This window comes from Lissotriton helveticus, chromosome 3_1 (assembly GCF_964261635.1).
Source record: "Lissotriton helveticus chromosome 3_1, aLisHel1.1, whole genome shotgun sequence".
Taxonomy (NCBI): domain Eukaryota; kingdom Metazoa; phylum Chordata; class Amphibia; order Caudata; family Salamandridae; genus Lissotriton; species Lissotriton helveticus.
The window spans coordinates 1542253447-1542397625 of record NC_136061.1 but is presented as its reverse complement, the minus strand read 5'-3'; the positions used below and the strand labels follow the sequence as shown (position 1 = coordinate 1542397625).

General features: G+C 45.5%; 1 protein-coding gene across 4 annotated transcripts; it reads right to left on the bottom strand.

The window, feature by feature from the left end:
* Window positions 1-59740: 59740 nt before the first annotated feature.
* On the bottom strand, window positions 59741-119133 carry MPZL3 (myelin protein zero like 3). Of its 4 annotated transcripts, none has more exons than XR_013608818.1 (7): window positions 118752-119133; window positions 74901-75070; window positions 74554-74764; window positions 73468-73630; window positions 71625-71691; window positions 61405-61935; window positions 59741-61271 (listed from the first exon to the last, which is right to left on the bottom strand). XR_013608818.1 is itself a non-coding variant. In XM_078682257.1 (6 exons), the coding sequence occupies exons 1-6, from the start codon at window positions 118783-118785 to the stop codon at window positions 61900-61902; spliced, it is 681 nt and encodes a 226-aa protein (XP_078538383.1). In that variant the 5' UTR covers window positions 118786-119133; the 3' UTR covers window positions 59741-61899. The 4 variants fall into 4 exon arrangements, 2 of the variants coding, with proteins under 2 accessions (XP_078538383.1, XP_078538384.1); XR_013608819.1 differs by having other exon boundaries at window positions 74901-75067; window positions 118752-119124; XM_078682257.1 differs by having other exon boundaries at window positions 59741-61935.
* Window positions 119134-144179: the final 25046 nt, after the last annotated feature.

The following is a 144179-nucleotide window of genomic DNA, read 5'->3' as shown; positions in this document are numbered from 1 at the left end:
CTAAACAAAAAATAGGTGTGTAACAATGAACACAGGTTTGCTCTATGCACAAGTAGAAGTAATTCACAGTAATCATCCATGTGCTTGCAGCGGTCTTTTCCTTTGAGGTTTAACTGTAGAGAAATCATGGTTATCCTTTCAGAAAATCAATGTAGAGTAGCGGTAACTGTAGTGTTGATTGTTGCCATAATTTTATGAATGTTTTTCTAATAGAAAACTCCTAATACTGGTCCCATTAGATCAACCTTTAAACCTTTTACACACGATCTACCAGTAGAGGATAGATGTAACTTTGACCTAAGAGTTTTTTGCAAACCCCTGCATTGCTTCCATACATTGTACAACACATAGCTATAACCTGGGAGACCTGGGTGAGGCGAGTGGTGCAGCACCCCCCTTATGCCCCGGATATGCCACAATGGGTGCTGCGCCCTTTCTCTTGTATCGCTGAATTGCGATTCTCCTATTAACATGACTAGAGAATCTGGATTTCATTAAAGACACGGAGGCTCACATTATGCATACAACTTTTAATTGCGTCTCCAAGCAGCCGCATACATCACAATTAAAAGGTTCCATAAAGAACATTCAAAACAGATAAAGGGCATGAGCCAACAAGAGACTGCCTCTTTTAAATGTGGAAATAGTACAGAAAAGTCCATAAATGAAACAATAAATTGAAATATTTGAGAAGCTTTCAGAAGAGATCAACTTGATAAAATCCGAAGAAGCCAAAAGATGGAAGGATCCAAACATCTTAGATTAGGAAGGAACATCTGCAAAGAAGGAAAAAGGGGGTAAAATTTGAGAAATTCAAACCTAAACACTAAAAGAATACCAATGCAATAGTTAGATGTACATTAAAACCAATGTAACAATTTAGAAAGGTAATACATAGTTGTAAACGCATCAAAGGTAATACATAGTAGTAAACGCATCCCAGGGAGGGATGGGTGGGATAATGTGAGCCTCCGTGTCTTTAATGAAATCCAGATTCTCTAGTCATGTTAATAGGAGAATCGCAATTTCATTACAAGAACGGAGGCTACATTATGCATGTTGGTAGCCTTGTAACACAACATCAGACATATGCTCTATTGGTTTACAGTAATGTCGAGCAAACGTGCTAGCATTCGACCAATCAGCAGCTTTAAGAATATCATCAAGCTTACCCCCAGACCAGAGGGATTTGCTGGCCATAGCACCCCTAAGGGAGTGAGCCTGAAACTTACGTAAATCAACACCTGCTAGGCTCATAGCTGTTTTGACCCATCTAGCAATGGAAGTAGAGGAAATAGCTTTATGAGGTCTAACAAAGGAAATAAGTAATTGACTGACATCAGAAGGTCGAAGAAGAGACATTCTCCGGTCATACTCCTTTAAACAATCAACGACACAAAGTTTAGGACAGGAGTCAAAACGTGGATAGAAAATAGAATCAGACATAGTCTTAGTTCTTCTATGAATTTCAAACTTAACACCAAACATGTTGTAGGACCTAAAGGAAATGTCTAAAGCTTTAACATCAGAGACTCTTCTACATGAAATAAGGCAAAGAAGACTAGCGAGTTTGATAGAGAGGAGTTTCCTGTTAAGGAATGTGTTATCAGGCCAGTTGGTAAAGAGGTCTAAAATCAAATTAACATCCCAAAGAGAATCATACTTAGGTTTTGGAGGTCTTCTTAGACGGATACTCTTCATAATTCTACAAATGATAACAATTTTACCTACTGTTTTACCATTCACGAGGGTATGACCAGCGGAAATAGCGGATCTATAACAATTGATGGTTCTGTAGCTAAGACCCCCATCAAATTGTTCACAGAGAAAATTAACTATGTCGACAATAGGTGCTTCAAGGGAATCCAGGTTCCTTTCCAAGCACCAACGAACCCAGGTTCTCCAGATGTTGTTATATCTGTAGTGGGTGCCTGGTGACCATGATTCCGAGAGGAGAGTTGAAGCTGTAGACGAAAGTCCTGAGACCTCATTAGATCTCCTGACACTCTCCAAGCAAGAAGGTTCAAACTCCCTGTTTGTATTAGAGGATGAATTTCGCCATCCACGTTTGTTAGGAGGTGATCTAGGCAAGGGATTAGAAAGGGAGTGTCGTAAGCCAGTTCCAGAGCTGTTGGGAACCAAGCCTGAGAGGGCCAGAAGGGAGTCACTAGAACAAGGGAGCATTGATCGATTCTCACTTTCTGTAAGACTCTCTGAATCATGGCAAAGGGGGGAAAGGCGTAAGCCTTCAGATTCTTCCATGGTTGAAGGAAGGCGTTCACTGCTAGAGCGCCGGGATCGGGCATCCAACTGAAGTATTTTTTCAGTTGAGACGTTAGTCTGCTTGCAAAAAGGTCTATTTCCAAGGGTCCCCAAACCATATTCAGATGATTGAAGATGGAAATGTTGAGTTTCCAATCGCTGTGATCTTTGAGGAATCTGGAGTTCCAGTCTGCAGAGATGTTCGCTTTCCCTGGAAGGAATTCCGCTTTCAGAGCAATTTTGTGTTCTAAGCAGAACATCCAAAGTTTCTTGGCCAGGTTCGAAAGGTCCGCAGATTTGGTGCCACCTAAGCGGTTTATATAAGCTACTGCGGACATGTTGTCCATCTTTAAAATGACCGATCTTCCTTGCAGTGAGTGTTTGAAACTCATTAAGGCGTAAAGACCAGCTGTAAGTTCTAAATAATTTATATGATGGGAAGATTCCTCTAGGGACCATGTTCCACCGGTATTCTGGTTGAGAAGGCAAGCTTCCCAGCCATGCATGCTGGCATCTGATTCCAAAACGAATTCGGGTTTCGTACCGAAAATCGCTTTGCCGTTCCAAGCATCTAGGTTTTCTAACCACCAGTTTAGTTCCTGTTTGGCTTCCAGGTCTAGGGAGATGAAATCCTCGTACCAAAGACCGGACCTTAGGGCTCTCGCCTTCACTCTCTGGAGGGCTCGATAATTCAGAGGGCCAGGAAAAATTGCTTGGATAGAAGAGGAAAGAAGGCCGAGGAGTCTTGCAAGTTCCCTGAGGGGAAACTCTTGGAGTTTCAAGACACGACGAATTTCTTTTTTGATTTTTGTAATCTTTTTGGTAGGGAGAAGAAGGAGACACTTCGATGTGTCTACAGTGAATCCCAAAAATTCCATCGACCTTGAAGGAGTCAAGACTGATTTCTCCTTGTTGACGATGAAGCCTAAACTTCCCAGGAGATCCATAACTGTTTTTAGATCTTGAGAGATCTGAGAAGGATCTTGAGACATAATTAGTATGTCGTCTAGGTAGATGATCAAACGAATTCCTCTTTCTCTTAGAAAGGAGGCAATTGGTCTCATAACCTTGGTAAAGCACCAAGGGGCTGAAGAAAGACCGAAAGGAAGGGCTTTGAACTGATACAATCGATCCTTCCAAAGAAATTGGAGGAAGGGTTGATGAATTTCTGCCATGGGAATGGTGAAGTAAGCGTCTTTCAGGTCTAGTTTTACTAGCCAATCCCCTTCTAAGAGAAGATCCCTCAAAAGGTGAATCCCTTCCATTTTGAAGTGTCTGTATACTAAAAATTTGTTGAGGTGTTTTAGATTTATAACAGGTCTCCAACCTTTGTCTTTTTTCTCTACGAGGAAAAGGGTGCTTATAAACCTGAGTTCTTCTAGAGAGACTTGTAAGATAGCACCTTTCTTGAGCATTGAAGAGATCTCTTCCTCTATTATTTTTTGCTGGTCTAAGGGGATTTGGAAATTTTTGGGAGGGGAAGCTTGAATGGGAATCTCTGTAAAATCTATTTTGAAACCTCTGACTGTGTTCAGGACCCAGGGATCTTGAGTAATCTTTCTCCAGTTCTGGAAAAAGAACTTGAGTCTTCCTCCCACCTCTGAGGGGAAAGAAAGAGGGGAAGGAGGGGTGATAGTACTCACTTGTTGTAGTATCGGTGGAGGGTTGGCCACGTGATCTATATCCTCTTGAGCGCATGCCGCGTCCTCTCTGAGGGAAGAATTGTGAATTGTTGAATTGTTGGTAACCTCTTCCGAAGCCTCTAGATCTTGAGGGGGGCCGTTGGTTAAACCGGCCGAAAGATTGGCCCCTTCTTCCCTACCGAAAAGGTTATTGTTAAAGACCTTGCGCATATTTCGTTGGGCTCTATCCAAGGCCGTAAAGGTAGAGACATATTTGCCGAGAGTTTTGATGAGATCTTCGCCAAAGAGAAGGCCTTTAGGGTTTTGAGAGGTCTCTTTGTCGGCCATGTCTGAAAGTTTTGGGTTTATTTTGGTAAGGACAACTCTACGTCTTTCAGCATTCAAGCTGGCATTAGCGTTCCCCAGGAGGATTAAAGCTCTTTGACTCCAGCCTCTGATCAAGTCAATGTTAAGGGGGGTACCATTGAGATGGCTCTCCTCCGCAGCGTCAATAATTCTAGCCAAAGGGCCTAGAACGTCCAGGACACGGTCCTGGCAACCCTTGAGGGATCTCTCCATACCTTTGCGAGGATCCCGTCCAAGCTTAAAGAGGAATTTTATCAATTCGGGGTCTAAATTAGGAGTTTGGCAGACTTTTTCAGCAATGGAAGGTCTCGAACATTCAGCTCGTAGGATGTTACGAGTGTTGGGTTCAAGGGGAAACCTCAACCATTTATCAATGAATTTTGCTACATGTTGATGAGGCCACCATTCCGAACTCCTAGGGTGCTTAAGACTAAGGGGAGAAAACATTTCTTCCCCGAGAGGGTCAAGGATAGTATCTTTTGAACCAGAGGAAGACTCTGGAGGGTTAAAAAGGTCTTCGTCATAGTCATCATTTAAATCAAGAATATATTCGTCGGGCGTGTCTGAGGAATTATCATCTCTGAGATCATTATCAAGTATATGGTCATGAGCACTTTGATATTGTGTGCCGCTAAGGACACCAGGATATTGTGTGCCGCTATGGACACCAGGGTATTTTGTGCCGCGAGGGACATCATAATAAGTTGTGCCGCGATGGACACCATGACGAGTTGTGCCGCGAGGGGCACCCAAAGGTTTTGAGGTGCGGGGACCTCCCAGATAAAGTGAGGTGCTGGGACCTCCAACAGTGCTCTTCGGGATAAATTGTTCAATGTTTTTAGTCTTTTTAACTTTTTTACCCCTTATATAATTAATATCAATAGAATTACCTTCATAGAAATCATCTTCATTTTCAGGGGGGATAGGTCTCTTAGAGGAGATCACCTTTCTCTGAGAACCATGTATGGAGGAGTGTACTTCCTCATTCAATAAGGTATTAAGGTGATCGCCCCCAGCATTGGGGGTAGGAGCAGAAGCGTCCTCAGAATCCGACCCAGACATTTGTAAGAAGAAATAAAATTAGGTATTAAGAGGCGGAGTTATTTAAAATAAATTAATCTGAGTTTTGAGGCACGGTGTAGGCACAGCTGATCGCGATGGCCGAGTAACGAACTCGAAGCCGCTCGCAATCAGCCGCGTCTCTAGTTTCCATGGTAACCGGCGCCATGCGCCGGAGAGGAACAATGCTTGTCTTCGAGGAAGAGGAAATGCCTTGGCAACGCGCTTACGTAGCGCGGTTGTTGCCGAGGGCCTTTCCGTGAATATCAGTGGGAGGCTTAACTCGCGTTACGAGCGAGATGTTTACCGAGGAAAAAATAAGTGAAATAAAAGCGGCTAATTGCGGGAAAGCGTGCGCGAAGGCAGGGGAGATGAGGGACAATGCCAAGGAGAGGGCAAGTAACAAATTCAATATCGAACACAATTTTGGTGTAATAAAAGAAAGAAACGCGAATACTCACGTGTGCTGAAAGAAAACCGTTAGGGAAAAAGGTGGTAAATACACATAAGTGCAAGACATTTAAGCATAAAAACAACTTAGGTCAAAGGACCCAGGGGAAGGAAGGAAGGAGGGGATTTCCATAAATTGGAAATCGGTATGGAGGTGAATAGGGAAGGAGGAGACACAATAGTCCAAAATCACCTAATCACATATATCACTTGTAATATTAATAATAAGACGATAATAGTAATAATAATTAAAAGATAAGGTAAGAATGAAAGGCAACTTATCTGCTCAGAGCCGCATTTAAAAGAGGCAGTCTCTTGTTGGCTCATGCCCTTTATCTGTTTTGAATGTTCTTTATGGAACCTTTTAATTGTGATGTATGCGGCTGCTTGGAGACGCAATTAAAAGTTGTATGCATAATGTAGCCTCCGTTCTTGTAATGAAATTCATGTCTGTGCGGCGATGGAGGGAGGGAGGGAGGATGCCAGCTATTGAGGGATCTTCATGTTGATGGACAATTTATCACCCATGAGCAAGCGCTGATCTCCTTTAATCTAGGGAAGGGGCAGTTCCTACAGTACAAAAAGATATTAGGGGGGCCCAGGAGATCTGGCCGATCAGTACTAATATACTAAAAGTGCTGCTATACATGGTTCAGGGAAGACGATAGGTGTCTCATCTCTATCGAGCCTTACTAGGTAACTTGCCATGTGGGGCTTTACCTGTGCAGTCGAAATGGGATACGCTAGTTGGGAGCCCCTGCCGGAGGGAGAGTAGCTGAGGGCCTATGAAGGGGCCCGGGGGGAGGGGGGATGAGCTCCAATGCATGCTTTAAGCTCCTTCGATATACATTGCACATCAGACATACCTTACACCACGGACACTACATATTATTTATCCGGCCCAGTCTGATGAATGTCCAAGATGTGGGTTGCATGTAGCTGACTTTTCCCATATAACTTGGGCTTGTCCGGCACTACTATCTCATTGGGAAGTTGTGCTCGCACGCCTCCAAGGAGCCACAGAAAGGGCGATTCCCATGGAGATACGACAGGTGTTCCTGGGTTTACTCCCTTCCCTAAAAAACAAGATACTAAGTAGACGATATGTTCTTTTGGGACTAGTGCTAGCAAAGAGACACATTATTATAGGGTGGCTTCGACCTCTGCCCCCACGAGTAGAGGAATGGGTAAGACACATGTGTGAATGGGTAAGACACATGTGTGAATGGGTGACTGCGAAAGTGATGTGAATGAAATTTGTCCAGAAGGATGAAAAGCTTGACGATGATCCAGGCATGGTCCCACATGCTACCTCTGCATTGAGGGACCCACAGGCGGCAGGGTACGTGGAGTGCTGCGGCAGGGGTGGCGGGGGGATTAGAACACAGTTGGTCCCAGAGAATTGACTGGGGTTCGATATTTAAGGGGCGATGACCGAAAGCACACTGGGGGACTCGGGACAAGCTCGTATATTTTACCATCTTTCATAGATATGATGACCTGACACTGGAGTGGGGGTGGGAAGGATGGGGGAGTTATTATGTTAAAAATTTGCATGGGATTCCATGGACAGAATGAAGATGTGGATCTTGTAAATTTTGTGTATTACCATCGCAGGAGATCCTATGTAGTGTTATCTTTTTCCGCTTTCCATGCCTCTATTTAGGAATTAGAATAATTATCTACATGAGATCGATATGTTGCCATCCTCCCCTTCTCTTTTCCCAGTGGATGACCTGCGACTTGTTTGATGATGCTACTTAGCTTCCTCAAAAAGTTATCAGGGAGGGACAGGATGGGGTGGTGAGCCTTGATCTCCCTGAGGTGGACTCCTATGAAATTGATGTCTATGTGATTCCTAAATGCCAATAAAGTCACATTAAAAAAACATTTAAAAAAAAGTTTTATGCAAAGACACTAAGGAAAAGATGTTTCTTCTAATATGTTATTCAAGTTGATATAGGAGTATACTAATGTTAAGGACACCAAGTTCTGCCTGCGCCCATGTGCCTTCATCAGTAACTGAGATTATTACAGATCACAACATTCCTGTTACTTATGGTATTACCTGTAGCATTCTCATTAGTCTTTTATATTATCAGGGTCACTTTCAATATTATTTCTCAAATTGTGATCAAATCTTTTCATAAGTACCCATGTACATTCACTTGATTCCCAATGCTAATGAGAAAATGATGATGACAGTTTGGCTTGTCTCTTTTTTTTTCTTTTCTTTTTTTGATACATAACTAAAAACACTGCACATGCTCGTAGAAATAATCTGACACGTTTAGTGAACCCCACTGAGAAGTTCAGCAATGACTTAGAGGACAGGAGTGCTGTGACACAGAGATGGATATTATGAAGGGTATGTGGAAAGAGGAGTAGAAGTATAAAGAGATGGAAGTTTATCCTAAATGTACCTTAGATTGGCAACAACAAGGGAAACAGTAAATATACAGGCAACTCAGTGTGCTCACAAGTTTGAAGTTTTAGGGAACACAAATCAACTGCTTGAAGGAAAGTACCCTGTGATTTCTTAGAGTCTATTATATCTGTGGAAAACATGCTAATTTGAAGCTTTCTGCAAATTGGGTCAGTACATGCTAAATAGCTTTACTTTTTTTTTTTTTATCTATCACATTGATAGTTTAGATGATCAGGCGGTTGGTGTCCTGGTAGAGCCAAACACAGCAGTAGTGCTTCACAAATAGTGGGATACTTTTTTGTGGACTACGATTCCTTTAGAAGGTGTTATGAATGATTTAGACATTAGAAAACTTTCCACACTAGTGGATAAACTTGCAACTATTATAGCTTGGAGCTTTACTAGCTATTGATACTATGCTGATAGCTATTAGGTCTATGGCTCTGCAAAACAGACTTGCATTAGATATTTTGTTAGTGAAGGAAGGCATAGTCTGCAGAATTCTGAAGGTTCAATTGTGTTGCACCTTTATACCCAATAAGAGTATTGAGATAAGAGGATACATGGAAAATATCACTGGAACAGTAACTGAGGTGAAAGAGTTGGAAGCAACAGGTGCTTGGGAAGCAGTTGGAAAGGGATTTTCAGACATATAAGTAGTTGGCTTAGCAATATTGGTAGTGGAAGTCTAGGTGCTATATTGAGGTCTATATTTATTTTGGGGTTTGATTTGTTTATTTGCCTTATTGAAAGGATTCAGATACATGAGGACCAAGAAGAAGACAGCTGAGGGCAGCGGAGGCTGCACTCAATCCTAAGTTGTGGGGCAGCACGGGAAAATATCTTAGAAAAAATATGGACAAAATAAAATGACAAAAAATTAAAAGAGTACTTACCTGCTTCTGCCGGACGCCGCCTTTCTCCTCAGCTCCTGTCCGTATCCTTGCCTCCCGGATATCCACTTACTGCTGGACACTGTGCAGGCTCCAAGATCCCAATCCAGTCGCTGTTCTCATGCTCTGAATACTATTCCCAGCATGAGAGAAGTGCTGGCATTGGTTTGAGTGGCCTGGTTTGGCATTCAGACAGGGCCTCGGGGCATCAGTTCTCCACCCGGCTGTGCAACACAGCTCGGGTTGTAGAAAAACTAAGTGCGCATGTTTCTTCGGCCATGCTAAGGCAGCCGGCCAAACCGACATGCGCATTTAGCCGTGCACATCACTCTTCCTCCCTGCTCCTGGCTCTTGTTTTGATGGCCCTGACCCCTCCCTAAGATCCAACTGGCTCTGTGAATACTAAAATGATTTTATTTTCATTTTATTTTTCACTTCTGCCTCTGCTGGCTGTCAGCAGTGGGACAGCACTCCGTCATAACAGAGGATCCACCGTGGTTGAGGGAAAGGGTGCTAGGAGGGAGAGGGGTGAAGTTGAGTTGGAGGAAAAGCAATGTAAAGCTTATGATGAGATGAAGGATTTAGAAAAGTCCAGACATAAACAGCAGAAGATAACTCTTTTTTGAGGATTGTCTCAGAATGTAGATTTGTTTTGTGTGATGGCTAATCTAGCCATCCGTGGGTTTGGAGGGGGAGGGAGCTACATAATTTACTGCTTCATACATTTACTCATCAATATACTTACCTTTTTAATGAAATATTAATCAGTGTGAAAAGTTTTAATCAGAGTTTTAGCAAGTGGCTATAGTTATCTTTATTGAAAGCCACACTTACATAATCAAACTATAATCAAGGTACTTGCTTATGTTAACTGTATTCACTTGACTGCCATTTTCTCTTAACGTTGACTTGACTGTCACTAGGCCCAAGCCACTTAAATATCTTCTTTATGCACTAAAGTGTTCACATTTTCTTTTTTCATGCAGGTGTCCTATCTTCTTTGTTAGCCAGAATAGTCTTTTGTTTATGCTGAGAACTGTTATAAGGAGCCTTAGTTCAAACTCATCCGTGGAAGTGCAGTGCGTGGGAATGAGAGAAGCCTCCTGTACCAAGCAGGCCAGACCATTGCTACTTTCCAAGGCTGTGCAGCTGTGGGCTTCTTTGTTCGTAAGGAGTGTACCTGCTCCCAGGAGACAGTGTACCCTGATTGGTTCATTCAGAAAGAGTTGTAGAGTGAAGCTATCAGAACCTTCCATTGCATATTGAGTGTTTCTTAGAATTGTTTAGCAGATCCTGTTTGGACGTTACCTTCTCGAACACTGCTGCTTGCCCCTACCCGGGGTGTTGAGCTTTATGATTAAACATCTGTGCCTTTTCCAAGAATCTTGATTTGGTTCATCCGATGCCGACATCTTCCTCTTAAAATGCTCCCCTTGTGAATTCTGATGCCTTATTTTGATTAGGGAAGTTCCTTTATGGAACTAATTTAGTTCCTGGTTTGTACACTTCGCACAATTATATTTTGCATCTTCTTTTTCATAATATACACATTTAGACTGCATGGCCAAATGGATATATGCTTACTTGATAATATGATTTACTAATTGATTGACTTGTAACTCTGACTAAAATTGCAAATAAAAACCTTAATGGTTTAAACACCATCCTCGCTGTCGCTTTTGTGGAACCAAATTGGTTTCACTGTAATGGAAATATTGTACCGATGCTAGCTCATTTAAATGGTTCCAGTTGATAATTAAAGGTTCATACGAACAGCAGGAAACTTGATAAATGACTATATTAGAGTTCTATGGTACAGGAAAGGGCACCAGATCACCTTTTAAACGTGGGCCAGCTTCATGCATTGAAAGACAAAGCAGTGGTATAAAACTGCTGGTCCAACATTCAATTCTGTGCCATTTGGGTACTTTATCACTAATCCATGTACATTTTATGTCAAGACAGGAGGCTAGCATTATGCATTAAACTTTTATTTCCCACTTCTGAGCAGTACCATTAAAAGCTCATGGAATCCTTAAACATCACAATCAAAAAGTGCTCGTTTAAGAATTGAACAAGCAAATTTACAGTGTCTTGACTCCTTTGTTGGAATGGGACACAAGAGCAGTCGAGATTCCCTAGCGTATTAATCCCTTTGGGAGAGCGAGCTTGTGATGCACGCGTGCGCGTAGCGTGCTCTCCCATTGGATAATGCTGGGGCGGATTTTCAAAGGAATTAGGGCTTGTTTCACAGCAATCCCTTTTTTGTTTCTAGAGCTTGTAGCTCTACGAGGCCATTCCCTTGGCAACAAAGCATCGGTATTGCGTCTTGTCAGGGGAACGACAGCTGTGTGGAGCGTTATCTTGGGCAAATTTATGGTAAATTAGCATAGGAGTTTAAAATGAGTGTTTAAGGGATTTGGGATAGTTTTGTGGAATATTGAGGTATTAGAAATAAATATGTTAGATTAAATATGGAAGGTATTAACGAAGTTCAGGAGAAAATATTCAGAAAAATAATTAATAAAGAGTTAAAAGAAGCCATTCAGGAGTCTGTAAAACAGGCTCTGGGAAAAGGAAATTAAATGAGGAAGAAGAATATTTTTCAGATTCTGAAGAGGATAACGAAAGAGGGCATGAGGAAAATGTTTAACTAAAAAGAAACATTTAAATGTGAAACAGGTTCAGAGTGGAGTCCCAAGCGGCTCGAATTGGAATGCTGTCCGTTGAGGCACAGAAGGAAGCCAGTTTAACACTGGGAAGCAAGGGAGAGCATCAGGTGACAATTTAAGTGAAGATGAGTTGGATGAGTACGTATTAGATCTAGAGTATAAAGATGGCTTAGGAGAAGAAATGGAGGATAGTGGAAGAGAGATTAATAAGGATTCGGTGGTGGATCCTTTTGGGGAGCTTTTCTTCATTCCCAAAGATATTAGACACTCTAGGGGTAAGGACTACATCATGGCAAGAATTAGGAAACCCTTAGAGATGGAGAAAAGAAATGTTATGCGGGTAGAATGTTCAAGGCCTGTCACTGAGGAGAAAGTGACTATGACTCCTAATATTGACCCGAAGCTAATAACTTACTAATTTAAAATGAGCAAGAAAGGGATTGGGCAGGTCTTTAAAGCAATGCCAGGACAAAGTGCTTCACATTTTGGGGCCTTTGGCTAAGATTTTTTATGCCATTGAGGGGGCTTACCTTAAAATTTTGGATCTGGACCTATCTTTATTGCGTGGTTGGTGTCAGAGGGCAATCTGTTTTTTAGGAAATGCTAATGCTGGGATTCTTTCTGAGCGGAGGAAGGCTATCCTTATGAGGATTAACCTGAAGTTGGGTGACTTGGCCAATAAGGAGTCCAGCGACGAGGCACGTGGGCTATTATTTGGTGAAGGGATGGTTAAATCTTTGACAAATTATGTGCGCACATTCACAAGTTTCGATAAGGCACATTATTCAATGTGCAGGGTTTTTAACAGCACTGGTTTTTATGGTCGGGCCCGTAGGAGAGGGCAAGCTACCGGCCGAGCAAACTTCAGAGCCCAATACCATAACCAAGGAAGTGGTTATGCGAGAGGTCAAGGAAGTTTTAATTTCTTCCCACAAAGAGGAAGAAGTCAGTCTCGCGGAATCAGAGGAAGAGGACAAGGTCAGGGAAAAAGTCAGAACTAGGGTGAGTATGAGGACTGGTACTCTTTCTATCCTTAAATGTGTAGGAGGAAGATTGAAATATTTCAAGGAAAAATGGAGCGTGGTATCCCAGGATGCATGGGCTCTAGAAACTTTAGAGGGGTTTCAAATAGATTTCGATTCAGTCCCAATTCAGGTTAAGGAACCACATGAGCTAGTTTTTCAAGAAGTTATTATTAATAGTAGAAAAGGAGATTTGTATGATGTTGGAGAAGGATGCAATTATGTGAGTGAGGGAGGAAGACAAAGGGTTTGTAAGCACTCTTTTCCTTGAAGAAAAGAAGGACAAAGGATGGAGAACAGTGATAAATCTAAGGAGTTTAAATCTGTTTGTGACTTACTGTCATTTCAAAATGGAGTGAATTCATCTTCTGAGAGATATTCCGCAAGAAGGAGCTTGGATGGTAAAAATTGATCTGAAGGGTGCGTATTTCATTATACCAATAGCGAAAGAAAGCCAAAGATATCTACAATTCTTTAATTTTCAGAGCCTTCCATTTGGACTTTCCCCGGCTCCTTCGTGTTTCACCAAGTTTATGAGGTCTGTGGTAGGTTTCTTCAGGGAGAGAGGTATCAAGATGATAATTTATCTGGACAATATTTTGATTATGAATCAGGATATTGTGATTCTAAATGAACATTTGAATTTTGTTGTGAGCCCTTTGGAAAGTTTGGGTTTTGTGATAAATTTGGAAGTCAGTTTTGGTCCCTGTAAGGAAGGTGGAGTTTCTGGGATTTGTTATAACAGGGAGAAAGTATCTTTGAGAGACTTGGCATGAGTGATTGGTCTACTGTCTTTGTCAATTCAGGCCATTTTTCTGGGCCGTCTTCATTACCGGACTTTTCAGCGTTTGAAGAAATCAGGGCTGACAAGATGTTTGTGGTATGGAGACATGGTGGATGTAACTTTGGAAGCGAAGGAAGAATTAATTTGGTGGAGAGAGAACATGGATGCGTGGAATGGACGAGCAATTTTTGGTGTTTCCCCAGAGTTTGTTTTAGAGACGGATGCGACCGGTCTAGGGAAAAAGCAAGGGGGTGTGTGGTCACCTTGGGAGAAAGAGAGTCATATAAATTGTTTGGAGATGAGGGTGGGATTGTTTGCTTTGAAGAGTTTCAAGAGAGGTTTGGAAGGCAAGTCAGTGCTGCTAAGGATGGACTATGTGTCTGCTGCAGCTTACATAAACAGACTGGGGGGAAACTCGGTCAAAGGGTCTGGCAGAGTTAGCCAAAGAAATTTGGGAGTTTTATCTTGAGCCCAAAATAGGCCTGAAAGCAGAGTATTTACTGGGAGTGAAAAATGTGCTGGCAGATTGGAACTAGAAGAATATGATAGATTACAGCGATTTGAAGCTGAAGGAGGAGGTTTTTAGGTGAGTGATGGAGAGAATGGATCCACTGGAAGTGGATCTTTTTGCTTCAAGGTTAACATACCAGTTGGAGAAATAAGTGAGTTGGAGCGGGGTGAAGGGTTATGCTTTTCCCCTGTTCTCTATGATTCAGAGAGTTCTGGTTCAGGTGAGGTAGCAAGGATGCAAATTTGTTTTGGTAACTCCATTTTGGAAGAGTAAACCTTGGGTCCCATCTGTGATGGAGTTGGCAATGACATAGCCTCTTTTAATTTTGGCATTCAAGGGTCTTTTGCGGAATGTGGAAGGAGAGAAACATCCCTTGGTGGAGTTGGGCTCTCTCAACCTTCTGGTTTGGAAGATATCAGGAGTTCAAAGGCATTCACAGAACTTTCTGTAATGGCTGCAGAGTTATTATTTGAGTCCAGGGCACCGGGAGCAAGGAAGAGATATAGAGGGGCTTGGAAGGTTTGGCTTCCTTGATGCTTGGAAAGGGGTTTGAATCCCTTGGAAGCAATGGACATCCAAGTAGTGAATTTCCTGGCCGGTTTATTTGAGAAGGGTTTGTCTTATAGAACGGTAAACTGTTATAGGTCAGCGGTTTCTACTGGCCGTTCTTTAAGTCATGGTGTTCCTATTGGAAGGAGTCCTTTGGTGTGTAGAGTTATAACAGGGACTCGGATTAGGAGAGCTCAGAAATCCAAGTATATGTATTTATGGGACGTCTAGAAAGCAGACACACATTAAAACGGTTAAAGGCCAAAATACCAATTTCACTCTGGGAATCTCACTCACCTGCTCAGTCTGACACATTGGTTTGGTAGGTGTGCCATGCAAAAGGTGAGGATAGACATTACAACTTTTAGAGTCAGTGCGCGAGATAGCCATGGGCTCTAGTACTGTCGAAGCACTGCCAGGCCTTTCTGAAGGCAGCAGTTAAACACAGATATTCATGATAGTAAGACTTTGTTCTGTTCCAAAAATACAGATGTTGCCACAAGGAGGGGAGTATTATTATATGTATTTGACTGACTCATCTGGCCCCAACCTAGGACTTTTCCTTCTGTTCCCTTCCAGCAGGTCTGCTTGTGTCAGAACGGCGCTATGTCGAGGTGGCCCATTAGTACAACAAGGTTTGTGATCACCCAGTGACAAATTAAAATGTTTGGATAAAAAAAGTTGCAGCTCAACAAAGCAAACATCAAAGATCTTATAATTGGCACATGTCACACTTGCTCTGTGCCTTCTACAGAAGGGCCAACGTTTGTATATGCATGTATTCTTGTACAAGTTGATGATCCACTGACAGGTACTGCGAGAACTTCACACTGCCTATGGCCTCAACTCCAGAGCACTCAATCGTGACCTGGATAACAACACCCACCCACAACCTGAGCTCCCAAAGACAGCTACAAGTGACACAGTTCACACAATTTAAGATTAATATCCTCCATAAAAAACACTACAGAAAAAGCAACATACCAGAAAAAGCAGATACTCTTAGAGGAGCAAATTAAGTAAAACGTGAGAAGTAAACAGGATATAACTCACTCACATGTACCTCTTTAATGCTTTGTACAGTCATTTTGAGACTACTCCTTTCCAATGCACTACCCTATCTCTCATCCTATACATCTATCAATATATCCTCTACATCCACTTTCTCGTTTATCCCAAACCCCATACCACTACTATGATTGCCAAAATAACCCTTTCTAGACTCTCTCCAACTCTACCCCTCCTTGAATCATCGGACACCTCTTTTACTATACCGATCCCCTAAAACAAACCTTTCTAAACTCTTTCCTCTGAATCCTCCCCTCCAAAACTCCTTTTTACTCATCCAAAAGCCTCCTCCTATTGCTAAGACCTAAAAACAAAAAACATATTTCAGTCTTTTATCCCTCCACTATCCTTTTCAATTGAAATTAACTGACTAACATGTTCACTTCTCGAATTCCATATTAAACTATACTAATATACTACCCAAATAACTGAATTAACACATCCACTATTCAAATTACTTCATTTAAAAAAAAATTTTTTTTTACTATACTAATTTTTAACAGTAATCCTTTATGGGTTCCGGAGTGGCGGGCTACTCGCCAGAAAAGCGATTCATCACCCATCAAGGGTAACAAGTGCTATATGAATGCAAATCTTTCTTCCCCTTTTATCCCTCCGCTATCCTTCTCACTCCAAGTAACTGACTAATATCCACCACTGAAATTACTTCATATTTCACCATATTAATTCACCACTAATCCTTTGTAGGCTTCCTGAATAGCGTGCGTCAATAAGAGCTACATAAATACAAACCTTTGTCCTCCTCTATCCTTCTGCTATCATTCCAAATCCAAATAAGTGACTAACCTATCCACCACTTAAAATGTACTTGCATGTTTCACTATACTAATTCAACACTAATCCTCTATGGGTCCTGGAGTAGCATGCTACTCGCCGAAAAATCGATTTGACGCCTCGTCAGGGGTAGTAAGTGCTATATAAATGCAATTACAATACAATACAATACAATATAAAGGACATCAACAAGCATTGGCAATGCCAATAGGTCTGTCTTAAGAATGACAGTGCCTTATTTTTGATGAGTTTAAGCACTCAGTAAGTCATCACATATGCACTCTGTCACTCATCTTTGCCTTGATGCTTCCATTCATCCATCCACTGAATCACGCCTGCATTCACCCTCTGGCATAACCTCAATAAAACACGCCCACACTCCTCAACCCATACATGATAAACAAAGAATGCAAGTAGAATGAAGAAAGCATGCTGCAGCCTAAACATGGATCTAAACATAGCTGTGTGTCCGTCTTGCAGACATATCGTCAATAGTCTATCGTTGTTTTGAAGTTCCAACATGGCTGCCACATTTAGAAACAGCATGTTGGTCATCTTGGAATGGTAAAACAATGGTACTCTACGAACAATCGCATTTTAGGATGGTCTCCTGGTGTAGAGGAAGTGGCCACTTGGGATTAGGCATACTTCATAAGAAATGAGCTGCAAGCAAGCCACCCTTTGGCACTGCCTAGAGAGCTGTACTAGCCTCCTAAAAAATTAAAGGAAACTATAAAAGGAGAAAATTGAAAATGAAAAACCAGCCAACAAGCCCTAAAAATTAAGTGTACTCATTTGCAGGTGGGCGTGCACATATGATCAGAAAATACCATAATATACAGGTCAAGAAAGCAAATGACTGATCTGGACTGAACCAATACCCCACACTGTGCGTTGTCATGGATCGAAGAGTGTAAATGACACTTGTCCAGACCAATGAAATAGAAGAGTTCATCCAAAGGTCATCTAGGTATCTATATACATTTATGTATATAAATGTATGTATTATTTATTGATTTTTAATTACAGATTCCTGGCAGACAGCTAAGAAGAGATTCTCGCAAGAAATATTACAACACAAATCTTCTATCCCTTGGGTTTGTCAGGGGCATGATCCCTCACCAATATCCTTCCTCACAAAGGTATGCTGTGCCAATTCATGGAAGGAAATACCTAGCTGCAGGCTTTAATACAGCAGTGAAATAACAATTCACTCTTAAATGTCTATCGAGATATGCTTTTCATATTCAATATGTCTGGCCTTCTGCGCATATCATAACTTTTAAACAGACCAGACATATGGCTTCAGAAATAATTTTTTCCGGTGAACCAATCATGCCTCTAATGGTTATCAATGGCTTGTCGCCCTAACCAACTGACACCTCCTGCACTAAGTTAAAGCTTTCCCACAGGAGCTGAATTTACTACTACTAGCCAAAATGGTTAACTAAATACTTAAGGAAGAAAGAGTTGATTAATTTTCCTAATGGATCTGGATAGGGCTTTTGTGAATGCAGCATTCTTAATTGCAAAGAGAAACCATCAGAAAAATCCTCATCCCAAAGAAAGATCCATTTAAAGTTGACTGTAATTATAAGCTCATAACAGGAAATGAGAGAATTAGATTTTCAAACTCATTGATGAGTTGTGTCACTGACTCCTTTTTATCTTTGTGGCGGATATTTAAGAAAACATTTATCAAGAGCATATCAATTTTAATTTTTGCAAATCTAAGGTGTGGAGAACTAGTGCTTGAAAGCCGAGTTATCCAACTTCGTTATCCTTGTTTTATTGGCCGAGGACACAAATAGCTGGGCCTTCAGATATCCTCCCATGTCCACTGCTGGGGATCACAGCCTTAACATATTTTTGAAAGTAATCAAGATGGACTAGTTGTGTGGACCAGGTTTCCTGGAGGCAGATGATGTCTCAGCGAGTCAGAAAAGAGGCGTCATCTGGGTTTTGAAGGATTTTATACTGACTTGCAACATTTCAAAGGACAATTGTGAACAGCTATGGGGTAGAACCTAAATGAGTAGCTTGTAGTGCTTTAAGCTGGTTAGGATTTCGGCTGGGTCTGGAGCCCAAAACTGCAGATAACCAGCTCCAATCAGTTATCTTCACTTGCTTGATGAAAGGAGTACTCCTACACTCTTGGTCATTATCTTTCCGCTGGTAACCAGCACCACACGGTTGCTGACTGATAGCGTGGTTAAGTGTTCAAGGTATCCTTTTACAATCGATTGCTGGAAGTACCTAGGCAGTCTTCACGAAGGACTTTTGATATTAGATAGAATGACTGGATATTTTTTAGTTTATGTTTCTTTTATACTGACTCAGATACCCCATTTCTCAAAGACTGTCTTGGCCTTGTACACTGACTTTGCTATTTTAGCTGACTTCCATTTTACCTCTGTTGCCTCCGTCCTGGTGGAGTCCTGGCATGGTATAAAGTGGATACCAATAATGTCATTAAGGTCTTAATGCTGCTGAGGCTGGAATGTGAGTGGTTACCTCTGTTTAGGATGTCATGTTTTCACCTTGAACAGTATTCTGGGGTAGAAATTAAGGTTGGGCTGCTCATCCCAAGATTTCCTATGCCTGAACCTGGCATTTTATCCATTGAGAACTGAAGCTCGAGATGTACTTTCTTTCTGCCAATAAAATATGTCCAGTCCTTTGCCTGAATTGAGCCAGGATTCATGTCTTGGGTCGCTAAGGGAGAAATGTTAAAAAAAATAATAACGGATGGGCTAGGGCAATTGTAAGTATTTAGAGGAGGGTGAGGTGAAACTAAGTTTCCCTGTTGACTTAACTAACTCTCTAGACGGAGTCATCTTGTTACCAAATAAAGCAGATATTGCACTGAGCGTAGTTTCCTTGCCTACAACCCTACTGCAGCGACTCCACAAGGTCTGATTTAGAGTTTCTATTACAGTTTCAGGGACTGGTCGCATTATTTTGGGGGCTTCCCTAAATAACCCTAGCATTGATTGCATTTGTTGCCCAGAAGAGCCCTTTGAAGTAACCTGTGATCTAGATGTTATCACCTGGTTCTCTGGCTCTAAAGCAGCTCTGCTGACCTGGTTCTCTCCCTCTAAAGCAGCTCTGCTGACCTGGTTCTAAGGCTCTAAAGCAGTTCTTCTGACCTGGTTCTCTCCCTCTAAAGCAGCTCTGCTGACCTGGTTTCTCTGGCTCTACAGCAGCTCTGCTGACCTGGTTCTCTCCCTCTGAAGCAGCTCTGCTGACCTGGTTTCTCTGGCTCTACAGCAGCTCTGCTGACCTGGTTCTCGGCCTCTACAGCAGCTCTGTTGACCTGGGGCTCTGGTTCTAGAGCAGCTCCGCTGACCTGCTTATTAGGCTCTAGAGCAGCTCTGCTGACCTGGTTCTCTGGCTCTACAACGGCTTTGCTGACCTGGTTTCTCTGGCTCTACAGCAGCTCTGCTGACCTGGTTCTCTGCGCTCACGCTGCACGCACCAGACTTCACGAAAATATATCAAAAAATATATTGTTTATTATAAGTACAAATATTATTTTTATGAATATCTTAGATAATCTCTTGCCCTAATATGTATATTAAAGACACATCCATATCATTTTGGAACATATTTTTTTTTGCGGGAGTCGCACGCCCAGCACGTATATGACGTCACACGGGACCCGCCACCGCGCAAGAGTCTTGTACCGTAATGCGCATGTGTTGTGAATGCGCGGGAGCAGGAGTCACGGACTGGTCGCATACCAATCGTGCACATAACGTAATATTAAGTGTATATGATGTAACTGAAAAACACGCAGCCGTCGCACACCGTACGCGGAGCCTTCACGACTTTTCTAAAATGGCAGCTAGAATCCGCACACCCACCGTGATGTGTACGCTTTGAGTGCGCGACTCTGAAAAAAAATTGAGAATTAAAACAAATATATATATATATATATATATATATATATATATATATATATATAAATATATTAAAATAAAAAGTGAAAACAAAAAAAATCAATATTTCAGTTTGAATTAAAAAAAATGTTTTTTTTTGCAATTTTCAGAATATATAATGTTATTTAATGAATAAAAAATGTATAAATAAACAGCCAAAAAACGGTCTAAAATCAGTACAAAAAAATAGGTATAACTAATATCACACTTAAAAATTAGCATTTAAAAAAGCTTTGAAATTCACTGAAAGAAACCATAGGTTTCAGAGACGTTATAGTTAGAAATTAGCATTTAAATTTTTTTAGAAATTCACAGAAAAAAAACATATGTTTCAGGGGTGTTATAGTTAGCTGGCCATTTCACTCATACAAAACCACAGAAATTCCTCCGTTATATAACTTGCGCGCCCGCAATGCACTGCTGATGAAGTCACATATTGCATCATTCATGACATGGTCAATGACATCACTGATGACATCTCAAATGACATTACTGATGACATCATCCACTGACAATCTGATACACCTCATCATACACTAGTATAACCTTTCATCACTCACTGTAAAATACAGAGTACCATATTTGAAAACGTTGACACACCAGTACCAGTTACTACATACCCACTCACTGATTCCTAAGTCTACACACACAACTACCCATTCAACAACAGAATCATTTATACATGCAGTCACTAATTAATAGAACACTATCAAAATGCACTTATACACATATATAGACATTGACACATCAGCAGTCATCTTAGTCGGTTATGCAGTCATCCTACTCACTCATGAAAAAAATGAATCACACTTAGATTTACTCACTTACACAATTATCCAACAACACCTCATTTATTCAAACACATAGTAACTCTTAGTTAATATATTAGAAAATCAACATTACAATTATACACTCATTCATATAGTTACTCTCACAATCACTGACTCTTACATATACTTATTTATATACAACTCACATACAATGCCTTTTGTTTTTTTACTTTATTGAGAATGTACAACTAAAACATATTCGCTCACCAACACAAAAATAAATACACTCAGTCACCCAAACAACTGTTTCCACATGCACTCTTAAACCTATACACCTAGTCAATCAACCATTCACACATCTATGCATAGTTACACACACCACATCTAACCACACACAAACTCAGTGTCCCATACAAATACTCACCCAACTAATCAGTCAGTCAAAAATTCTTTATTCGATAAAATTAATATCATAAAAGACATGGTACAATCATTTTAAATAGCAAAAAAAAAAAAAAACACATTTACAGAAATAACCAATAAAGTTAAAACAATTCATTGTCATTATTAAAAAATACAGTACATTTAAAAAAAAAATTATAACACCATAAGATTGGTACCTTTAAAATCCTTTAAGACTACAAACCTTAGTACGCAAGTATATTACATAATTTTGCAAAGTATATTACTCAAAGCAACTTTGAATCTGCGGTAAGCTAGTATTGTTTTTCCTTACACGAATGGCTGCCGTCAAAAAACTAGCTACAGAGAACATAATGTAAGGGCTACCCAATTGCATTAAGTATACTAAAGCTGGTCTAACCTGGACAAAGCCCGCCTTCTTCAAGAGTGGTAACAAATATTTCCTTCTGCACTGTTCATAATATGTACAGAACATTACAAAATGTAGTGTGTTTTGTGATGAAAAATAATCACAGGAACAAGGTTCTGCTTTATCCGGAGTACACCAAGTACGGTATGAGCCCAGGGTGTAATGAATCAAATTTAGGCGAAATCTTGTCAGGAGGTATCGATGGTGCCGGTTATTTACCACAGATAAGTATGGTTCAGGGCCTGAGCAGCTAACCAGCCCATAATTAGCTCTTACAAGAGGTTTTCTCAGCTCGATCTCCTCCCGTTCTAGTGTTAAGAGATCCATTAGAGCGTTTTTTGTTAGGGCGATGTCCCAACTAATCAATAACTAATATACACACTCATGTAGTTAGTGACCAATTGATGCAGCATGTTATACAACAACAGAGACAGTGATGCACACATTCACATAGTTTAGTTACTAATCCATGTATTAAGTGAGACACTTAATTACTCACTTAGACAGTTAGACAGCTACTAAATCCTCCATCCAGACAGTTGCATATCCACTCAATCTTCAATACAGATTGGTGTATATATGTATAAATATGAAAGAGCAAATTGCGCAAGCGCTTTGGTGAGGGCTCACCGCAGTATCTTGTACCCTCCGGTTTCTGTGTGGCACCCAGGCAATGCTTGAAAGCTCCCTCTTTATTAAAAAGAATGTCCGACGCGTTTCGGGGCCAAAAACCCGCCCCTTCTTCATGGACTGAGAGAGGAGATCGTCAGACTCGACTTGCACTTTTTAAATTCGTTTATTTTGAACAAGGGCGTCAACCGCCCTAAGTGGGAGGAGTTTCAGACACCGAGACTTCTGGTAGTTGTGGTCTTTGCAAGTTGAGTGGTTTGTTAATACCTTGAGTAGGTTGGCGTCTTCCCTCATTTATCAATGTCTTTGAAATCCTTGAGTAGGAAGGGAGGGTAGATTTCAACATCGCTCTATATTTTCATGAAGATGCTGTGCTGACAGGCGGTGGTGTGTTGCATCGCCTCAGGCTTCAATTGCTTGGATACTTGTTCCGCTTTTGAAGCGGAGCTCCTCACCCCGACCAAGGCAGGCCGTTGAAAAATGAAAGAGCAAATTGCGCAAGCGCTTTGGTGAGGGCTCACCGCAGTATCTTGTACCCTCCGGTTTCTGTGTGGCACCCAGGCAATGCTTGAAAGCTCCCTCTTTATTAAAAAGAATGTCCGACGCGTTTCGGGGCCAAAAACCCGCCCCTTCTTCATGGACTGAGAGAGGAGATCGTCAGGCTCGACTTGCACTTTTCAAATTCGTTTTATTTTGAACAAGGGCGTCAACCGCCCTAAGTGGGAGGAGTTTCAGACACCGAGACTTCTGGTAGTTGTAGTCTTTGCAAGTTGAGTGGTTTGTTAATACCTTGAGTAGGTTGGCGTCTTCCCTCATTTATCAATGTCTTTGAAATCCTTGAGTAGGAAGGGAGGGTAGGTTTCAACATCGCTCTTTATTTTCATGAAGATGCTGTGCTGACAGGCGGTGGTGTGTTGCATCGCCTCAGGCTTCAATTGCTTGGATACTTGTTCCGCTTTTGAAGCGGAGCTCCTCACCCCGACCAAGGCAGGCCGTTGAAAAATAAAAGAGCAAATTGCGCAAAGAGGGAGCTTTCAAGCATTGCCTGGGTGCCACACAGACACGGGAGGGTACAAGATACTGCGGTGAGCCCTCACCAAAGCGCTTGCGCAATTTGCTCTTTCATTTTTCAATGGCCTGCCTTGGTCAGGGTGAGGAGCTCCGCTTCAAAAGCGGAACAAGTATCCAAGCAATTGAAGCCTGAGGCGATGCAACACACCACCGCCTGTCAGCACAGCATCTTCATGAAAATAAAGAGCGATGTTGAAACCTACCCTCCCTTCCTACTCAAGGATTTCAAAGACATTGATAAATGAGGGAAGACGCCAACCTACTCAAGGTATTAACAAACCACTCAACTTGCAAAGACCACAACTACCAGAAGTCTCGGTGTCTGAAACTCCTCCCACTTAGGGCGGTTGACGCCCTTGTTCAAAATAAAACGAATTTGAAAAGTACAAGTCGAGTCTGACGATCTCTCTCAGTCCATGAAGAAGGGGCGGGTTTTTGGCCCCGAAACGCGTCGGACATTCTTTTTAATAAAGAGGGAGCTTTCAAGCATTGCCTGGGTGCCACACAGAAACCAGAGGGTACAAGATACTGCGGTGAGTCCTCACCAAAGCGCTTGCGCAATTTGCTCTTTCATATATATATATATATATATATATATATATATATATATGTATATATATAATACATATTTAAATTTCAAACTAAACCACATTTACTGGATGATGTCATCAGGGATGTCACTGACCATGTCATGAATGATGCAATATGTGATATCATCAGCAGTGCATTGCGGGTGCCCGAGTTATAGTTAGCAGAACTAACTATGACTGAGGAATTTGTATGGTTTTGTACGAGTGAACTGGCCAGCTAACTAAAACACCCCTGAAACCTATGTTTTATTCTGTGAATTTCTAAGGTCTTTTAAATGCTAATTTCTAACTGTAACGTCTCTGAAACCTATGTTTTTGTCAGTGATTGTGTGTGTGTGTGTATATATATATATATATATATATATATATATATATATATATATAAAATTTACTCAAAAAACCATATGTTTCAGGCCTTATATAGTTAGGAATTAGCTTTTAAAAAACCTTTGAAATTCACTCAAAAAACTATAAGTTTTAGGGGTGTTATAGTTAGCTGGACATTTCACTCATACAAAACCATTGAAATTGCTCCTATATAGTTAGTTGTACTAACTATATTTCGCGCACTCGCAATCCACTGCTGATGAGGTCACATATTAGATCATTCATGACATGGTCAGTGACATCACTGATGACATCTCAAATGACATCACTGATGACATCATTCAGTGAATGTGGTTTGCTTCGTTATTTAAATATGCATTATATATATAGCAATTTGCATTGAAGAATGAGTGGATATTTATATAAATAAATATTTGGATGGAGGATTTAGTAGCAGTGTAATTGACTGTTTACTTGACCAATTTATAATGTCTCACTAAATATAGTGGATAGTGACTAAACTGTGTGAATATCTGTATCACTGTCAGTTGTTGTGTAAACTGATTCTACAGTTGGTTACTAGCTATGTGAAAGTCTATATTAGTTATTGATTAGTTAACTGAGTATTTGTATGGGAGTGTGAAAGTGTGTGTGGTTCGGTGGGGGGGGGGGGTGTGACTGTCCAAAGATGTGTGAATAGTTGATTCAGTAGATATATGAAGTTAAAACTACATGTTCTAACAGTTTGGGTGAGTGAATCTCTTTATGGATGTGGTGATGAGCAAATATATTTCTCAATGGTACATGTCCAACAAACTAGAAAAATAAAAGGCAGTGTATGTGTCAGTTGTTGTATATAAATAAGTATACATAAGACTCAATGATTGTGTGAGTGACTGTATGGATAACTGTATACTTGTAATAATGATTTTATAATTCACTAAGTATGACTTACTATCTAAATGAATAGATGAAGTGGTGTTTGTATAAGTGTTTTGCTAAGTAAATATGTAAGTATGATCCATTGTTTGCATAAGTGAGTAGGATGACTTCATATGTGAATAGGATGTGTGCTGTTTAATGTCGATATAGGTGTATAAGTATTTTTGATACTGTTCTATTGATCATTGACAGCATGTATGAGTGAATCTAAAGGTAAGTGATTAGATGTGTGTATACATCTATGAATCACTGAGTGGATTTTTAGATACTTGTATTGCTGTGACAATGGATTCAAATAGGATACTCTGTATTTTACAAAGAGTGATGAAAAATTTTAATAGTGTATGAAAAGGTGTATGTCATTGTCACATGGATGATGTCATCAGTGATGTCATTTGAGATGTCATCAGTGATGTCACTGACCATGTCATGAATGATCTAATATGTGACATCATCAGCAGTGGATTGCGGGTGCGCGAAATATAGTTAGTACAACTAACTATATAGGAGCAAATTCAATGGTTTTGTATGAGTGAAATGTCCAGCTAACTATAACACCCCTAAAACTTATAGTTTTTTTAGTTAATTTCAAAGGTTTTTTAAAAGCTAATTCCTAACTATATAAGGCCTGAAACGTATTGCTTTTTCGGTGAATTTCAAAGTTTTTTTAAATGCTAATTCCTAACTATATAAGGCCTGAAACCTATGGTGTTTTTAAGTGAATTTGCAAGGTTTTTTAAATGCTAATTCCTAACTATATAAGGCCTGAAACCTATGGTTTTTTCATTGAATGTCGAAGGTTTTTTAAATGACAATTTTTAAATGTATTAATTGTTATTTTTTTATACTGATTTACTACATTTTTGCAGGCAGGTGTTCAGAGGGCACACCCCCTTTTTACAACATTCTGCAGCGCAACCCCTGGCACGTTTGCAGAGGAGGAACTAATTCCCCTTGCATACTGGGGGTCCCTGGGGGCCAAGTAGCCCACCAGGAGCCTCCAGTAAGCCCCCACACTTCTTTATCACTATGCCGCCGCGATTTGGTCCCCCCGGAGGAAGGGGGGTAATTTTTTTCAAAAACAGACCAGGTTTAAAAAAAAAAAAATGCGGGCCTTTTTTGTCCTTGTGGGACCACCTGGGCAGGCCTAGGGGGTCAGGGTGTATCTAACCTGCCCCCTTTTTGTGTTCTTCACATTTGTTTTTCTGCATTCTTGTGCCTCGGTCTATCTACACGCACACATATACACATATATATATGCATATATATGCATTTATATATATGTATGTGTATATATATATATATATACACATACATATATAAACATATATAATCTGCATATCTATACAAATATAAATGCATGCATACATATACATATAAGCATACATATGCATGTTATTTACATGAAAGTTTGAAAAACACTATTAAAAGCAAAGCTAAAAAGCCACCTCATTACAAACAGAATGGCTTTAACTTAAACGAGGGCGAGATCTATTGCATTTTCAATGCTTATTTACTTTGGTTCCATCAAGAAGGCATTCAGATGTGTAACACATTTACCATAATTTCTGAATGTTAGCACTCTAGTTGCTCATTATATCACTGTAGTAAAGCTACTGCTCACCAGGGAAGTCTGCTGCTGGTATTCAAAGTGCATGTTTCAGTCTGCATGTCAGAATTTTTTTCATGAAATAGAAGAGAATTTGGGAAGTCACTCAAAATGTGCCCTAATTTTTCTTTCTGAAGCACTAATCATACTTTCTATGGCAAAATGAACCCCCTCATTTTGTTCCTTTTTAAATTAAATGTTTTCAGACTTACCACTTCATTCCAATCAAGATGGCTTCTGGTGTGCCATACTTTTGTCATAAGTAAGACTGTTAGCACCCTAGTTGTTCTTTAGAACACTCTGGGACATTCTGTCATTGGGCTATACTTGGGCTACATCTGGGTGCTATTTGGGCTACATTTGGGCTCTTTTGTCTCTGGTGGCCATCTTGGGAGACTGCATGTCAGAATTTTTTTATGAAATAGAAGATTTGAGAAGTCACTCAAAATGTGCCCTAATTTTTCTTTCTGAAGCACTAATCATACTTTCTATGGCAAAATGAACCCCCTCATTTTGTTCCTTTTTAAATTAAATGTGTTCAGACTTACCACTTCATTCCAATCAAGATGGCTTCTGGTGTGCCATAGCTTTGTAATAAGTAAGACTGTTAGCCCTCTAGTTGTTCTTTAGAACACTCTGGGACATTCTGTCATTGGGCTATACTTGGGCTACATCTGGGTGATATTTTGGCTACATTTGGGCTCTTTTGTCTCTGGTGGCCATCTTGGGAGACTGCATGTGAGAATTTTTTAATGAAATAAAAGAGGATTTGAGAAGTCACTCAAAATGTGCCCTAATTTTTCTTTCTGCAGCACTAATCATACTTTCTATGACAAAATATACCCCCTCATTTTGTTCCTTTTTAAATTAAATGTTTTAAGAGTTACCACTTTATTCCAATCAAGATGGCTTCAGGTGTGCCATACCTTTGTAATAAGTAGGACTGTTAGCGCTCTAGTTGTTCTTGAGAACACTCTGGGAAGCTGCAGTAGAACACAAAGGAATCAACTGACAGTCTCTGTCCGTGTTGGATGTACATGTTTTACTGAGAATGTCAGACTTCATTCTCACATGACTGAGAAAGATAATGTGAATTTACAGAATTAAATATGCTTTCAGTTTAGCTTAAAGATCCCCTTCCAAACCACTGTGGGAAAAGCATGAGATAATAGTTTTCTTTCAAACATGATTCATGATATCCCAGCAGAAGGCTTTTTCACATGGTAAAATCACCTTAGAACACACCACAATTCCTAAAATGAGTATGGTACCATCAACAAATGATTTATAATGTAACTAAAGTCCTAAAACCTTCTATTAACTGCAATGCTTTTTAATGAGGTGCTATCATGTATATTGGTCCCAAGATGACTGCCAACACTTCTTGGATGAAGAATTTGAATTTTGAAAGAAATTGTTTTTTTGCCTTGGGGGTCCTTGTGGGACCCCTTGAGCAGGCCTAGGGGGCAGGGTGCTTCTACCCTGCCCCCTTTTTGAGTTCTACACGTTTGTTTTTCTGCTTTCCTGTGCCTCAGTCTACCTAGGCACAAGATGGCTGCCAACACTTTCTGGTTTGGAGTGTTGACAGACAGTTGACAGCCAATTAGCATTCAGCTCATGCTCAGAAAGGTAAGCTTACAGTAAGCTTACACGTAAGCTGCTATAGATATATATATATATATTTTCTCTTTTGATTTTCTCAGGAACTACTGGAGGGATTTTCACCAAATATAGAAAAGGCACTTCTGTATACCAGTCCCTACAATTTTGCAAAGTTTGGTGTAATTCCGTTCAGCCATTCGGGCTGTAGCCGTGTCTAATCGGCCTATGGAAATTAACATGGGGAAAACACGTTTTGGGACCCCCCTTTTTTCTCGGCCCCCGCTTGACGAATCCCCCCAAAACTTTCAGGGAAGGAGCAGAACTGAGCTGGCCAAAGTTTTGGAAAATTGCACGCAATTTCCTCAATCGACGCCAAAGTTATTACCAATAGAATGTTGCGGATTTCTTATGGTAACTAGGCCCTAACTATATATAGCTACTGGCGACCGCCAGTAGGTAATATATATATATATATATATATATGCACACACAAATATGGGAGAAGTTTTTAAGAAAGATTTAATTGGATGTTGGTGGCACGGATGGATTTTATAGGGGATTGTTGCTCGCTTAACTGAATTAAGCTGGAGCTTCTGGGCTCCCCCGACATTATGGTCTCCCAGCACTTGCTAATTAGATATGGGAAGGCCGTATTTGATATCTGGAAATATGACCTACAATTCCAATTTTAATCTTTATTTCGATCTAGTTAGATCATAAAAGATATGTATACAATTTAAAATCAACATACAATCAATAACGAGTAAACAAGATTATAAAAACCTTACAGTAGATGTTTTTTAAAAGAAATAGCAATGCAGTCTAATAAAAATCATCTGTACATTTCATTTTTCATAAATCAGTAGCTGACTTAATAAGACGAGTGCGGATGTGCCACATCGCTGTTAGGAATTTGCCACCGCAAACACAACTGGGGGTGATAAATTTGTCTTTAAGATTCTGTACGCTGAAAGATGGTCACCAAATCCTAGTTTGTTTTAAAGGGGGATAAGCCAATACCTCCTAGCTCTGTGGTAGGTTTTACAGAAAAATATGGCATGCAAGTCATTTTCCTGAGGATGTGTGCATGCCGGGCACTGTTCTGTGCGCGAGGGCTGCCCCCAATGTTTAGTAAAAGCCCTGAGGGGAAGTGTACCATAGCGCCACTGCAGAAACAGTTTCCTGGTCAGGACGGGACAAATGCCATCAAGGACAAGCTCTAGGTAATACGAGTCTTTAAGTTTAATGAATAAGTCAGTGAGGGACCCCTTCCGTATGCTTTCTACTGTTACATATAAATTTCGCTCATAGAAATCCCTTGACAGGAGTTTACGTGGGATCCTAGAGCATGCGTTTCCCGGGTCTAACCATAGTTCTGGTCTTCCTAGGCTCTCACAAGTTTGTCTAATGTATCTCAACCAGGGAATATGTAAGGCGTTTGGTAAGGATAGAATCTCTTGGAGCTCAGTCCTGTAGTTCGTAAGTTCAGGCGTGCTCCAAATTCGACGCCAGAAAGTGATTGGTTTCAGTCCCAGCTCCTCTGAAATTGGTCTTAAACCCAGATCTAATCTCAACGGGAGAAGCGGGGTACTAGAGGGTAAAGCTACCAGCTGTCTAATGAATTTATTTTCAGTGTACAGCAGGTTTTGGGCTGATGTATGACCCCACAGTCCCCCCCGTAGGTAACTGCCCCCCTTGCCTGCATTTTATAGATTTGGAGCACAGGACCGAGGGGTTTATAGGATGACCTATTTACCATCCTGCAAATGCCTCCAGTTAACTGTGCAAGTTTCATGATTGCCTTAGTCCGGTGCGTATCCCAGGTCATGTTTTGATTGATAATCACCCCGAGATATTCAATACTGGATACCCTCTCGAGTCTCAGGGTACCTATGGTGGGATTGGGGCGTGTTGAGGAGGGGGGGTTGAGAATCATGTATTTAGTTTTAAGGGCGTTGATCTCAAGCCCCCGCTCCACGCAGAAAGTCGTGAACCCATCCAGGACCCGTTGAATTCCCATAGGGGATTTGGACAGCAGCAGGGTATCGTCCGCAAACATAATGGCGGGCACCCTGCTGCAGTTGAGCTTTGGGGCATCGATGTCACCTATCCTAGTCAGATGGGCGATTACCCCGTTGACAAAGAGGCAGAACAGGGTCGGTGCAAGCACACAACCCTGTCTCAGCCCCCTGTCAACGGGGAATCTTCCAGAAAGTGCCCCATTCCTACCGCACCCGACGCGTGCAAAATTCCCCTGATGCAATCTTGTCAAGATCGAGAGGATATCAGCCGGGATACCCAGCTCTGCCAACACAGTCCATAATCTAGCTCTGGGCACTAAATCGAAGGCGGCACGTAAGTCCACAAATACTGTGTACAAACTGCCACCCTCGATTACGACCTACACTATTTAACTCTATATGGCACAATGACTACACGTAATCATTTTAGCCATTTATATAGATATGTAGGGGACATATTATCATGACAATGTAATATATAAATTGGATTGTGTACATCACATCGACTTCTCTATAAATATTTATCCCACATATGCATTATGACACGGTTATGCTGGAATAGCTGGAAAATATATGTTTTATATTTGAATTTTAGCACTTTACAGCACATGTATTTATTTATTTAATTATTTATCGCTTCTTTTGCACACGTAATTTCCGCAGAAATTAGGTACTGAATAGGTATCACTTTGCATTGTGTAGGAGTGTTTTTTTCATGTCTATGCTATACTAGAGACCAAAAAAACAGCGGAACGTATGCTAATTAAGTGATTTTTTTCACCTATTGCACTAATATTCAATGAGGATTGGCCTGAAGCAAGTCATGTGATCACGTCAGTGTGTTACTGATGAAACGCGTCATGCTGGGCACTTGTCTTTATGAGAATGCTGCATATCGAATTTGGATGGCAATAAAGACGGCATTTTGAAATGAATAAACACTGTGTGGTCCGTACCTGTGTCTTGGGGGATCCCGGGAGAAGCAGGACAGTGGAATTATATATATATATATATATATATATTGATTACCAAACCAATCTTCTGATTAAAGAAGGCGCTGACTCCGTGAGTTTCAATTCAAACGTATTTATTCCATTTCAGTTTCTGCTCAGACGCGTTTCGACGGACTCCTGCCGCCTTGATCACTAACAAATGCATACTGACATTTCGATGTATATATACACAATAGCACATTCTCACTGATTGGGTAGTCTCAGTTAATGTTGAATGACAGTTGCTATAGTTACCTCGGTTACACCCAAGGTGATGACGCTGCTTTAGCATATGACTTGCACATTTAGAGCATCCATATAGTCTTTCTACTGTTACTGTTAAATCACATGTAACAGGTACTTGCAGCATATGTGACCAAACAATTACGTGCTTAATATATACAGTGTGAAAAATTGTGCCCAACATTACTGTGAGAGTGCGCATTACTGGTGACACAGCCCCCCTCATTTACAGCCTTTTCTAGTACACATGTTATGTATCAGCGCTGCAGCGAATCCCGTGTGTCCATGCACATAGGCTGCACATTCTTGAACATATACACATGTGGATTGGTCCGGCGCTGTAACCTCAAAATCGTCAGTTCCCTGAGGCGCGCTTCTGCTAGTGAGCAGCATCTGGATAGTTCAGACTCGGTGAGTGTTAACAGTGAGACCGCCGCGCGCGCGTTACTTGTTTCGCCTGATAGCCTAATGCAGGTAAACTATTGAATGTAGATTGCTGCTCCTTCTACTTGAAGGAAGGCGAACGGGACCTGACAATGTATTGTTAAAAGCAAGTGCTGCTGAGCGTAGCGGTGGGGGTTGCCTGCTGTGTGGTACGATGTGTGATGTTTACTGTCTATTGGTCGGTCATCTCCCTATAGTGATGAGTGCTTATAAAGTGTATTAACAGTGATTCTAGATTAAAACTATGCATATGTTCACGGGTACTAGGGATAAGGAAGGCAGAGAGAGGCGCTGGGATGTGTTTGTTTAAATGTGGACACTAAGGGCCTCATCCGCATTTAAACCTGCTGGGATCTTGGAGTTCATTAGAATTATGTATCTAGACTCCAGGCGGCGTAGCGCCAGTTTCCGATTTCCACCTCTCGGATTCTTGGGGATGCTGTCTATAACAAAGTAAGTAAGACCATCCATACTGCCCCCATGGGCCTCGTGGATGTGGCGCGCCACGGGGTACGTTTGGTCTAAGTTCGCAATCGCCCTTAGGTGCTGCAGAATTCTTACATGGACGGGATGAATAGTCGATCCCACATATCTTTTGCCGCACTGGCATGTTAGCACGTAGACAGCAAAATCAGTTTTGCATGTGAAATGTGCCCTCAGGGAGTATTTCTTTCTTCTGAATGGTAATTGGACCTCAGTGGTATTGATGCCATACATGCAGGCTTTGCATTTTATGCATTTTTTGAACCCCTTCTGTGACTGTAACCAGTTTTTCTTCTGTTTAAGGACCGGTGCATTCACCACCAGGGCGTTCCGCATTGATTTCGCTTTCCTGAACGATATCAGTGGACTCTCTCCTACTTCGCCCCCTATAGTAGGGTCATTGTGGATTAATGGCCAGTGCCTTTTTAAGATTTTGCGGAGGTTTGAGTGATACCGGTTGTAGCCTGTTATTAGTCTGGGGGGTTGTCTTGCCTTGCTGTTTGTAGTTGTTTCATTTATCACTGGGAATATTAGATCTTTTCTATTCTTGGTTTCACATTTCGCTTCAGCTTTTCTACACGTTTCTGGGGTGTATCCTCTTTGTTGGAGTCGTGAGAATAGATTTGTTTTAGCATTAGTAAGACCCTCAGGAGTGCTGCAATTGCGTGTCATCCTGAGGCATTCTGCATAAGGGATTGATTGTTTTAGGGGGGTGGGGTGGAAACTATGGGCATGTAGGATTCCATTCCCTGCAGTCGGTTTGCGGTAAGTACGAGTTTGGATTTTATCATGCTCAACAAACAGCTCTATGTCTAAAAATTGTATGCTTTCTGTGCTGGTGTTGCAAGTGAACTTAAGATTTAAACTATTCTCATTAAGTTTCTCCGTGAATTCCACAGCACTCTGCACATCGCCCTCCCACAAAATGAAAATGTCATCGATAAATCTGTTGTACACAACCACATTTTTCTCCATGACTTCTCTGTGCTGTACCCCCATATATATATATCGTAAATATTTTAACTTTTCATTTAACAGAGGAGGAAATGTAGGGTCTTGCGAGTTAGCCATGGCTGAACCCTTTTGATTCCTGATGGACTCTGTAGAATTATGTCTAGGTGTTAGAGCGGAATGCAATGAAGGCTGATTTAGAATGTTGAGATAGCAGTTATAGGTAGAACAATACCGAGGGGCAATACTAAGGTCCATGTGTGGCATAGTCATTGATGGCTACCCAGGCAAAGAGTTGTATACAGACTGCACACAGTGTGCATTGATGGATATATTTCCAACAACGCTCCAATAGGGACATTCAGGAGCACACAGCGGATTCCAAAGACATTTCTAAAGTTAAATTGTGATGTCATAATACCATCATCATGATTTTTATTGTTTGATTAGTTAAAATCTTTACAATGTTTGCATATAATAAAAACAACAGTACCGCAGCAGATCTTAAAATACGAGTTAAAACATGTCGTAGAGTCTGAAAATTGTCTGTCAATAGTCTTTATGATTATCAAGGTCCCCGGACACAGCGTATCAAGTCCGTTGGTTTCAGTTTAGTCATTATGTATTCCTTAAGTCTGTTCCTTTTCTAATATATGTTTTGTAGCCATGGCCATTGTGCCAAGCAGATGTGTTTCAGAGAGAATTCGCCTTTTTCAATTCTGGTCTCCACAAAGGGTCCGATATTATCAGTTCTTTCATATACATAACAAAACTCACTCACATTGGTTGGTTGGTCTTATAACCATCCAATTGCAGTGCGTGTAGATTAAAAAAAACACCTTCAGTAGGAAATATCTCTCACGATGACTGCAAGCTCCACTGTTGTGTAGTTCCTATAAACCTATATAGGATCTGCGCTTATAGACAACATACAATGTAGGATTGGTGTCCAGACTGATTCTAGGCACCCCCGCCGAGTATGTTCGCCTGTATACCAGCCAGCTCACAGTGCCATTAGAAACCTCTCTTACCAAGGAGAATAGTTCTTGGCAACTATCAAACAAGACAACTCTGTCCCATCAGGGATCGTGGAAACAGTGCTATGCTTCCCGCTCAATCACTGGGGCTCACTTTGTCGCAGAGAAATACACAGAATAAACGGTGGGGAGGTTTTCCAATAAGCATTTATTCACTCAGTGTCATTCTGGTGTAAAATAGGTGTGCTGAAACAACCATTAGGCATAAACAGATATAAATGATTAGAAGCACCAACAGAGTAAAAGGATGGTAGATTTGTACCATTGTGCTATAACAATGAATACAGGCAAGTATATAAAATACATTACAGTAATAAAAGCGTACTCCTTGGATGCAACCCTAAAAAGATGTACCTAAGTGTACCTAGCATGTATGTAGGTTTAAAGACAAGAATCCATCTAAGATAAAGTTAACCCCATTACCTGAAGTGAGAGACTGTGGGACCCCGTCTTGGTCTCGAGATGGACACCCCGCAAGGGAAGTCAGACCACTGCGAGCTGGAGTGTCTGCGTGCTGGAGTGTCTGCGTACAGGAACCTCAGCGCCTCGTGTCAGTGTTTCAGCATGGAAGACCTTTTCCCCTCTGCCTAACCCCGCAAGATATGGTGTTAATATACCCAAACTGTTACCATCAGGGGTTCGAACTTGCTGTGTCATGTCGGACTTAAAATGATGGAAGGAATTACCCTGATACATAGTTATTATGCAGGAGATGGTAGTCCTGTTGAGTTTCCAAGAACCTCATGCATAATGGATGCGGCTAGTTTTCAGGGAAAACCCTACGTCCTTAAGCAGTACCGTAACTAGGTAAAATGTCAGTCCTAAGAACCGTTATGTAGTGCAATTGTAGGGGAGAATAAAGGTGAAAGGTTAGGTGAACCCCTGAGCCTATATAGGGGTACCTATATGAAACATAACACCCACTCATCTGACTGGATGACATACTAAAAAATTCTAACCTATTTGTAGGCGCTGTACACAAAGAATTTAATAAATCCCAAACTATGTAAAAAAAAAAAATGTTTAATTCTAAGAATATAGTTTAAGGAATAGAGGTCTTTACTCTAAAATGTTTATATATAATGTTCAAACACCTATGAGCGACTGAAAGCCATGTAGTTCACCAAAAGTGTTTGTTTAAAATTCCAAATTTGGTTGTTTTTGAAAAAGCTGAATCTTTCCAAGGACACGATGGCCAAATGTTTATGTGTCCTGGCTGGGAAACGCAACATCACTGTTGCCTGCAATCGCTGATGAGGGTCCCTGTAACATCTTGCAGATCAGGTCAATCGAGTACAGACGTTCTTCCGTATTCTCCACAGCCTCTGCTGGGGATGCCTGTGACACAACCAAGGCCTGAGAACTTGTTGATGAGCCGGTATCCATTTAAGCAGGAGCTGAAGCATCCTGTGGTGGTGCTAAGAATGCAGACATTAACATTGGAATACGCCGAGGACACAGCTGAACATTGGCCGTTATCGGGTCCAGTAAAGCATCAATGCGCGGTGGCGCAGCTGATGGAAGTGTTTGACAGAGATCCAGCACGCATTCTTGTCTGCAGTACAGGTATCAGACGACAGGCAGAATAAAGTTGATCCAGACTGGTCTGATGATAGGAACCAAGATTCAATTTGTTCAAGAAGGCGAGGTGTGCCCAGATGGAGTACCATGCAATCACGGTATTAGCGATTGCCATAGTCCAAGCGTGCAGTGACAAGGGCATGCACCAGCGTCTTTCGAGCCTCCGTAGGGAGAAGCTCGAGAATCTTCGCAGGCCTTTCAGGACACCAAAGCATACCCCCACCACCCGACTAATCTGGGGCTCAAATGTTAGTTCAGCATCGAGCCAAACGCCCAGGTTCTTAGCTTCCTGACATGGAGTAGGGGTTGACCCCAGACAAGACGGCCACCATGCCGATGACCACACCGACGGGCCCCCCCCTACCACGATCACCTCAGTCTTGCTACCATTCAGCCTCAGACAGTTGGTCGACATCCAGGATGCAAGCTCCTGCATGCAAGATCTGAACCTGTCAGCAGCAAGACCGGGCACGCGCGATAGGGAGATGACCAGCTGCGTGTCGTCGGCATAGGACACTATGCGCAACCCATGGGCCTCAGCTATAGCTGCCACTGGGGAGACATATACATTAAATAAAGTTGGGCTCAGGGACGAACCCTGAGGTACGCCCTGACCCAAGTTAATCGCTCTAGAATAACAGTCCCCCCCCAGCCTGACCTGAAAGCCCCTGTCTACCAGGAAGGACTGGATCCATTTCAGTGCGGCACCTGAAATCCCACCTTCATTCAGACACTGCAGCAAGATGACATGTGCTACAGTGTCGAATGCCGCGCTTAGATCCAGAAGGATCAAGGCCATAGTTTGGCCCTCATCCACCCCCTGTCTGATGGTCTCGACTGCCATAAGCAGGGCCGACTCAGTAGAGTGGCGGGGTCGGAATCCAAACTGAGTAGCGTGGAGGAGGTTAGCTTCCTCCACATATTCCATCAGCTGGATATTCACGACCTTCTCCGCCACTTTAGCCATATAGGGTAGGAGTGAAATAGGGCGGAGGTTCTCCAATTTCTCAAAGCTGATGTTAGGCTTTTTTTTTAAGAGGGAGCACTACCGCCTGTTTCCACCCTATGGGTACCGTATGAGTCCCAAAGGATACCTCCAGCAGATGTCTAATATATGGCTCAAGGGTCGTCATGCTTTCAGCAAGTCGCTTGGGCGAGGCGGGGTCCCTAGGGGAGCCCGACTTTATTGATCTGAAGATCTATATAAGTGCATCTGGGGAAGGGGTAGTGAAGTTCTCCAGTCCATATCGCCCCCTGACTGCCCCTGCATCTTCTACAAACTCAGACCCAGTTATAATTTGTCATGGAAAAGAGGAATAAATTTTTGCCACTTTTTCTGCGAAGAATTCCGCAATACGGTTGCATGAGTCCACAGAACAGTCCACCGGCGCAGCGGAGGACTTGACGGTGGAAATGGATTTATAGATTTTGAACAATTCCTTCGCGGAGTTCTCCGCCTCCCTAATCCTCTTAGCAAAGTAGGCTGCCTTTGCCTTTCTAACCAGCCCATGGTAGGCCCGCCTCTTCGCCAAGTACTCCTGTTTAGCCTGGTTTGAGGTGGTCACCCTCCACTGCCGCTCCTAGTGCTTACATGCCGCTTTCGCTAGCCGCAGCTCATCATTAAACCAAGGGGCCGTTCTCTGTGTGCGGCGTCCCGCATTGGTCAAACAGAGTGCGGCGGTACAGTCCAAAGTCTCTGTAATGCGCTTATCCAAATTGCTACTAGCTGTTTCCATATACACCCCGCCCGGCCGCTCTCCTTTAGTAAGTGCTTCATCGAACCTAGCCTGAGAGAATTTCGCCCATTTCCGACTCTCCGTAACCATCATTTGCTCCATTTGACAGCACAGAGGCTGCTTGAAAACAATGGCTATGCCTCCACCTCTACCAATAGGCCTGTCTCGCCTAACCATCTGATACCCTTCCAGCAAGGCCTCGATAACATCCGGATCTGAGTGCGCGTCTAGCCATGTTTCCGTAAGGAACAAGAGATCAAATTGTTTTTCTGTAAGTAGATTATAGATGTCTAATCTATGTTTACGCAGAGATCTAACATTGAGTAACCTACAAACCAGGCTGGTATACTCCTGTTCTCCCTTACCTCCCGTGCTACACACAAATGGACAGTGCTTACAGCCTGTGTCCTCCTCCACTCTCATGCTGTGAAGACATGAGTTAGGGGTGTTTCTGCAGAGACGCAGGAGTTGATCTCTACTCCACTGCGTTCTAGCCATAATCTGACCAGGGGTTGGGGCCCTGGCCCGCGCCCGGCCGTGGACGGGCGCAGACAGGCTCGCCTTTGGCGCGCCACCGGCACGCCCGCTGCGCTGCCGAGTAGGCATCCGCCTTTTAACCCCCCCAGCATCTAGGAAGACTAGAACGCTCACCGTCGTCCCCCGCGCACTGGAAGTGGCTGGCTCGGACCTTCCACGCCCTCTGCACAAACGGTGCTTGTCACCGGCGTCAGAACGGGGCGGGAAGGAAAAAAACGAGCCCAGCCCCCCTGCGCGATGTTGCTGCCTTCAGGTAGGAGACCTCAAAAGCCGAACTGGGTCACCAGTGAATGTATTAAAAATACTTGCGGGGTAACTGCCAGAAGACCTCAACAGTCGAGCAGTGCAGTACAGTGCAGCAAGTGATTAAAAACAATGCACGGCAGGAGCCTAATCGCTCTCCTTCCTAAGCCCCCTCACAGTTAAAAGCCAATATAAAATTTCACCACAGGTCGCGCTAGCGCCGTTAAAGCAGCTGGGACACTGCCACTGTCCACTCACCACCCATGGTATCAGACATGTTAAAGATACGTTGTACCATTTCTGTGAAATGGAAAGGGTAGTTAGTTCGCACTAGAGCCAGTATCTCAGCTCAGGACCTCGCGAGCTGAAGATCATAAGTCTCTTGGGCGGAGGTTAAGGGTACGGTTTTCTGTAAAAGCATGGCTTTCATTCAACTCAGAGTATCAAACCGTATAAAGGAAACATTCAACGAAGGCCATAACAGCACCTCTCTGACTGTATGGGTCGGTGGAAACAAAACTTGCATACAGCAAATAACCCTGGAACTTACAGTGACAAGAGATGCGATGCCCAGGAGCATCCCACAACAACCATGATCATTCAGCATCAAGTAACTCCCATTTAAAAGCAACTCGAACACCGGATTAATACCGGCAGCTGGGGACCCTTTCAAGTGACAAGATAAGTTAGCAACTGAGCTATAACAGGTCATGTGAAGCATGATAGCCTGGCATATGAGATCCATTTAAAGCATTACCGCTTAGAAACACTTCCATGTTCCCACTCCTGCATTGAAATCTGTATGGCAATTCCCAAGATTCCTTGATGAATTCCCTACCCATCGCTTCACATCTGCCTGCCTGTTGTTGTTCTAGGCAATACTGAAACTGGAAAGCGGTGACCGGTAATGTTATATGGCCATGGATTAACCTTTCTTTGGCTGGTGACTCTGCCACAGTAAAAGGTAATAGGTCCAGTTTTTCTATACGCAGTATTGTATATTTTGCTCCCTTTTGTGCCATTGCTATCTGCTTCTCAGTTAGATTGTATGCAGAATATAGGGATGTTGTGTTGATAAATCGTCATGGCATATAGCCAGCACGCAATGATTGCAGCGTACAGCTTAATAACATAACAGACAGTAGTTGGGATTGTCCGTGTTGTAGTATGGACAAGTCCTGTTCTGGTATATTTATAGCAGAAGATACAATGCTACCCAGTAAATAAATCTAGGAGGCTAATGAAGTCATACCATTATCGACTACAGCTAATGCTTTCTCTAAGTTAATCCTATTGATTTCACAGAGACTATCAGTAGTTTCCTGTTGAGATCTTCCAGATTTCATTATAAACAGTGTATAGGAAACGTTTGCCGGAGCTTTCGTGGACCTAATAATAAATCCCTTAGATCCACCTCATCTGTGAGTAAGGTTAAGTGCTGTTTCACCTGGGACAGTTTTGAGGTTTTTAGCCAATCGAGGCATAACTTCCCAACACTGTATGATGTCACCATCCCCCGGATTTTCTTGTTGTACATAGCGTTGGTCAGGTTATGGATACTAAACCCTTCAGTTGTACCCCTGAATTTTGATTGACATCTGTTGGTTTCTGTGGGCCAAACTAACCATTCTTTCCAATTGGGGTCTGATGAATTGTACTGTATGATGTCATCTATTGAATCCCCTACATGTGATGTAAAATTCTTGTGCGATGGTGTGGGAATCTGAGGTGTGTTCAAATCCATGTTCTTGGCTATTCCAAGACAGGAAGTCTGTTGCACAGTGTCATTCAGAAATATCTGCTGGGGTATGAGGCACGCTCTAAATAGTGCTTCTGCCCCCTGGACTTGCCATTCTTTTGAACACCAGACTGATTTTATGTCTATAGTGCCCTTCCATAAGATGAAACCCTGTCCAGACAGTTGGGCAATCAAGGATGCAGAATAAATCTGTTTGGTGTTTGTTAGCATATTTTTCTGTGCAGTTGTAGATGCAACCTTATAGTAATATGAGATTGGGTCAGAAGTGTTAAACCCTGAATAATAAGAATTTCTGTGCAAACGTCTTCAAACTACATTTTGGTGGTGTTGGACAATGTTCCCATTGGTGGTATGTGAAAATATTACGTGGGATACTGAATTTGTGTAAGAAGTGATGACCATAATTAAGTTAACAGTACATAGTGTTATAGTCTGATGTGTCTTCTAATATTTCAATGTTTGAAAATTCAGCAGATTGTTCTAAATCAGGCAACATTATTTACAGTTTCAAAATCCCAATCGTCAGAAAATGTACTGGAGGTAATGATATAATTTAGAGAAATTTTAAATAAATGTGGTATTTTCAAAAGTTCAGTGGGACCAAATAGATCATAATCAACCTTGTCCCAAACTATACTATCAGCAATTGGAACAGCTGAAATGTTCATGAAGGACAGGTCCTTTTATCACGATGAGAAGATGTATGAGGTTTCAGGACCAGGTTCACATTAGATACTGCAGAGCATTCTGGAAGATAGTTCCTATTCATGAGTAAACAAAAGACTGACTGTCTAGGCCAATCCAAAACAGAAAAAACAATATTCCAGTTATTATCCAGAGCTGGAGCTAAGGTGATACTAGGTAAGTCTTTTTCAGAAAAATGTAGAAGTCCCAAATGTGTTGCTTACGGAAAACTGGAGCTGGCATTGTTTAAGGTTCACTGGGATTCAGAGAAAATGTATAAAAATCGATGAAGTAGCCAGATGCAGTTCGATCTATTTTTGGTATCTCAGCAGGTTTTGTTGAACTGGCCGATGTCTCTTGTAGAGGCATAGTGATGTAGACATTGGTGTTAGGCCGAATTGATATTTGTCTTTCACTTGTGTTTTGAAATTCTGTTTCAAGAGGAACAAGTTCCATTTCATTGTTGGAAATTCCATCATTTTGTATTGGCGACTCTTCAAATGGTATGAGTATTTCTGGTTGAACTTCCTGTATGGTAGCGAGAGGAGAGAGTCGGCCACTCAGGAGCCCACAAGACCTACTATTCAGTATCAGCACATAGTGAGGTTTGATCAGATCAACGGAGACAAATCTCTTTTCTTTTTCACCAGCAACACCTTCGACCACGACCCCCTGCTAGCCTGGGCCAGCGTGAGCATCGATGACACCATCAAGACCATGCGCACAATCCACTCCAGCTCTCCGTCAGACCCATTCCCGCACCACGTCTTCAACAGAACAAGCAGCTCCATCGCACCCCACCTGCGCAACGTCATCAATCTCTCCCTCGAGACCTTCCCAAAGATCTGGAAACACGCCGAGATCAACGCCCTACTCAAAAAACCTAAGGCAGACCCAAGAGACCTCAAGAACCCATCTCTATGCTCCCCTTCCCAGCCAAGGTCATCGAGAAAACCGTCAACAGTCAGCTAACCGGATACCTCGAAGAAAACAGAATCCTGGACCCTTCCCAGTCAGGGTTCCGCAGCAACCACAGCACCGAGACTGCCCTCATCGCCGCCACCGACATCAGGACCCCGCTGGACAACAGCGAGACTGCAGCACTCATCCTCCTAGACCTCTCTGCCGCCTTCGACACCGTCTGCCAACACACACTACGTGCACGCCTTCACGCCGCAAGGATCTGAGACAAGGTTCTGGATTGGACCACCTCTTTCCTCTCTGGCAGAACCCAGAGCGTCTGCCTCCCCCCATTCCGTTCCAAAGCCTGCGATATCATCTGCGGTGTACCCCAAGGTTCCTCCCTCAGCCCGACGCTGTTCAACATTTACATGGCCCCGCTCGCACATGTAGCCCGACTGCACAACCTCAACATAATCTCCTACGCCGACGACACTCAGCTGATCCTCTCCCTGACCAAGGATCCCATCACCGCCAAAGACAACCTCCACGAAGGAATGTAGGCCATCGCCGACTGGATGAAGACCAGCCGTCTGAAGCTGAACTTGGACAAGACGGAGGTCCTCATCCTCAGCTCTAACCCTTCAGCCTGGGACGACTCCTGGTGGCCGACGGCACTGGGAGCAGCCCCGACACCCACCGACCACGCACGCAACCTGGGAATCATCCTTGACTCAACGCTCTGAGTGACCAAGCAAGTCAACGCCGTCTCCTCCTCCTGCTTCAACACCCTCCGCATGCTCCGCAAGATCTACAGATGGATCCCGACAGATACAAGAAAAACAGTCACCCAGGCCATCGTCAGCAGCAGACTCGACTACGGAAACGCCCTCTACGCGGGAGCCCCAACCAAGCTCAAACGTCTAAAACGCATCCAAAACGCCTCGGCACGACTGATCCTCGATGTCCCACGCCACGGCCACATCACCCCCCACCTGAGAAACCTGCACTGGCTCCCCATCAACAAGAGGATATCCTTCAAGCTCCTCACCCACGCACACAAGGCACTCCACAGGACCGGCCCAGCCTACCTCAACAGACGGCTCTCCTTCTACATCCCCAAACGCCAGCTACGCTCCCCCGACCTCTCACTCGCCACTGTCCCGCGCATCCGGAGAACAACCACCAGTGGGAGATCCTTCTCCCACCTCGCCGCCAAGATATGGAACACCATCACACTGAGCCTACGACAGACCCAAGACCTGCTGCCCTTCGGGAGGATACTCAAGACCTGGCTGTTCGATCAGTAGCGCCCCCCCGCAGCGCCTTGAGACCCTCGCGGGTATGTAGTGCACTTTACAAATGATTGATTGATAGACAGAGACAGATAGAGAGATAGAGAGACAGAGAGAGAATGAGATAGATAGATATAGAGATCTAGCGAGAGAGCACGATAGAGAGCTAGAGTGAGTAAGAAAGATAGATGGATGGATGGATAGCTCTCCTTCTACTCGATGCATGTAGATGACGCACAGCCTGACAGTCGGGGTGCTATGTCAGAGTCCCGAGCGCATATTAATTCAAAGGGGTTTCTGCAATGGTTAACTGACAGAACGGCACTCTAAGTAGTCTTTGGTATTCCGATAATTTATTCAGCATGGAAATCAGAAACTATAACTCATGCAGTTAAGTAACATTAGGCCACAAGTTTTTTTTTCCAAACTGAACAACCAGCACAAGACAGTTCTTACATGGTACATCTGCAGTATTCAATGCCACACAAATACAAGCAAGGTCTTCCTCAACTAAGCCCCCTCCCTCCTCCCTCCCCTGATAAGTATGAGTCAATGCATACCTCCCAGTATCTTTTGGTCGTAGTTATACAGTTCCGTTCTGTACCCGGGAATAGCCTCAGGGAAGCCTCAAGGGTGGTCTGTAGGACTATGTGATCTGGGCCCCTATGTCCGAGTCTCTTGTGTACTATGCCTAGCGGATTGTTGTGTCGTCGTCTCCATGTTGAGCCCAAAGTGCTGACTCCATGGGTCCCAGACCTAACGGAATGAATTTTTTGGGCAGCCTCTAATGAGATATGTTATCCGCTCGGCTGTCTTTTATATGTCCATTCCTCTCATTCACTCCTGAATGTTCGGACTGTCAGCTACCCACCACTTCCTAGCTATAGCTCTCTTGGCAACTATCAACCCCAGGAAAGCAAAGATCAGCTGTGCTCTGGTGATAACTAACTCACTGCGAATCCCTAGTATCACAAGTCTTGGCTCGATCAGCAGTGTTACCCCCGGGACCCTTCATATTAGCCCGAATACCAGCATCTAGTCTAGTTGGATGGTAGGACATGCCCAGATCGTGTGAAAAAAATCACTGTTAGTAGCGATACACGCTAGGCACAATGGTGATTCTTCTCTTCCCATCTTGTTTAGCCTGTCCCAGTCGCCTGCCCGAAGCCTTGCCCTGCATTAATGCCGCCTCCCAGTCAATGTTCTCCATGGGCCCCACGTCTTTCTCCCATCTTGCTCTGAGCCCTGTTAGCGCGCCTGGGATATTATTAATGGTTTTGTATGTAAAGGAGACCGCCTTATGGGTTAGTTCTTATTGCAGCAGCCTGCCCTCTAGGGGTGAATATTCTGGTAGTTGCTCACTAGGGATATTTCCGCCTGCCAGGCATGACGTAGTTGTGCATATTTAAGGAATTGGTAGTTGTTCATCTTGTATTCTTGTTTGAGCTTTGCCCATGTTTTTAGTTCCCCTTTTTCTATTATGTCCCCTATCCTAGAGATCCCCAAGAGATTCCAAGCCTCAAACCCTGTGAGTTTCAGTAATTCCTTGAACCAGGTCCCTTCCCAAAGCGGTGTGCTCCACGTGAACGTCCCTTCCAACCCTGTGTCCCAGTAGCCTTAATCCATGCCGACAAGGTCACCTGAGTCGCAGGTAGCAAACGTGAGCTGCCTTTCCCCCATAAATGTAATGCAGGTGTGTATGGGTCAGCATTTCTCCCCATTCAAGGCGGTGTGTGGGGTGATCTCTGTGTTTATGTATCTATTAGTTTACGAGTATCAGGTGGGACGCCCAGTAATAGGCCTCTATATCAGGGAGTGCCACCCCACCATTATATGGGTTGCGTTGCAGCGTCTTAAATGCTATTCTGGGGTGTCCCCTTGCCATAGTAGTATTCGGAATTGGCTTGCAATACCTGTAAATATGGCTTTAGGCAAGGGGCGGTAGGAGTTCTAGAGGACATATGGTAGTTGAGGCAGGGTAATCATTTTAAAAATGGCAGCTCGACCAAGCAGGGTACGGGGAAGATCCCTCCAACTCTACATGTCTGGTCTAAAGATTTTTAGGACGGCTTCTAAGTATTGCCTTTTACACACCTCGGGTGTGGAGTAACAAAGATACCCAGATACTTAAAGCCCCTAGGCACTAACCGCAGGTCACCGAGCAAGGAGCAATTTATTTGTGTCTCAGTCGGGCAATAAAGCTTGGATTTATTCCAATTTATTTGCTATCCCGAATGTCGGCCTTATTCCATGATCAAATCAAATTGGGCCGGTATGGCCGTTTCAGGGTGTGTAATATACAACAAAATATCATCAGCGTAGAGAGATATGTTCTCTTTTCTGTGTCCGTATGCAATATGTGGAAGCCCCGGATAGTGGGGTGTGCCCTATAGCACAAGCCAGTGCTGTGAGCGTAAAAAGGAGGGGCAACAGGAGGGAACTCGTACTCGTCCCCCTCTCAATGGGGAAGGGCTCCAAGCACCGGCCATTGACAGGCACCGAGGCCATCGACTGATTATATAAGAGTGTCACCCAACTACAGAATTTTGGCCCCACACCGAATTTAGCCAAGGTGGCATCAAGAAATTGCCAATTAACAACGTCAAACACTTTCTTGGCATCCAGTGATAAGAACACCTGCGGAGTTGTCTGATGTCGTACTGTCATAAGCCAATTGTGTGTTCTCCTATGGTTCAGGCGAGTGGATCTGCCTGGCTTAAATACAGACTGGTCTTTGTGGCTCAAGCCCGTAATTACACCTAGGAGACATGTTGCTAAAATAGTGGCCCGGATTTTAACTTCAGAGTTCAGCAATGAGATGGGTCTACAAGGTCTGCATTGATCATGTGTTTTGCCCTCCTTGTGTATGACTACGATGGTAGCCATCTGCAAGTCCAGTTGAAGAACACCCTCCTCCAGGGCATCCGTGAAAAGTCTCAGGAGGTGGGGGCAGAGGATATCTGTGTATTGCCTGTAAAATTCAGCAGGTAGTCCATTGGTGCCAGGTGTCTTTCCTGGGTGGAGCTTTGCAACGGCCTCATGGACTTCAGTCAGTGACAGGTCCTCTTCCAGTCCCTTAGCCTCTGTTTCTCCTAGTATTTGCAGAGTTTTGCATAGCGCTGGCTAGACCCGGAGTTATCAGAGTTCTTTACATGAATACAGTTTAGCATAATTACATTGGTTACAAGAGCATAACATAGTAAAACAAGTTCCAATAGAGCAAAGAAGGTAGTGGGGTTAAGGGGGGGGGAGAGGGGGTACAGTCAAGGGGCGGGAAAAACGGATTTGATCTGGCAGACCGTCAATGGGTGAAAGGACATCAGGGGACACACAAAAGATAGAGTTAACGAGCCCACAAACCAGTAGGAGTCACGTAGTTACAACATCCAGTGCCAGAATCCCCCTCTGCGTCGCATCACCTTGGCCATGGAGCGGGACCGCAGGAGGGGGTTAAAAAGGGCGACTCGCAGTGATGATTCATGCCTAGAGGGGGGTAGGCATCCCAAGGGGGGGGGAGGGGTCAACTCCAACAAATGTCCTGGCAAGTGGCACAAGAAGTAGACCAGCAGCAAGCAGTGATAGAGAGACAGTCGAAGCAGTCAAGATGGAGGCTCCAGATCACTGTCACCAACGGCCTCAGAATAAAATGGCGAGCCAACAGATCCATAGAAACCAAAGCCAAAAACTGTAAAGAAAACCAACCTCAAGTAGCAGGACTCGATGAGGGAGGCAGCCACAGGAACGGGAGGAAAGGAAGGCTGGAAATCGCCAATCTCTCTCGGGTCGTTACGAGAAAAGAAAACACTCTGTCACCAGTATCCCGACCAAACATGAAGTATAGTCAGGGGAGAGCGACTCAAGCGCCCAGACAGCAGCCCTGGAAGAGGAAAGCAGCCACGGGGTCAGGAGGGCGCGCTCACTCAGGATTCTTAAAAGGAAGACAAGCTCGAGGGCACAGGGCGGCAGCGTCGCTGTATTCTCGTTGCTGCTTTGTCGGTATAACAAGACTCATGCATCCCAGCAGCAGTCCTGGAAGGTGTAGCGGGGTGCCAAGAAACCAAGGTCAAGCCCGGAAGGTAGGTGACAGCCGGAGGGGTGATCCGCCAGCTCATCTCCTCTCAGCTGCGAAGGCAGCTCAACCGAAGCTACGGCCATGATGAAATTGGCTCCACTAGCGTCCATCAGCAAAGTCGCAGGCCTGCCAAGTATCACGCAATGGACGTGACTAACGCATTTCAGTGTGGTGATCCGCATCACCGCACTGAAATGTATTGTCACGCATTTAAATGCCATTGCCACTGTGTCTGTACCAGCGCTGAAACTGGTGGGGCCAGGCTGGTAGCGCGCGCGCCGGCTCTGCTGCTCCTGGTGCAGAGACTTGCCAGCAGGGTCAGTAAATAGTTAAATAATATTGAACACTGCTGCCTGCTGCTACAAAGTTACTTATTTTAGCCCTGCTGCCTCTAGACTAAGAAAATCCCGCCCGCGGCACGGCTGTCAGGAAGGGAGGTCAAATTCAGGTCAGGAAGCAGTGGGAGATTCGACTCGACAAGAGTGGTGTGCTGTGTGTTCTGCGTGTCCCGGCAACACTGCATATTACGTGTGCTGCTTGCCTGTGCATATTACCGGCTGTTTTGAACCGGACGGCCGCATCAACACACACCATCATGACGCGCGCATGAGTTGAGGCCCCGGCGTTGCAGGGAGCTGCAGTGCTTACCGCCGCCGCTGTACCAAACTTGCGCTCAGAGTGCCAGAGGACTGTGGGGGGCTCCCTAACTGACACGGAGCGGGCCACGCCGGCCCGGCCATGTCGCAACTGCCAGCCTGACACTCAGTCAGACTACAGAACACTAGTAAGTACTTTGGTCAGGCAATGCGCCTTAACCTGAACATAATGCAAACTAAAAGGGTATATTCCATGTATTAACCTCAGGAACCCAAAATTTGGAAAACGATTATTCATAGTTTTATTAAATGTAAATTATGATTGAATCCGTTCTTAAGTATCGACAGAGCATTGTGTTTACCTGTGTTACAGTGCTGTTTACTTAAAACCTTTTTATGTCTCAATATATATTCATCCCAAATTATGCCTCCTTTACTTTTGTGCCCTCACTAAAGGTCTATGTCCTGGAGACAGCACAAGTTTGGATGCCACACAACAGAGATAGGTCCGTAGCCACTTTCTTTGCATGAATGAATTTACCTAGCGTTCATTTCTGTTCCACCTTATCCTTTACCCCTAAATGTTGCGATCTGTTGGTGATTTTACTCATTCCATGAGATCAGCTTGCTGCTAGCCTGTGGATGTTGCTACCTTTGTTTCAACAAGAAAAGCGCTTCAAGGCACTTGGCATGCTGTACAAACGTACTGATATTGGTTGTGCGGTGTATGCTCATCATCTGTTATAGATTTGTGTAGGTGACACACTTTTTGAGGTTGACTATGAGTCTGGCTTGTATGTCACAGGCAGCTTGACGTTTTTTAAAATATGTATTTTTTCATTTTCCAGGAACATGTCATAGGAACGATTTATACAAAAAAGAAAAAAAAAAACAGGTGCGTTACCGAAAGCCACAGTGACTCCATTCTTGTGCTGCATAAACTTAAAGTTTCAGAGGCACCTGTGCTGTACCAGACAGCTGCAGCCCATGCCTGCAGGTGTTAGTACTCTAATTGACACTGCGGGATGTTTTTAATTTCAAATATCCTGATGGCCTTTGCCCTGTTACTTATTTTATATTTCTGCTGGAGTTCTGACAGTGCACCAGGCAGAATGCTTGTGAACACTGTAAATCACTTCAGTTTCATCCTAGACTATTGCTGGATGGATGAACTACCTACGACAACCCTTCAGCTGTTGTCAGCGGGGATGTGCTACAAATAACATTTCTAGACTGGATTACCTACAAAGGAGTCATTCTGTCTGTATATTGCGAGTGTGATGTAAAGTGCTAGGACACCCTGCACTGGTATGAGCAGTACTATAAAACAAATGAACGGTTTGTGAGAGAGGGATTGCAAGATGTTAGAGTGCTTTACAAATGAAATAGATGATAGAAGGCCTATAAATAATACTACAAATGGTGTTGGGCCCTTTACGATAGACAAAGAGCATTAAAGTAGAAATTACATCAGTCACAAATATTGAGTAACAGCAAAGCCATAGGTCAATTGCAGCAGTTTTAAGATCTTCTTAAAGTTTATCATTGCTCAAGTGGGTGCGATTTCGGATATTTATATGCTTCTCTCATCTTCATTGCTTGATTTTGCTCACAAGAAAGTGTCACTCATAGTCATTGAAATGTCACTCATAATTTCACTGAAATTATGAACATGTCACACATAAGCAATCTAAAACCTTAGCAGCTATGAAGTCGGAGTTTGAAGTAGAAGGACAACGAAAATCACTCCGGGTTGGAGGACACGCCGGAAAGCAGTCCATAAATCCCCGGAGGTGTAGGTGGTAGAAGGAGGGTGAAATTCCCGGGACTAATGCCAAAGGCAATCCCCAGTCGTTGTGTCGGAGGAGCTCCAAGGCGGAGCTCCTCACTCGGCAGCCATCTTAGCTGTACTTATGTACTAGTATTGGGGTGGGAATTGCCTCCAGATATTCCAGTATCATGGCCTGCGATTTGAGTGGGCGAGCTCTATATAGGTCCCTGTAGTATTCAGCAAATGCCTCAGCCATGCATTTGTCAGTAATCTGCTTACTCCCCTGGGGGTTCAACACCTCTTTAACCCATCTGTTTTGAGCTTCTCGTCTGCTCAGCCAAGCTAGGAGTTTCCTAGCCTGGTCTCCCACCTCATAGAGGCGGTGCAATGTCACAAAATGCAATTTTTTGGGCATGGTCTGTGACCAGTTCCTTGTATTCCAATCATAGGGCTACGAGTCTACAGGACAGCTCGGGGTCAGTGTGTTGAGCAGTCTGTATGTCTAACTCATTTATTTTTTGTTCCAGTTCTACCAAGCCCTTGTACTTCTCCCTCTTTTCCCACACTATTCGGTTTTGGGCTCTGTCCCGCAACACAGTTTTGTAGGCCTTCCAGACCACCACTCCGGAGGGGACAGAGTCTTTATTTTCCAGGAAACAGATTTCGGTGTCAGCTCTAAGCCCTCTCGCAATTTTGGCGTTATTTAGGTCCCATGGGCTTAGTCTCCAATTGCGGACACTATCTCCTACCCTCAACCCCATCGTGATCAAGAGCGGGAAATGGTCAGGAATGCCCCTGGCAGTATACTCTGCGTGTCCTGCGTCCCGTAGTTCCCCCTTGGGAATTAATATATAATCCAACCTGGAATGTGAGTCATGTGCCCAGATCTATCTGCCCCCACCCCCGATTGGTCCAGAACAGGGTCCATGACGTCATTAAAGTCACCACCCACCACATGCAAAGCAGAGGGTGTCTCAATCAGAACATCCATCACTTTGGTCATGGTGGGCGCTTGCAGCCTGGGGGGTGCATATACACATATCAATGTGACCTCCGTTCTTCCCCATAACCCCAGGACTCCCACGTATCTACCCAAGGGGTCTTGCCAAAGGCGTGAGGTTTTAAAGGGAATGGTCTTTTTAATCAGGATCGTCACCCCTCTTGCCCCAGACGTGAAACCTGAGTGTGCCAGGACCTTGTAGGCCCTGCGGCCAATAAAACCACAGTGTCTGCTCTTGATATGTTGTGACACTAATCCACGTTTTATCTTATCCCTCGTCCATTAACGGTCCAGATCATGACCATCAAATTAGGTTGCATTGTCATGTTTCTAGCAGTATCTAATCATTAGTACTATAATCTAGGGACAGGTGGGGGTATGGTGTCCCTATGCTTCTTGGTGTGTGGGAATTTCATGTTGTGACGGCCCTTGTGCTCAACAAATCAAAACGTAAACGTGTAAACCCCAACTGTACATAGCCCCACATCTCTCTCCATGCCAACTCCCTGCATCTCCCATCAACCCTCTGCCACCTCCCCTCCCATCTCTGGAAGTGGCCCATGGAGATTAGGTCGGTCTGTCGCACCCTCCCTCGCACCCAATTATAAATCCCAAAACCCCAACTCTTACAGTTAGTTGCTCAAATGCCACAGCTGTTTGCCGTTCAAGGCTTAGCGATCTGCCACGAAGAAAAGGGAAACACAGGAGAAAAAGGAAGGGAGAAGGGGGGGGGGGGGGGGACAGCAAAGGAGTGAAAGAAAGAGAAAAGGTCGAGAATAGAGAAAGAAGGGAGGGGGGATCAGGGCTGATCGACGAAGCCATCCAGCCGGTATTCAGCTTGCAGCACCCAATTCAGTGGGATGGTCTTCTGTGTGTGGGGTGTTCTCTTTTGGCCTCTCATTGTCCTCACCTTGTTCCTGAGCTATGATTGCCTTCTCTAGTGGGTGCCTCGATTCTGGTCCAAGAGTCATATCAGGGTCATCAGAATCGGATTGGAGGTTGGGGGATCCAGATCCCTGCGCCGTGCCGTTTCCGGATTGAGAGTGCTCACCCCTGCGATGGTCCTGACTCTCTCTGTCCTGTATGAGTTTGCTCCTAGTATATGGCGTCCCCTTGTGTAGTCTCAGCGGTCGGCCCATAGTCGTGTGGCTCCTTTGTCGGGGGGACCCACCCCCGTCAGCGCCGGACTGTGAATTGCGGTTGTCTCGGGGTCTGGAAGAAGAGAGCCTTTCCCTGGAACATGACCTTTAGTTTCACCGGGAGCATGTATTGGATCTGCAAGGCCTGTAACTTGGCCTTGACCCCAACAAAGGTGCGGCACTGCTTTTGCACCTCTGGTCTGTAATCCAGGAATGTCATAATCCTTAGATTGTCATAGCGAACTTCTCCCTTGCGGAGCTTCTCTCGAAGTATCTTGTCTCTATCCAAGAAATTCAGCAGTTTCGCAATAATAGGCCTCGGTGGGGCTCCTGGCGAGGTTTAGAGCTCAGTGCGCGATGTGCCCATTCTATAATGAACCATTGGGATAATTGTTCCACCGGGATGATATCAGCCCCTGTCAATCCCAGCCCCTGACTCCAGGGTATCCAAGGAGGAGGCTTTTATGTCTTTCAACACTATCTCGACCGAAACATCCTTGAAAAAAATGCTGTTGTGTAAATCTGCGTCCCCGTTGGATCTGTGTCCAGCTCAATTATTTAGCTCTCTTGCCCCTCTCATCACTTCCCCACTGAATTCGATCTGGAACACCTCATTACAAACTGGTCTGTTCCCCACGCCATGGAAACAGGCCATGCTGATCCCCATTTTGAAAAAACCTGAAGCCGATCCTTCGGTGTTCAGTACCTACCGGCCTATCTCCCTTGTGCCTAAACCAGCCAAAATACTAGAGAAAGTAGTGAAAGATCAACTTGCTGGCTACCTTGAGTCTGGGCAACTGCTTCATGATTCGCAATCCAGATTTAGGTCCGGTTATAGTACCAAGACTGGACTCCTGAAGGTGACTAAGACTATTCGCGAATGCGTGGATGCAGGCGAGGCGGCTATGCTTGTGCTCCTCGGCCTGTCCGCGGCTTTCGATACGGTCTCCCATGCCATATTGATAGAATGACTATATAATCTGGGGATACAGGGTACCCCTCTGGCCTGGATTAGATCCTTTCTAAGTGGTCGTACTCAACAGGTCCACCTCCAACCTTTTGTCTGAGAAAAAAACACTAAGTTGGGTGTCCCTCAGGGCTCTGCCCTGAGCCCACTGTTTTTTAATGTCTATCTATCACCGCTGGCTAGGGTGGTTGAATCGTGTGGGGTCAGAGTGATCTCTTACGCCGACGACACTCAGCTTGTGTTTTCATTTAGAGATCACTCTGATGCTAGATTTTCCAACTTTAGACGCTGCCTGAGCAACATCTCATCTTGGATGGCACTCAATACTCTCAGGCTCAATTCAGATAAAACCGAGGTGTTTTTTAATCAAAAAAACCCACCTCTACCTTTACTTTGGTGGCCTCCTGAGTTGAACCCTCCACCTGTACCGTTTAACTCAGCTAGGAACCTGGGTTTTCAATTCGACAACGAATTGTCTTGCAAGGCTCAAATAAATAAGGTCACCTCTGCGTGTGTTGGTAAGCTTCGCACGATTCGTAAAATTCTCCCTTTTCTGCCTATGAACACACATAGGGCCATCCTTCACGCTCTTATAACATCACGCTTGGACTATGCAAACAGTCTGTATGTGGGAGCTCCGGCCTATTTGATTAAAATTCTGCAGATTGTACAGAATGCAGCGGCAAGGCTGATATGTATTATCCCCTATCGTCACGCAACCTCTCCTCATCTGAAGAAGCTACACAGGTTGCCTGTGACTAGCCGCATACAGTTCAAATCCCTGGTCCTGGTATTTAGAGCAATAAAAGGTCAAGGGTCTGCATATCTCAGAGCCAGGCTCAAGCTTGTCCAGTCCAATCGATCACTTCGATCAAATCATCTATGCCTCCTACGCCCTCCCCGTTTTTGTCGCTCCAGAATGGGGGGGGCAGAGCCTTTGCAGTTATTACTGCTAAATCATGGAATTACCTGCCACTATCTCTTCGTATGATGGAATCTGAATGCCTGTTTCGGGCGCAATTTAAAAACCTGGCTGTTCTCCAACCCTTAGCCACGCTGTGATACTCACTACTGCCCTCTGTCTGTGGCGCCGGGACACCCCCGTTGGGGGTAGCTGCGCGCTTTATAAGCTTAAAAAATAAATAAACAGTCATCAGCCATTTTGTCAAGAACGCTCCCATGTTGGTACCCTCCACCCCTTTCGGAAACTCCACAAAGCAGAGGTTGTTCCTTCGGGCCCGGTTTTCCAAGTCATCAATCCTCCACAGCATGTCCGCAGTGGTACTGCGCATTTCTCTCATCCCCTTTTGGAGGTCTTTAACTGCATCCTCCACTTCTGACACTCGGGTCTCAGCCTCCGTTACTCTCGTGGACACCTTACGGAGGTCCTGTCGGAACAGTGACACCTCTGAACAAACCTCACTGATTTTCCCTTCCAACACTTCTCTGGAGCTCTGGATAGCCTGGAGGAGCAGGGCTGTGTCCAAAGGAGGCTGGGTTGCCTCCGCCATCTCCCGTTGCATGGGCAGAGCTTTAGTGTACTTATCCATTTTACTGTCTCGGTGTTACGGATCCTTATCTTTGGCCATGACTCCATCTCACGCCATCTCGGTGTAGGCGTTGCAATTTCTATCAGTATTCTCCTCTGTCCCTGGCCCGGGGAATGGAGTTCTCCGGCCACTCCTGGATTTCCAGCGCAGACAAATGACCCTGCGGTAAGTCTCCTCAATCCCACCTTTGGAACCAGTGAAAAGAGCCTCTGTCACTAATACCATTGGGGCTCTATCGTGCTTCTTTCTTCGTCAGAGACTGTCTTTGCGCCCCTCCTAGTATTTCACTCAGTGGGGGGCCTGCGTGCCAATCTGTCCCAATAACTTAGTTGGGGTCTCCAGGTAGTTGTTCCCTGGCACTTGCCGATGTATTCACAGCAGACATGGCAAGCCATCCATGATGTTTAGCTCTGCCATTAAAGGTGTGGGTCTTTCTGCATCCTTTAAAAAAGCCAGCACCTCTTGGGGGATTATGGGAACTGCCTCAGAATCCACTGAGGCCACAGTCTCAGTCTCGGCCCCCGGGGGAGGATGGGGGCGGGCATACGCCCAGAGCAGAGCAACGTCACCAAGAGATAGCTCTGGATCTCACTGCCGGTGACTCAATCGCACCCAACCCACATCCAGGCCTCCATGCAATGCCCTCTTGTTCTGCACCTTGGACGGGCCCAGGGGGGAGTCTCCCCTCTCTGCATTCCAGCCGCACCGCTTTAGACAATGATGGGTTCTTCACCTAGGGTTTGCACGACACGTCGACTCCAGGGAGGGGCCCAGGTCCGCGCGACTGCGATACTCTCTGACCCCCGCACCCTCAATGCAGTCAGAGCCGGTCAAACGCCACTCGAGTCAGTGTTACGGGCAATCGCCGACAGGCTGCGCCTTTACGTCCTCCAGTCAAATCGGGCACAGGGCGGAGGGGAATCCTCTGCAGTGCTGTGTCTCCGTGAGTCGGCCCCGGTACTAGTTGACCTAGGTCGGCGGTGACTCAGGACCTCTGATCAATCAGCCGCAGCTCTCAAGGAGGCCCGCCGCACACTCTGGGCCCCCATGTATGGCGTTATTAGGACCTCTGCTCCCATACATCCTCTATCTCTTGGGCCGCAGCTTTCCGCCCAGGTCCCTCACTGCAGGCGCCGTCACGGTCCCTCAGAGGCACTCGAGGGTTATAGGAGTCTCTCCTCACCTCAACTGTCAGGCCACTCACGCACAGACCCTGCTCACCATCCGGAGCTTTCAGCAGCGGAGGGACGTCTTAAAGACCACCCGACTCCATCAGCCGCCATCTTAGTTTGTTCAACCCAGAGCCAGAAACCTCCGCACCACACCGTTTCAGGCACTTACGAGATCCCCACTAGTCGTCCATTGTGGAAAGCACCACTAGGGAACGATTTGTGGGGGAAAGCAATTTGGGATGCTGTAGGATTAGGCTCAGGATTCAGGGCTCCGGCGGGAGCTCATGCTCAAAATGTCTTACCCGGCCATGAGCTAGGCCACGGCCCGATTTGTTTTTTTTACATAGGTATAAGTATAACTATAACTGCTGAATTCTACGGTTTGTGAGGGTAAAACGTCAACCTAACTATAACCCTGGTAACCATAATATATAATAATTACAGTTGCAAAACTATATATGCAACCTCTAACAGGAATAATCACAGTGATATTCTAAACCTAGGGTTTGTCGGAGAGTTTGGCAGAGTAAGTTACCATCACCATAACTACTGCCTAATATGGTAATCTAAGATTTTACCCAACCAAGTACCTTTACCCAACCAAGTACCTTTCCACAGCCTGTAACAAAATGTTAACAACCCAAAGTCAGAGGCATACTGCCTTTGTAATCATTTCATTATAGAGACTAGAACTATAGAATCTGGCATAACATTTGTCCGCACACCAACCAAGATTACAGCCGTTATATTTGCCTTGTCATAATACCATCTCAAGCTTACTGAAAGCTTTCTCCCAAGGCAACCATCAGGCATAGTCCTAAAAATGCAAATGTATACAAAATTATCGATGGCAAAGCAAAATACTCTCTCCTAATCGGGCTTAACAAGGATTTTCACAGTCCAAATCGCTTACAGCCATGGTTTGCAGATGAGATCCCCACTAACAAAACCCTCGCCTAAGGTCATCTTTAAGACTCCATGAACCAAAAAGCTATCCGAGGGCTTTAATTCAGAGTATTAACAATCCATCCTTAAACACCTATTGACTTTAATATATGTGCTTTTCACAACCAATATGCCAGGCCTACTGCCTTCATCATAACGTTTCATAATAAATAATGTGGCCTGTAGCCTTTATCACTGAGTGGTTTTCATACCCAGCTCAAGACTACTCTACTGAGCATAAGCTTCCAGAAGCTAATTATCAGGCCTAGTCATAAGAGAACAAATGCATACAAAATTCCCAACGGCAAAGCAAAATACTGTATCTGCAAAGAAGGCCTAACAAGGATTATTGTAGTGCATATGTTCGATCCCCATAGTTTGTTCCGGTGAGTCAACAAAATCCTTGCCTATAAGCAGTTCTTAATTTGAGCCCGTGGTTTCCGTTGCTCAGGCACTTAGTCTGCCACATGGGGCGCCAGACGTTTCATTCAGAGACAAGCAAAACAACAATTGTTATTAAATATACACTATGAATGACTAATACCTGCGGCCAAACTGATTATTTTAGCTTTGGGAATCTGGAATTGTCACACTTGTGGGAGTGTGATGGCTATTAGTTGCGTTGTTGCTGTAACTGGCAGCACTGACTGTGGCAATGGGGAGTGCAAGTGGAAGTGGCCTCCTGCCATTTATTTTTATTTTTCAACAAATTAAGCACTTCCTACGAGGGTAATTTGTGAGATATCATGTAACAAAATACATGTATACAGGCTTTAACACCATTGATTAACAATCCATCTATAAAAGCCTATTGTCTTTAACAAGTGATTTTCACAATAAGTAGGTCAGGTCTCCAGACTCTGCCTTAATATTTCATAAAAACAGAGCAAACCTATAAAATCTGCCATGACTCTTCTCATTGAACAGATGAAGCTTATCGTTTTTACACCTTAACCAACATGGGTCTTTTCAAGTGTAGATAAACTAGCAACCATTATGCATAGAGTTTAGAATCACAAATATATAGAAACACACAGCTTGCAAAACAATATACAAGCCTTCTTGCCAGGGCCTAACAACAATTATCACAGTGAAAATCTCCAGGGTTTATCAGAGTGAATGGCCAACGACAAAACCCTTGACTACTACAGCAATCTGCGAGATTACATGTAACAAAATACTGTGAAATAATAGCCTGCAAAATAATAATTTTGATGACAACCAACTGCTAACGTCTTACTGGCTTTAACAAATGCTTTTCGTAATAAATAAGCTAGGCCAAATGCCTTTGTCAACAGGTTTCATAATAAGCAAACCAGACCTATGTCATTGGACAAAACATGTCCCAGTGAATCAATCAGATCTAGAGCTAACCACCATAACCAACTCAGGCCTACAGCACTGTGCGTAAACAAATCCACAAAGCAACCATCAGGAACAGAGTCATAAATGTATATAAAATAACAGTTGGCTAAGCAAAATAATATTTCTACTAGGGGGCCTAACTATGATTCTCCCAGAGCAAACCTTCTATATCCATGGTTTGTCACATATGGTAACCAGCACCAAAGTTCTTGCCTACCATGGTCATCTGTGCAATTACGTTAAAACAAAAAAAATATCTCTGTAGGACAGACTAATAAGAATCTACACTTAAATGCCTATTGACTTTAGCATATGTTTTTCATAATCAACATTTCAGGCTCTGTGCCTTCATCATAGCATTTCATAATAAACAGATCAGGCTGATAACCATTACCATTATGCCACCATAATTAACGGAGTCCTGCTGTATCTAGTATATGATTTGCCACAATCCAAAAAGTGCAATACAACTAGTCTTACTGAAAGAGCAAAAATTCTGACCAATCAAATCCTAGACTCCTGTGAACCGTCATGTGGTGGAGCCTTTGCCCCCTCTCATTAGTACCCAGAAAGCTCATATTTGTTGATCACATAAGGTCACAAAAGCCATACCTAAAAATCCATGTTGAATAGTGTAGCCCTGTGCATCATATAATGCTCTCAAACACAAAAGTGCACCCTGAAGTCTTAATGTTAATGAGGGAAGGGTTATGGGACTCAAATACATTTCTCATGATAGATCTCCTTCCATCTGTGCTGCTGCTAGAGAAAAACAAACATTGTAAATTATTTTGCATTCTAAGACACTTTAACAGCATATCAATGCCATGTATATACATCCAACGTTCAGGTAGCCATACTGCTGCTGGGTCAGACAGATGGATAAATAAACAAAATAATCACAACTGCATGGAGGGGGAAGCACTTTTTTCTTTGGAAGCACACAACTTCTGCACAATCAAAACGTAGTCTGGCTACCAACATGTGGGTGGAGCCAATCCCCTCCGTGTACTGCTAATAAAAGCTCTTTTTTAGGTTGCCCACATTATGTTTAGCGATATCTGCGCAGTCAAGCCAGACCCCAATAATGGGCCAAACAAGGATCCATTTCAAAGTCAGTTTTTGATTACTACTTGGTCTTCAATTTCACTTTCACCCAACTGTGTGCTAGCGCCTTTCAAGAAAAAGTTGTAGCTCTGCTGGTTTAATTAAATAGGATTTATAAGGCAAGTGGCAAGAGACCCACAAGTGTAGTGTGTGCTAGGTGCTGTTTGTAGGTTTTGTAAACAAGGAGCACGTTTTTCATTTGTCCAGAAAGCACTGTATACCCAAATCAGAAGCATAAACTTCTGCTGAGCAAGAATTTGTAAGTGCTCATTTTGTATGCTCTAGCGGTCCAACATACCTATATATCATGACACCTTTGATACGATTTCACAATCGGGGAAACCAACACTTCTTAGAGGCAGTGTACTCAATGACAATTTAATTTCCAGCTCCACTTTTTGTGAGGTTAGCACATTTTGCACCTTTTATTCCTAACACATGCATAGAATAATCATACTTACCGGGACAGTTGGAAAAAAAACACAATAAAGTAGGCAAGGTAGCAGAAGGAAGTTTCACGTTTAAGAATGATAAAATATGATTTAATCAGTTACTCAGGCAGGTTTCTGGAGCGTTCCACACTTCTCCCCACAAGCTCCGGTAGCTCATTGCAGACTACAGAACAACAACTTTAGTGAGCGTAAAGCTGTAATTTACTTTGTCTTCAGTTGGTCGAAAAGAAAAGCACCTCATTTCTCCCACCCGCAAAGATAACGTGGTGCCAGCAATTCTAGGGTGCAGAGATGCAGACATTAGCAGAAGCACAGAAATGATGTGGGTCGAAGGGTAGAAATTGCCCTCTGCACAAGCATATGCAGTTCTGGGTCAGAACAGACCATGGTGCAAGTTCAGAAGAGAAAAGTCTATCTCAAGGATCTCATTTACTGCATACATTTCGTTCAAAGTCGAGATTTAATAAAGCAATACATTTTGTTACTGTAATGATTTTATAAATTAAATACGTGGTTATATACACACATCCACGTTGGGATCCTAGTTCTGCGTCAAACGGACGCTGTAGCACTGTAGGAAGCGCCCATTTCTTATGCCAGGTTATGCTCTGGCCAAGATCTCCCCCCCTATATTCCACTGTGACAGTCACAGGACATATCGTCTCGAAGAGCAGAAGAACACACAGCTGCTCGAACTCAACAAGGCACTCGTTTGTACACGTCCTAAAGTGGAGCAAGCTACAGCAGCTGGGTGTCCTGGAAGATAAATGCTGCGTGCCCTCTGCCTTTGCGACATCTACAGCATTCGATGGAGCGGTCCTTTCCAAAGCTGCTAGAGAATCCTCAACTATGTCTAAATGCAGAGTAGGAGCATTGCCTAATGAGATACCAATGTAGAGGCATCATGAAAGCAGAAATAAACACAATGGTGTGGAGGGACAAAAATCAGCAAAAACACCGTAAAGTGACATGGGCGAATTACTAATATTCAACAGGGTGCATCGTGCACTCATACTCAACGGTAAAGACATCAGCCAATCAGTTAAAACCAATAGAAGTGTGGCCAGGCCACTGGTGCTAATAGAGGACCAATTCCTAGTCACATGACTACTCAAGGCAAAACCTAATCACAAAAAAACAATGAAGTGACATCCAGTTCTCAATATTGACAAGGAGGGGCATTGGTGATTCACCATTATCAAATAAGCAAATACCAATTCACATCATTTAATGGCGAATCATCTATCAATCACAGTATCCAACTGTGAAACATCACCCTATCTAAGCATCTAAAGCAATGACTTCACCCTGTCGCAGCATCACACAATCATATCATCCAATGGAACTAATGCCAAAGTACCACCAAACAGGCATTCAACCAGAAAGGTTTTGCACAATGATATCCAATGGAACCAATGACAAACTACCACCGAACTGGCATTAAACCAGAAAGGTTTCACACAATCATATCATTCAATGGAACCAATGCCAAACTACCACCAAACAGGCATTCAACCAGAAAGGTTTCGCACAATGATAACCAATGGTACCAATGCCAAACTACCACCGAACAGGCATTCAATCAGAAAGGTTTCACACAATCATATCATCCAATGGAACTAATGCCAAACTACCACTGAACAGGATTGCTTTCCAAACAACTGGCATCTAACGAATTTGTGCCACCGGACTTTGGACATCCACAAGAACCGGAGAACACAGTCAGCGATAAAATAAGCCATTTTGTACACACCAACATTGCTTTTTTTGTTCTGCTGGCCATTTAAATAAATATATATGTACAAACACATACTTTAAAGCAGTATAATGTTTGCATCTCTTGCAAATATTCTGATTTGTAAACAAATATATACATATTCCTATAAAAATAGAAAAAGTGTCTTGGAACAATGGAGTTTTCCTTTTCTCGGTTACTTAAAGAGGGGTCCACAAGAAAGGAGTTGGGTAGTAGGCTAGCAGTGCTTCCTCCTACACCCCGGCAACAATAGAAAAGGCACGTCTTTGTCATTGGAAAGAATCCAGCGCTACCAAAATTCAGGTTTCAGCGCTCTGGGACATGCTGCTCGTCATCAGAATCCTGCAGTGGACGAGAAAAATAAAGAGGGTCACTAAACACAAAACACAAGCACACAGGATCAACAGTCGATCAGAAGTTCCTCGTGCACAAAACTATGAAGTGTGTTTAAATCGCATTGCTTCCTGGAACAGACACAAGCCTTAATGAAGGTATGCTTGGAATGGAAAACTCATTATTTTCACCTCTCCCTACCTTGTTGATGTGAGTGGACTAATAAAAACATAAATAAAGCAAATAAGCTTTTTTTAATGATCTGAAACCTCGAAATAGGAGTTGCCCCACAAGACACATGTTTAGGTCGAACCTGGGCAGCGCATGCACTGCTCTGCGAGGCATGCTGTATTGTGGTATGGACTTGAAGCTCTACCCACTCTCCGCCTATATTTTTCATTGGCTTGCATGATTGTCATTTGGAAACTGTCTTTTCATCAGCAGAAAGGCTCAGTAGTCCCTCCGTAGTACTACCTTGTCTCAATCTGTAACCTCCTGTGACAACACGCCCTGTTACATGTCCTTACTCGGTAGGCCAGGCTCTATTTGGCTAAATGGTTTTCTACTGCAGCAGGCCGGACAAGCTCTCTCCAAACACTTTCTTTTTTTAATTTTAAAATGGCAGCCACGCCCCTTTATTTAAATGTGGCTTGTAAAGAAAGGGAACAACGGACATTAACACGAAAACACGCCAAGGGGCGCTTTTACAAAAATAGCATTTCTTTGTCAACTTGACAAACAAATGCTTTTTTGTGCACCCATTTAAAAAAAAAAAAAAAGAGATACGAGTTGCCAGGCCGCAGAAAGGAAAAAGAAAGGCAAGAAAACACTACTGTGCTCTCCCTGGCTCAGCGGGGGAGCTGATACTATAATATTCACTGCACTACGGAAACTCGCCCAATAATGCTTTGCGTCCCCTTTAGTCAAAACACATTTTTGCCCATAACTCAGCCTGTGGTGGTCCTAGTACGATGTAGAAATAATTCTGTACAGTATGCTTTTCCTTTTATCAGCATCTTCTTGGTCCTCACCTTAAGTTGGGGGACCTCAAAATAATCCCCTTTACCACAGTGTGTTGAGTTTTAAAGTCATTCTCACATAGTTGGTGCCAATGCTCTACACCTGGTAGGATGGGTTTCATCTAACTTTTTAAAATGCTTTCAAGACTTAAGGGAGGTGCAAAGCCTCGTTCATGAGATGATGATTTCCAAGGAATAATTATATGGTTAAGTAGTGTTGCTTTAATTAGAATGATGGTGATTTAAAGTGAATGCATCCTCGGTAAAATACTGTATCTTTTTACAGTTTTACATAAGACTTCTCCAACAGAGTAGCTCGTGAGCTACTGGTAGTTCTCCAGCTACTTGTCAGTAGCACCCCTGTGTACATCCCAGCCTTTTAAATCGGAACGGTTTGTTTAAATTAACATATGTACGACAAAATTAATTATCCAAAGAAGAAAATGTGTATATTTTTAGAGAGTTGGTAAGCGGATGGTCAGAGAAAAATTGTTGAATTTCCAAAATATATTTAAAGGTGATTTTTGAGTGATAAATCAAGTGCTGAGACTTGATGCACATGATTTTTTCACTTACCATACAACTGGCAGCCACCTGTTTTTCTTTGAAAATAGTGCAATAACAGGAGAAATCCCGTACTTTCACACGGAATATCAATACTCTGGCCTTTACTTTTCCATTTGATCCTTTTATAATTCGCTGTATGTTCTTATGACTATATTTTTTACTCTTGATGGAGACCAATACAGCAATAGGCATGCTTGAGCAGTATATTATAGGTATTGACTTGGATGCCGGCGACGTAACAATACAACCTACAACCATTATTCAACCAGACATCGGTATAACACCATGCAACATATTTACAGTCCACATAATACCACTTAACAACACAATTCAACTCCAATCTACTTAATACCACATACATACACCCCACATAAATCCACTCTATGCCACATAAAAATCCACATACACTCCACACCATACAACATAATTTCACTCAACGCCACACAGTTCCATGCCACACAATTCATCTCCACAAAATCCCATTCCACACCACATAATTCTTCACCAAACCACATAATTCAACTACACAACACAATTCCACTGCACACCACATATATCCAATTCACAACACATAATTCCACATCATGGTATGAAATTTAACACCACAAAATTCAACTCCACTACATGCCACTTCACGACACACAATCCCACTACACATAATTCGAATACACTCATGCCACATAATTTCTATCTACATAATTCCGCTACACACAACTCCACTCAACACCCCACAATTCCAAACCACACTATTACACAACAATAAATTCCAATCCAACCCACATAATTCCAATCCACACCACATCGATCCAATCCACTCTATAACACATGGCTAAAACACATTACAAATACCAATAGCTCTCAAATGCGAAGCTTGCAACACTGTTCCACGCCACACAATGGAACTCCACACACTTCCAAACTACATGACACAATTCAACACCAAACCACATAATACAAATCAACACACCACGTATATCCACACCACACCATTACACATAGTTCCACAAAATTCAACTGCACACCAAATAATTAAACTCCACTTCATACCACTCCACAACACAAAATACCATTACACATAATTACACTTCACAAAACTCAATCCCACTCCACATAATTCAAGTACACCCAATACCACATAATTACTATCCACATAATTCCACAACACACTATGTCACATAATTTCACAGCACTAATTCACTCCAACACCACAATTCCATGCCACACAATTACACAACTAACTAAAACCATCCAACCCACATAATTCCACTACACGCCACATACAAACAATCCATAACACATAGGTAAAAGACATTGCCATTTACAATGTCAATAAATCTAAATCAAACAAATGCAAGCCAGATTGCATTTCCAATGCTTGTTTTATTTTATCAAGTCAGGGTCTCTCGTGTCCTATGATATTCATCGTTGCTGTAGCGGACAGCTGGACCCATGCGACTGCGGCTCCACTGGTGATGCACAGCCGGCCCCACACCCAACCACAGCAGAGCCTGTGGTGAAACGGAGTAAACACATTTCCACAGTGACACCCAGATATGCTCACAGACTAGTTTTATGAGACAAAGGGCAAGTTGGTGCAGGGAAGACTTCTCTATGTGCACAATCCTTTACACTTAGGTTTTGCTAGTTACGTCAGCATGTCCTCCAGGTTAGTATGTGCCTTCAACTTAGGGGAGAGGAGTTGGCCTAACGGCTAGTGCGGTCGACCTCGAATCTGGGAAACCGGGTTCGAGTCTCAGCAATGACGCTGAACATCCTGTGATTCTGGGCAAATCACTTAATATCCCCTTGCCTTACAAAAAACATGAATGTGTCCTCATGTAACGCAACTGGTGCTATGTAAAACACTCCGATACCCGATACCTTCGGGTCAAGTTTGCACTATATAAAAATCTGTTAAAAAAAAAAAAAAAAAACTTGCAGTGAGGGGTCCACATACCTTTTGCTGGCGGGAGAGAGGAGACGCCGTGAGAGGGAGCGCTGAGCACAGGAGCAACACCATCACTGCTGCCGCTGCCATCAGTCGCGTCCGCCGCTCCGGGACTTCATATCCCGGCAGCCTTTGCGGCGGCGCGATCCCCGACGCGGTAAACGCGCCAGGAGGGGCGATTTAAACACCAAGCCCTCAGCGTCGCGGGACGCGAGCGGGACGCCCGGGGCTAAGCCCGGGCAAAGGGCGGGCCCTCTGTGGCCCTCAGAGGCCTGAGGAGCCTGGCCTGGGCCATAAACCCTGGACGGATTCCCCTAGATCCTTCTGCGAGCTCTGCAAGATAATACTGGCCATGACCCATCGGGAAACCAGAAGTATGGCCGCTGCAGGAGCCAAAAAACTTACTGGCACATTGGATGACTTTATTATCCGTACAAACGCACTTATTGATGAAGGAATTATACTAATGGATAGGAGAGTTTCCCAAGACTTGGCAACGGCCAAGCGATCCTCTCTGGGCCTCATCGCTCAGGCTCAGACACCAAACACTGATTCCCGTATGAACGCCCAGGCTTTAGTACACAATATCAGGATGACTGGGGCTCCGGATGTTACAGACACCCTCCAGGACCTGGAGGCCTCTCCAAATCTTAACCTCCTAACAGAGAGCGGAGTTCAAAGTGAGCTCAACTCACCCAATACGGAAACCGCTATTAATGAAAGGGGCCGGATAGAAGGGGCAATCCCTAAACATAAACGAGATGTTAACAAACCATCCATTCTTAAAGGGAAGAAGGTTCAAATTGCCCCTAACGATCAAATGGTCGCCACCGACCCTCCTACCATGGACAACTCACTAGTAGAGCTATCTGTTCCTATGAGGGAACCGCATTCCACCAAGAATGGCCTACCCTTGAGCCTCCCAGACGATACTATCATCGATCGTAGCCTAGAGGAAATCCTGGAGTTGAGTGGGGAAGTTGGTAATCCAGTAAGTTCATCACAGGAGGGGAACGGTGTAAGTACAGATTACATTATTATTGTCAATATGTTAAAAGCACTGCTTGAACCCATAGAGATGAGGCTACGCTGCCTGGAGACTATCCTAAAGAATATACATAAGGATATTAGTGCTCCTAGTTTCACCATGAACAATAAACCAGCCCAGGTCATCAACCCACCCAAAACGGCCAACAAGCCGTCTGTGGTGGTTAACAGAGCCCTGGAGACCAAAAGTGCTGACCCCGTGAAATCAAATAACACTTTAAAACAGGACGGCACTAAAAATAAGACTCCTGTAACAATTGCAACCCACAAAAACGATCAAACCCAGAATATGACAAAAACGAACCCAACCCCTCAGGTGTCACTGAGTAATTGTACACCACAGCCCTCAAAATCTGATGTATTCACCAGAGCCAAGGGCACGGCTCGCAGAAACATCCATCTTCCCCCGGATGCTTCTCCGTATGTGGTCATTCTTACCGGCGTTACTGTAATTTCTCCAACAGAAGTGGAGTCGTACCAGGCTCTAAAAAACAAAGTATGCCATTGGCTATCTAAAAACTACCCTCTCCCCCCAAACATACCAAGCAACATCCTAATGGTAGAGAGATCCCCGTGGGTGGGAAGCAATAGGAAGAACTTGCAAGGGGACTGCGTAGTGGTCACCTTCGAGAATATGGAGGCCGTGGACTTCATATTCAACAGTGGACCTCCGAGACACCTAGAAAACACTGTGACTGCTAGACCCCTTTCCTATTTTTATCTATTAGAAAATCAAGCTGATAACCGATGGAGCTGGCTAAAGGGAGCACACAACTTTAATCCTAGACAGAGATTTACCCCCCCGTGGGAATTACATCACCAGGGATGGGAAGAAGGGGGGGGGGCGGGGGCTGGAATATGGTAAGGAGAAGAAGAGGTAGACCACATCAAGGCGTCCCCTTTGTTGGGTCGTATCATACCCAGCCTCAGAATCACCATTACTCCGTAAACAGGCTAAATAACCCTCTCTACTTTCCAATGGCAAATCGTTTTGATTGTCTGTCAACCACAGACTGGGTTGACTGACAAATACAGGACTCTCCAATAGGACAGTGTCACCAGAGCACCCTTACTCAACTACGCACGGCCACCACTATGAGGAATTTGAAAAAATCAAACTCATCTACAATGCCTGACAAGACCCTTCTTGCTGGCGAGATTCGGGGGTCGCCTACGATGCCTAACCATTATCCATTATACTGTAAAATTCTTACCTGGAACGTGGCGGGCTTAAACGCAAAGGCGCTAGACCCTATATGGCAAGGGTTCGTTAGCCAGTATGATATTTTGGCACTCCAAGAAACATGGGATACTACAACAAGTTTCTCAATGGATGGCTATTCCAGCTTTTTCACTCCTGCAGTGTCGGGCTTAAGAGGGAGAGCCAAAGGTGGCCTACTTACATTGTGCTCCCTGAACTTGGCGGGGGTCTTTAAAAAACTAGACTCCGCACCTACGAATTCGCTAGTTGTGGAGTGGACTCTGTCAGACTCACATACTCTTCTGCTTATTAACTTTTATAATTCCAAAGAGGTCTCCTGTGAGAATGAGCATTTGATTTCTTTGCTAGACTTTTTGTCAGTCTATAGACAAGATTGCATTTCCGTCCCAGAGATGGTAATTCTGGGTGATTTTAATATTCACCCCTGTGAGGGGGATTGTCACAATGACAGATATGGAGGATTACCGACCGAGGGCATCCCCCATTTTGAACACACGAAGGAGGGTGAGGGCCTTGAAACTTTCCTTGCGAACTTAAACTTATTCGAACCAGACCAGGGTAAAACTGAGCCTAGAGTACCAACCTTTATCGGGAGAGACGCCAACACCGTTATAGACTACATCTTTATATCAACCGGGGCTCTGGCTAAGGCATACGAGTATAGGGTGGTGACTGCTAGCTTCAGTGATCACCATCCTGTCCTCTTAAAGCTGGACCTAGATTGCTTCCGGACTGGGAGTACAACTGGTGTGGCGGGCCCAAGAGACCTGACGACTAAGGATCAGGGAAGGCGACTAAAATGGGAGAAGATTGTTCCTGAGCAATTCTTTCAAACACTAGCCCAAGAGACTGAGGATAATATGGCTGTTTGTTTAGATTCTACTGCATCGGGCTCTGATGTAGTGGCCGCCTATGTGGAGATATGTGCGAGTATCACCTAGAATTTGGAGTTAAGTTCGGGCTCGCAAGGCAGAAAGAAAATCCATAAATGGTTCAATAAAGAATGCTCGCTAAAGCACTCTACCCTGTTGAAGGCATTAAAACACAAACCTAGAGATAGGTCTCTAGTGGCAAACTTAAGGAAAGAATATAAATCTGCAGTTGTTAAACGCAAGAACCAAATTAAGGAGGAAGCCTGGGACAGCTTATCAGACATTGATGTACTGAGAGACAGCAAAAAGTTTTGGGCCATTGTGAATCAGCCTATTTTCTCCGAGGATGGGAAGACTGACATGGAATGCGTGATTGAAGATGCTAGATGGCTTTGCCACTTCAAAAAGATTTACGACTCCACGGTACCAACTTCACCGGTCAGCGCCCACGGTCCACCCAATTTGGTTATGGAATTTAATACAACGGAGGTTGAAAGGGCGATCAAAAATACTAGTAAACACAAGGCCCCTGGACCTGACGGGGTCCCTGCAGATCTCTACATCCAGTATCCGCAATTCTGGTCAAAAATATTAACTAATGTCTTTAATGCGATACCTGCAGCTGGCTTCCCATCTTCCTGGTCCACCTCTATCATTGTTCCCATATTTAAAAAGGGGAACAGGGGGGATCCTGCCTGCTACAGGCCAATCTCCCTGTTGGACTCTGCTGTCAAGATTCTGGGCAGAGTCATTCTGCAAAGACTCGGGGATTGGCTTGAGGAGAGCGGGATCCTCTCTGATTTGCAGTATGGTTTTAGAGCACATAGGGGGACCATGGATCAATGTTTAAACCTTCACCTTATTATCAGCAAATACACCGTGGTGAAGGGGGGGCATCTTTATTTGGGTTTCATGGATTTATCTTCTGCTTTCGACCTGGTTAACCGTTCTAAGTTGTGGTTTATTTTACGAGATTTGGGTTTGGACTCCACCTTGGTTAATTTCTTGCACGATCTTCACCAAAATTTGTTTGCCTCTGTCAGGGTAACAAGGGAGGGAAGATGCACTGAGAAGTTTAGATCAGGGAGAGGGGTCAGACAAGGCTGCATACTTGCCCCTCTCCTTTTTACTTTGTACATCAATTCCCTGGGGAAATCCCTGAATTCAGCAACCTTGGACATGCCGCGTATGGGGGGGTCACCTATCCCGGTCCTCCTATACGCGGATGATGCCGTCCTTATAGCCCGAACAGGTGTGGGCCTGCAAAGACTATTGGATCACTTTGGTGGTTTTATGGAAGCGCTGGACCTAAAGATTAATACAGCTAAATCGCATGTTATGGTTACGGGCTCACGGAAGAAAAACACGAAGCTCAGGTCCTTTAGCTGTAATAACTCCCCAATCTCGAGGGTACCCTTTTTTTGTTATTTAGGCGTCACCTTTGACGAAAAAGGAACCTGGGGTGCCCAACTGAAACTAAAAGAGAACGGAGTCAGTAGATCCACTGCAGCACTCATGCATTTCTCCAAAAGGCTTGGATCAAGACCCATGGAGGCGATGACTCGCATCTATAGATCCAAATGCTTGGCAATCGCATCTTACGGGGCGGATATATGGGGTTATGTTTCAGCCCCAGGTATACAAGCTGTAGAAAATAAATTTATACGTACCTTGCTGTCACTCCCGAATTCATCTCCTACATATTCAATCCATAACGAAATAGGCTTGGGATATGTTACTGATCTCTTAAAAATGTCTCCACTGTTATGCTGGATTAAAACTTGGACAAATGAGGAGATCACTTTGAACCATTGCATTCTAAAAGACTGTATGGCCTTGGATAAAGCAGCAAGCATACCCTGGCTGGCGTATGTTAGAGCGGCATGCGAAAGGCTAGGGCGCCCGGACATGTATTCTTTACCACAGAGCCTCAAGAAAGAGGATGCAAGGTGGGTCAAGCAGCATTTTCGTAATATGTTGGAGACAGAGAGGGAAGCGGCTGAGCTTCGCAAGCCAATGGTAAGGACATTATACCAACTCTCGTCGTCCATGGCTATGGAACCTTATCTGAAATATGTAACCAAACCATACCACCGTTTTTTACTAATAAGGTTCAGGTTTAACCAGATACATCTTGTGCTTGGCTCATATACAAAATGGGGTACTCCAGAAAATACCCCACCCTGTTCCTGTGATTCCTTTTCCACGCAGGATACTCTCCATCTAGTTATGCTTTGCAATCACTATAGGGCGGCCCGTAAAAAATTCCTCCTTCCAATTCTGAAAGATCTGAACTTTGTCCAGGTACGGCCGGCCCTCCTATACCTACAGATGTTGAACTCGGTGCAGGTCACTTATAGTGTAGCTTGTTTCTTGGTAGCAGCTGGCAGACAAAACAAAATTAAACTCCCTCCGATAAACAATCTCCAAACCTGATACTTTTTTGTAAATTTTGTACGCAGTGAAATTGCAAAACATACTGGAAAGCGTATTCTCCTTATCTAAATTTTTGTGAACTTGCTTTTATCTAATAACTTTCTCTCTTTTAATGTATTTTTTTAATGGATTCTTTCTTAGGATTTGCAATCATCTTTGAAACTTTAAATGTAAATTTAATTGTTTTTTAATTGTATTTTATTGCTTACGAACTCTGCACTGCTTTTATGGTTTTAATTAACCGAATAAAGTTATTTGACTGACTGACTGACTGACAAGACTATCCAACTGCAGCCATGTCCCCAAACAAAGCCTTACCCACTTTGTTCCACCTGACCTAGCACTAAAGTTGTTTTGCTTGTGCTGTACCCCGGAGCTACATCTGCATCTTTCTTTAACAGCCCTTCAGAATAAGGACAGATGTCAATAACATTTAGACTAACAGCGACACCCCAGTATACAGCCTCAGGGTTTGGCTCTTACAATCGAATAGGAATGGCTCTGGAAGTGTCGCTACCCTGAACAAACATCCCACAAGGGACAAATAACATCATTTTAGTGCAAGACGTGTTCCAAGTACAACTTACATCAATGCAGTTGGCACATCGCAGACACATGCGCATCAGGCATCCAGGCTTCTTGTCCATGCCGGTTCTGCATAGGAGAGAGATTTAACATGTAGAGAGGAGACAGATATTTAAAATCAGTGGTGGGTTTCCTTCTGTACAACCAGATACATTTTCAGTAATCTCACGTATATCCGCAAAATCTACAATTTCAACTCACTCCTCAGCTACACTACCATTTTCCAGCACTAACATCACTAGAACTCTGCAAATGCAGCTCATTCCTGTTATGTTGTTCTTATTTGTAGGGTGCACATATCACCTGTGAGGGTATTCAGATGCCTGCGAAGGAGGTGTCGGAGGGAGGCCTATTGGAAGAGTTTCTTATGGCATTCAAGGACACAGCTGGCAGATCTGATGTGTATGGTCAGGGACGCTTACCGACCTCTCCCTGTTTGCGCCCCACCATCATCTTACCCCAAAGCCATTAGTCATACTATGAATTTCTTTGGAAGGCAGGGGGCCTCACAACCCCCCCGGCCGTATTTATTAAAACATAAAAACAAATTAAAATTGTTGAAAATAAACAATATTTACACAGTCATTTATATATAAAAATTCTGACATTAGTTTACAAGCGATGTAGATGGGTATCAAAGGGCTAACCTTAACAAATGTCTAATACAGCGGGTTGGCTCCGCCCCCTTGCCCCGGAAGCAACTTGATTGCTTCCGGGTCAACGCCGGAGCCGCCACCAATCGGTGGTGGGGCGCCCGTCGCGTCATCAGGACACGGCGAAAGGGCACGTCCCACCACCGAGGGTGCTGGGTAAGGGAAGGCCGGCGCCCCGCCAGACGTGCGGGAGGACCGAGCGGCCCCCCCTTTCCTGAATAGGATCTTGTTGCAAGCTTGAAGGGCGAGGAGTCAGAAAGGCCGTCCCCCAACTTTGATTCGCCGGATGTGGAGGGAGAGGTAGGCTGGCTGCGCGGAGATGTATGGTGGGGGAGTGGAAATGGATGCATTTGTTGAAGTAGGCTGGGCCTAAGCTGTGTTGAGCGTTCTGGGTGTGAAAGCAGCTTGAATAGTTCGCCCTTCTGGATCAGTAGCCAGGGCATGTCTTTGAAGTGCTTGGCCATGCAAATTCGGAGAGGTAGGGGTTGCCACAGTCGGGCCTGCTAGTGATGATGGATTGTGCGACTGTCCAGCGGGAGCCATTTGAAGACTATAGTGCCCCCAAAAGGTACTACGTAGAGCTCTGCCAATGCACTGTAATGCTGAACTGCAGCAGTCCATGCTTTTCTACTATGCATCACACACAGTTGTGAACTCATAGCAATGCCTGAAATACATTCACTGAAACCCACATATACAGCTCAGCCAGAGCTCCTCAGACCTATTCTTCATCACCCCTCCACTATCCCAGCACTGGGATCCATACTCACAAACGTGCAAATGCATCTCAATCGTGACCTGAAGCAGGACCATACTACATGGACCTTGCCATAGACTTTAATGTGGCAGAAGGAAAAGCAGTACACAAGGCACTCCAGTTAAAGTGTCAGTGTGTTGGCAATTATATATAGTTTGCGGCAGGCATTTAGGTCCACGAGGATTTGTGGGCCACCAAACAGGGGCTTGCAGCTCGAAGTGTACGAAGCATGCATAGCATGAGCCTCACAGCTCACGAGGCATGTGGTGCATAAAAAAAAAACTGCCCGTGTAAGGGTCACACTGCGGGTAGCATGTGGACCACAAGCAATCTGGTACACAATCCAGCGGCGCACAAGGCACATGTAGAAAGCTTTTCTCCCCTATGCAAGAGATTCAACATCCAATAACATCTAATTCCACTCCAGCCACTCACTCTTTGGAGACTTCGATGGAAGACTTCTTGGCGCTCTTCCTTCGCTTTCCCAGAACACCATTCTTCCTCCCCATTCTCACCAGCAGCAGCACCACCACGACTGTTGATGGTGCAAACACCAGGATGGATAACAGTGTCGTTTCAGAGAGTTGAAAAAAGATGCCTTTGAGAGAAGAAGTGAACAGACAACTACGGTAAACCAGCGCTTGAAACCATTTACTTCTGAAACACATGATTATAAGTACAGTTACAATTGAGAATACAAAACAATAAAAGTTTATTACACGACCTTAAGAGGTAGTAATTAGAGCCTCTGCTACTATTTCCACAGTTGGATTAACTGTTGCTTATTAAGTGGATTGGATATCAGGAGGAGTAATAAGCAAACGATCATATCAATAAATTGGTAATTGGAAGAAATAGTTTTCCCACTTAGGGAACAAGAAAGGATCTTTTAAGACCTTCAAATGGCTCATATTGAGAATGACAGCATCGGAGCTGCAAATGGAAGAAACCTGAACTCCAGGAAGTGTGCGCCTCAACCATATGTTTGAAGATACTGACAGATGAATTTACTTAGGCCAGGCACTTGATAATGGCATTGTGATGATCAGAACTTATCTGAGTAGTTTGATTTATTCATCTGATTCGAATCAAATGGTTTAAGTGCAAACTGTTTGAAAAGAGCCCTGATCTGAATCATTTTAGTCTCAAACTAAATCCTAAACTCTGAACTAAATTTTCATCTTTAAACTTTACTGTCTCCCTGGCATTTTGTGAAACTCTTCCCTGAAATGTAATGCTTAGATTTATCTTTCATTTCAACACTTAAATTGACTCGAACCCTACCCGCGACCCATACCATAATGCTAATTTTAACCCAATATCTAACATTCGCACTAACTCTAATTTGTATCTACTGTCTACTCCTCCACCCAATCTCTTTCTGGCCATTTGTTTCTCGCTATGCAAACCATTTGGTTAAAAGTAGGTGTAATTAAATCAGAACGATTCAGACAAGTTACGAAATAACAGTTTATAGACACTGGAACACGAGTTGCTGAAAGGCATCCTTGAAGCACTTACTTTTCTCAGTCACTGTGAACACCGTGTGTGGAAGGTTGCTGAAGACATCAGGGGGGTTCTTGACCGTGCAATAGAAGGTCCCATTGTCTTGCAGGGTCAGGCCTTCAATGGCAATGGAGGCATCTTTCCAAGGTATGTTCCCCTTCCACAAGATGCGTCCCTTAAAGATGCCAGTGGTCGTCGGATATGCTTCACCTTGGTAATGCAAAATCTACGAGAACAAAAGAATTCTTTGAGACATTTGTTACGTTCGAAAACATGGCAACAGAACAAGATCGAAAAGCATGACTACACTGAGCCACACCTAGGGTATCTCTGGGTTTCATAACATTATTCAGGTAACTCACCATCTCCAAGGGACCACCAGTCTGAGGCTTGTATTTCCAGTCCACAGTGACCTTCTCAGAGATTGTAAAGTCAGACTGAAAGCTACACGGAAGCTTTGCCTGACCCCCAATAACTCCGTACACTTCAGAATCCATCTTGACATTCACCGAAATAACTCTAGATACACCTGCTGAGAAAAGAAACATGGTTAGTCCCATAGAGGTATGGTAACACTGATTTGGAAGAGGCAGTTTCCCCATTATACTTTCCTCCCAACTTCTCCCACACCCACAAACACCTTGCCCTATCTCTTCTTTCTCCACCAACACTTACACTCAAGCTATCCCCCACCAACAATCTTTCTCTCTCTCGCATCACACCTTCATCCACCTCTATTCAATCATAATAGTCTCCTCTCCCTCCTCCTCCGGCCACACATCACATACTCTAAGTTATTTGTCCATCCATAGCACTTTTTTATTTGCAGAGTTTTATATAGCGCTGGCTAGACCCGGAAGATTCAGAGCGCTCTACATGAGGATCAGCAAGTTACAAAATTAACATCAGTTACATAAGTATAAACATAGGAGAAAAACAATCGTTACATAATAATATGAGTTATCAGCGCATAGCATAACCAAGACACACGTCAAATGGGGAAAGGAAGGTAGAGGGGAAATGGTAAAAAGGGGTAAGGAATGCAAATCGTGTCAGGCATACCGGCAAGGGGGAAAGTACTACAAGGGGAAAAAACTGTCAAAGTGAAAGACAGACAAATGGGCTGGGGACCAACAATACTAAAAAAAAACGTGTATCGGTGAAGGTACACAATGGGAGGGGTGTAGGAGACCTAGGCAGGGGGGTCGACTAGAGGAAAAGGTCAGTCAGGCGGACAAGGAGCAGTCCAGGTGCAATGAGGATCTGTCAAAACCACTAAGAAGGAGGACCCACGGGAGCAGATAGCATTATCCCATAATGGGGGGATATAAGAAAGTCCAATCAAAAAAACATAAGGTAGCTGGTTCCACGCAGGGCTGGAAGGGTGAGGCAGCCACAGGATCATGGAGGGAGGAGGTGGGGGAGGAGGAAAACACAACGGAGAGACGAGGAAAACTATGTCCAATGTCAAGCTGGGTAGGTGCCAGCTTAGGGGGTGTACCAGAGCCAAACTCCTCTACAGCTGCCTAAACAGCTCCACCGGGCATCAGCCATGTTGCTCGGGCTCCGCGGTCAGTACAACATTCATGCTTTCCGCCTGTAGGGCATCGTCCTAGTTCCATCGGCCGCACCAGTCCCGGTGTTACAGGGAAGCACCGCCCAAATTACCCTCAAGCTCACACCCAGGAGGGCCTAGCGCACCACCGTAGTTCCTTGGTCCAGACAGGGGAACTCTGCTGCTATCACAACTTCTAAAAAGCCAACGGCTTGAAGCGGAGTCAGTCGCCAGTCAGGTGTGACTCGGATAAGCTTGTCTGCCTGTAGCTGAATCTATCTCTGCCTGCATAAAGTCTCTTATCAAAGAGCTGAACTTATTTTGGACTAAAATCTCCAAACATGAACCCCTTACCTCCAAAACTGAAACTCCCTTTACCCTCGCCAGTTCACACTACCTTCTCCAAACACACAGTTTCTTAATCTCTTAATCTGTAGAACACAGGCTCCCAGCCGGTACAATGCCAAGTGTCTACAGGCAAAAGTTGTGTCTCTTCCTCCTTCCCCACTGCACTTAATCGTTGTGCTGTTATCAAACATACCAATTTAAATGAGCCTCTGAAAATATCCGTGTAGAGAGGTCTCTTAAATAGCAATCACCCTCCGAGAGGGGTGAACCCAATCAACCTCATTGGAGTTCCTCTAGAATCTACCACTAATGTATCTTCTTATACTACTAACCTCTGCAAATCTGCTGTAAAACACGAGCCTGAGATTGTAGACTCAGTCAACAACCAGAACCTAGACCATATGCATCTGACAGAAACCAGATTCAATGATACCGCTCTATCATTCCCAGACTTTCTACTTCCCTATAACAATATTATCATAAGCTCCGACAGAGAAGACAAAACAGTTGGCAGAGTAGCAGTTATTCATAAAAGATCTATCCCTTCAAATGAGCAGGAAAAGAAGTTTGCCCATCTTTCTAATGTCCGACTAAAGACATTAAATCCTAATTCTGCAAACCCATTAAAGTCAACATCATCTATTATCCCCCCAGGAATAACAATCCTTTGCTGAACACTGTATTGTCTTTACCACCTCACAACTAATTTTGTCAAACCATCATTGTGTATTCCTGAGAAACTTTAACCTCAACAGGAATGACCCTGGGGATGAGGCCTTCTAAACCCTCGGAGCTTTCCTTTCGACCTCAGCATTCCTTAAAGCCCACTCATATTAAAGGGGCTACCCTAGACTTAATCATTGCAGGAAAGTTTCATAGGTGTCTCACATCACATTCCCGTCAAATTCCTTTGGGACTGCCCCTCTAAATCTATAGCCTGTGGTCAACCTAAAAGACCTAAAATAATGACAAGGGGCAACAACAACATTACGCTTGACAACATTGAGTATTGCCTGATTTTAAGACTCCCAAACCCTAGTGCATAACAGTACACAAATTAAACAAGCAACTATTGCACTAACCTGCTGAATGAATAATTTGACCACTTCTTTGACACAGAGATCGAAAATACAAGAACTTAAGTTGTCATCACTTCCACCATTCCATACAGAACTCCCATTGATAAAATCACCCATAATCTGGTCTACCTTTATTTAATTTTATTTTATTTTATACATTTATAAAGCGCCTGAATCGCCCCAAATGGGGCATCTCAGCGCTAAGGACAAGAGCAGTACAACATAGGGAGGGAGATGAAATTAGAAGAGACGGGTCTTAAGCTTTTTTCTGAATGTCAAGTAATTGTCATTCAGGCGAAGGTCCAGCGGTAATTGATTCCATAGCAAGGGGGCTATATATGAAAAAGATTTTCCTCCTAGTCTGGCTAGTTTAATTCGAGGCACCACAAGTAGACCTTTACCCTCAGAACGAAGTGTCCGAGAAGGACTGTATTTAAAAGGTTTTTCCGTTAAATAGATAGGGGCCATCTGATTGAGGCCTTTGAACACAAGGCAACACACTTTAAAATAAATTCTCTTCCGAATCGGAAGCCAATGTAAGTTGTGTAATAAAGGAAGAGATGGGGAACGCCTGGGGGCACTAGTCATCAGACGTGTCGCAGTATTTTGCACTACCTGTAAACTTTGTAAGTCAGAGTCCCTAGCCGAAATCAGCAAAGCGTTATCATAATCTAAGCGACTAAGAACTAGAGCATGGATTAGTGTTTTGCGAGTACTGATTGGGAGAAAATGAAAGATCTTATGAAGCAGGCTAAGTGCGTAAAAGCAAGATTTTTTAGTATTTGCTATGTGGTCTCCTAGTTTAAGGTCATTATTTATTAAGACCCCAAGATTTTTAACAACTGTCTTTGGAGTGGGAGCTGTACCCAGTTCTTCTGGCCACCAATTAAGAGACCACCCAGTAACAGCCTCCCTGAAAAGCATGATTTCGGTTTTTCCTGCGTTTAATTGCAGGAAATTGGTCTTTATCCAGGAGGTGATCGTTTTCATGCCTTCCAAGAACGTGTTCTGGCTGTTAAGGGTGTTTTCATTGTATGTGAAAATCAATTGCGTGTCGTCCGCTTAGGAAATTGGGAAAAAACCAATTTTCCTAAGGAGAGCTGCTAAAGGGGCGACATACACGTTGAATAGGGGCGGGCTAAGACAGGAGCCCTGAGGGACTCCCTTCGTAACCTGTCTGGTCTTAGATTTAAAAGAGCCCAGGTTCACTGTTTGAGTCCTATCTATCAGGAAATCTTGTACCCAGTTCAAAGCCGTGTCCTGGACACCTATAGAGCGTAATCTTTTCAGCAATATTTGGTGAGAGATGGTATCGAATGCCGCGGACAGGTCAAGCAGCACAAGAATTACTGCCTGACCTGCATCCGCAATCACTTGAATATCATCCGTCACTTTAACCAAAGCAAGTTTGGTACTATATCTAGGGCGGAAACCGGACTGAGAAGAGTCTAGGCAGTTGTTGGTCTCCAGATAGGCAGAAAGATGGATGTTAACATGCTTCTCGAGTAATTTGCCATATAAAAGGCAGGAAGGAGATCGGGCGATAGCTAGTTATAGTGTCCGAGGGTAATTTGGTGGTTTTTCGGATAGGCATAATTTGAGCAGCCTTCCATGCTTTGGGAAGTTTACCTTCTTTGATAGAATGATTAAAAATAAAGCGAAGAGGTTCCGCCAATACCGTGGCTAATTCCTTAGCAAATTTGGCAGGGATTAAATCCGTAGGAGAGTCAGATTTTGCAGATTTTAGAAGGTGCTCCCTATCCTGAGGTGTCAGCAATGGAAATTCTTTCAAGGTTCCCTGTCCATCATGGTCCCCTGTATGGACCATGCCCGAGTCACATTTATCATTGTCAGATGAAGATATATTATTGTGTATGTCCTCTATTTTTGAATAAAAATGGTCTGCAATCTTATCACAGAGGAGTTGGGTGGGAATCTCCTCAGTGTCAAGGACTTCAGGGTTAACAAAAGTGTTGAGAAGCTGAAAAACCATTTTAGGAGAGTTGCCCGATTGTTCCAATTGCATAGTAATGTGCTGTTTCCGTGCGGCTTTAATATTTTTATGATATTTAGTCAGTGCCAGCTTATATAGGTCTTTATTTGCAGAATTATGGGTGCGCCGCCAGTTATGTTCTAGTTTTTTGCAGTTACTCTTCTCCAGCCTAAGATCAAATTTATACCACTTAGTCTGAATTCGGCTTGAAGCAGTAGTGGATGTTTTCTCCGGAATTAGTACATCTAAAGTGGTTTCCACCATATTGTGAACTCTGGAGAATATGCATCAAGGGGTCTATCCGTGTCCAGAGGGGTCCACAGAATGCCAACAAAAACCTAGGAATAAATAAGGAGCTGAATAGAGAACGCCTTTAGGGGTCTCGGACTCGTGAGCGTATAAAGCTCTTCCTTCCTATTATACCTGGAACAGGTCCGATGCCATATTGGGTGTATAGAAGATGTAAATACTAGCAGAATAACGCTCACTAAAAATACGAGCCTTGCACAAATGATCCTAGTGGGTAGCGGATGAGGGTGACCTAATACTATAAAGACTTAAAGACAGATATGTATTCACAAGCGGTATGGGCTGCGATGGCTGTTCAGAGGTAACTAAAATAAAGACGGACAGCTAAAAGAAGAGTACAAATCTTGCGAGCTCCCAGTTCTCCTTTAAAGAGAAGCGCAAAAAAAGCGCAAATAAAACCTAGAAAAGGCTAATGAGTGACTAAAAAATAAAATGGAAAAAAAGCTGAGCTGGAGATGGTTCACAAGTAACAATTATGACTCAGTGGAAATCGTAACTTTAGATAGAAACCGGCTACTGAGATACGAGACATGAGAGGTACTGTAAAGAGATGAAGCACCCCAATACAGAACATTATACAGTTGCGATCGGGATAATTTCTACCAGATGCGCCTCGCTGAAATGCTCTCAAGTATGTCATTAAATTACAAAGAAAACAAGCTCTCGACATTGCTGTGGCGGGGGAGCGCACTCCTTTAAAGTCTGATGGGGGGGGGGTGGGAGAGCAGCTTGGGAGCGGCTTCCTTTCAAGTCTGATGCCGAGGCTCGGACAAATGGTGTATGGTGTGCGATGTGGCTCGTGATGTGCACGCGCCTGGCTCACATGAACTGCATCTAATCCGCAGTGGGTAGACTTTTGAAAGCCTCTTACTATAATCTCGCCGAACAATGCTTACGCATTGCTTCAGCTAGACCTAAAAATGTACATACAAACTCTGCGATCTTAGGCGTGCCTCAAACACTGCCTTTATTTAAATGAAAGAGGATGGTTTAGAAAATATCTAAATACACGAATACATAAATAATAAATAAAACAAACATTTGGGCAAGGATGCGGACGAACGGCTAGAGCGGTCGAGCTCGGGAAACGGGTTTGAGTCTCGGCAGGGACGCTCAACTCAACATCCTGTGATTCTGTGAAAATCTCCCTGTTCCTAATAAAAAATGATTGTGTGTTTATAAAGCGCTCTGATACATTCAGGTCGAGAATGCGCTATATAATCAGATGAAAAGTAACCACCCAGTAGAAAAATTGCATCTACAAACTCCGCAATGTTAGCAATGCCTCAAACACTGCTTATGTAAATGAAAGAGGATGGTTTAGAAAATGGCTAAATAAATGAATACATAAATAAAACAAACATTTGTGCGAGGATGCGGCCTAACGGCTAGAGTGGTCGAGCTCGGAAACGGGTTTGAGTCTCAGCAGGGACGCTCAACTCAACATCCCGTAATTCTGTGCAAATCTCCCCGTGCCTAATACAAAATGATTGTGTGTCTGTAAAGCGCTCTGATACACTTGGGTCGAGTATGTGCTATATAAAACAAGACATGTCCGAAATGGAGAAAAAAAAAATGTGAATGTGCAGCAGCCGGTTACCTGTATTACTTAGCAGGCGGCTGTAAAGAAGTGACTGCAGAAGTAAAGCAAGAAGTAATAGGAAGTTATGGTGTGGGGAGAGCATTGCAAGGTGTAAGCTGATCTGCAAGGACGGGCAGAAAGCGACAGGAAGTGCCAACACACCAAAACAAGGTGCCGTGGTAGTGCAACTAGGCCAGGGCCTGCCACCAGCGCCGGCTGCTGCAGGACATGGCCTGGCGCAGAGGAACGGGGACTGGGGGTGGAGAGGAAAGCGAGCCGGAGGGCAGTGCTGGGCAGAAGCTAGTAAGGCGAGTCAGAAGGGCTGCAGCCCCTGAGCTGAGAAAAGGATCAGCGGAGCAATGGTGGGAAACAAGCTCTCGGCATTGCGTGGGGGGGGGAGCGGCAGGGGAGCGGACTCCTTTGAAGTCTGGTGCGGGGGTGGGGGAGCAGATTCCTTTGCTAGTAAAAAAATGTATATAAAAATTCTGCGATCTTAGGCGTGCCTCAAACACTGCCTTTATTTAAATGAAAGAGGATGGTTTAGAAAATATCTAAATACACGAATACATAAATAATAAATAAAACAAACATTTGGGCGAGGATGCGGCCGAACGGCTAGAGCGGTCGAGCTCGGGCAACGGGTTTGAGTCTCGGCAGGGAGGCTCAACTCAATATCCTGTGATTCCGTGCAAATCTCCGCGTTCCTGATAACAAGATAGATTGAAACCCTTCGAGCAAGGCCTGTGCGAAGATAGGAATTCAGGGAATGATGCCAGGGGTAAGTTGGTCAGCCAAAGCAAAAGAAATTAAACAGAATTAACACAGCACGACAGAAGCAACCCAAACGAAGCACAGCAAAAACAAGACAACCACAAAGCATGCCACACCCAGAGCAAAGATTGCAGGGTTCTCAAACTAGAAGGAAGGATCTAGGTTTCTCCCAGCATGAGGGAAATGCAGCGGCCTCTCCCATACTGGGTTTAACGTGCATTTCTGTTAAAACAGCACAAATGATGCAAGATTTTCTCAGAGCAAAGGAAAGGCTGCTGGACTCTCTCAGGGCTGAGGAAAGGTTACAAGACTCTTCAGGAACAAGAAACAGTAATGTTTTAACGCTGAATGTTATGATTTCAAGGAGAAAATTTGACAGTGCACTGCGACAGTGATGCGACCGTGATGCGACCTGCAGAGAAGGTGATTTAGCTGAAGAACAGACATGTCGAGAGGGTATTCAGATAAGACGCATGGAGGGAGGTGGGAGCTTTACAAAACAAGCTCTGGCACTGCGCGGAGGGGGGCGGGGGAGCGCATTCCTTTGAAGTCTGATAGGGGGGCAGGGGAGCGGCTTGCTTTGAAGTCGCAGACAAATGGTGTATAAGTGCGATGTGGCTGGTGATGTGCACGCGCCTGGCTCACATGAACTGTGTCTAATCTGCAGTTTAGGGAGACTTTTCTTAAGCCTTACTAGAATCTCGCCGAACAATGCTTACGATTGCTTCAGCGAGACCTAAAAAAGGAATATAGTGTGCCGATACATTTTGATTACAATGTAAAAAGTCCTACGTTGCCCCGAGAAGAAAATGACACATTTGTGGAGGAATTCTTAGATACTCGACCTTCACCTCCATACGCCCGCAGAAAATATACCCTGCCATGCTATAGCCTCAGTCATCAGTTCCTTCCTTCTCTGCTGCTTCTGTCTCTTCTGCTATTGATCAAGCTCTTTCGGCCAAAGCATATACTGCCCTTTCTTTGACTTTGCCTTCTACGGCTACAATGACTGCCGGTCTCCCTGCAACGCCTATTGTTTCAGCATCCCTCTCGCCAGCCCTTACACCTATTTTGCAGCCGGCAGGGACCTAAGTGCCCATTACTTCTGTTGCTACTCCCACCCTGTTCTTCCATCCCCGACGTTATTGAGTAGTGGAACGCCTGTATGTGGACTAGGGGACTGAGACTGGGCGACTGCCAGGGAGCGATTGGGGCAGACACTGATACGATCAGCTGTGGGAGATGAAGAGAAAAGGGCGGTAGTCAATCAGGCCACCCAGTGGCCTAGTAACCCCATTTACAGTGTGGAAGATGTGTGGAGTGTGATGAAAGATTACGAGCCATTTGTGGGAACAGTGTTTCAATGACGTAGCACCGCAGATTATTTATGATATTAGGGATCATGTATATGATGATATGGCACCTGGTGAGGTTTTTAGTAATGTCGCAACGCTGGTCGCTTATCGGAATAGGTTTCTTGAGAAGAGTAAGAAGACTGTATCCCAGTTTCCGATGAGGGAAGTCCATCCTATATACCACCCTGAAAGACCAGAGTTACGGGATCAGCATAACTTTGTTACTAGACCACGGGTAGAGGCCAGGTTCCAAGAACAGTGGGTTTACACTCCATGCTCCATGGAAAAGGAGTGAAGTTTTATCCCTTAAGACTCAGTTGCCTGATCCTAGGAAAAACCCGACAGTATATTATAAAGAATTGACTGAGGCTGCATCCTCGACGGTTACGACTCTTGTGGATATTGAGATGTTCTTTGGTTTGTTGGTTCCAGTTGATGTTTGGAGACAAGGGCACAAGCAAGATCATGTTGCAGAATTGGGGGGTACCTGGGATCAAATAAAGGCATGGGATCAGGAGACAAAGCCTGGTAAGAAGCCTAGAGTGGAGATACTTGCCGTGCCAGGCCGTATTATTACTTATACACATTCTCTACTCTCGCCAAGAAAGGTAGATTGGGATAAGCTCTCAGTTTGTCGTCAGAAGAAAGACGAGAGTGTGTCAGATTTTCACTCGGTTTGAAGGTGTATTTTTGGACTACAGTGGGTAGGATTGGTCGGTTGATGGAGGTGTCTGATTATTTGTTAATAGTTTGTATTGAATTTATTTCCGGAGATCACGACTGGTTTGCAGGCTTCTGAAAGTACTTGATCCACTTCTTCCCCCTCTTTTATTTTGAACATGGCACAGTATTATGAGCATAGGGAAAATGAGGAAAAGGAGAAGACAGTGAAAAAGCATAAAGACTTGAAGACAAAGGTGTTGTTGCAGCAGGCTTCTAGGGGGGGAAGGGTAGTGGACGTGGTGGTTCGGGCCGGCAGCTTCCACGTACTAACCAGAATACTACTCCTGTAGGGCCGAATCAGTGTGCGTATTGTAAAGAGGAGGGACATTGGCAAAGCGAGTGTCCAGTGTTGCTGCAGAAAGTCGCGGTCCCCAGAGGACGAGGTTCTTGTGGACTGGGTCATATAGCTGGTGGATAGGAGAGGGCTCAGCACGGCGCAGCCTCACAGGATCGTTCCGACAATAACTACTTCGTTGACAATAGGGGTGGACAGTATTATTATGAGGACTATGACATAGACGAGGTGACTGGAATGTCTCACAGCTAGGACAGCCAGGGACAGAGTGAGGGACCAGGTCAGATACCTGTAGATAAGCGCAGTCCTCGCATTACTGCAGATTTGAATGGCTCAGCTAAGGAATTTTTGGTGGATACAGGTGCAATGAATAGCTCTATTTCTTGTTCACTGGTCCCTGGGCAGCTCTGTCTGGCCATAATAATGTTTCGGCAGGATTTTCTGGTGGACCGGATGTGAGCCCCATTTCCAACCCTCTTACACTGACTATAGGTCCTTTAACTGTGGATTCGCCATTTTTGTTGAAATCTAATTGGGGAAAAAATCTGATGGGCTTCGATTTAGTAAAGAAGTTGCATGCGATCATTTCCCCGGAAGGTGTTTACATAACAATGGGCCCGAATGTGGTCAGCACTAAGCAATGTCTGTCCAAAGATGCGGCCCTCCCTGTTGAATTTAAGGGCTTGCCGCTCACATTGTGGGCAACGGGTGACACGGAGGTAGGACTACTGACGATACCCCCACAATTATACTTTGCCTCGTATTCCTCAGTACAAAATACCGCAAGCAGGGGAGCGAGCCTTGTTGCAAATTATACAGGACCTGATTAAGTCTGGGGTTGTTGAAGAGACGTCTGCTAATGTGTGTAATAGTCCCATTCTTCCCATTCTTAAGAGGACACCTTCGAGCTCCTCTGATGATCATCCAGATGTTCATCGTTTTGTGATTGACTTGCGTAAAGTTAATAAAATAGGGGTTTCTCAGTTCCCGGTGGTCCCTGACATTACTGCCCTTTTGACCAGGATTCCTTCTACTGCCAAATTCTTCTCTGTCATTGATCTAAAAAAATGCATTATTTAGTAACCCGATCAATCCAGATAGCAGGTACTTGTTCGGTTTTACACTAGCTTTAGATTCCGTCGAGATCCTCAGGGCTATACGGAGAGCCCTAGTATATATAGTCAAGCTTTAAAAGCCCCATTGGACTCCCTCGCGCTTCTCTCAGCTAATGTATTGCTCCAATATGTAAATGACCTTCTCATCGCTTCTGACACTGAAAAGAGTTTGAAAGACAGTACAGTTAAATTGTTGTTGCATTTAACACACCACTGACAAAGTGTCCCTTTCCAATTTTCAATATTGGTCAACAGGTCACCTACTGTCGAAGGAGGGTAGTAAATGGACCTCTGAGCGCATCAGTACCATTGTTAAAATGCCCATCCCTTAAACTCAGAGGGATGTGCGCGGTTTTATTGGCATTACTTTCTATTGTCGCCAATGGATCTCTAACTACTCGTTACTAACAAAACCCCTGCTTGCACGAACCACTAAAGATGTGCATGAACTCTTGTTTTGGACGCCTGAATGTCAGCAGTCTTTTGAGCAATTAAAAGTTGCACTTTGCTCTGCGCCTGTGCTTGATACATCTGACTATGCAAAGCTATTTGTGCTGTATGTACACAAGATGGCTGGCTGTGAAATTTCTGTCTTAACACAGGCCTTTGGAGGTAAGCAACAGCCGTGTCGCAAGAGCCCTCCCGAGCTGTCTAAGAGCGGTCACAGCTGTGGCTGTCTACATAAGGCAATCGGCTGGTTTTGTACTGGATACTGATCTCACAGTCATGGTCCTCCATGCTGTGGATACTCTTTTGAAGAAGACCAAGACACAGCACCTCACCAGTGCATGTCTGACGGGTTATGATACAACTCTCTTTGAATCACATTTCACGAATAAAAGATGTGCCACTCTGAACCCAGCCACGTAGCTCCCCTCTGAACCCAGCCACATTGCTTCCCCTCCTTTCCGATAGTGAGGAAATTGACATACATGATTGTATCTTATGGATGGAGGAGACGACAAAAGGAGTGTAGATTGACTGATGGTCCCTTATCTGACCCCCAAGGGGAACTATAGGTCGATGGCTCTTGCTTTAAGTTACCAGGTGGCAGTACAACTGCAGCATACACAAATCAACACTGTACACTGTAGTTGAGGCCTCACGAGTTCCCTATCTGTCGGCCCAAGCTGCAAAGCTTGTTGCCCTTATTCGAGCCTGCGAGTTGAGTGAGGGACTGGCTGGCAATATTTATACTGACAGTCAGTATGCCTTCGGAGTCTCCCATAATTTTGGACGGCTCTGGGCAGAGAGAGGGTTTCTCACTTCCCGTGGGATGAAAATCCAGCATGCCCCCCTTATACACAGGCTTTTGTCGGCTTTGACACTCCCCAAGAAATTAGTGATAGTAAAGTGCAGCGCCCAAAAGAAAATTACTGACTATGTTGGTAGGGGGAATGCCTTTGCAGATCAGACAACTAAGGAGACAGCCCGAACGAAGATGAAAAGGATGTTTGTAGCAGATCCCACTAGGTGGGTGCCTGAGTTCACCATATTTGAGGATACGCTGGAGAATGTCAAGGAGATACAGAGTGAGGCAACGATTGAGGAATTAACAATAAGGCAAGAAAGCACAGCATGTTTGGATGAGGAGGGGTGCTGGACTGATAAGTCAGGGTAAGTCAGGGAAACAGAGATGGATGCTACCAGATGCATATGTTCTTCCGTAGTCACCATGGCGTAAGGGCGAGCTCATATCAGTGCTAAAGGTATTTGTAAGTTGTTAGACCCTGTATGGCAAAATGATAATATCCCAAAGACTGCCACTCATTTGGTCAAATATTGTATGGTGTGTATGATGCACAATCCTGGAAAAGGTACCCCTTCGCCACCTGGTAATTTTGTACCTCCCACTTTCCCTTTTGAGGTCCTTCAGATAGATTATATAGAGATGGATCGAGTCAACAATTTGAAATATGTGTTTGTGGTTGTTTTTGCATTCAGTAAATGGGTTGAGGCCTATCCCATTAAAGAAAATACAGTCATAGTGACTGCAAAAGTACTCCTGAAGTTCTTTCCTCGCTTCGGCTTGCCCCGTTTGATTTGGAGTGATAATGGAAGTTACTTTAATGCTAAAGTAATTCAATTCGCTTGTGAGGGACTACATATCAGACAGAAGTTTCATGCTGGAAATCACCCCAGGTCCGCAGGTTTGGTTGAGAAGTATAAATGGTACTCTCAAACTGAAATTGGCAAAGATTCAGGAGACCACAGGGTTGCAGTGGCCAGATGCTTTATCATTAGTCCCTTTGTCCACAAGAACTACAGTGCATTCTAGGACAGGACTGTCACCCAACGAGGTCATGTTCGGTGCCCGGCAAATGTCTGGGACGTCCCGCATCCTAATTGGTTCTCTGATATTGAATATCCTCGGTTAGAGGACTATCTGTATGAGTTAACTAAAGTCTGCATTCTATTCACCAACAGATCCAGGATTCTCTCCCGCCAGTACCAGAGGGGCCCGGACATGATATGCGGCCTGGTGATTATAATCTAATCCGGAATTTTCAGAGGAAATTGAACCTGGAACTGAGGTGGAGAGGACCAGTCCAGGTTCCCCTTGCCACCTGCACTGTGGTCAAAGTCACCGGCCGAAATAACTGGATTCATAGTCAACACTGCCGCAGAGTGCCTCCACCCTTGCCCTATAATCAGTGGGTCAAGAACAGAATAGGGGTCTCGGAGTAGGAGCAAGTCCCACGATGTGTCCCCTTTTTGGATGCCAAGCTCATGTGGATCCAAACCAAGGCAGAGAACAAGGAGGTACTAAATGCGGCAGAGACGCCGGAGATTAAGGCAATTCAAGAGCCCCTTTCCACTGGCCCCTCTGTGTCTGAGCCCCTTTTTACTCACCCCGCTGTGCCTGGAGTAGACAGGTACAATTTGTGCCCCTGGCGGACGAACATTGCACCAAAGGAGAAGTCAGATTAGTAGGGATGGACTTCACAAGTCAGGGTGTACCTTGCCTATGGTACCAACAGTAGTTAAGGGAGAGGCAAAATTGGTGCATTGTTGGGACATTGGACAGGATAGATCTAATGTTCTTCGCTGGAGGGGGGGTACGGTATCCTGGATGATGTGGGATTTCTTCAAGAGCTAGGATTGAACAGCTCCACCGCTGGTGCTCAAAAGCACCAACGTTGAAAGGAGTCTACCAGGGAGGCTCTGACAGACACTAGAAACTCGTCTTTGCCATCAGTTCTATTGCATTCCTTTTTCCCTGGTTCCACAATGTATCCGCTTGGTCGGCCCATTTCTGAAGAGGAACATCCATTTGCACCTCCGCGCCCAGAGCAGGGTTGATCCATAAAAAGTAAAATAGTTTTCGCATACATAAAATTGCAATTGCATTGATATTTGTATTAGGGATATCTTGGTTCTTGGAGGAAAAGTATCCTGTACGCTCTTTGATTGGGACAATACCTTTTCCCCCTGAACACAAGTTTGTTACTTTGGCCCATCTCAAAGGAGAGCACTGAAAGACTTATAAGGATAATGTGCTTATACAAATGTTGCATCAGGCTCATAATGTGTCTAACAACTAATTGTTGGGTGTGAGGACTACTTCCCTCAAAGACCCATAAAAGTGAGAACTTATTGTCCATGCCATTGTCCTATATTATCAATTGCGAGGGTTGGTTTGCATTGCTCAGTAAAGTGCATCCCCAACCCCAATTCGATACTCTAGAGAGAACACATGCGGATTCTCACACCATGAACAGAACGTACATTTCCAGCACAGGACCCCCGCCCCCCCACCACCACCACCAGTGCTTCACCAGACCAAGAGCCATTTAGTAGATTGTTCTTAAGATCCTGCATGCATGCACACAAGGGGGTCAGAAATGGAACATGGTCTCGAACGGAAATACCTGATTTTCTGGGGTTCAACACGTCCGAATATTTCCAGTCTTTCCAGGCTCGCAATGTTACTAAGGATAAGCCAATACCACTGTCAGTGGTCAACAACACAGCTAGTTTCTGTGTCTGGGGCACTAGGAAGATATGGGTGGGGGAGAGCAGATGTAATTCCACATATAGGTTGAGAACGACTGATAGTCCGCCCTTAACACCACCCCCTAATGTCTATTTTGTTTGAGGATCCCAAGGTTACATCTGGCTCCCGGAGGGATGGTCGGGCAGTTGTTATCTCGCTTTCCTCCTACCCCCTGTGTATATAGCTCCATCGCATTACCACAAAGACCATCGGCTGCAGCGTCAGAGTTTACACTTGGCCCGAGTTAGAAGTGTTGTTAACATAGAAGATATAGATCAAATAGATACCACTTTTCTACAGTTTGAGGACGCCAAGAAGTGAATAGTATCCTTTTGGAGCCCTATGTCTAATAGTCTTAACATTCGTCGGTTAACAAGGGTTGTTGAAGGAGTTAGTAACACAACGGCTGATATACTGACAAACATCACTCCTGAGCTTCTGGCCGCGAGGCTTGTTACCTTACAAAACCGGATGGTGTTAGACGCTATCCTTGCTGATCGGGGAGGAGCCAGTCGCATAATTGGCAGTAGCCGCTGTGTGTACGTCCCAGACCAGGGCCCCAATGTATATGCTGCCATACAGAAGTTGCATAGGCTTTCATCTGACATACACCAAGAAAATGGTACTTGGGACACTCTCCAGATGGTTCTGGGGTATATTCATGTCCTGGGGTTTGAAGATTTGTACCTTTCTGGTGGCAATTGCTGGTATTATCCTCACATGTTGTCTTTGCATACACTGCCTCCCTGTTTGTTGTACGTATTTGTGAACACTCTGAAAACTAAACAAAAAATAGCAGTACATGACACAAATGCCACTATCATGATGGTGCAGGATATCAATGGCCTCATGTTAATTGAAGAAGGTATTTTTGAATATTGATAATGCATATATCATCTTGTAGTGGCACCATGTATCTTCTGTATTAGGTTCTAAGACAGTAACTAAATACTTTAGCTAATGCTAAAAGGAGAGTCTGTTGGAATAGAAATGCTTTTAGCCAAATTCTCATGCACTGTACGACTTAAGTTAGCATTCGCTGCACCATTTTGTATTTAGCCGCCATTTTGATCTAAACTAACTTTTGTCCCACTTTTATGTCTGCCTCAGCAAAAAGCAGCTGCTATATTATTTTTTCTCCCTGTATTTCTCCACGGTTGGGATTTGCTGTGCTAATGAATAGAATGTTTTAGTTAGTCATCACATACCTTTCTCACTAGATAGGCCTGTTCCCACCCTTAGAGCGCCGGGCACAGGCAGAGTAAGCTTGACGCCGAGATAGCATGTACCCGGTCCCAGGAGTGCAACTCATCCCTCTGTATCTCCTTTGTTCACCAGCTACCAACTTGAAATTTCCAGTCTGGGCGTTTCTTTAGTGGTTCTGAAGATGTACATTATGTGTTACCATGTTTGCAGAAGTCAGTCCCTCTGCCGCAATCTAAGGAGGTGAGTCAGACCGGACTCCACTCAAGTGTACTATTAATAAATATCTTTGGCTTGTATTCTCTACTGTTTGAACGACTCTTCATTTGTATGGAAGGTTGAGAGGTGCTCGCGAGTGACCCTAAATGGGCCACTTCCTCCAATGGTAACAGCTTAAGGTGAGCAAGCCAAGCTATGCAAAATTGGCTCAAACCACAAGCTATGCAAAATTGGCTCAAACCAAGGGGACTGGTCTGTCAATAAAAGAGCCAGGCATATAATACACACTTTCCTTCCTCTTCACTGGTGCAGTTTTGAGCACAAAAACTGCAAAGCGCAGAATATTTGAGTGCAAGTAAAATCCAAAAGGGTTAATCTGAGTTTGAAAACTTTTCAACAGGTCAACATCAGAACATGTGAAACTTACAGCAGACGACCTACGCTCTTCTTCTATGTGTCTCATTGAAGGCTTGTAGCACCGTGAGAGCGAACTCTCTGGGATCTATGACACTCATTGTTCTACTAATATGTGTAATTGCCTTTACTGAGCTCAACCTTCCCGAAATCGTTTTCTTAGTTAAATCAGAGGAAGTCAGTGATTTTAACATACACATTGTTCCCTGCTTTTCCTTAGAATCAAACTTATTTTTAAGGAAAATATTTAATATGCGATCGGTGTATTTATTTAACACAGTGAATTATTTCGCTTCAGACAGAAATTAACTAGAAGCAGTGTCTAGAGTATTGAACAGGACAAAGCAGATATAAACTTGCTTTTTTCCTCAGGCTAGTAGCTAAATTGCTCAATTTCTAATAGGAAGCTTGGCTTCCACTGTTTACCAAATTGTGCAATCTTAGTAAAAATCATTTTACTTCACTGTGTCTTTTTCCTTGATCGTCATATTGGAGAGCACCTTCAAGTGATTCAGTTCAGAGTGTGCGCCCTAAAAAAAAAGTTGTGTGTTTTTGGTGTAATAGACCATAGTGTTACTCTATATATAAAACAAATACTAGCAATATGTAAGGGAAGAATATAATTAACATTTCTCGATTCACTTATGGTATTGTTGTCAATGGGGTGGATTCGGTAATGGTTTAAGTGCATGTTCAGAGAATTATTATAACCTTGCTCGATGCAGTGATTAATTAATGTACCAAATCAAAACACTTCCAAGTGTTAGAGAAATACACATAACAATTTAAATTCTTTATCATGTTTTATATGGCGTTTGGTGTTAAATTTGTATACTAAATATTTAAATGGCACTGCTCATAAGTTGGCTTTTAGGGCCATGCCAGAGTCCTGGCTGAGCTCTCACCTTTAATTTGCTGGTACGCCAAAAGTCAAAGCCAGACAGGAAACCAAATCAAGCCCTGGCAATAATGTTCAAACCACCCCCAAATTACAGAAGCCCTAATTAATAATTAAAAAGGCATCAAACGGGCTTTTAGTGCTGGTTACTAATAGTCCAGCCTGCGCTGAGGTTGACCATCCCATCCTATTATGACCTCGATCCATTCAATCCTTCAAATGGCTGCATTTTTCTACTTTTCAAAGTGAAACTCCTCAAGGTGGTAATAACTATAATATGTCTGCCCTGAATCATCATCTTCCATTCCATCTCCCAACGCTAGGCCCATCTTGAAAGGACTTGCTTTGCATCTGTGCACTGTCTCGCCACCCCCCAAAGCTGGTCACCCTTTTCCTCTGGCATTTAGATTTCTTCTAATTTTTCCACTTCACTGGGAAGCTCCCTCATGTCCACCTCAGAAAGGAAATGACTCGAAACGCCTCCAGAACGATGATAAAAACTCACATTCTTCACAAAGGGAACGCCCCCTCCCCCATACACTTTACTAGCCATCAGTTATATGCCGCTAGCAAGCAACTTAACACTAACTAGCAAGCAACTGAACACTGCAGCCCATAAGAATTAATAGTGAAACAGACCCATATTCCACCAAACACCTACACTGTCGCCGCATGACCAGAAGGACACCTACCACAAACAGCATTAATAAGGTCCAGTAAACCCCAGGTTCTCGACGCACTAGCTTAACTATTGGGAACTCTTTATCAGTGTACCGCTACTGTCATAAGTCACTCGTGTACTACCGTTTTTTACTGCCTGTGTGGTACAAACATTCGGTAAAATTCACATGCAAATAAATAAAATACAAAGTGCCAAAACAAATATTGGCAAAGCTAGCAAGTCTAGCCTTGGCAAACTAGTGCAACTTTTTTTTCCTTGCAAGTATATTCCACAAAGATAAATAAGAAGGGAAAAGAAAGAAAACCTGTCACCCCTATACCTGGTGGACAAATATTTACAACAAAAAATGTTACGTTTTAAGAAGGTAACCATTTTAAATAATTGTAATATAACAGTATGCATGCTTTCTATCAGGAATGTATACTTCGAAGAGGCATAGATGAGCCGTATTAGTTAAATGCACATCCCAGAAAAATATTACTGGGACAAAGAAAAGGTACCATTAACTTTGAAGTACTGCGACCTGAAAACCTAGTTTAAGCAGAATTTTAACACGCAAGGGGACACAAAAAGATAAAAAGGTTAAAGAATCGAAAGGAGAATAAGCCTGGTCAAATTAAAATTCTGGACCACCAACGCTGGCACTAATGTACAAATCTTTTTAAGCGGATTTGCAGATGTGATCTTTGCCCCACATAGTATTCTGTGAGCAAGGAAGCATGATGTAAATGGTAATTTAACCAACCTGTGGACGAAGAATGGCTGCCTCAACCCCCTTTGTACAGAGTACTTTTTAGGTCTCAGATTAGTCAAGAACTTTAATCATTTTCCAACACTTTCAGCTTTCAGTTAATCCTCTTCATCGATTGGTCTATTGCACTTTCACATTTAGCTTCTGCCCACCATGGCATGCAGGATGGGCAAATGGGTCAGGCCACTTCAACCACTGGCTCCTCTCACTGTGAGTGAAAGCATTTTACTGGTGCCCAAAGTGCACATAGGCCTAGAAAGTGAGAGGCTTGTGTGCAAGCTCACATACCACCATGGCATGCAGGATGGGCAAATGGGTCAGGCCACTTCAACCACTGGCTCCTCTCACTGTGAGTGAAAGCATTTTACTGGTGCCCAAAGTGCACATAGGCCTAGAAAGTGAGAGGCTTGTGTGCAAGCTCACATACGCGGCAACAGAAGTAGGGATCTTCAAATTCTTTTGCCATACTACTTAAAAACAAAACATGAATAAATCAAGCCATGACAACGCCAATAGCTCGGTAGCAAAGCTAGACCTATTGTCTTTGCTGCTCGAGAGTCTGGTAAGGTGAATGACGTGTTAGAAGCCCAGACTTACCTTGGATGAGACTCGGTTCTGTCGTAGCCACACCTAGGAGGTGCCTGTTGAAAAGCTAATGATTAATAATTCGTCAGGGAGCCGGGAGAGGCCATACACTTATGTAAATGAGTTTATCCTAACACTGAACAAGATAAGAGCCTCGATGCAGGTAGGATCGTTAACCAAGGTAAGAGAGAGGAAGAGTGGTTTGAAACACAATGCTCGGGCCTTCAGCTGATGAGGGGCATTGTTTCATACACAATCACTTTATTGTGCAACTCCTTGATTGAATCTGCAAGTGTGACAGCAAATATGTCCCACTAAATAGGGCGCAATGTAAAACACCACGCCGGTGACAAAATCTGGGACAACGAGAAAGAAAAACAAACATTGGCAAAGCAAATAGATCTGGCTTTGGCAGCCAGCCATGGCGCTTTATCCCAGCTTATTTCGTCATGGTTTTTGTAAAACGTTCTTTTTAGCAATGTCGGGCCCTCGCCGTTATTAAAAAAAATGCATTGTCTAAAAGCAAAAAACATTATTATTGTCATAAAGCTCATAGTCAGAGTGGTCCCTGGCAATGAAGCAAACTACTTTGAGTGTGGAAATGCTCCTTGTGCAGGAGCAGAAGAACGTCACTCGCAGTGAAGCTAGACATTGAAATGGACTGACTCGCAGTGGGCGGGAGAAAAATGTGAATGACGCAACAAACCAATAGATAAAGAGGGGTGGCAGAAAGCACCCATAAGTGTATATTATATATAATTTTAGTAAAATCATAAAGTACTGGCTAATGCCAGACCTCAAAGTTTGGAACTAGATCTCATCAGGGAAGAGAGATAGCCAAAGGCCTTAATCACATTCACTAGGCAAAGTGGACACAAAATATTTCAGGCCCCTTAGAATCGAAAAACGTTGCCGGTCTTGGAGCACTAGATCGGATTTATGCACAGGTTATGTACATGAATGTCATTTTCATCAGTCTTGTGTACTAGGTAACAAGTAACTCTGCTCCCTAGCCAGCGTGCCCACTGCAGAGAGGTGTGTGTAAACTTCAGGGCACAAGCTCCAAGCCCAGCAGTGCAACCTCAGCCTTACATCTTTCCGCGGTTGATAAAATGAGCACAACTGAGAAGGATAACGGGAACTTAACATTTAGAAAGCACCAGTATAAAGATTCAGTATAATGTAAACGGCTGAATAAAATACAGGGGTGAATGGCAAAGTGGGTGCAAAAAGGGAGAAGGAGGGAACAATGAGACTGCTGTGACAAGTTTCTTTACTTCGAAGAAATAAGGCTCTGAACCTGACGGCTTGTAAATCACCTTAGAAGATAACAGAGAGGCTTACAGGTCATACAGCAGCATTGTGGAAATCAGGCACTGAGCCTGCAATGTCACAGCATGCTCAGTTTTCTGAAAATAATTCGATGCTACAGTACAGCTTGTTCAGCATCCTCGGATGAGCCTGCTGAAGGGAAGGGTGGCAAGTAATCTAAAAAGAATCCCCATACCTTACTTTGGCATATGTTCTCAAGCGCTCTAGAAAGTCAATGAGCCTGCTAAAAAAAGTGCTCAGCATTCATAGGACACAGCGTGCTTGGAATGCTAGAAGAAAGTCACCGAGTGTGGAATGTCAAAGCCTGTCCGACAGTCATAGAAAATACCATTACCTCCTCGTCCTGTCTTCCTCGCCACAGTAATTACCCATGAGCCTCCGGCTCCACACAGAACTCCAAGCATAAAAAACAGCGCTCTAGTCTCCCTCTCCCTCCTCCAAGATGGCCCCCAGTGGCTCCAGCCAATCCCATAAAGGGATACAGAAAGACCAACACGACTTGTTCTTTTTTTCTGCACTACTCCGAGTGCTGTGTTCCCTGCTGGTCAGGTGAGTGGGGGCTGGGGTACTGCTGGAGCAGCCCCGCTTGTCCTCAGGTATTGGGAAGGGGGACGTTAGTGTATTGCCATTCCTTGGTGGTTTGACCGTGTTGTTTTGTTTAATGATTTTTTTCTCCCCTTTCTTTTGCCGTTGCGCTCCGGTCCCGCTCTAGAGGACTTGGGAGCGTTTCTGTGGACTGGGCGCCTTGTGCCTCGCTACTTGTGAATGCACCTTGGGTCCTGCTGTGCGGGGTCTTACTGGCCGTGTTCTGTCTCCCGGCCGAGCGTCCTGCTGTGCGGGTGTGTGCGCGGCCGGGTGCGTTTTTCCTTGGGGGGGCCGAGGACTCCCGTGGACTCGTGGTGCGTCCTACTATGCGGATGTGTGCGCGGTCGCTTGCGGGTGCCTGTGGGGGCCGGAGGCTCCCGGTGACTCGCACTTACCTTCTGCTGACTCTATGATTCGGGGGCTGCGGGAGGCGAGACGTGGCTTCTAGTGCTGTTTTCCCTGTGCACGTTGGGTCCGGGCATTCTTACCGGGATGCGCGCAAGACTTACCTCGCTTTTCTGTGCTGTTGGGGGCGTGCAGTGGGTGTTTTCCATTGGTTGCTTAGCTACCTTGGGTATATATATTTTTTTGATCAGGTGTTTTCTGTGGATTGCCTGTGTTTGTCACTCATGTTTGGCTCTTATGGAGGGTGGTTCTTCGGATTTGACTGCTCCTGATTCCTTGGAGGCTTCTGACTCTGGGGTAACGATTCCTTCTGTGGCATTATTGCTGAACGTGATTGCTTATGCTATGGCTGCTGCCTTACTGGATATGGGGCAGGTTCCTCCTGCTAAATGGCCTAGGGCTGATGTCGCTCCCGCTCCGGACTCTTAATCGGGGAAGGATGTAGACATCAACGATCGTTTTGTGCAGGGTGCCGACCTGACGGTGGTGCTGGGTCGCATTCGCTGGTACTGGGTTTTTCCTGGCTCTGTTGTGCCTATGGGAGATGATTATTTGTCATTATCAGCGTCCTGCGCCTGATTCTTTGCCTCTGCATTCTTCTGTTTTGATGGTTTTGGATCGGAGTGGAAGAATGTGGACAGGGCTCTTTTTTCGCGTTTTTTGAATAACCGCTATCCTCTGCAGGACTTTGCTGTGACAATCCCTTCCTCTGTTGAGGTTGATTCCTTGATGGCCGGTATGTCCTCTCATGGGACTGTTGTTTGGGAGGATTCCTCTCCTGCTGACCCTGTGGATCGTGAGGTGGATGGTACGGTGTAGCGCGCTTTTGCAGCCGCTGCTTTCTCCATCCGGGCTGCGGCCTGTTCTTAATATGCCGTCCAGTCTTTCCTTACGGATTTTCAGTCTTTGGCTGTATTGTTTGACCAGGGGGTGGATGTCTCTTCTACTCTGGCGTTATTGGTAAAACATGATTCTTTGGGGTCGGCTGCTTCGTCTTCTTTCGCTGCGTGCAGGCTGTTGAGGCTCCGGTCATGGTCGGCTGCACTGATGGGTCTGCTGATGTACATCCATTTCTCTGGTGTGTGCCTGTTTGGCTCTCAATTGGGGAATTTGTTTCGGTAGACGGCGGAGGCCCGTTTGCTTCTGGCTCCTGGGCGTTCTGGCCGCTTTCGGGCTTTTGGTTCCCGAAGGTCTTTTGGTCCTTCGCGGAGGGTACGTGCTAGTCAGCCCTTTCGTGGGATGGGGCATGGCCGGGGTGCTTCTTCCTTTGCCAAGTCTCGGTTCTCCGGTGATTTTACCTCCTCCGATCCCGCATTCCAAGTCCTGACTGGGTCGCTCCTGGAGTGTTTCCGGTTGGGGGTCGTCTCACTTGCTTCTTGGACTCTTGGCACGTGTCTGGGTCAGATCGGTGGGTGCCTCAGGTGGTATCCAAAGGTGTTCATCTTGGATTTTCCCTGTCTCCCCCAGGCTGTTTCGGGTCCTCTCCGTGTCCCAGGGTCCCTCTTCTGCGGGTGGCTTTTTTGGAGGGTGTCTAGTCCCTTGTTCTGTGGAAGGCCATGATTCCCGTACCCGACGATCTCTGAGGGTTTATTCTATCCTCTTCCTGGTGGCGTTGGGCGAGGGGGTTCTCGGGCATGTGAGGATTTGTTTGGGTATATGCTTTTGTTCCTCTTCGGAATGGTTTCCCTCCGGGCTTTCCTCCCTCTGATCTTTACTGGGGATTTTTTTTAATCCTTTGTCTTACAGGTTGCTTCTCTGCATGTGCCTGTTCGCCCGGATTCTCTGAGTTTTTCTCCGTTGCTGCATCCTGGGTCGTCACTCTCGGTTCCTGGTATTGCCGTTTGGCCTCTGCTCTTCGCCCATGGTATTTTTCGGGTTCTGGCTCCTCTTATTGGCCATTTCCAGGGGGGGGGGCGAACGTTCGTGTTTTTTTCTCTGTCTGGTCGTTACATTTTTCTACTTCTCTTTCGTAGACGGGGTTGCATTTCCGGATGCTATGCCGTGTCCTGGAGCATCGCGATTTACTGGTGGATGTTCCGTGGTCATCCCTGGTTCCGTCGCGGGTATTGACTTTCTTTGGGGCTCTGTTCGGGACTCGGTTGGTGTTCCTGCCCCCTGATCGGTTCTGTCCCTGTGTCTGCTGTGCGGTCCCTGTTGTCGGGGCCTTCTCCTCATGTGTGCCTGTGATTGCGGGTTCGGGGTCTGATGTCTGCATCTTTGTGGACCGTGCCATGGGCTCGCCTTCACATATGTCTGTGGGTGTCCCGCACTTTTGTTGCATTTGGAACCCCTGTTCCCTAGATAGGAGTCTTTTGTTCCCTGTGTCCCCGGGGGTTCGGGTGGTCCTGGTATGGTGGTTGGCCGAATGTCGTCTGTCCAGGGGCCGCCCGTTTCTTGTTGTTCCCTCGCGGGTTCTCACTGCCGATTCCGGCCTGCTGAGGTAGGGTTCTTCTCTGGGGGTTTCTATGAATCGGTCTGTTGACCTTTACGGATCTCCGCGGGGTCACCGTGTGTGGGTCCGGACGGACTGTCACGTTCCCTCGGTTGCCTCGGCCGTCGATTTGTTGTTGGGCGGGGATGAGCCTGGCGTCCCTGTCTGAGCTTTTCCTGACAGGTCGGGAGTGCGTTGTGGTGGATTGTCTGAACCGTGTGTTTCCATCCATGGGGTCTTTGTCCCTGCCACTCTTGATGTTCAGATGGTTGCGGTGGATATTTGGGTCTCCGATTGTGGACCTCTTTGCTTCCCGGTCCTCTGCCGCATTCCGCAGTTTTTTACACGTTTATGCCTTGTCTGGATGCTTGGAGTGTGGTCGCTCTGTCGTTTCTTTGACCGAGGGGCCTGTTGTATGCCTTTCCTCCTGTTCCCCTGATTCCGAAGGTATTGCGGGAGCTCAAGAGGGTGGGGTCGTTTGTCCTTCTGGTTGCTCCGGGGTGGTGCCGTCGTCCTTGGTATCCCCTGTTGCTGGAGTTGGCTGTATCTCCGGGCTGGACGTTACCGTTCATGCCTTATCCTCTGTTGGGTCCTCTTCTGCCTCTACCTGTGTTCCGGTCCCTGGATCTGCGGGCCTGGCTCTTGTGAGGGGATCGCTGTTGCGTGCAGGTTGTTCTTTGCGGTTGCTGGCATCATTCAGCAATCTCGGAGGCCTTATACTCTTAAGTCCTACGCTAAGCATTGGGATAACTTTGCCTCTTGATGTGTGCGTCACAGGCTGTCGTTGGCTTCTTTGGACCCTGCTCGGATTCTGGATTTTTTACTTGATGGTTTCCTTTTGGGCTTGGCCGTTTCCACTCTCGGGGCTCTATGGGCCGCCGTTCGGGCATTTCATGTCCTGCCGTTGGTTCTGTTTTCTCCTTTGGTGGCTCGGCTTTTTGAGTCGCTTTCTTTGCCACATCCCCGTCCTATCTTCTGTTCTCCTCCTTGGGACCTTCCTCTGGTATTGCATTCCTTGCAGTCGGCTCCTTTCGAGCCTTTGGAGTCGGTGGGCCTGAGGTTCTTGACACTCGAAGTGGTGTTTCCTGTGGCTATTGCATCTGCTAGACATATTGGTGTGTTGGGTGCCTTCCTGCGATCTGATCCATTTTTGGTCATTTTGTCTGATCGTGTGGTCTTGCGCCCTCATCCTACGTTTATTCCTAAGGTGGATTCTTATTTTCACCGTTCTGCTGAAGTGGTTCTTCCGATTCTTTGTCCTGATCCTTCCTAGGCTGTGGATTGCCTTCTCCACCTGTTGGATGTGCGTCGTGCATTGTTGGTTTCTTTATCACGCACTTCTTCCTTTTGTACGGTTGACTATTTGTTTGTCAATTTTGGTTTGTCTTGTCAGGGCCTGAAGCCCTCCCTGTCCACTGTCAGTCGTTGGATTGAGGAGGCCATGCTGTTGGCTTATGGTTCTGTTTCTGTTCTTCCCCCTCTGTCTGATCGGGGTCGGTCCACCGGATCTGTTTCTGTTTCGTGGGCCGCTTTTCTGGGGGTGTCCATGGTGGATGTTTGCCGGGCTGCCAATTGGTCGTCCCCGCTTACTTTCAGGTCCCGTTATCACCTTCGGATTGGGGGTGGGAGTTCTGTTTCCTTGCCTCTTCTGTACGGTCGGCTGGGATTCCTTGAGGTGTATGTTTCTGTGGAATGTTGTACCTCTTGTGGTTATAATTTGTTTCTCTACATGATTCTGTGGAGTGTTTCCCTTGCATGAAGCTGATTGCTTTGGTATCGGCTCATGGGTAATTACTGTGGCGAGGAAGACAGGGCAAGGAGGTAATGCCCCGCTTACTTACCGGTAATCTTCATTACTCCGAGTCCATGTCTTCCTCGCCACAGTTTAGTTTCCCTTCCCTCCCGGCCCTGTTGGTGGCTTCATGTCTGCGGCTTGGTTCTTCAGGTCGTGTTGGTCTTTCTGTATCCCTTTATGGGATTGGCTGGGGCCACTGGGGGCCATCTTGGAGGAGGGAGAGGGAGACTAAAGCACTGTTTTTTTTATGCTTGGAGTTCTGTGTGGAGCCGGAGGCTCATGGGTAATTACTGTGGCGAGGAAGACATGGACTCGGAGTAATGAAGATTACCAGTAAGTAACCGGGGCATTAACACAGATACAGGGTTCAAATACGTGGCTTTCAAGATGAAAGAGGAAGGAGAGCAGGGGAAACTGAAAATTGGATGATGGGTGTTATTTTTATGACACTTGAGTGCAAGCTAGTCAAGAAGCTCTAGATATGACGACAATGTGAAAACAAAACTCACACTAGAAAAACATCTGCACTTTCATTAAGTATTTACACTTGGAACACGGTGAGGATCCGATTACAAAAAATAAATATCAGCTAATCTTATCTGTGAAGTTTAGAAAGCTTCTAACGAGGAATATGTGAGCTATTTGCTGACACCAGATTCAGTCTCCAACAAATGAGACTGCCCGACTGAAGGTGGAAATCTTCTGACTGTACGAAGAAGTACCGGCGCGGCATTGGTGCATGTTTAGAACCAACACAAACGCCCAACGTCACCCTTCAGTCTATGTTTAAAACCATCACAAATAGCTCAGGCTGCCTTGTGGTACATTAGACTCATGAAAACTTTATTGCACATTTTTTGGACTGTGGACGTATTTCAGCAGTAAAATTCTCACATAGTACTGTTTAGTGCAGAAAAGGTCTGGTGGGTGAGAGACGAGTTCGCGCAGAAAAGATTTTGCGGGAGCCTGGTTCCAGCATAAACAAGCATTTGCAATACAATAGGTCTTGCATTTACGCGAGTTGGAGCTACTGGTATCGTAAATGACTTTGCCTTTTATTTATGTTTTGGTTTTTAAAACAAATAAAAGGCATTGTCATTTACAATGCCAATAGCCCAAACTCACACAAATGCGAGACCTATTGCATTCCAAATGCTTGTTTGTAAAAGCGCCCCATGCCGCGCTTTTACTTTAATGCCCGCTAAGACCCTATCTTTAAGACGCGGCTCGTCTAAAGAACGGTGCAGCCGCCATTAAAGTAAAAGCGCAGTATGGTGTGCTTTCAAAAATAGAAAAGAATTTGTTAAGCAGCATAGCGTGTGCAGAAGTGCTGTGCAGGGAGCATTTAAAAAAAATAAAGCGCAGCATCAATGATCGGGTGCTGCGCTGTCATGAAAACAGGGTGGGTTAGGGAGAGCCGGTTTGCAAAAGCAGCTAGATTCAAGTCATTAAAGAAAATAGTGCTCACAGACTGTAGATAAAACAGACCATGTAACACCACATGTGAAATGTCCAATCCCCATGGGAGTTTACAAAGGCAAACAAAGCGTTACTATGGAGGGACTAAAAAGCCTATTAACTATTCAGAAGCACCCATTTAGAAAGGACAGTGACAGGAGCAAATTGAAAAGATGGGCAGAAAGTGGGTAGAGCTTAAAGTCCATACCTGAATACAGCATGCCTCGCAGAGCAGCGCATGTGTTGCCCAGGTTCGACCTAAAAATCTTGTAAGAGAATCGTTCTCTTCGTGAATGCCCCCTTAGCCCCAATCTCTGGCGACCTTTCAGCATGAGGTATGCACTAGTGTTCAATTATCATGTGAGGTGTCACAATAAGAATTTACAAAATTTGGTGTCTTTTGTGCAAGGCCTGTGAAATGTAACTACTAGCATATATGTTTAGCAACAATGCAAGCCGACCTTAGAACTGGTTCAGCACCAGCATAAGTACCCCATGCAGAATTATGCGATCCCCACGTAACATTTCAATGTATTTCAAAACTACTGCAAACACGCCACAAGACCTCATCATGTGTTCAAAAACCTTACAAACACCCCAAAAGTCACCGCTTTGTACGTTCATAGTCTCACAAACACCCCACATAGCATTTACTTCTATGTCTGAATCATAATAAATGCCATATGCAACAAAGAAGTGGATGCCTTTAAAGTCACCAACATCACATGTGACGTCAAAGTGTATTTCAAAACCCGACCCTCCAAGTAAAAGCTCAGTGTACGTCTACAACTTTTGAAAACATTTTCAGCTCCTTCACAGGCACCACTGCTGATAACCAGGTCTATATTCTGAATTGTTGCAAGGACCTCATGGAACCTCAGTGAATGTTTAGAACATGCGTACTCGCAAACATCCTGGCTGATGAGGGCTGAAAGCCTGAAACAGGTCCTAGGGTGCTTGTTTCCAGTCCAGGGAGGACCTGGCCTGGCAGTTCGGACTGGACTGTTCCCAATGGGTGCAGGGTCAGGACTGATTTGCACATGGCTGGGTCCAAACTGGAACGGTATGGTGAGCAAAAAAACTATGGATTTAGGCCCAGATCTCTGTACTGGGGTGAATGTATGACATTGTTCTGAATTCTGTATATCAATTGTTCTTTGTGCATTTGTCACCCCGAGTGGGACGGGTATTCTCAGACGTGGGTCCCGTGCTCTCCATGCCACTAGAGTCAATCTATCCTGGCTGATGAGGGGTGCAACCCCGAAACCGGTCCTAGGATGCTTGTTTTCAGTCCAGTGAGGACCTGGCCTGGCAGTTCGGGCTGGACTGTTCCCATAGGATGCAGGGTCAGGGGTGATTTGCATATGGCTGGGTCCAAACTGGAATGGCATGAGGAGCAAAAAAACTATGGATTTAGGCCCAGATCTCTGTACTGGGGTGAATGTGTGACATTGTTCTGCATTCTGTCCATCAATTGTTCTTTTTGTACTCGCTAACATTTGCCCAGGGGCCACAAAGTATGGTCTGTGGTGTGACAGAGGGCCACACTGATGTCAACAAGGTGGCAGTAGGAGGTCTGGGTGGGTCAGGGATTGTGTAAGGAGGTCTAAAAAATGTTCAATGGGCAAGCATTTACCTGCAGACTAATAAATGTGTGTCCGTTTATTTAACATTTGCTTCTGTATATTAGTATCAGCAACTAAACAACATCTCTTTCTGCTGTTCATCAGGGGGCCGCGGTTATATCCTGAGTGCAATGCTATTCGTGCCCTGCCAGTAGAATCTTACTGTGATGACATGTTATAGAATGTTATAAGTCAAATGTTCACAGTTGACTGGGCTGAGCAGCATGCTGACTGCTCCCGGTGGGGCTAGTCCTGGGCTGAACTGCTGGAATTGCAACTATTACAATAAATACTCCTGAAATATTACAAATGGCCTGGAGTCAGTTACTACAATTCTATGGCGATGAGTTGACTCAAGAACCTGCGTCCGCTACCTCTCAAGATCAAGTGGGAGTAGCTGGTAACCTACTAGCAAAGAAGCAACTTCTGCATCTACAGCTGCTTATCATCAACCAACTGGCACACCTCAGCCCCACTAGTGACCTCTACATCGGTTGCACTCTACCCAACAGTGCCAGCTCAAGTCTCTGCATGCTGTCCCTACAGCGTCTGTTTCAACTGCAGCTCAAGTCTGTCACTGCTGTCCCTACAGCATCGGTTTCAGCTGCAGCCCAAGCCAGTTCCTGCTGTGTCTACAGAGCCTTAACACTGAAGGTAATCAGCTGCTGCCTGTTTGTGTCTCCAGTGAGGTACTTTTGGTTTCTGCACAAAAACGTTTTTGCATGTGCCTCACAAAATCGAGTTGGTTTGGGACAAGTTTTCGTTTGCCCACTGTTTGTCTACAAGTTACCTTAACCAGTGGCTATGTTGTCTAACTGTCACAATATTCAAGGTTTTCCAGTTCCTGTTGCCGGGACATCTAGATGTGGTCTCTACCAAGGAGGTCCTTGCATGACGTTTTCATGTACCCCTTGCGTCTACAGTAGAAGCAAAAGTCTCTACGTTGGGTCCTGCACCAAAACGGACCTGTCAATTCTGTCAGCTGTCAACGTACTTGTGATCTAAACTACTCACCGGCAACAACGCACGAAGCAGAGCTGTACACATTTACAGTATTGATACTCCGATCTAACAGTTATGCAAATATGGATTTATGGGGTAAGTCTTTTTCGATCCACGTTACATGTGTACCTACGTCAAGACACCTTGTCTTTGATTGTTGGGCAACTTTCATACATTGGGAATGCGTCCCTTCATCAACCGCCGCGTTTTCTTTCAAAAATGCGGTGCAAGTCAATCAGAGCGCGTTTACCTATTTTTTCTTCATGGTGCCTGCGACATCCTCCGTTTTTCCTGCCGGATGCTGCTTCAGGTTCCCTGCTTGCACGGACGTGCTGTGAGCCACCCGGTGCAGTGTAAAAAACCGTTCCGCCATCTTGTGGTTGGACTTCCTCCATGTTTAGGTCGAGCTGGAGAAAGCATGCTGGAGTCCAGCTCGACAACTATAGCCGCCCGTCTCCTGGGAATATGAGACAGGGGTCGGGCACGAGCGTCGACTTCACCTCGTGGGCGCGCACTCCCAGCCCGGCACCGAGCACATCCCCTGCCTCAGATTCCCCGAACAGGCAGAGGCAGGCACAGGTGCACAGGTGCACAGACACACACACACACACACACACACACACACACGGGGACCCTCCACCCACCACACCCTGGAAACTACCAGAGCCCCATGCCTCCCCCCCGAGCCCAACTCCAGGACCTGACCGATTGTCCCCACTGCCGTCCCGGCCCCCACACTCACCTCGGTACCCTCGGCGGACCCTCTGCTCCGTCCTCCCCGAAGGCTGCTCCGCCCGGACATGGGTGAAAGGAACGAGAGGGCTCCGAGCTCCGGCACAGGCTCACCGCGCCTGCGCACACTGACAGCTCCCGCAGGCCGGCATGAGCTAAAGAAGGGACAGTGGAAGTATAACAGGGCACGTACGTCAGGCAGGGGACGCTCACTACGCCTGCGCACAGACAGGTTGACACCGTGAGCCAGGAAGGGCGCGCTCGCTGCGCCTGCGCACAGCAACAGTGCCTCTGCCCGGCATGAGCTAAAGAAGGTACTGAGGAAGCAGAGCAGACAGTAGAGCCAGTGAAGAGGGGGGTGCTTCCTCGCCCGATTCCCAGAGTACGACGGCCGCGGGAAGGTTATTGCTGTGCTGGACACTGGCGTGGACCCTGGGGCGCCGGGTATGCCGGTAACAAAATGTGCATGAAACGCAGGGACGAGACGCGCTTTCGCCACCCTGCACGCGATCAATGCTGTGGGGTGACATGGTTCATTAAACGCATTCTTGTAGATATGACCTCTTACGAGCATCTTCCATTTCACTTTTCACCATTACAGATGCAAAATTGTATGAACATTGGGAGCAACATAATAAAGTATAGGCGGGAAGTAGTGTATGGATAGACATGTATTCTATACCTTGGATCATGAGGATAATTCTGTGCTGTTGTGCCGTTTGGAAATTGTGTGACTTCATGAATTTCTCACCCTAGTTGACACCGCAATTAATTTGTGCATATATGCACTGTTGTACCAGTGCGTAATCTGTGTGCCCTGCATTCCATGACGATTACCCAACCGTGAGGTACAGTGTGTAGTTTGATCAACGACAGAGTGTCTGCATAAATGAAGTCATCAGTTGAGTCGATCATCTTGGCGTATTATTAGCATAGTCCCCAAGAAATTTAAATGGTCTGTTTTTCAGAGAGTTTTCCAAAATATTGTTTGCTTCTGCATGTAGTTTGTAGTTCCTATTTAAAGTGTGTGTGATATCAGACTACTATTCGGATTTTATGAACGGTAAGATATTTGCGTGCATGGAAAAACTACCTTGTAGCTCGAATGTGGCACGTGCCTCTCGGTTTCTGGTGATAGGTTAGTGATGTCTACGGTTTTCTGTGCATTATATAGTTCTGCTCCATAGCTCATAAAAAGGTCGGCAGGAGTGTTTTTTTCTGATTTCGATCTCTTGGGAGCTGCCATGCTGTTTGTCCTTTCTGTTTGGCCTGGGGCTCGTAGAGCTTGGGGCTCGAATGCTTTTGCTTTTATGGATGTTGGTAGCTAATTGTATGTCCAGTTAATTATGTGTCTGTTGCCCTGGGCTGAGAGAAGAAATTAAGATGCTTTTATAGTCGAAGTGAGTATTCATGTGTGCCAGCAAGTTTCATATGGTATGTGTGTGAAAACTCAATGCTAGTTTGCATGAAACTAGGCATGAGCTGAAACATAGTATGGTCATGAAACTCTGAATCAGGGTAGGCGGATACAAGGATCTGTGTGAGACATACACTTAGCACACCCCGAAAAATCATGGGCTTTAGCTATAAGTAAGGACTGTCAATAGACGCCTTTTCTAATTTCTCTTGGTGATTCCGCAGACTTTCTATATTTTCTGCCCCGTGCGTGAGGTGCATCATCAGAGCTGTGTGAATAATAACAGCTGTGAGCCCCTGCGTGAGGTGCATCATCAGAGCTGTGTGAATAATAACAGCTGTGAGCCCCGTGCCTGAGGTGCATCATCAGGGCTGTGTAAATAATAACTGTGTTAGCCCCGTGCCTGAGGTGCATCATCAGAGCTGTGTGAATAATAACAGCTGTGAGCCCCGTGCTGAGGTGCATCATCAGAGCTGTGTGAATAATAACTGCATCAGCCCCGTGCCTAAGGTGCATCATAAGAGCTGTGTGAATAATAACTGCCGGCATCCCCGTGCTGAGGTGCATCATCAGAGCTGTGTGAATAATAACTGCGTCAGCCCAGTGCTGCGGTGCTGCGGTACATCATCAGAGCTGTGTGAATAATAACTGCATCAGCCCCGTGCTCAGGTGCATCAGCAGAGCTGTGTGAATAATAACAGCTGTGAGCCTGTATCTGAGGTGCATCATCAGAGCTGTGTGAATAATAACTGCAGGCATCCCGGTGCTGAGGAGCATCATCAGAGCTGTGTGAATAATAACTGCGTCAGCCCCGTGCTCAGGTGCATCAGCAGAGCTGTGTGAATAATAACAGCTGTGAGCCCGTATCTGAGGTGCATCATCAGAGCTGTGTGAATAATAATTGCGTCAGCCCCGTGCGTGAGGTGCATCAGAGCTGTGTGAATATATTTTTGTGAACAAATATACAGCGTAAAATATTGAGTAAAATGAATTGAGGATGAAATTAGGATTAAAAGTATAAAACGGTCAGTGTACCCATGAAGAAAGAAAGAGTAAATATATCGCATTTGATTCATTTGATTCAAACGTCAGAGTTCGGCTGTGCAGCCTGAATGAATCATACCGCAGGTTCAGATTGGTTTCAGTATTCTGAATAATAACTGCGTCAGCCCCGTGCGTGAGGTGCATCATCAGAGCTGTGTGAATAATAACCGTCAGCCCCGTGCCTGAGGTGCATCATCAGAGCTGTGTGAATAATAACAGCTGTGAGCAACAGCATACTCTTGCACACACTCTCACTGCTCACCAATTCAAAGTTTGCTAAAAATGTTATGCAATGCATTGCCATACACAATGCCAATAACTCAAACTTTAATGCTGCGAGACCTATTGCATTGTAAATGCTTGTTTTGTCAGTGCTGCCAACCACGTCTTCATCGGTGGTGTGGGATTATTTGCAGCGAGTGGGGGCCTGTATTTCTAGATAGTCTAGATAATTTTTCGGAGGCTAAGGGATGTTGTTTTGGACACCGGTGTGTTACTATTACAAGAAGTACTTCAGGGCTCGTTGTCATGGGATCGGGTGATTCCTCGGAGTCAGTCAGCTGTTACAAGGACTGTGGTTAAAGCAATGGAAGCTCTGCAGCAGAGAAACTTGCTGACCCGTGACACTCTGGAGGTACTTTCATACTTCTCCACACGATTCGGAATCTTTGTGGGTCACTAACATCTCCGGGCCATGGTTTTCCTAATGTTTCAAGCTGTGTCAAAGGCATGTTTTTACCTGCCATGCTGTTTCTTACGTTTGCTGTTTTTACTTTGCACTCCAATGTTTTGTTATGTATTTTAAATGCCATTTATTTTTTGTGCATGGTTTGTCCAGACCTTTGTGGGACTATTGTTATAATTATACCATTTACGGTGCACAATGTTTTTACAGTCCAATTTGTCACTGTGCACAGTACTTTGACCTCTTCACAAGGTGTGTTCCTTGGGTTGTTTGTTCCATTGCTATAGTTGCAGTGCACAATGTTTTTAACTCCACATGAGGTGTGTCACACGGGTTCCAGTCCCGTTGCTACACTGCACTACTGGTGCACAACGTTTACCTCCACTCGAGGTGTCTAGCATGGGTTCTATTCCATTTGCTCAGGCACATTGTCTGTACCTCGCCTCGGGGTGCTACTTTATACGAGGGTTTCAGTCCTTTTCACATCACAATATGGGTTCCTACCCGTTTCACTTGTGCACAATTATTATATGGGTTCCTATCCATATCTATTTATTTTGTACATGTCTCACATGTGCACAATTTTATTCTGTCTTCCTCCTGGGAGCTATGCCAGGGTTTTAGTCCCTTTCGCATTAACATATGGGTCCCTACCAATATCTGTTTTTCGACATCACTCAACCTCTCTTTGTTTTCACAATGTCAACTTTACAAGGACAATGGTTCCTATGGGTCTTAGTCCCATCTGTTACTGCTGTATTGCCTTATCTTTCAAGGGTTCGTTTTCGGGTTATAGTCCCGAACCTCACATACAGTTATGAATTATTAATATGCACGTTTGTCTTTACATGTTATTTTTTAATTTTGTATTTATGATGGTGTTTCTTGTGGGTGAGGATTATCCTTATACTTTTCCTCATCTTCCTGGTTTTCTTTTTTCATTTCTGTTCTCTTGGTGATATGTTCGTCTGGTGCCTCGTGTGGATTCTGAGCTTTCCTCTGCTTTTTTGTCGTGTTTTCTTGCTCTGTTGGTTTTTCATTTTTCAACCTCCTTATAATCTTGTTCTGGCCTGTGGGGGCGTTTTGGGGCAGTCGTTCGTGCTTCCTCTTCTCCTCACGCTATTTCTTGCCTTTGCTTTTGTGTATAGAAGGGAGGATGGTTCTTATGTTCTTGTTTTCCTTGCTTCATTATGCTTTTCTCATCTTTTTCGGTTGTGCTTTTCTTTCATTGGTTCGCGGTTCTTATTTCCTCTCCTCTTAATCGTTCTTCTTCTCTCATTGTTGTTCTTTTGTTTATTTGGGAGAAAGGGGGATATGTTATATCCTGAGTGCAATGCTATTCATGCCCTGCCTGTAGAATCTTAATGTGATGACATGTTATAGAATGTTGGGAGTGAAATGTTCACAGTTGACTGGGCTGAGCAGCAGGCTGGCTGCTCCTGGTGGGGCTAGTCCTAGGCTGAACTACTGGAATTGTAACTACTACAATAAATACTCCTGAAACATTACAAACAGCCTGGAGTCAGTTACTACAGCCCCATGTAAAGGTCAAGAGGGCCGCAAGCGCCCCCCCGAGGCCGTACTTTGAGTATCACTGGTTTAGAACCATTACAGCATGCGATGCTTCAATGTAGATTCATAATCACCAGAAATGCCACATGGACTGCGACAACTCTGTGTCCAGACCATCAAAAACACTCCATGTGGCACTTCATTTTACGATAAGAACAATGGTAAATATTACATGTAATACTGTGGTGTTATTTAGAGACAATGCAAACAGCTGATATGGCACCTCAGTTTATGTTAAGACCATCATACCTATCCCCCTGTAACATCTCAATGTATGTTCATTACCATCGCAGAATCCCATTCCGACATCTTCATTTATGTTCAGAAGAAACATCAGAAAAATCCCACCTAACAAGTATACCAGTGTTTCATGCTCCATTGACTCAAGAGAATCAGTCCCTGACCACCACCAGTGGTGAAAAGAGAGGAACAATGGACCTTATCAGAGGAAAGGCTTTGTTCCCCTGGGCAGAACAATACACAGCCCATACCTCTTTGAAGACATCTCCAGACAGTTGTGTGGCAGTGGCCACAAAAGGTGAGATAAGTCACAGACCTTGGCATGTTGATATACCATGGGGTCTACTCTCCAACACATTCAACGCCCCTTTTTGCACATCCTCAGTCATGGTGTCTCCTCCAAGTACAATTCTTAAAGGGGTAGCAACCTCACAGGGAAAGCAAAATAAAGGAGGAACACATGAGTGGCATGAATGCCAGGTCAAACTACAGACATCTAACAGTTTACAAAATCATGCTTTAGCAAAGCAAATTGGTCTGCAATAATTTAACAAGGCACGTAAACGCAGGCATTCACAAAAGCTATTTTGCAAGCACAAGTGCAGTTTATTACGTTAAGGAATTCCCAATTGGTTTTGTATATGGTGGGAGGAAATAAAGATTACTTTGTGTAGTAAATGCATATAGGAGATGAATGAATGTGACAAACAGTATGATGATTGAGTGTACTCTGCAAGTGTAAAATAGTCACTTATGCATTCCATTAGCTGCAATTCCTTTAAGGTGGAGGGATAAACAAAATAGCCATAAGCTTGCGGTGAGAGAGTAATACTCCCTCTGGGTGGAATTAAACATCTCTCTACGATTATTTTAAATAATTGGTTACAAGAAGTCAAAAAAGACATCTGCACTGTCAAGCCAGATCCAAATATACTTGTTAAAATAACGTGGACCCGGTATTACACGACTGCACTGCCTACAAACACACCGCTCTTCCCTACCCAGTAATTAGGCGTTCACACTCTGCAGAATCCTGTGCCAATATGCCAAGGCAGAGCGGCTGGCATCAAACTGCTGCCTCGGCTGTTCCTGGCAAGAGAAGACTATTAATTTTAAAGGAGGCCAAGAAAAAACAGGAAGAAGATGCATCAGTTGCGTAAAATGCCCTGTAAACATGATGACAGGCGTTGTGCGCATCCCTGCAATGCAGCCCTGGTAGTCAGGCTGAACAGGATACGCAGGAAGTGACTTCAACACACCAGATGAGGCATCTCTCCTACCAGAAGCTTCTGGACCAAACACCCCCAGCTTCCAATTGTTGCGAGTCATCTACAACAGCTTCAGTCAATCCTAGCTTTCTACCAAAAGCAAGTTGCATTCTGGGACTTGGTAGCTGAGCTGTGAACAGCAAGTATTTGCTGAAAATAAAATTAACATTTAAAAAAGTGTTGTTGGCTAAATGGCCAGGGCTGGTTAAAGGTCTGAAACGTCACCAGAGGCCTCATACTCGTTATGAAGAGCCAGAAAGGCTTGAGAGTGGAAATAGTTAAAAGCACAGACTGAAAAAGACTATACATATGAACTGCTAAAATATCTCCTACATACAACTATCCCTCGACAAAAATTTCCACCGATTGTATATTTCTAATTCCAACAGAACTCACTTCCTGACACCTTAATAAAGGAAGGGTGGGTCAATTTACTATTTTTTATCAAGTGCCAGCTTATATGAGAGCAGAGGCTTGCTAATGGGTCTGGATGCCAGTCAACACTTTTGTACAGAGATATTGATGTACGACCAATAATTTGACAGAATATATTTTTCATTAGATGATTTCACAGTCCATTAGTTGAGTGCCTGTATTCAGATGCTACCAGGGCACAAGTCCTAAAAAACAGACGTGGGGAGTCTGACCTAGTTTGGCAGTATGCATGTGACATCACGGCGCACAACATCACACATGGAATCACAGGAACTGACATCATAAAAAGTGGCATCACAAGCCACGACTTTACAGGAAGTGGCATCACAAGAAGTGACATCAGATCTAAAGCCCTCACATATACGTTGAGCAGTTCTATCATGTGTACGTGTGAGCGCATTGCAAGGACAATAGCACAGTGAGCTATGGAAGATGATATGTGACTTCTACACCTTTCAATACCCCAGTTTTATGTAACACATTGTGTACATTCATTTACAAACGTATATAATGTATTGTACATGTAATATGCACGTTTTGATGTAAAGCACTCCGACACCCTGCATTGGACTGAGTAGGGCTCTAGAAGACAAAATTGTGGTACTTATGAATTATTTCAACGCCTCCACAGGGGAAGTAAGCTCTATATAAATGCAATTTTCTTTGTGTAAATACTGGAAAAGACCAACACCTCTGATATTCTTACAGTGCATGCATATCTCCTAAACAGGGACTGAACAAAGTGAAAAGTTGCCTCTCTTAAGTATGTGTGAAGTGCTAACAAGGTGTGAGCCTTTGTTTTGCCTCCACTTCATTTGTACCAGGTGTGAGGCTCCCGACTGCTCCCAGCCAAGAGATTGAACAAAAGGCGGCCTGATGACCCCTCAAATTCGGCCTTTGTTATGGGCCCAGTATCAGACTACAGGCAGTAGCCCATACACCCCAAGGAGACTAGGACAATAATCTATAACAAACAACAGTGTCTCAAGCAAGGGTATTATTTTAAGGTCAAGTACTGTGGCGCAATTAGTCAAGGTGGATTAAATCCAAAGGGGGAGAACATTTGACGTGGTATATACAAGGATGGTGATTGGCGCGACAAGGAACATGTGGGATTTAAAATTCTTTACATATTGGGATTACCCAGACAGTTAATCATACATTAATACCAAAATAAGTGGGATATCAGTAAAAGGGGGCGCCAAGAGCTCCGCTGTGGAAGTAGACGGCGTTTCGTCCTGCAGAAGTGTTAGGCTATCATCAGGAGCAGGTTGCGGTTTAGTTAAGGTTGTAGTGTTGGGGATAGTAGGATACATACATTTCAATATATAGGTGTTCTATTTGTGGTTGTGTTCCTTAAGGTGTGCAACCAGGGGTGCTGTCAACACACTGCATCTAATGAGACTACGGTGTTGCAAGATACGCTCTTTGACCATCTGGGTGGTTTGGTCAATGTACAGGAGATTACAGGGTCAGCGTATGGAGTAGATGACATTCTGGGATCTGCAGTTGGTGAAGGATTTAAGGTCATGTTTTTCTCCATTATGTTCAAAACATTTAGTGTTCAATGTGTTGGAGCATGCAGCGCATCTTTGCCATTTGTGGTGTCCAAGAAGCATTGGGCGGTTCCATAATCCTCTGACTGTTTCATCCCTGGCGTTGGTTTGTGGCCATATGACGGCATGTACCAGATGGTCCGAGACGTTCTTACCCCTGCGATATGAGAACAAAAGGTGAACCACCTTATTTTGTATTAATGTATCATTAACTGTCTGGGTATCCCAAATATGTAAAGAATTTTAAATCCCACAGGTCTCTTGTCACGCCCATCACCATCGCTGTATATACCACGTCACGTGTCACTTGCGCCGTCACCAACCTTCATGAGCACTTGTGCACAGTATTTTGTAGGTTACATGTCATTTAATGTAACGCAGTGCTACCATTCCATGTGCTTGTACATATGAAGTTTAATATGTCCAACATGTCTATCGATTGAAATACAATTTACCTTTACATGAAAATGCCTCCCTGGTTTGCTCCCCCTTTGGATTTAATCCACCGTGACTAATTGTGCCACATGTACTTGGCCTTAAAATAATACCCTTGCTTGAGACACTTATTTGTTATAAATAATTTGTTATGGGCCCAGCAGGAGTATTAAATAAGAACGCCCCATCCCTGCCAGCACGTTGTTGCTTGTTGCAGATGGAACACAGACAACGTGTAGGCGCTGCTGAAAGTGACCCGATGTTTGGAAATTACACTGGGATGAGTTCAGCACATTATTCAGTGGGGCCCAAATTCTTGGCAAGGTGGGCGGCTTTCACCCTGTAAAAGAAGTGGGTGGACGCCGTCCACTTGCGTGTTCCCGCAACTTGTGCCCTGGATGCTACCCTTTAACTACAGATTCACCTTTGGTCTTATGCCTACTGAAGCGTTCATGGACTGAAAATGCGTGTACCGCAGAACGCCTCCTTTCATTCTAGAGCGATAACGGGCACGCAGAGAGCTTCTTTGATTCTCCCTGGGACAGCTAAAATAAGCATAATGCCTTGCATAAATAACAGCTTACAAACAAATAGGACTGGCCAGCTGGTGGTCTACATTTTCGCAACTTGTGAAAGCATTGTCTGCTGTTAGTTATGTTGACAGATGTTTCTATTTGTTTTTTGTTGTGGTCCCTTTGAAGCAGTCTAATAATCTAATCCCACGAGCTTCATTAAACTTGAGTCATTAAAGCTAAACAATTAGTGATCATTGTATTGTATTGCAAGGATAAATAGCACTTACTACCCCTATGTGGGACACTGAAATGCATGGCAGCATGCTACTCTATATATGGCATGTGGTTAGAAAGGGGTTGTCTTCGTTTTGATCACATGTGGGAAATGTTTCCATGTTGTGCACGATGACCGCCAAGATGAGGTTATCGTGTTATGGGACACAGCACTTAGCAGTGTGATGGAAGAAGAAGTGTGAGAGACAGCCACTCAGTTTCTGGTTTTCAATAAACTGGCAGCTTTATGGTATTTATTATTTCCATAGCCCTCTTAGCTGCTTACTACACTGCCTGTCCATTGTGAGACTTTTCGTTAACATTTTATGCTCCTGATGAGGCATAGGCTAGAGGGAATGGTGGAGAAAATTGGCTGCAATGAATATGGTTAATATCAACGCATATCTAATTGTCATTATGAGGTGTCAAGAAGAGGTTATAGAATGTTTCTTTTTTTTGTTGGGACCTGCAATGGAGGAATGGAGGAATAACTTAAAGTCCTCAGTTGGCCAGCGGCATATGGCAGATCTCTTCAGTTATTTCATGCCTATTCAGTAGGAAGGGTGTTTTTTTTGCTGTGGGCTGGCACAATACTGGGTGATGGGCATTGCCTTTAGCAGTTTTGTCTTGTGTATGGGTAAGAGCACCAAGCAGTAAAAGGGAATTATTATGCAGCCTGTATGAACTACAATTGTCTGCACGACTGCAGATAATTATATTAGTATGGGTTATAATCTGCATTGCAATTGCGTAGCACCTACTACCCCATACGAGGCAATGTAGTGCTGTACACCAAGGAGCACACAGCTCAGGAACTCCCGTTTTTTTTTTATCGTTGGTGGTTATTGGGATTAGTACTGCACTCTAAGGAAACCATTTCATGCATTTACTACATTTTCTATGTGTAGGCTAAATTAAAAGTAGTTAGGTGTGATCTTTAGTAGGAGGGTGTGTGTTAATTCATGCATTGATTGGCTGTATTATTAGATGTTTTAAGTTGTGGTCAGTTTTCATGCAGGTTTTTTTAGGAATATTGTGGAGGCTTTCTGAGATAGAAAGCAAAACTATGAACAGAAGCAACCTTATTTGAATGTGTTAAATCAGCACAGACACCATCATCACTCATGGGGTGAATAGAATTAAAATGAATATGCTTTCATTATTCCATAAAATCCGATGAAAGTAAACTACAAAACCAGGAGTGCTGTATTTAAAATGATTGCGCTAGAGATGCTCTTCTCCCTTCCTTGTGATGATCAGGGTGGGGTGAAGGAGACATAGTTTGTTTCAGTACATTTTTGTAAAGTAATGTCTTCTCAGGACAGGCCACACTAAGGCCACATAACTGCCATACCTTGACGTGCTATATGGTAGCAATATATAAAAATGAACAACCATGTCAGTCATTTACTGTTATGAACACTTTTACAAATAAAAACCAGCAAAATCATCAATTCAGGTGAAAAGACAGTAATACTCAAAAAAGACAAATAGTACAAGCGATAAATCACTGTTAACAAAATATGCCATTGATAGTTGTGGAAATGGTAAAAAGCTATATCCCTAAAGCGAATGCCTGCACACTTTAGTGAAGTATCTTGAGAAGGCCTACCTGAGGGCTGCTAGTTGTGGAATTAATATTATTATTAAGCGTTCTTATATAGCGCTCGATTACCCGTAGGCATCTCGGCGCTTGCCTTGAGAACCCGTCCTGGTTTTTCCCTGCGAGATACCCGTACTGGGCATCCCCAAGGTGAAAGCCAGGCATCCCGCCGCGGGGTGGCTGCCGCGGGGGGGGGGGGGGGGGGGGGGGGGGGGGGGGGGGCGTAGCGGAGATTAAGCAAGCTAATGCCCAGAGCTGCAGAGTGTGAACCTGTGACTCGAGTAGGCACCGAAACGAGAATTATCGAGTCAGTGGATATTTGGGCTCAAGACCCTGCCGCGTCGGGAATTGAACCCTGGTCCCGGGTCTGACCTCTGCTTCAGGGTCTGCCGCCTCTAACCAGTGAGCCACACTTCTCCAATTGTCTTTGTGATTTAAATTTCACATCTTCACACCGCTTGGTAGATTTTCAATAGTTTAATGAACACTATTTTTTGTCTAGGTTGATTCATAAAAGCCCACGAAGCGCGGTCGTGCCAACAATTTCAAGTTCTGCTAACTAAAAAAGTAAATAGAGCACAAGAGTGTCACACATGCTAGAAAAATCTCATGGGACCAGCAAACAATTCCCCTTAGCAGTTGAACGGGTGACTTGGTATCTCACTGACTGTCCTAGATATCGTACAGAGGAAATTCTATTTCAGAAGTAAAATTCTCCCATCATAGAAATCAAGATTTTAAAAGAATCAACAAAACTTCCACGCCAAGAAGTGGTTGCACTAATTGCAAAGAAGCAAGTAATCGTTTAACAGCTCCTAAGCTACCCTAGATGCAATCACTTTCCCATTTACTTGCCCATTACTAACAAACACCGATGTCGCAAGGTCGCCAACTTTACTCTCATCTACTCAATATTTATGTTCCATGGAGTCTGCCCCTGATCTTTCGCTTGTCATTTACTCTTTTTGTCTAAAAGTTGCTTTCCACCCATCATTAAGTTTTACATAGTTTGAAAAAGGGGAGGCCTGTCCCTGGTTTACTTACATTGTCAAAAGTAAACATTCTACGGATGAAACATGCTGCCTCCATCGTCTCAGTGCCCTTTCAAATCCCACGAATGAATGCTTTCTAGCGCACACTGTGAGAGGAAACACTTCCACACACTTGAGCAATAGTGCTCATAAACCGTGTACGTGCGAATACTCTAATGCAGCCCTAACAGAGTACAAGTACTGGACCAAAATATAGAAACCTAACCTGGCGAGCAATGTTAGATATGTGTCACTTGCGGTACAAAGAGCCCCGCTAAGATACGTGGACAATAGGATGCTTATACGAATGCAGTGATATTAACAACCTACAACGGTGCTCATAAATGTTCCTACTAACTGGTTGAGGTCATAGAAAATACGAGAAGTGGTTATAATGTCACAATAAAATGACACTGTTGTGGTGACGTGTTACCGAGGTTACTATAAAGTCACAATAAAATGACAATTATGTGGTGACGTGTTACCGAGGTTACTATAAAGTCACAATAAAATGACAATTATGCGGTGAAGGGTTACTGAGGTCCGGCTGAAAGCGGAGCAACGCCGCTTTGAAGTGCTGGCAACGCCGGAGAGCCATTAAAAGCATAACAGCGAAGCTCATAAATGATGGGGAAATTCGATTAAAAAGTAACAACACTGACGAAAAGTGGTGGTGTGGGGCCCTTAAAAAGTTACGATCTCGACTGGCAAAGTTCCATTGGACATGTAGTGACCCTGCCGAGAAGTGCTGATAAAACCTGATTAAGTAGTACTATATGTACACTAGCTGAGACGTGGCGTTAATCTCCTGTGACAGAACAAGGCCATGGTATGCATCGTCAGTTTAACCCCGAGGTCCCATTAACGTTGGGGCTCCATCGCACTGCCAAAGAGACTCACCCAGTAACAGCAGCAGAAGCCTCCCGAGCCCCATCCCCTCCTCGGCTCCAGCTCGGGACAGCTCTCTCGAATGTTGATAGGTGCTGTCGTAAACTAAAGGAGACTCAGGTGATACCGGAAATGACGCAGACTGGTAATACAGGAAGTGGAGTAGAATTTGCGATTTCAGAAACACAGTAAACGAGCGGTTCAGGGAATGGGGGTGGCGGGTATGATAGGTAGGGCGTCACAGTACCACTTCTGAAAGATATGTAAACTGTGCGATACAGGTAGGTAATCTCAGTGAGCAAAGCAAATCGCCTACACTGAAATTAAGGTAGAGCAGGTGATGCCGCAAATGCTCAACCCGCCACTCCCAGAAAGTTGCTCCCACAACAGGTATGAAAAGAAGCCCAACTTCCTGTTGATAATCGTCCGAAAGCAGCTAAGCGCACACACTGATGTAGATAGGCGCCGAAATTGCCTTGGTGGGGGACGGGACGGAGGAGGTTGTTAAAGAAACTTGAAAAAATAAATAATTAAACATGCAGAAATAAATTTTCTATTCATTTGCGCGGGATTTCACAAAGCACTTGCTGCAGATATTTCCGTTTAAATTACAGAGCGTTGATTACAGTTCCAGCAAAGTAAGTAAGCCAGTCGTTCTGTTTTGTGCGGGGTTGTACCTCTGTATACGGCCTTGGTCTGTCCCAGTGCCACACAGAGGTAATGGGGAACGTTAACTGTCCCGCTTTTTGCTCGTTCCTGGACAAGCAGAAGAGGCCCAGCGCCAGCAGGGTGTCCATCACTCTCTTCCAGCCTTAAAAGAGCTGTAAAACAAGTGTCCCTGTGTCTGAGAGTAATTGCAGCTCCAGAGGAATCCTGCACGATGCATGTAGGATAGGGTGACCAGAATTCTATGTCAGGACGGAGGCGAGGATTATGCAGTCCTTTCTTCTCTTTATTACAACAGCAATTCAAAGACAAGCATTGGAAATGCAATAGGTCTCGCATGAGGCGGTTTTATACATTTTGGTTATCCATTCGTTGTGGGCAAGAGATGGGGAGATTAACGGTGACGGAGGGCAGGGCGCAGACCTTTGCAGCTGTGAGCGCATTCAATTAATGAAAAGAAAGAGAAGACACGGCCGGCCGGCCGTGAAACTGAAAGCACGGCCGGCCGGCTGTGAAAAAGCCTTTGATGCAGCAGGGGGTAATTAGGGGAGGAGAATGGCTGGGCTGAGGCAGAGCGCATTACCTCCTCGTCCTGTCTCCCCGTCCCATTCCTGACAAGTGAGCAGCTAGTCTGCTCTACAGAAACCCATACCTAGCTGAGCTGTTTGCACTTCCCCCTATGATGACGTCACCATCACGTGACTATAAAGGGGGAAGTGCATCTAATCAACATCCTGTTCTTTTTTTTCTGCGATCCTGAGACCGCGTTCCTGGCTGTGCTGTTCGGGGTTGCCGTTATACCGGGTGAGTTCCCTGCTGTTGTATTTGTAGATGCGGCGGCGTGCTTGAGCGGCCGCCTTTTTTCTCGCGCTGCTGATCCCCCCGCGATGCCTCTTGTGTTTGGGGCTGTTGCTTTGCACGCGGCTCGCGTTAGCGAGCGTCTCTGTTTTGGGGCACTGTTTGTACACGCAGCTCGCGTTAGCGGCCGTTTTTTGTCATTTCACTCACCGGGCTTTGGTTGGCCTGCTCCAGCGGCCGTCCCTGGGTTTCCTCCGGTCCTTTTTCGCCCTGCTTTAGCGGGCTGGGGCTTAGCAGGAGCTGGTGTTGTGGCGCTCTGTTAGTTTGTGCATTAGGGGGCGTGTTGGCTGCTAATTGGGCTTTTTTATGCCGGCCCATTTCCTTTCCTGCCACAGGTGTTCGGGTCCTCGTCCTGTATATATGGGGTCTTTCTTGGATGTTTTTTTGTCCTTGTTTTTTTTTGCCTGTTGGCGTGGTTTTTGGACTTGTGCTCGGATGGATGCTGAGGCTTCGTCTTCTGCGTCCCCTCTGGATGCCCTGCGCCTCCTTGTCGGTGAGGCTGTGGCTGCTGCTTTCCTGGCTAGGGATGCGGCGGGTCCTCCTCCCAAGAGACTTGGTGTTTCTGTGGATCCACTGGCTGACCCTGAGGATGACTTGGGTCCTGCAGAGGATGAGGGTGTGCGTGGACGTTTTGTTCAGGGTGCTGAGTTCACTGAACTGTTCGCACGTTAGGTCCAGTTTGGGGTTCTCTCCTCCTGCCGCTGATGTTTTGGAGGATGACTTCTTCACGCAATATGTGCAGCCTGCTCCTGATTCTTTGCCTTTGCACAGTGCTATTCGCAAGGTGTTGTCCCACGAATGGCAGGAGGTGGACAAGTCTGCTTTTCCTCGTTTCCTGTCTCGGCGTTACCCTCTGGAGGGTTTTTCTGCTGAGTTACCTCAGGCTGTGAAGGTGGATAATCTGATGGCTGGCCTCTCTTCTCAGGGTTTGGTCGTTTCTGAGGACGCCCTTCCTGCAGACGCTGTGGTTAAGCGTATTGAAGGTGCTGTGAAGCGTTGTTATGCTGCTTCCAATTTTTCCGTCCGTGCGACTGCCTATTCCAACTATATGGTTCAGTCGCTCCTTAAGGATTTCCATTCCCTGTCGGTTCTACTGCAGGACGGCGAGGATGCCACGCCTCTTTTGTCTTTGATGGAGCAACAGGTTAGATACCTGTCGGATATTTCCTTTGACAATTTGGGGGCGGCAGCGGCTGCTTCTGGTGCTTCCATCGCTGCCCGTCGTCATATTTGGATGCGTTCCTGGAAGGCGGACTCTTCACAGAAGTCGGTCCTCCTTAAGTTGCCCTTTACGGGTTCGAAGGTGTTCGGTCCTCAGCTGGAGGGTATGGTCAAGCAGTCTGCTGAGAACCGCAAGCTAGTGGCTCCGGTCCGCCCTCCTTCTCGGGGTCGTGGATTTGGTTACCGTCGCGCCTTTGGGCCTCCTGCTCGTGGCGCTTCTCAGCCCTTTCGTGGCAGGGGTCGTGGCTGGGGGGCCCCTGGAAGTGCCAAGCCCCGGGCCGCTGCCGGTGTTGCCGCCCCTGCTTCCTCCTCTTCTCAATGTCTGTCTGCCCTTGCCGGTTGGTGGTCGCCTCCAGTCCTTCCGCGCCCAGTGGTTGTCGGTTCCGGATGCCTGGGCAGTTCAGACTATTTCGGTAGGTTGCCGGATCGAGTTTTCCTCTCCTCCACCTCCGGGTTTTGTTCAGACTCCCCTGCCGCGTCTTCCTCTGCGCAGGGATGCTTTGTTGGCAGGCGTGCGACTCCTGTTGGAGGAGAGGGCTATTGTGGAGGTTCCTCCTCTGGAGAGGGACAGGGATTGCTATTCAATCCTCTTTCTGGTCTCAAAGAAAGACACTTCGGATCTTCGTCCTGTTTTGGATCTGAAGCGGGTCAATCGCTTCGTTGTCCACCGTCCGTTCAAGATGGTGACGCTCCAGTCCATCCTGCCTCTGGTCCTGCCGGGGGGTTTCCTGGCGTCCCTGGATCTCATTGATGCGTAGCTTCACGTTCCTGTACATCTGGAAGACCAGCGTTTTCTCCGATTTGCTGTGGGGGCCCTTCACTATCAGTTCCGGGTGCTCCCTTTCGGCCTTTCCTCGGCGCCCAGAGTGTTCACCAAACCCTTGGCCCCCTTGGTGGGTATCCTTCATTCCTGGGGTCTTCTGTTTTTTCCATACCTGGATGACTGGTTGATTGTTTTTCCTTCTTTTTCACAGGCTCTGTCGGATGTGGACCAAGTGTGTCTTCTGCTCGGTTCCTTTGGGTTCCTTATCAACCACAGGAAGTCCTCCCTGGTGCCCTCCCAGTCCCTGAAGTTCCTGGGGGCTCTCTTCCGCATGGACTTGGACATGGTTTTTCTCTCGCAGGAGCGCCAGTTGACTTTGTTTCGTCACCTTTCCTGGCTTCTGTCCCAGTCCCGGGTGTCTGCCCGTCTCTGGCTGCGGAGTCAGGGGGAGATGGCTTCCACTCTGCATCTCCTTCCTTGGTCCAGACTCCATCTGTACCCCCTGTTGCATCATGTCCTGTCACACTGGGATCCTGCCTCCTTGGACTACGAGACTCTGATCCCTGTCACTCCGGGGATTCGGGCGGATCTCCACTGGTGGTTGTCCCCTCTCTCTCTTTCCCGGGGGTTCGATCTCCTTCCTCCTCAGTCTGTGGTCGTGTTGTCCACGGATGCCAGTGCTTTGGGGTGGGGTGCCGTTCTGAGTGCCTCCAAGGCTCAGGGTCGGTGGTCCAGTTTCGAGTCCCTCCCGTCATCGAACTGGAAGGAGTTGAGGGCGCTTTGGTTGGCTCTTCTTTGGTTCGCTCCTCTCCTTCGGGGTCGGGCGGTCTCTGTGCAGACGGACAATCAGGTGGTTCGTTCTTATGTGAATCACCAGGGGAGCATGTGTCGTGCTCTGTTTCTCCTGTCCCGGGAGATCGGCCTTTGGGCCGAGTCGAGTCTCCTGTCTCTGACGGCGGTCTATCTTCCGGGGAAGGAGAATGGGCCTGCGGATTCTTTGAGCAGGGTGTTCCCCTCCTCTGTGTCCCTCTGTCTGTCCCCGGATCTGTTAGATCTGATTGTCCTCCGGTTCCGCCTTCCTTGGCTGGATCTTTTCACCTCGGAGGAGACCGCCCTTCTTCCTCGGTTTTGCAGCATAGTTCCCTCTCCGTTGGCGCGGGCTACCGATGCTTTCTCGATTCCTTGGTCGAGGAGTCTGCTGTTTGCCTTCCCTCCGTTTGCCTTAATTCCGAGGGTCCTCCGGAAGATTCGTTGGGATCGGGCTGAGGTTCTCCTGGTGGTCCCGGAATGGTCTCGGCAGTCTTGGTTCCCCCTTCTGTTGACGTTTTCGGTTTGCCCTCATTGGAGGTTTCCGCTCTCTCCCTCCCCGCTGCGGGCTCCTCTTCTGGGGGTTTCCTCCCTGCGTCGCCTCCAGCTGGGGGTTTGGCGCTTGAGAGGATGAGTTTACTGAGTCTGGGTTGCTCGGTTGAGGTTGCCCGTTGTCCCCAGCTTTCTCGCCGTCCTTCCAACCTGATGTCGTATGACCGTCACTGGAAGAATTTCTCCTCCTGGTGTCTTGTGAGGGGTCTCTCTTCTGCCTCCTGTGAGGCCGTGAAGGTTTTGGACTTCTTGCAGGATGGTTTCGTCTTGGGGCTTGCGGTTTCTTCCCTTCGGGCCGAATGGGCTGCCATTCTGGCTTTCCGGGGTTCTTCTGTTTCCTCTGTCTCCCTGTTGGTGGCTCACCTTCTCCGGAGTTTCTTGCTTCAGCGTCCTGTCTCTCGTTCTCCTGTGCCTCCTTGGGATCTTCCCTTGGTTCTCCGGGCTTTGACGGGTCCTCCTTTCAAGCCTTTGGACTCCGTGGCCCTGAAGTTCCTTTCTGCTACGGTTATTCTCCTGGTGGCCATTACTTCCGGGCGGAGGGTTGGTGAGATTAGGGCGCTGATGGCTTCCCCTCCCTTCTTGCGCTTTTGCGATGATAAGGTCATTCTCCGTCCGAGTCAGTTCTTTCTTCCTAAGGTGGTGTCTTCCTTTCACTGTCAGGAGGATATTGTTCTCCCGGTATTTTTTCCGGCTCCTGCCTCTCCTGAGGAGGTGCTCCTCCATTCGTTAGATGTGCTGAGGGCTCTCCGCATCTACTTGGAGCGTACGGCTGGTTTCCGTAAAGTTGATTCCCTCTTTGTTACCTATGGCCTCTCGGGACTGGGGCTTCGTCCTTCTTTGTCCACCTTGTCTCGTTGGGTCAGGGGCACTGTGGTTTCTGCTTACGATTCTGCCCACTGTCCTCTGCCTTCTTCTGTTCAGGGTAGGTCGACTAGGAGCGTGTCGTCCTCCTGGGCCATGTTCAAGGGGGCCTCGTTGAAGGACATTTGCAATGCTGCCACGTGGGCTTCTCCCCATACTTTTGTTACACATTACCGTCTTCAGTTGGGGATGGCGGCCTCTGCTGCCTTTGGGGCTTGTGTCCTGTCTCCTGTACATGATTTCTAGTTTGTACTGTTTTCGGATGATTAAAATGGACCTGTTTTTTGCACATCCTTTCTGGTCTGTTTTTTCTCACAATCACCGTGTGCTTGGGTATGGGCTCACTTGTCAGGAATGGGACGGGGAGACAGGACGAGGAGGTAATGAGAGCAGCCTGATTCTACAAGGCGCCGCTCTTCTGCTATACCTGAACCTTTTAATAACTTTGTCTGCCCTATATTGCATATCCTGCGCATTTTGCACTTTGATTGAATGAGAGCAGCCTGATTCCACTAGGCGCCGCTCTTCTGTGATTTTTAACCGTTTTTAAAACTTTGATTGTACTAAATTGCATCTCCTGCTCATCTTGCACTTTATTCTTACCTGCCTAACTCGTACTCTGGCTCCGAGGCCCCGGTCCAACACGGCTTGTGCCGATTGCTTGGAGGGCTTACCGAAAGGCACAGAAAGTACACCACTTCCGGCGGATGCCGAATGTAGCGCTCCAGTCTCTCGACAGCCCCAGTCTACAAAGGGCGGAGAGACCGGAGCAGGCAAGTGAATGAGAGCAGCCTGATTCTACAAGGCGCCGCTCTTCTGCTATACCTGAACCTTTTAATAACTTTGTCTGCACTATATTGCATATCCTGCGCATTTTGCACGTTGATTGAATGAGAGCAGCCTGATTCCACTAGGCGCCGCTCTTCTGTGATTTTTAACCGTTTTTAAAACTTTGATTGTACTAAATTGCATCTCCTGCGCATATTGCACTTTATTCTTACCTGCCTAACTCGTACTCTGGCTCCGAGGCCCCGGTCCAACACGGCTTGTGCCGATTGCTTGGAGGGCTTACCAGAAGGCACAGAAAGTACACCACTTCCGGCGGATGCCGAATGTAGCGCTCCAGTCTCTCGACTGCCCTAGTCTGCAAAGGGCGGAGGGCAAGCGCAAGCGCAGCGGACGCGCCAAAGGCAAGCCTGTCTGCGCCCGTCCGCGCCGGACCGTGCCCAGGGCCACAAACCCTGGCCCATTGACCACAGCTCTATCTTATACCTACCACCATCAGGCCCTCCTAGATATACGCCCTACCATGACATGTCCAGACTGTACATACAATCTACTTGAACCCCTCTATCACCTTAAACCCTGTACCCACTGCGGTTTTAAACTAGAGGCCCCTCAGCCAACGCAAGCTTATACCCCGTCTCTTAAAATAAGTCCCAAGCACATCAAAGCTTCACTTATCAATGTGAGATCGTTGAGTAAGCACAAAGAGGAAATTGCTGATCTCATTCGTAGTGAACAATTGGATCTATTGTTTCTAACTGAAACTTGGACCAACCCGGCATCTGATCCAGATCTCCTAGTGGCCGTCCCAGAAGGCTACAATATTCTTAGGCAAGACAGACAAATAAAAACCGGAGGGGGAATTGCCATTATATACCGTAGCCAGTTCAAAACCACGGTTAACCCCCTGCCACTCTCCACTTGTGAGGCCTTGCAGTTCTCCATTGTTCTAGGTCCCTCAAATCGTTTTAAAGGTGTCCTTTTATATCGTCCTCCAGGCAGCAGAAGTACATTTTTGACCTCCTTCGCTGATATGATGGAATCTCTTGCATTAGAACACACTGTGACCATCTTAGGAGACTTCAACTTTCCATTAGAAATCGAGACTAACAACGACACCAAAGCTCTCACCACTGACCTAGAATCTCTTGGTCTTATCCAACGTATAAGAAATTGTACACACGAAGCCGGTCATACCTTGGATGGGCTATTTACAAATGACACCAACCTATCCATTACGGAGATCATCCCATTGGGATGGACAGATCACCACGCTGTCATTTTTACTATCCCATCCGATCCGCTATCTATCAAGAAACACCATAACCGACCACGTAAAACTTTTAGACCCTGGAAACACATTGACCATCTCCAACTCCGCGATATGCTTTCTGCCACCGTACCAATCTTACCTCAAGACCCTAAAAAAGCAGCCAGAGAATACTCAGAATGGCTTACTCTGACCCTAAATAAATTAGTACCTATTAAAACCACCTATAAAAACCGTAGCACTCCATCGGCACCTTGGTACTCAAGGATCTTAGGTTACAGAAACAACTCTGTCGCAACAAAGAAAGACATTGGAGAAAGACCTACTCCACTGAAGATAAGGAAATCTATAAGAAAGAAATGACACTATACAAGTCCCTCATTCAAAATGCCAAAAGTACATTCTACTCTTCTCAAATTGAGCAAGCAAAGAACTCCAACAAAGAACTTTATCAAGTGATAGCCAAACTATCTCATTTGCCTCCTCAATCGACCCCTAATCCTTCCCAAGCACTTTGTAATAATCTGGCCACCTTTTTCTTCAATAAGGTTAATAACATCTATATTAATTTCACACAGGAAACCCACACAGACACCGGTCCAAATGCCGTCCCCACCAATTACCCAATTTTCTCACAGTTTTCAAACACAAATCCTACCCAAGTCATCGAGGCCATGAATTCCATCAAATCAGGATCAGCCAAAGATCCCTGTCCTGCCTCAACTCTCCTTCCCATCTCGGACATTATTGCACCTCAACTTGCAAACATTTTTAACACCATGTTTAGCTCGGGTATCTACCCTGCAATCTGGAAGGACACGCTTCTCAAACCCCTACTCAAAAAGCCCCATCTTGATACAGAAGACACGAACAATTATCGACCTATAGCCAGTTTGCCATATCCAGCAAAAATAGTCGAAAAACTCATGAACTCTCAAATCTCTCAATACTTAGAACAATATTCTTTATTAGATGACAGTCAATTTGGCTTCCGCAAATCACACAGCACGGAGACCACACTCATCAAATCCACCGATGAAATAAGAAAAGCCCTTGACCAGGGAGGTGCGGCAGTACTCATTCTTCTTGACCTCACAGCGGCCTTTGACACGGTCGATCATAACATCCTGATCGACCGTGTCAATGCCATAGGCATTCAGACCAAAGCAAAAGACCTTTTGAGATCTTTTTTAACTGTCCGCACCCAGACAGTCCAGCTAGACACTTTCCTATCAGAACAACTGGCCCTACCCTGTGGTGTCCCTCAAGGCTCATCCCTCAGTCCAACCCTATTTAATATCTATGTCACCGATTGGGCAAGGGTAATCAAAGATTGGGGGATGAGCCTAACATCCTATGCTGATGACACCCAGTTAGTTCTTACCATCAAGGAGAATGGAGAGAAAATAGCAGCCAACTTTCAGCAAGGTATGATGGCCATCAGTAATTGGATGTTGGAAAACTGCCTCAAATTAAACTCCAATAAAACTGAGGTCATGACCTTTGGCAAGCTTACTCCCACTTGGTCCGATACATGGTGGCCCACGATCCTAGGTCCCCCCCCTTCCATCTACTAAGGTAAAAAACCTAGGAGTTCTCTTAGATAACAAACTCAATTTCTCATCCCACGTTAATTCCATTGCTTCCTCATAATTTTTTTAATTGAAAGCAATTAAAAAGATCCTCCCTTTCCTTCCCCCCAACTCTGGAAAAACACTGGTCACCTGATTCATTATGTCCTCAGTGGACTATTGCAACGGACTCCTGGTCAATGCCCAAGAAAAGGTCATCAAAAAACTGCAGTTTATACAGAACGCCGCGGCCAGACTGCTTTCGAACACCCCTAAATTCAAACCTATTGCCGACACCATAAAAAAATACCATTGGCTCTCAGTCAAAAATAGGATAAAGTTTAAGGCGCTCTGTATCGCCTATAAACCCACGCACAAACAAGAGCCACGTTTTCTCATTGACCATTTCAAATTCCATGTTCCTAATCGATCATTCCGATCAATAAACAATTTCATCATGACGGTTCCCCGCACCAGAACGGTAGCCTGGGGCGATCGCAGTTTTTACGTTTTGACGGCAAAACTCTGGAACTCCCTTGATTTAGCCACTCGGTCTGCTCCCACGCTGACTGCTTTTAGGAGGAAAATAAAAACATGGCTTTTTAACCAGTAACTCACATTCCCTTTCATCCTGCCCTCATTCATAGCGCCGAGACGCCCATGGGCAATTGTTCGTGCTCAACAAATCACATAAATAAATAAATAAATAAGTAATGCCCGGTTACTTACCGGTAATACACATTACTCCGAGTCCTGGTCTCCCCGTCCCATTCCTGAGCCCTTCCCTCCCTCCCTGGTTTGGATTTTTAATATGGTGATTGTCTGTTTTTTTCGTTCTGACTTTCTTTGGTATTTTCAGGATGTTGATTAGATGCACTTCCCCCTTTATAGTCACGTGATGGTGACGTCATCATAGGGGGAAGTGCAAACAGCTCAGCTAGGTAGGGATTTCTGTAGAGCAGACTAGCTGCTCACTTGTCAGGAATGGGACGGGGAGACCAGGACTCGGAGTAATGTGTATTACCGGTAAGTAACCGGGCAAAGCCTTTGATGCAGCAGGGGGCGGAGCAGGAAGAGCTGCTGGCGGCACCAAGCTGACGATTTGATGCTGTGCACGCGCATTTTAACTAATTGCGCTTGCGCATTGAGTTAAAAGTACACATGCACTGCATCAAATCGCCAGTCTAGGTAAGCTCTGTTTAAGCCCCTATAGTCTCGCTCTGCTCAATGCGCATGCGCATTGACAGGCGAGACCTAAAAAAACCAATCAGCACAAAATAACAGAACTACAACTCCCATGAGCACATGGGGCACAGTGTCCATAGTAACCGCCAGCCAATGATGATGCCGTCCATTGTATAATTAGCTGTGACGTCCCTTCCTCTTCCTCTTTCTTCTCTGCTCATCAGATAAGTCACACTATTTTTCCTTTCTGACGTACTGTTTGCGTGATTATTGTTGATTATTTGTTGCCTGTGCTATAGTACTTGTTTCTGCGGGGCGATTTCCCTGGGTTTAGCCTTCGGCAGACTCGACGTGCGACAGGCGCTGCTTGCGCCGTCACTGCCGTTTTATCGCTGACTGTGTGGGGCGCGTCTCGTGCTCCCTCGGCTCGGTGGGGCGCCTACGGCGGGGAAAGGCTACGCCCGCGGCTTTTTTCCTTTGCCAGCGGCGCGCTGAGGCAGTGTGTTTCTCGGCCTCACCAACCCTCGCTTTTGACACCGGCTGGGTGCTTCTAACGCGCAGTGCGCGCGACGCCATCTAGTGGCGGTTTTCAGGTACCGCACTTGGATTTTGACAGCTAGACTGTCAGAGCACCGGCGAGGGGGCTACCGTGTGGTTTTAGGTGCAAGGTGTTAGTGCTCTCACCCTCATACAATGCAATCTGCTGAGCAGTCGAACCCCCTATACAGGAGGCGGATGAATTATGCTGCTCCCAACCCTTGCCACCGGCGGTTGGTCGCACGCTCTCACAGGCTCTGGACACGGTGCTGGCACCCCTGCGGGAGAGAGTGGATGCCCTCACCCAAAGCATCCCCGGGGTGTTTGGTACCGCAGTACCTGTTGACCGCGGATCCAAAGGTGCGCAAAGGGGAGGGAAGAAGTCGGCTAAGCGTCACGCGGGGCACCTGGAGGAGTTTGATCGCTTGAGGGACTCCTTTCGTAAAAGTGCGCGGACGCTCAAACATGTACCCTGCCGGGAGGGTTTTTACCCCGGAGAGGATGGCGACGAGGTCGCTCCGGATACTGACCAAGAGGATGGTTTCCCCATGGAGGGAGAGGGTGTTACCGAGGATGATTTTTCCTCGGAGGAGGACGATGAATACGCAGGGCGGCCCTGGCGCCCAGCGTCTCAGTCTTCGGGGTTCCTGGAAGGGGAGGACAAGACCCCAGATATGTTTGACCCGACGAAAATCCACCACCCGAGATCGTCGGAGTGGACCCCTGATCCCAAAGTTGCAGCGTACGTGGCTGGTAAAGTGCGTCAACCCCTAGAAAAAGAGGTCAGGACCCGCATGTGGGGCAAATGCCCTCGTCCGAAGCTGGAGGGCAGAGTGGCGGCCACCCCAGACATCGATGAAAAGCTCTATGCGTTCTTCGCAAAATTCATGAAGGACCCTAGGAAGGGCATAGATCGTTCCTGGCGCAACTGCCAGGATAAACTCCTCGACGCCGTGGGCCCCGTGACCCAGATCATCCAGTTAGCCGAGAGGGCCAAGGAATCGGGGACGGCGATGTACACGGAGGTCGTGGCAGGTTGGGCACAGCGAGCCCTGTGCTTCCTGAGTAATGCGAATTGTGCGTTGGCGGCGGAGCGGAGGAGGTCTCTCCTCATCAAGATAGACCCTAAGCTCGGAGATCTGGCCACTTCGGAAGAAGGGCCTATTGCACAGGGCAAGTTGTTCGGCGAACCCTTTATAAAAGAGCTGAATAAGTTCGTCCCTACTTTTTCTGCCTTAGACAGAGCGCAGACGTCCATCAAAAAGATTTTTCCCGGACGGGTTTTTGCAGGGGCCGGAAGAGGAAGGGGCCGCTCCTCCAGCCGCCAGTACCAGCAAGGCCCTAATAACAAGAACCAGTAGCGTCGTAATAACGGCTGGAACGACGGCCGCCAGGGAAATTTCTACCCCAGTCGAGGAGCTGGCAAAGGGCGCGGCAGAGGCTATCATGGCGGAGCCAATGCACCGGGAGGCCCATCCGGTGAGTGTTACCCTTTTTTCCCCGTCCGTCCTGGGGGGGAGGTTACGATATCACTTCCACAACTGGTGCAAAATCACTTGCGACCCTTGGGTTCTCCAGACTGTCAGGGGCTTCCGAATAGAGTTTTACGGTACTCCCCGTCAGAGAGCTCGCCCTCGCCCGTTGGTTTTCTCCACAGAGGACAGGAGCCTGATCGACAACGAGGTGTCCGAACTCCTCAGGAAAGGTGCGATCTGCAGGACGCGCCTTCACCCTTCGGGGTTCCTGAGCAACCTTTTTCTGGTTCAGAAGAAGGACAAGGGGTTTCGCCCGGTTATAAACCTACGAGCTTTCAACGAATGTCTAGTCCACCGCCATTTCAAGATGGAGGGAATCTTCCCGCCTCACCGGCGTTTTCTTCAATTCCTGTGGGACGGGGAGGTCTTTCGAGTTTCAAGCACTCACCTTCATCCTGTCGTCGACCCCATGGTGCTTTACGAAGCTCCTGCGGCCAGTGGTGGAAACACTTCGCGAGAGGGGTGTTCGTATGATCATCTATCTCGACGACATACTGATCATGGATCAGTCGCCGGATCGACTTCATTCCAACTTGAACATGACTATTGCTCTGCTCCAGGAGTTAGGGTTTGTGGTGAATGCTCAGAAATCCGAGCTCCTTCCGACAAGACAGATACTTTTTCTGGGGTTCCTCACAGATTCGGAATCAGCTTGTCTCAGCCTTCCTCAACAGAAGGTGAACAAGATCCGCAAAGAGCTATCCCAGACCCTCCGGAAAGACAGAATTTCTCTTCGTCACCTGGCTCGGATCGTGGGCCTCCTCCCATCCTCGATTCAGGCGATCTTCCCGGGCCCTCTGCATTACAGGGCCCTTCAGCGCCTGAAGGCGCAACATCTCCGGAAAGGACTCACGTACTCCGAACTCATTTATCTCACGGAGGAGACGAGGACAGAGTTGCGTTGGTGGATCGAGCACATGAGTGCGTGGAACGGGAGAGCGATCTTCGGATCCAGCATCGAATCGGATGCCAGCAGAGCGGGCTGGGGAGCCCGCTGCGGCGACATCACAATGGGGGGACGTTGGTCGGTGGAAGAGCTTCAGCTTCACATCAACTGCCTGGAGCTCCTAGCGGGCTCCTTCGCGGTGAAGTCTCTGACCCAGAACCAGGTGTCGTGCTGCATTCTCTTACGCATGGACAATGTGTCCGCGGTGCAGTACATCAATCGCCTGGGCGGACCGAGGTCTCGGGCCTTAGCGAACCTGGTGAAGGACTTCTGGCACTATTGCCTAGAGAAGCGAATTTCGGTGTCGGCGGAATACCTCCTGGGCACACAGAACTCAATAGCGGACTGGCATTCCAGAAATTTCCAGGACTTCAGCGACTGGCGACTGCACACCGCGGTCTTCCAGGCTTTGATGAACAGTTGGGGGCCGTGCTCGGTGGACCTGTTCGCTTCCCGACTCAACCGTCAACTCCCGAGGTTCGTGAGCTGGAGGCCGGACCCGGAGGCGACGGCGGTCGATGCGTTTCTGCAGGACTGGTCGCTGGAGCAGGCTTACGCGTTTCCCCCTTTTCTTATGATTCCTCGAGTAGCGGCGCAGGTTCGCCGACAGCAAGCGTACCTGGTACTTGTAACCCCCTTCTGGAGGGCTCAGGCCTGGTTTCCCCCTTTGCTAGAGTTGTCGTGGGACTGCCCGATGCGGCTGCCCTTGTTTCCTTCGTTGCTTGCGGGTCCCCTGGGAGAACCGCACCCGCTGGTACTTCAGGGGACCTTGCACCTCATGGCGTGGAGGATTTCAGGGGATGCTGGCAAGACGGACGCCTTTCGGCAGACGCTGAGGAACTCATCAGTAGAGCCTGGGCTCCGGGTACCGTCAAGAGGTATCGATCGGCTTGGCAACGATGGCGTCGTTGGTGTTTGGGAAGACACGCCGATCCGGTGGGGGGCGGACGTTGCCCACATTTTGAATTTCCTGGCCAAATTGGTCCAGTCGGGGTTGGCCTATCGGTCTGTTAATTCCTTCAGATCCGCCATTTCAGCAGGGCATGCCCACATCGATGGTAAACCGGCGGGGGAACATCCCTGGGTTTGCAAGCTCATGAGGGGTGCCAGGCTTTCCAAACCCCCGGAACCCAGATATAGGAGTCTTTGGGACGTTAACATCATACTGCGTTTCCTTTGCTCCTGGCGTGATAACCAGTATCTTACTAGGAAGGAGTTGTCAGCTATGCTGGCGATCCTGCTGTGTCTGGTTTCGTGCAAGCGCGTTTCCGATGTACGGGCACTGGACATCACGGCACGTATGTTCACTCCGGATGGAGTCACTTTCACGGTTGCTAGGAGGACCAAGACTAGTATCAGGTCGGTATAATACCCTACGTTTCCAGATCAACCTAAACTTTGTGTGGTGCGTTGCCTCAAGGCATATGAGGACATGACGGCGGAGTATCGCCCTCCTGGAGAACGTCAACTTCTTATTGCTCTGCAGAAGCTGTTTAGGGCGGTTTCTGCTCCATCCATCACTAGGTGGGTCCGTTGGATCATGTCCGAGGCGGGGGTGGATGTCACCAGATTTGGAGCTCATTCCACGAGAGGAGCAATGGCTTCTAAGGCCGTGCAGGTGGGCGGTAGGCTGGAGAACATCATGGCAGCGGCAGATTGGTCCTCCGAGTCCACGTTCAAGAAGTTTTACTTCAAGCCTATTTATGGTGCGGCAGAACTGGTGGTTGATAGGCTTTGAAACTGCATAATCCTCGCCTCCGTCCTGACATAGAATGAGAAATTTCCTAGCTAACGTAACGGAAAGTTTCAATTCTATTAAGGACTAGGAGGCGAGGATTATCCCTCCCGAGACTTGCTGGTCTTGTCCCACCCGTACGCCTTCGTAATTCAGTAAGTAATGATTTACGATTTCATTCAAGGCTTCTGCTACTGCATTTGATTAAGATGGAGTAGGGTTTTAGAATATACAGATATTCATGCCTGGACGTGTTGACATGCTATGCTGTGCTAGTTCTCATAAGTGCTATGTACTGCCTTTATTTGCTTTCTTTCTCGAAAGAAGAACTTGATTTAGGTTATCTTGTGTCGGTTTAGGACAAGAACAGAAGGACTGATGAGCGTTCCTGGGATCATTCCTCACAGAGAAGAAGAGGAAGAGGAAGGGACGTCACAGCTAATTATACAATGGACGGCATCATCATTGGCTGGCGGTTACTATGGACACTGTGCCCCATGTGCTCATGGGAGTTGTAGTTCTGTTATTTTGTGCTGATTGGTTTTTTCTTTGAATTGCTGTTGTAATAAAGAGAAGAAAGGACTGCATAATCCTCGCCTCCTAGCCCTTAATAGAATTGAAACTTTCCGTTACGTTAGCTAGGAAAATTTTCATTTTAAAGCCAAAAACCGGGACATTTCACAAAAATAGAAGAAGGACTACAATTTTACTTCATCCCAGCAGAGAATGAGAAATTTCCTAGTTCACACAAAGGAACGTTTCAATTCTATTAAGGACGCGGAGGTGAGGATTATGCTTGTCCTTTCTCCATTTTATTGGACAGCACGTTAAAAGTATGAAAGAAAAAACAACAACCATGAACTACCCTAACCAACATGGCAGCGGTAGTCATGGCAGCACATTAACCAATCAGAGTCCATACAACAGCATAAAGGTATCCCACATCGGTAGTCCTTCCTCTTTCGTTGCTGCTGCTGGAAATAAGTCCTCTACCCTCTAGTCCGTTTTCTGATCGGATCCTAGGGAAGAGAAACAATAATAATATCTTGTCCAGTAGAATGTTGAATACACTCCAAACACATTGCAATGGGAATAAGCAAAGATAATTGCAGTAAGAAGCAAGAAATATCATGTAAAACAGATCAGTCCAATATATACAGCAAACATTGGAAAAGAAAATTACTTCTCTCAAAAGAAGAAACACAAGCACTGGAATCCACAATCCTGGGAGGGAAGGCTAGACAAAGCCAGGGTGGGATAATCCTCGCCTCCGCGTCCTTAATAGAATTGAAACTTTCCTTTGTGTGAACTAGGAAATTTCTCATTCTATGTCAGGAAGCGGAGGCGAGGATTATGCTCGTTTAAGGCTTACTCACCACCAGAGAAGCAGCCTCATGGATTGGCTTAAAATAAAACGTTTTGAAAGTCGAATCAGAAGACCAATCCGCTGCATTCATAATGTCCTCCAATCTGCCTCCAACTTGGACGGCCTTGGATGCCATTGCGCCTCTGGTGGAGAGAGCGCCGAAGTTCGTAATGTTAATACCAGCCTCAGACATAATCCACCTGACCCATTTGGCTATGGTGGGAGAAGAAACCGCCTTGAAAGGTTTCTTAATCGCAATAAGCAATTGTCTTTCGCACGGAGGGTGGACTTCCAGAGTCACATCTTCATAAGTTTTGAGGCAACGAACAACACATAGTTTAGGCGAGTCCGGAAAAGCTGGATAAGATACTGACCTTGTATTGCTCTTAGTTCTTCTGGAAACGGTAAAGGTAACCCCTTCAGGGGAAAAGACTCTGGCGGAAATATCAAGGGCACGAACATCAGAAGCCCTTTTGCAAGATATGAGACAGAGGAGAATTGCCAATTTAGCCGAAAGCTCCTTACGTGAAAGGTACTCATTATCTTGCCAGGAAAGAAGGAAGCGCAAAACCACATTCACATCCCATAAACCGGAATGGCGAGGTTCCGGGGGACGTGAAAGACGAATACCCTTGAGGAGTTTGCAAACCCAAGGATGCTCTCCAACAGGAGAACCATCCTCAAGGGCATGACCAGCGGAAATTGCTGATCTGAAAGAATTGATGGTACAGTATGCAAGTTTCTCGTGGAAAAGTTCAGCAAGGAAGTTAATTACCTCTGTAACAGAGGAGCCCACGGGATCCAGGTGTTTTGCCACACACCAACGAACCCATCTGTTCCAGGCTGATCGGTATCGTTTAGTGGTACTAGGGGCCCAGGCTCGCTGAATGAGGAGTTCTGCGTCTCTTGAAAGAGTGTCGTTAGACCAACGTCCCCTGAAATCCTCCAGGCCATGAGACGTAGATGGCCTTGGAGAACCAGGGGATGTGGATGACCCAATGGATCCGTCAGAATGAGGTCGAAAGACGGCAACCGAAGAGGTCTGTCCCATGATAACTCTAGAAGGGACGGGAACCAACATTGAGCCCTCCAGATTGGAGTGATCAAGATCAGAGAGGCTCGCTGTCTGCGGACCTGGGCTGCTACCCTCTGAATGAACAGGAACGGGGAAAACGCATAAGCTGGAAACCGGGACCAATCCTGCAGGAAGGCATCTACTGCTTCCGCGCCCGGGTCCGGCTTCCAGCTGTAGAACTGGGGACGTTGGGCGTTCCACCTGGACGCAAACAAGTCCAACACAGGAAGGCCCCAAAGATCCGAAATCCTCTGAAACACAGAATGATCAAGTTTCCAATCGCTGGCATTCCGAAAATTCCTGGATTGCCAGTCCGCCACCGTGTTCAGATCGCCGGGGAGATACTCCGCCATGACAGAAATCTGACGTAGAAGGCAATAGTTCCAGAAATCCTTCGCAAGATCCGCTAGGACTTTGGAATGAGTGCCGCCCAGCCGATTGATATATCTGACCGCAGTCGTATTGTCCATCCGTACAAGGACACAACAAGAGACTTTGGTCGTGGTGAACGAGCGGATGGCGAACGAGCCTGCTAGGAGTTCCAAGCAGTTGATGTGGAGATGAAGTTCCTCCTCCGTCCATCTGCCTCCCACCGAGAGGGAGCCGCACCGGGCTCCCCAACCCTGGCAACTGGCATCCGATTTGATCACAAGATCTGGACGGGAGCCGAAAATCGCTCTCCCGTTCCAAGCATCCATGTGATCCAACCACCAAAGGAGTTCTGACCTGGCTTCCGTGGACAAAGAAATGAGTTCCGAATACGTGAGACCTTTGCGAAGATGAAACGCCTTTAGTCTCTGGAGAGCCCTGTAGTGAAGTGGGCCTGGAAAAATGGCCTGGATCGATGAAGACAGTAAGCCCACTATCCTGGCCAATTGACGGAGAGAAATCCGGTCCCGACGAAGGACCTTGTGAATCTCCTTCTTGATTTTGGATATCTTTTGAGAAGGGAGATGCAGCGTTGCGTCCGTCGTTTTGATCAGAAACCCAAGGAAAGTAATTTCCTGTTGAGGAACTAAGTCCGACTTCTGGGCATTGATGAGGAACCCCAGAGACTGAAGAAGAGATATGGTAATCTGAAGATGGTGCAGAAGGAGAACCTTGGATTGATTCATTAAAAGAATATTGTCCAAGTAAATAATTAGGCGAATTCCCATGGTGCGGAGGTGTTCGACAACCGGTCGCAGGAGTTTGGTAAAGCACCATGGTGCTGAGGAAAGACCAAAGGGGAGGGTACGAAACTCGTAGACCTGATCCCTCCAGAGAAACTGGAGGAATCGACAATGCGGAGGGAAGATTGGAACCGAAAGATACGCATCCTTCAGGTCCAAACGTACCAACCAATCGTTCTGTAGCAGAAGGTCTCTCAAAAGATGGATGCCCTCCATCTTGAAATGTCTGTAAATCAACCATTCGTTGAAGGAACGAAGGTTGATAACTGGTCTTAACCCTTTGTCTTTCTTCTCGACCAGAAAGATGTTGCTGAGAAAACCGCTTGGATGAAGAGAAGAGGGAATGTTGGCACCTTTTATCAGCATAGCCTGAACCTCTAAATCTATGAGCTCCTGTTCTGCTTGCGAAAAAACCAGTGGACGAGGTCGAGAGAGTTGAACGGGGGAACCGTTAAACTCTATGTGAAACCCCTGAACAGTTTCCAGAACCCAAGAATCTGAGGTTAGAGTCGACCAGGCCCGAAGAAACAAAGCAATCCTTCCCCCCAGTTGTACCGGAGATATGAGGGAAATGCTTACCGTTGAATCCCTTGGAGTTGGACTGATTGCCTCCACGTCCTTTGCCTTGGCCTCTGCCTCCACGGGATGGATAGAAGGAGCCCTGCCGTCTGTCATTCCATCCATTGTTCCTTCTGGGCTGACCCTTATTGGGGCCTTGCTGGAACTGGCGGCCGGAAGAGCGACCCCTGCCTCTGCCGGCCCCACCAAAAACCTTCTTAGGAAACATCTTCTTCATGAAAGCCTGCGCCTTATCTAAGGCAGAAAAAGTTGCCACAAACTTCCCTAGTTCCTTTACAAAAGGGTCTCCAAACAAGGCACCTTGTGCCACTGAACCTGCCTCGGATGAAGATAACTCGCCAAGTTTGGGATCTATCTTAAGTAAGAGTGAACGGCGACGCTCCGCAGAGAGAGCACAGTTGGCATTGCCTAGGAGACACATAGCCCTCTGTGCCAGACCCGCTACGTCATCAACTGGAAGTGGCATACCGGACTCTTTGGAACGTTGGGCAAGTTCAATGATGTTCGTAAGGGGACCTACAACGTCCAATAACTTGTCTTGACAAGCTTTCCAGGATCTGTCTATCCCTTTCTTAGGGTCTTTGATGTATTTAGCAAACAACATGCACAATTTTGGGTCTATTTCAGGAGTGGCCGCCACTCTATTTGGAAGAGAAGGGCGTGGGCACTACGAACGCAGACGCAAACGCACGTCCTGAGAGAGCGGTTGTCGAAGCTTAGCGGCGACATAGTCCGCCGTAGACTTTTCAGGAATCCATTCAGATGAACGGGGTCTGAAAATAGTGGCAGGGTCAAACATATCTGGAGAAACCAGATCACCATCTCCAAAATCTGAGACGCTGGATTTAGGGTGCCAAGACCTGCTAACATCCGTCATATCTTCCGAGGATGCATCCTCATCATCATCAACATAGTCGTCCTCATCATTATCTCCCTCTGGGGGGAACCCTTCTTCCGGGTCAAGGTCCTGGGTGGTTCCACCACCAATCTCTCCGGGTTAGTCGTCCCCCCGGTAGGGTGCGCTTCTTAGCGTGTGCGCACTCTTGTGGAAGACCTCCGCTAGTCTGCTAAAGCCTTCCAGGTGCCCCGCGTCACGCTTTTTGGCCGTGCGTGATGGCACAGAGAGTACCCCACTGGGCCCAGCCCCACTGTCCCCCAAAATACCACCAGTTTTGAAGAAGTGGGCAGACAGTTTGTTGACACTGTCCTGCAGAGGTGCCAGCGCCTGGGCAATAGCCGTAGACAGGAGTCTGTCCACCTCTGCAGGAGGGCGCAAAAGAGGCTGTGAAGGCTGGCTAGAATTAGTAGCCACGTAATCATGATCTGGACTAGTTTGCATTTCCGCAGAGGAATGGGCACCCATACAATGAAAAAACACCCCAAGCTAATTAAAAGGGGGGGTCCCCCACACAGGTACCCAGAAAAGGCTACACAAAAGCAACACAGTGTGTAAATTGCCTGAGTTTATGTGTGACTGACACAAGAAATGTGTTTCAAATATTAATAAATGTCCGCCACCTACAATAGTCTTGCCACAACAAGCAGCGTCAGTGTGGGGGAATGAGGCACAATGAATAAACAGAAGCGCTAAGCCTCAGCGTGTCTTCACCACGAGTGCGGAAAAAGCGCTGTGGAGAAAGCCGGTCAGCGTCTTAATGAGACGACGCCACAGACCGCGCACGTGTGATATAGAGACGCTCGGGCTTAGAAGCCTACCGCGTCGTTAGAGGTGTTAATAAACAGCCTGTGAACTAATTTAAGAGTCGCTACAACAAAATTAGCCAAAACAAGCTGCCAACAATAAACTTGCCAAACTGCCACGCCACAGAATAAGTGAGGAGAAAAAACAGGGACTTATCTTGACGCGGCAGCAATGGAGAAAGAGGAAGGACTACCGACGTGGGATATCTTTATGCTGTTGTATGGACTCTGATTGGTTAATGTGCTGCCATGACTACCGCTGCCATGTTGGTTAGGGTAGTTCATGGTTGTTGTTTTTTCTTTCATACTTTTAACGTGCTGTCCAATAAAATGGAGAAAGGACAAGCATAATCCTCGCCTCCGCTTCCTGACATAGAATTACAGACCAGGCAGTAAGTGTATACATAAAAAAGCAATTTTTAAGCCCAGTAGCTGCTTGTCTGTTAATTAAATTGCTTTCTTGAAATAACTGCTAATTCTATGGCAGGACAGGAGGCTCTGATTATGCTATCTCTATTTCTTTACTGACAAACAGCAGCCAATAGGAATACAGTAAAGAAAAAAATAACTACAATACCCATGAATACCTGGGCAACCATAGAGACTACATTACTATAAAAGTAACCATAGAGTGTAGTACTTCCTCTTTCTTTGCTGCTTCGCAGCCAGTTAAGTCACTTTTTCCGACATTTAATGCCATTGTTGTGCTGTATGCTTATATTGTTCTTTCATTGCCTTGTATTGTGTTACTTACGGTCGCGTCGTTGCGGCGCTTACCTTTTGGCCGTTTCCGGCGTCTTGACAGTTTATATTGCAGGCATTGCCTTCCGTTTGTTCTGGTTGTTGCGGCTGCTCGTGTTGCCATATTTTTTTTTTCATCTTGAGAGCGCGGGTCGCCTCTCTTTGTGCTCGGGCGCTTTGTGCCCGGGTATTTATGTGGAGTGGGAACGGGGACTCAGGAGGTCGCGCGCTGCTGTCGCGCATCGCTCCACTTCCTGACTTTGCAGGCGGACTTCTGCGCATGCCCGGAAACCCCTGTTGACGCTCCGTGTTTCTCACGGATACTGTAAACGCGAGAGGCGGCGTTTTTAGTAGCCTGTGCCCACTGCCTGCCGGAGGGTCCCCACATTACGCCCTTTCCGCTGCTAACGGGTTTGGGCTGGATAATTGGTAGAGGCGTTGCCTAGAGTGCCTTTACTTAGCAAGCCTTTCCCTCCACACCTCATTTCTTTGAGGTAGAGTGTACCTCTGCCTGCCTGGCTTGCTTGGGGTTGTCACTCCCCCTGACTGGGTCACTTCATTGTTGTCTGGCCTTTGTGTTCTTCCTCTGTGGGCATTTCTATACATATCTGTTCTGCCACATAGACCTAGCATGGCTGGCTACGGAGAGGATGAGGAGTTCTATTATGGGGAAGAACCTGAGGAGTCTTTTGAATATGATTTGGTTAACGCCCTTGACCAAGGGGTGCAACACTCTGTCAATACCGCGCTGGTCCGCGCCATTGGGCCGTTGAAACGTCATTTGACGGATTATGCGCACCAACAGGGTTGGATTCCTTCTTCCACCAGCAAGCACTCCTCGAAATCCCCAAAAAGTCCTCATAAATCTGATTTTGATAAATTGGCTAAATCCCTGTCATCGTCCAGTGTTTCTAAGAAGGCATCCAAGGTTCGTCATACTCCCACTGACACTGATGATTCGTCCTCTTCGTCCTCCTCTTCTGGTCTGTCTGCCCCTCCCCCTGCTAAAAAGTCTAGAAAGGAGCATTTTGTTGACGCTCCTTCACATCCTCCGGTACTTACCTTTGAGCCTTCCGACATAGTCCACCCTAACTCTAAGTCCTGGCTCCCTGCTCCTGAGGTCGCGGAGTACGTTCAGGACCACATTCGTGAGCCTTTCGTTCAGAAAGTGCGTACTCATCTTCGATCGGAGTGTCCTCGCCCGGATTTGGCGGACAAACTCTCGGATACTCCGGAGGTGGATCCCACTATTCTCACCTTTCTTCAAAAATTCACTAAAGACCCCAAGAAGGGCATTGATAGGTCTTGGCGCCTGTGCCAGGATAAGTTGTTAGATCTCCTTGGCCCGCTTACAAAGATTCTGGATTTGGGTTACCAGGCTCAAGGGTCCGCTTCTGGCATCGATCCAGACGAGCTGATTGGTTGGGCCCAGCGTTCTATCTGCCAGTTGAGGAACGCAAACTGTGCTCTTTCCACTGAGCGACGACGTTCCATCCTTTTGAAGATGGACCCCAGGTTGACGGAGTTGGCTTCGTCGGAGCCGGGGCCCCTTGCTCAAGGTCTGCTTTTCGGTCAACCTTTCCTTAAGGAGTTGACAAAATTAGTCGCAACATTCAGTGGCCTGGATAAGGCACAGTCTTCTCTCCGTAGGGCGTTCCGCCCGGTTTTTGGAAGGGCCGGACGTTCCAGGGGACGTTCGTTCGGCCGTGGATCTGGCCAGCAGTGTGGCAATCAGTCCCAGCAGGGAGGAGGTCAACATTCTTCCTATTCCGGCTCCAAATCGAATTTCTACCCCTCCCGCAAAGGTCATGGGCAGGCCAACAAAGGACGCTATGGCGGAAACCAGGTAGGACGTCAGGATTTCTCAAACTCAGGTGAGCTTGATTCCCTACGAAGATGTTGTACTAGGGGGCAGAGTGCAATTTTTTCTTCAGAATTGGCGTAAATCTCCAGCGATGCATGGGTGTTACAGACTGTTCAGGGTTACCGGATAGAGTTTTACCATCCTCCACTTCAAAGTCACGTCCCTTCACCCCTTGTTTTTTCCCAACTAGATCAGGAAGTCATGTCCAAAGAAATAGAGTCACTTCTGGTCAAAGGGGCCATAGTTCAGACTTCCCTCCATCCTCAAGGGTTCGTCAGCAATGTCTTCCTGGTGCAGAAGAAGGGGGGAGGCTCTCGTTTAGTTCTCAACCTCAAGGAGTTCAACAACGGGGTTGTTTATCGCCATTTCAAGATGGAGGGCATCCATCTACTCAGGGATCTTCTTCGCGAGGGCGACTGGATGGTCCGCCTGGATCTGAAGGACGCTTACTTGTCAGTCCCCATCTTCAAACCGCATCGCCGCTTCCTTCAGTTTCAGTGGCAGGGGCAGTGGTTCGAGTACACGGTCCTTCCGTTCGGTCTTTCGTCAGCACCTTGGTGCTTCACAAAACTTCTGAGACCGGTCATGGAATCTTTGAGGGCGCGCGGAGTTTGTCTGATTATATATCTCGACGACATTCTCCGTATGGCACAGTGTCCAGTCCAGCTGCTGAATCATTTAAATTGGACACTAGATCTGTTACAGTCTCTAGGGTTTCTAGTGAATCCTCTGAAGTCTGTTTTGCGCCCCTCTCAGTCTCTGGAATTTCTGGGATTTCTGGTGAATTCGGTCTCTTGCCAACTTCTCTTGCCTTCACAGAAGATCAGGTCCATCAAGAGGGAATTGAGATTACTCTTGTCCAGACAGAGTGTATCGTTGAGGTCGATAGCTCGGATTGTCGGTTTGTTGGCATCTTCCATTCAAGCGATCTTTCCGGGTCCCTTACATTATCGGGCGCTTCATCGTCTGAAGATCCGTCATCTTCAAAAGGGTCTTCGCTACTCCGATCTTGTCCCTCTGTCGGAGGAGGCGAAGTCGGAGATGGTATGGTGGCTGGATCATATGGAGTCCTGGAACGGGAAAGCCCTGTTTGGCTCTTCCCCGGATGTGGTGTTGGAATCGGATGCCAGTCTTTGGGGTTGGGGTGCCCGCTGCGGCCCCGTGACGACGGGCGGCCGTTGGTCTCCGGAGGAATTGAAACTCCACATCAATTGTCTGGAGCTCCTTGTGGGCTCGTTCGCAATCCGTTGCCTTGCACCCCAGGCAACCAACTGTTGCATACTCCTCCGCATGGACAACATATCTGCGGTTCGATATGTCAACAAACTCGGAGGGACGAAGTCGAGACTTCTGGCAGAAATTGCGAAGGATTTTGGGCATTTCTGTCTTCAACGGATGATCACTCTTATCACAGAGTATCTCCCGGGGTGCGAGAATCAGGTAGCCGATTGGAACTCTCGGCATCTGACGGATTTCAGTGACTGGAGGCTCCACCCCAGAGTGTTTTGGTGCCTCTCTCGGATTTGGGGTCAGTGTCAGATAGACCTGTTTGCTTCTCGCCTCAACGCCCAATTGCCTCAGTTTTACAGTTGGTGCCCGGATCCGGAGGCTCTGGCCACGGATGCGTTTCTTCAGGTGTGGCCTCACTG

Coding starts and splice junctions, on each gene's coding strand:
- MPZL3 (XM_078682257.1), bottom strand. CDS start 118,785: ATGGGGCTCGGGAGGCTTCTGCTGCTGTTACTGG. Junction 75,071..118,751: donor GCTTCTGCTGCTGTTACTGG/GTGAGTCTCTTT, acceptor TTCTTTTCTCAG/CAGGTGTATCTAGAGTTATT. Junction 71,692..73,467: donor TCCATCGAAGTCTCCAAAGA/GTGAGTGGCTGG, acceptor TCTCCTATGCAG/AACCGGCATGGACAAGAAGC.